The following is a 144,179-nucleotide window of genomic DNA, read 5'->3' as shown; positions in this document are numbered from 1 at the left end:
ACCCTGCTGATACTGTCCTTACTGAGGAAGGATGAAATATGGAGTCCCTCTCACCCTGCTGATACTGTCCTTACTGAGGGGGGGATGAAATGTGGAGCCCCTCTCACCTGCTGATACTGTCCTTACTGAGGAAGGATGAAATGAGGAGCCCCTCTCACCCTGCTGATACTGTCCTTACTGAGGGGGGGATGAAATATGGAGCCCCTCTCACCCTGCTGATACTGTCCTTACTGAGGGGGGGATGAAATATGGAGCCCCTCTCACCCTGCTGATACTGTCCTTACTGAGGGGGGGATGAAATATGGAGCCCCTCTCACCCTGCTGATACTTTCCATACTGACGGGGGATGAAATATGGAGCCCCGCTCACCCTGCTGATACTGTCCTTACTGAGGAAGGATGAAATATGGAGCCCCTCTCACCCTGCTGATACTCTCCTTACTGAAAGAGGATGAAATGAGGAGCCCCTCTCACCCTGCAGATAATGTCCTTACTGAGGAAGGATGAAATGAGGAGCCCCTCTCACCCTGCTGATACTTTCCTTACTGAGGAAGGATGAAATATGGAGCCCCTCTCACCCTTCTGATACTGTCCTTACTGAAAGAGGATGAAATGAGGAGCCCCTCTCACCCTGCTGATACAGTCCTTACTGAGGAAGGATGAAATGAGGAGCCCCTCTCACCCTGCTGATACTGTCCTTCCAGAGCAAGGATGAAATGAGGAGCCCCTCTCACCCTGCTGATACTGTCCTTCCTGAGAAAGGATGAAATGAGGAGCCCCTCTCACCCGGCTGATACTGTCCTTACTGAAAGAGGATGAAATGAGGAGCCCCTCTCACCCTGCTGATACTGTCCTTACTGAGGGGGGGATGAAATAAGCAGCCCCGCTCACCCGGCTGATACTGTCCTTACTGAGGGGGGGATGAAATATGGAGCCCCTCTCACCCTGCTGATACTGTCCTTACTGAGGAAGGATGAAATATGGAGCCCCTCTCACGCTGCTGATACTGTCCTTACTGAAAGAGGATGAAATGAGGAGCCCCTTTCACCCTGCTGATACTGTCCTTACTGAGGAAGGATGAAATGAGGAGCCCCTCTCACCCTGCTGATACTGTCCTTACTGAGGAAGGATGAAATGAAGAGCCCCTCTCACCCTGCTGAAACTGTCCTTCCTGAGGAAGGATGAAATGAGGAGCCCCTCTCACCCTGCTGATACTGTCCTTACTGAGGAAGGATGAAATATGGAGCCCCTCTCACCCTGCTGATACTGTCCTTACTGAGGAAGGATGAAATGAGGAGCCCCTCTCACCCTGCTGATACTGTCCTTACTGAGGGGGGGATGAAATATGGAGCCCCTCTCACCCTGCTGATACTGTCCTTACTGAGGGGGGGATGAAATATGAAGCCAATCTCACCCTGCTGATACTGTCCTTACTGAGGGGGGGATGAAATATGGAGCCCCTCTCACCCTGCTGATACTTTCCATACTGACGGGGGATGAAATATGGAGCCCCGCTCACCCTGCTGATACTGTCCTTACTGAGGAAGGATGAAATATGGAGCCCCTCTCACCCTGCTGATACTCTCCTTACTGAAAGAGGATGAAATGAGGAGCCCCTCTCACCCTGCAGATACTGTCCTTACTGAGGAAGGATGAAATGAGGAGCCCCTCTCACCCTGCTGATACTTTCCTTACTGAGGAAGGATGAAATATGGAGCCCCTCTCACCCTGCTGATACTGTCCTTACTGAAAGAGGATGAAATGAGGAGCCCCTCTCACCCTGCTGATACAGTCCTTACTGAGGAAGGATGAAATGAGGAGCCCCTCTCACCCTGCTGATACTGTCCTTCCAGAGCAAGGATGAAATGAGGAGCCCCTCTCACCCTGCTGATACTGTCCTTCCTGAGAAAGGATGAAATGAGGAGCCCCTCTCACCCGGCTGATACTGTCCTTACTGAAAGAGGATGAAATGAGGAGCCCCTCTCACCCTGCTGATACTGTCCTTACTGAGGGGGGGATGAAATAAGCAGCCCCGCTCACCCGGCTGATACTGTCCTTACTGAGGGGGGGATGAAATATGGAGCCCCTCTCACCCTGCTGATACTGTCCTTACTGAGGAAGGATGAAATATGGAGCCCCTCTCACGCTGCTGATACTGTCCTTACTGAAAGAGGATGAAATGAGGAGCCCCTCTCACCCTGCTGATACTGTCCTTACTGAGGAAGGATGAAATGAGGAGCCCCTCTCACCCTGCTGATACTGTCCTTACTGAGGAAGGATGAAATGAAGAGCCCCTCTCACCCTGCTGAAACTGTCCTTCCTGAGGAAGGATGAAATGAGGAGCCCCTCTCACCCTGCTGATACTGTCCTTACTGAGGAAGGATGAAATATGGAGCCCCTCTCACCCTGCTGATACTGTCCTTACTGAGGAAGGATGAAATGAGGAGCCCCTCTCACCCTGCTGATACTGTCCTTACTGAGGGGGGGATGAAATATGGAGCCCCTCTCACCCTGCTGATACTGTCCTTACTGAGGGGGGGATGAAACATGGAGCCCCTCTCACCCTGCTGATACTGTCCTTACTGAGGGGGGGATGAAATATGGAGCCCCTCTCACCCTGCTGATACTTTCCTTACTGACGGGGGATGAAATATGGAGCCCCGCTCACCCTGCTGATACTGTCCTTACTGAGGAAGGATGAAATATGGAGCCCCTCTCACCCTGCTGATACTCTCCTTACTGAAAGAGGATGAAATGAGGAGCCCCTCTCACCCTGCTGATACTGTCCTTACTGAGGAAGGATGAAATGAGGAGCCCCTCTCACCCTGCTGATACTGTCCTTACTGAGGAAGGATGAAATATGGAGCCCCTCTCACCCTGCTGATACTGTCCTTACTGAAAGAGGATGAAATGAGGAGCCCCTCTCACCCTGCTGATACAGTCCTTACTGAGGAAGGATGAAATGAGGAGCCCCTCTCACCCTGCTGATACTGTCCTTCCTGAGCAAGGATGAAATGAGGAGCCCCTCTCACCCTGCTGATACTGTCCTTCCTGAGAAAGGATGAAATGAGGAGCCCCTCTCACCCTGCTGATACAATCCTTACTGAAAGAGGATGAAATGAGGAGCGCCTCTCACCCTGCTGATACAGTCCTTACTGAGGAAGGATGAAATGAGGAGCCCCTCTCACCCTGCTGATACTGTCCTTCCTGAGAAAGGATGAAATGAGGAGCCCCTCTCACCCGGCTGATACTGTCCTTACTGAAAGAGGATGAAATGAGGAGCCCCTCTCACCCTGCTGATAATGTCCTTACTGAGGGGGGGATGAAATAAGGAGCCCCACTCACCCGGCTGATACTGTCCTTACTGAGGGGGGGATGAAATATGGAGCCCCTCTCACCCTGCTGATACTGTCCTTACTGAGGAAGGATGAAATATGGAGCCCCTCTCACCCTGCTGATACTGTCCTTACTGAAAGAGGATGAAATGAGGAGCCCCTCTCACCCTGCTGATACTGTCCTTACTGAGGAAGGATGAAATGAAGAGCCCCTCTCACCCTGCTGAAACTGTCCTTCCTGAGGAAGGATGAAATGAGGAGCCCCACTCACCCTGCTGATACTGTCCTTACTGAGGAAGGATGAAATATGGAGCCCCTCTCACCCTGCTGATACTGTCCTTACTGAGGAAGGATGAAATGAGGAGCCCCTCTCACCCTGCTGATACTGTCCTTACTGAGGGGGGGATGAAATATGGAGCCCCTCTCACCCTGCTGATACTGTCCTTACTGAGGGGGGGATGAAATATGGAGCCCCTCTCACCCTGCTGATACTGTCCTTACTGAGGGGGGGATGAAATATGGAGCCCCTCTCACCCTGCTGATACTTTCCTTACTGACGGGGGATGAAATATGGAGCCCCGCTCACCCTGCTGATACTGTCCTTACTGAGGAAGGATGAAATATGGAGCCCCTCTCACCCTGCTGATACTCTCCTTACTGAAAGAGGATGAAATGAGGAGCCCCTCTCACCCTGCTGATACTGTCCTTACTGAGGAAGGATGAAATGAGGAGCCCCTCTCACCCTGCTGATACTGTCCTTACTGAGGAAGGATGAAATATGGAGCCCCTCTCACCCTGCTGATACTGTCCTTACTGAAAGAGGATGAAATGAGGAGCCCCTCTCACCCTGCTGATACAGTCCTTACTGAGGAAGGATGAAATGAGGAGCCCCTCTCCCCCTGCTGATACTGTCCTTCCTGAGAAAGGATAAAATGAGGAGCCCCTCTCACCCGGCTGATACTGTCCTTACTGAAAGAGGATGAAATGAGGAGCCCCTCTCACCCTGCTGATAATGTCCTTACTGAGGGGGGGATGAAATAAGGAGCCCCACTCACCCGGCTGATACTGTCCTTACTGAGGGGGGGATGAAATATGGAGCCCCTCTCACACTGCTGATACTGTCCTTACTGAGGAAGGATGAAATATGGAGCCCCTCTCACCCTGCTGATACTGTCCTTACTGAAAGAGGATGAAATGAGGAGCCCCTCTCACCCTGCTGATACTGTCCTTACTGAGGAAGGATGAAATGAGGAGCCCCTCTCACCCTGCTGATACTGTCCTTACTGAGGAAGGAGGAAATGAAGAGCCCCTCTCACCCTGCTGAAACTGTCCTTCCTGAGGATGAAATGAGGAGCCCCTCTCACCCTGCTGATACTGTCCTTACTGAGGAAGGATGAAATATGGAGCCCCTCTCACCCTGCTGATACTGTCCGTACTGAGGAAGGATGAAATATGGAGCCCCTCTCACCCTGCTGATACTGTCCTTACTGAGGGGGGGATGAAATATGGAGCCCCTCTCATCCTGCTGATACTGTCCTTACTCAGAGGGGGATGAAATATGGAGCCCCTCTCACCCTGCTGATACTGTCCTTACTGAGGAGGGGATGAAAAATGGAGCCCCTCTCCCCCTGCTGATACTGTCCTTACTGACGGGGGATGAAATATGGAGCCCCTCTCACCCTGCTGATACTGTCCTTACTGAGGAAGGATGAAATATGGAGCCCCTCTCACCCTGCTGATACTGTCCTTACTGAGGAAGGATGAAATGAGGATCCCCTCTCACCCTGCTGATACTGTCCTTACTGAAAGTGGATGAAATGAGGAGCCCCTCTCACCCTGCTGATACTGTCCTTACTGAAAGAGGATGAAATATGGAGCCCCTCTCACCCTGCTGATACTGTCCTTACTGAGGGAGGATGAAATGAGGAGCCCCTCTCACCCTGCTGATACTGTCCTTCCTGAGGAAGGATGAAATGAGGAGCCCCTCTCACCCTGCTGATACTGTCCGTCCTGAGAAAGGATGAAATGAGGAGCTCCTCTCCCCTGCTGATACGATCCTTAGTGAAAGAGGAAGAGATGAGGAGCCCCTCTCACCCTGCTGATACTGTCCTTACTGAGAGGGGGATGAAATATGGAGCCCCTCTCACCCTGCTGATACTGTCCTTACTGAGAGGGGGATGAAATATGGAGCGCCTCTCACCCTGCTGATACTGTCCTTACTGAGGGGGGGATGAAATATGGAGCCCCTCTCACCCTGCTGATACTGTCCTTACTGAGGGGGGGATGAAATGAGGTGCCCGTCTCACCCTGCTGATACTGTCCTTACTGAGGAAGGATGAAAGGAGGAGCCCCTCTCACCCTGCTGATACTGTCCTTCCTGAGGAAGGATGAAATGAGGAGCCCCTCTCACCCTGCTGATACTGTCCGTCCTGAGAAAGGATGAAATGAGGAGCTCCTCTCACCCTGCTGATACGATCCTTAGTGAAAGAAGAAGAGATGAGGAGCCCCTCTCACCCTGCTGATACTGTCCTTACTGAGAGGGGGATGAAATATGGAGCCCCTCTCACCCTGCTGATACTGTCCTTACTGAGAGGGGGATGAAATATGGAGCCCCTCTCACCCTGCTGATACTGTCCTTACTGAGGAAGGATGAAATGAGGAGCCCCTCTCACCCTGCTGATACTGTCCTTACTGAGGGGGGGATGAAATATGGAGCCCCTCTCACCCTGCTGATACTGTCCTTACTGAAAGAGGATGAAATGAGGTGCCCGTCTCACCATGCTGACACTGTCCTTACTGAGGAAGGATGAAATATGGAGCCCCTCTCACCCTGCTGATACTGTCCTTACTGAGGGGGGGATGAAATATGGAGCCCCTCTCACACTGCTGATACTGTCCTTACTGAGTGGGGGATGAAATATGAAGCCCCTCTCACCCTGCCGATACTGTCCTTACTGAGGTGGGGATGAAATATGGAGCCCCTCTCACCCTGCTGATACTGTCCTTACTGACGGGGGATGAAATATGGAGCCCCTCTCACCCTGCTGATACTGTCCTAACTGAGGAAGGATGAAATATGGAGCCGCTCTCACACTGCTGATACTCTCCTTACTGAAAGAGGATGAAATGAGGAGCCCCTCTCACCCTGCTGATACTGTCCTTACTGAGGAAGGATGAAATGAGGAGCCCCTCTCACCCTGCTGATACTCTCCTTACTGAGGAAGGATGAAATATGGAGCCCCTCTCACCCTGCTGATACTGTCCTTACTGATAGTGGATGAAATGAGGAGCCCCTCTAACCCTGCTGAGACTGTCCTTACTGAAAGAGGATGAAATATGGAGCCCCTCTCACCCTGCTGATACTGTCCTTACTGAGGGAGGATGAAATGAGGAGCCCCTCTCACCCAGCTGATACTGTCCTTACTGAGGAAGGATGAAATGAGGAGCCCCTCTCACCCTGCTGATACTGTCCTTACTGAGGAAGGATGAAATGAGGAGCCCCTCTCACCCTGCTGATACTGTCCTTCCTGAGGAAGGATGAAATGAGGAGCCCCTCTCACCCTGCTGATACTGTCCTTCCTGAGAAAGGATGAAATGAGGAGCCCCTCTCACCCTGCTGACACTGTCCTTACTGAAAGAGGATGAAATGAGGAGCCCCTCTCACCCGGCTGATACTGTCCTTCCTGAAAGAGGATGAAATGAGGAGCCCCTCTCACCCTGCTGATACTGTCCTTCCTGAGGAAGGATGAAATGAGGAGCCCCTCTCACCCTGCTGATACTGTCCTTACTGAAAGAGGATGAAATGAGGAGCCCCTCTCACCCTGCTGATACTGTCCTTACTGAAGTGGGATGAAATGAGGAGCCCCTCTCACCCTGCTGATACTGTCCTTCCTGAGGGAGGATGAAGTGAGGAGCCCCTCTCACCCTGCTGATACTGTCCTGACTGAAGTGGGATGAAATGAGGAGCCCCTCTCACCCTGCTGATACTGTCCTTACTGATGGGGGATGAAATGAGGAGCCCCTCTCACCCTGCTGATACTGTCCTTACTGAAAGAGGATGAAATATGGAGCCCCTCTCACCCTGCTGATACTGTCCTTACTGAGGGAGGATGAAATGAGGAGCCCCTCTCACCCTGCTGATACTGTCCTTACTGAGGAAGGATGAAATGAGGAGCCCCTCTCACCCTGCTGATACTGTCCTTCCTGAGGAAGGATGAAATGAGGAGCCCCTCTCACCCTGCTGATACTGTCCTTCCTGAGAAAGGATGAAATGAGGAGCCCCTCTCACCCTGCTGATACTGTCCTTACTGAAAGAGGATGAAATGAGGAGCCCCTCTTACCCGGCTGATACTGTCCTTCCTGAAAGAGGATGAAATGAGGAGCCCCTCTCACCCTGCTGATACTGTCCTTCCTGAGGAAGGATGAAATGAGGAGCCCCTCTCACCCTGCTGATACTGTCCTTACTGAAAGAGGATGAAATGAGGAGCCCCTCTCACCCTGCTGATACTGTCCTTACTGAAAGAGGATGAAATGAGGAGCCCCTCTCACCCTGCTGATACTGTCCTGACTGAAGTGGGATGAAATGAGGAGCCCCTCTCACCCTGCTGATACTGTCCTTACTGAGGGAAGATGAAATGAGGAGCCCCTCTCACCCTGCTGATACTGTCCTTCCTGAAAGAGGATGAAATGAGGAGCCCCTCTCACCCGGCTGATACTGTCCTTACTGAAAGAGGATGCAATGAGGAGCCCCTCTCACCCTGCTGATACTGTCCTTACTGAGGGAAGATGAAATGAGGAGCCCCTCTCACCCTGCTGATACTGTCCTTCCTGAAAGAGGATGAAATGAGGAGCCCCTCTCACCCGGCTGATACTGTCCTTACTGAAAGAGGATGCAATGAGGAGCCCCTCTCACCCTGCTGATACTGTCCTTACTGAGAGGGGGATGAAATATGGAGCGCCTCTCACCCTGCTGATACTGTCCTTACTGAGGGGGGGATGAAATATGGAGCCCCTCTCAACCTGCTGATACTGTCCTTACTGAGGGGGGGATGAAATGAGGTGCCCGTCTCACCCTGCTGATACTGTCCTTACTGAGGAAGGATGAAAGGAGGAGCCCCTCTCACCCTGCTGATACTGTCCTTCCTGAGGAAGGATGAAATGAGGAGCCCCTCTCACCCTGCTGATACTGTCCGTCCTGAGAAAGGATGAAATGAGGAGCTCCTCTCACCCTGCTGATACGATCCTTAGTGAAAGAGGAAGAGATGAGGAGCCCCTCTCACCCTGCTGATACTGTCCTTACTGAGAGGGGGATGAAATATGGAGCCCCTCTCACCCTGCTGATACTGTCCTTACTGAGAGGGGGATGAAATATGGAGCCCCTCTCACCCTGCTGATACTGTCCTTACTGAGGAAGGATGAAATGAGGAGCCCCTCTCACCCTGCTGATACTGTCCTTACTGAGGGGGGGATGAAATATGGAGCCCCTCTCACCCTGCTGATACTGTCCTTACTGAAAGAGGATGAAATGAGGTGCCCGTCTCACCATGCTGACACTGTCCTTACTGAGGAAGGATGAAATATGGAGCCCCTCTCACCCTGCTGATACTGTCCTTACTGAGGGGGGGATGAAATATGGAGCCCCTCTCACCCTGCTGATACTGTCCTTACTGAGTGGGGGATGAAATATGAAGCCCCTCTCACCCTGCCGATACTGTCCTTACTGAGGTGGGGATGAAATATGGAGCCCCTCTCACCCTGCTGATACTGTCCTTACTGACGGGGGATGAAATATGGAGCCCCTCTCACCCTGCTGATACTGTCCTAACTGAGGAAGGATGAAATATGGAGCCGCTCTCACACTGCTGATACTCTCCTTACTGAAAGAGGATGAAATGAGGAGCCCCTCTCACCCTGCTGATACTGTCCTTACTGAGGAAGGATGAAATGAGGAGCCCCTCTCACCCTGCTGATACTCTCCTTACTGAGGAAGGATGAAATATGGAGCCCCTCTCACCCTGCTGATACTGTCCTTACTGATAGTGGATGAAATGAGGAGCCCCTCTAACCCTGCTGAGACTGTCCTTACTGAAAGAGGATGAAATATGGAGCCCCTCTCACCCTGCTGATACTGTCCTTACTGAGGGAGGATGAAATGAGGAGCCCCTCTCACCCAGCTGATACTGTCCTTCCTGAGGAAGGATGAAATGAGGAGCCCCTCTCACCCTGCTGATACTGTCCTTACTGAAAGAGGATGAAATGAGGAGCCCCTCTCACCCTGCTGATACTGTCCTTACTGAAAGAGGATGAAATGAGGAGCCCCTCTCACCCTGCTGATACTGTCCTGACTGAAGTGGGATGAAATGAGGAGCCCCTCTCACCCTGCTGATACTGTCCTTACTGAGGGAAGATGAAATGAGGAGCCCCTCTCACCCTGCTGATACTGTCCTTCCTGAAAGAGGATGAAATGAGGAGCCCCTCTCACCCGGCTGATACTGTCCTTACTGAAAGAGGATGCAATGAGGAGCCCCTCTCACCCTGCTGATACTGTCCTTACTGAGGGAAGATGAAATGAGGAGCCCCTCTCACCCTGCTGATACTGTCCTTCCTGAAAGAGGATGAAATGAGGAGCCCCTCTCACCCGGCTGATACTGTCCTTACTGAAAGAGGATGCAATGAGGAGCCCCTCTCACCCTGCTGATACTGTCCTTACTGAGAGGGGGATGAAATATGGAGCGCCTCTCACCCTGCTGATACTGTCCTTACTGAGGGGGGGATGAAATATGGAGCCCCTCTCAACCTGCTGATACTGTCCTTACTGAGGGGGGGATGAAATGAGGTGCCCGTCTCACCCTGCTGATACTGTCCTTACTGAGGAAGGATGAAAGGAGGAGCCCCTCTCACCCTGCTGATACTGTCCTTCCTGAGGAAGGATGAAATGAGGAGCCCCTCTCACCCTGCTGATACTGTCCGTCCTGAGAAAGGATGAAATGAGGAGCTCCTCTCACCCTGCTGATACGATCCTTAGTGAAAGAGGAAGAGATGAGGAGCCCCTCTCACCCTGCTGATACTGTCCTTACTGAGAGGGGGATGAAATATGGAGCCCCTCTCACCCTGCTGATACTGTCCTTACTGAGAGGGGGATGAAATATGGAGCCCCTCTCACCCTGCTGATACTGTCCTTACTGAGGAAGGATGAAATGAGGAGCCCCTCTCACCCTGCTGATACTGTCCTTACTGAGGGGGGGATGAAATATGGAGCCCCTCTCACCCTGCTGATACTGTCCTTACTGAAAGAGGATGAAATGAGGTGCCCGTCTCACCATGCTGACACTGTCCTTACTGAGGAAGGATGAAATATGGAGCCCCTCTCACCCTGCTGATACTGTCCTTACTGAGGGGGGGATGAAATATGGAGCCCCTCTCACCCTGCTGATACTGTCCTTACTGAGTGGGGGATGAAATATGAAGCCCCTCTCACCCTGCCGATACTGTCCTTACTGAGGTGGGGATGAAATATGGAGCCCCTCTCACCCTGCTGATACTGTCCTTACTGACGGGGGATGAAATATGGAGCCCCTCTCACCCTGCTGATACTGTCCTAACTGAGGAAGGATGAAATATGGAGCCGCTCTCACACTGCTGATACTCTCCTTACTGAAAGAGGATGAAATGAGGAGCCCCTCTCACCCTGCTGATACTGTCCTTACTGAGGAAGGATGAAATGAGGAGCCCCTCTCACCCTGCTGATACTCTCCTTACTGAGGAAGGATGAAATATGGAGCCCCTCTCACCCTGCTGATACTGTCCTTACTGATAGTGGATGAAATGAGGAGCCCCTCTAACCCTGCTGAGACTGTCCTTACTGAAAGAGGATGAAATATGGAGCCCCTCTCACCCTGCTGATACTGTCCTTACTGAGGGAGGATGAAATGAGGAGCCCCTCTCACCCAGCTGATACTGTCCTTACTGAGGAAGGATGAAATGAGGAGCCCCTCTCACCCTGCTGATACTGTCCTTACTGAGGAAGGATGAAATGAGGAGCCCCTCTCAACCTGCTGATACTGTCCTTCCTGAGGAAGGATGAAATGAGGAGCCCCTCTCACCCTGCTGATACTGTCCTTCCTGAAAAAGGATGAAATGAGGAGCCCCTCTCACCCTGCTGACACTGTCCTTACTGAAAGAGGATGAAATGAGGAGCCCCTCTCACCCGGCTGATACTGTCCTTCCTGAAAGAGGATGAAATGAGGAGCCCCTCTCACCCTGCTGATACTGTCCTTCCTGAGGAAGGATGAAATGAGGAGCCCCTCTCACCCTGCTGATACTGTCCTTACTGAAAGAGGATGAAATGAGGAGCCCCTCTCACCCTGCTGATACTGTCCTTACTGAAGTGGGATGAAATGAGGAGCCCCTCTCACCCTGCTGATACTGTCCTTCCTGAGGGAGGATGAAGTGAGGAGCCCCTCTCACCCTGCTGATACTGTCCTGACTGAAGTGGGATGAAATGAGGAGCCCCTCTCACCCTGCTGATACTGTCCTTACTGATGGGGGATGAAATGAGGAGCCCCTCTCACCCTGCTGATACTGTCCTTACTGAAAGAGGATGAAATATGGAGCCCCTCTCACCCTGCTGATACTGTCCTTACTGAGGGAGGATGAAATGAGGAGCCCCTCTCACCCTGCTGATACTGTCCTTACTGAGGAAGGATGAAATGAGGAGCCCCTCTCACCCTGCTGATACTGTCCTTCCTTTGGAAGGATGAAATGAGGAGCCCCTCTCACCCTGCTGATACTGTCCTTCCTGAGAAAGGATGAAATGAGGAGCCCCTCTCACCCTGCTGATACTGTCCTTACTGAAAGAGGATGAAATGAGGAGCCCCTCTCACCCTGCTGATACTGTCCTGACTGAAGTGGGATGAAATGAGGAGCCCCTCTCACCCTGCTGATACTGTCCTTACTGAGGGAAGATGAAATGAGGAGCCCCTCTCACCCTGCTGATACTGTCCTTCCTGAAAGAGGATGAAATGAGGAGCCCCTCTAACCCGGCTGATACTGTCCTTACTGAAAGAGGATGCAATGAGGAGCCCCTCTCACCCTGCTGATACTGTCCTTACTGAGGGAAGATGAAATGAGGAGCCCCTCTCACCCTGCTGATACTGTCCTTCCTGAAAGAGGATGAAATGAGGAGCCCCTCTCACCCGGCTGATACTGTCCTTACTGAAAGAGGATGCAATGAGGAGCCCCTCTCACCCTGCTGATACTGTCCTTACTGAAGTGGGATGAAATGAGGAGCCCCTCTCACCCTGCTGATACTGTCCTTCCTGAGGGAGGATGAAGTGAGGAGCCCCTCTCACCCTGCTGATACTGTCCTGACTGAAGTGGGATGAAATGAGGAGCCCCTCTCACCCTGCTGATACTGTCCTTACTGAGGGGGGGATGAAATAAGGAGCCCCGCTCACCCTGCTGATAATGTCCTTACTGAGGGGGGGATGAAATAAGGAGCCCCGCTCACCCTGCTGATAATGTCCTTACTGAGGTGGGGATGAAATATGGTGCCCCTCTCACCCTGCTGATACTGTCCTTACTGACGGGGGATGAAATATGGAGCCCCTCTCACCCTGCTGATACTGTCCTTACTGAGGAAGGATGAAATCTGGAGCCCCTCTCACCCTGCTGATACTGTCCTTACTGAAAGAGGATGAAATGAGGAGCCCCTCTCACCCTGCTGATACTGTCCTTACTGAGGAAGGATGAAATATGGAGCCCCTCTCACCCTGCTGATACTGTCCTTAATGAGGTGGGGATGAAATATGGAGCCCCGCTCACCCTGCTGATAATGTCCTTACTGAGGTGGGGATGAAATATGGTGCCCCTCTCACCCTGCTGATACTGTCCTTACTGACGGGGGATGAAATATGGAGCCCCTCTCACCCTGCTGATACTGTCCTTACTGAGGAAGGATGAAATCTGGAGCCCCTCTCACCCTGCTGATACTGTCCTTACTGAAAGAGGATGAAATGAGGAGCCCCTCTCACCCTGCTGATACTGTCCTTACTGAGGAAGGATGAAATATGGAGCCCCTCTCACCCTGCTGATACTGTCCTTACTGAGGGGGGGATGAAATATGGAGCCCCTCTCACCCTGCTGATACTGTCCTTACTGAGGGGGGGATGAAATAAGGAGCCCCTCTCACCCTGCTGATACTGTCCTTACTGACGGGGGATGAAATATGGAGCCCCTCTCACCCGGCTGATACTGTCCTTACTGAGGGGGGGATGAAAGAAGGAGCCCCTCTCACCCTGCTGATACTGTCCTTACTGAGGGGGGGATGAAATATGGAGCCCCTCTCACCCTGCTGATACTGTCCTTACTGAAAGAGGATGAAATGAGGTGCCCCTCTCACCCTGCCGACACTGTCCTTACTGAGGAAGGATGAAATATGGAGCCCCTCTCACCCTGCTGATACTGTCCTTACTGAGGGGGGGATGAAATATGGAGCCCCTCTCACCCTGCTGATACTGTCCTTACTGAGGGGGGGATGAAATATGAAGCCCCTCTCACCCTGCTGATACTGTCCTTACTGAGGGGTGGATGAAATATGGAGCCCCTCTCACCCTGCTGATACTGTCCTGACTGACGGGGAATGAAATATGGAGCCCCTCTCACCCTGCTGATACTGTCCTTACTGAGGAAGGATGAAATATGGAGCCCCTCTCACACTGCTGATACTCTCCTTACTGAAAGAGGATGAAATGAGGAGCCCCTCTCACCCTGCTGATACTGTCCTTACTGAGGAAGGATGAAATATGGAGCCCCTCTCACCCTGCTGATACTGTCCTTACTGATAGAGGATGAAATGAGGAGCCCCTCTCACCCTGCTGATACTGTCCTTACTGATGGGGGATGAAATGAGGAGCCCCTCTCACCCTGCTGATACTGTCCTTACTGATAGTGGATGAAATGAGGAGCCCCTCTCACCCTGCTGATACTGTCCTTACTGACGGGGGATGAAATATGGAGCCCCTCTCACCCGGCTGATACTGTCCTTACTGAGGGGGGGGATGAAAGAAGGAGCCCCTCTCACCCTGCTGATACTGTCCTTACTGAGGGGGGGATGAAATATGGAGCCCCTCTCACCCTGCTGATACTGTCCTTACTGAAAGAGGATGAAATGAGGTGCCCCTCTCACCCTGCCGACACTGTCCTTACTGAGGAAGGATGAAATATGGAGCCCCTCTCACCCTGCTGATACTGTCCTTACTGAGGGGGGGATGAAATATGGAGCCCCTCTCACCCTGCTGATACTGTCCTTACTGAGGGGGGGATGAAATATGAAGCCCCTCTCACCCTGCTGATACTGTCCTTACTGAGGGGTGGATGAAATATGGAGCCCATCTCACCCTGCTGATACTGTCCTGACTGACGGGGAATGAAATATGGAGCCCCTCTCACCCTGCTGATACTGTCCTTACTGAGGAAGGATGAAATATGGAGCCCCTCTCACACTGCTGATACTCTCCTTACTGAAAGAGGATGAAATGAGGAGCCCCTCTCACCCTGCTGATACTGTCCTTACTGAGGAAGGATGAAATATGGAGCCCCTCTCACCCTGCTGATACTGTCCTTACTGATAGAGGATGAAATGAGGAGCCCCTCTCACCCTGCTGATACTGTCCTTACTGATGGGGGATGAAATGAGGAGCCCCTCTCACCCTGCTGATACTGTCCTTACTGATAGTGGATGAAATGAGGAGCCCCTCTCACCCTGCTGATACTGTCCTTACTGAAAGAGGATGAAATGAGGAGCCCCTCTCACCCTGCTGATACTGTCCTGACTGAAGTGGGATGAAATGAGGAGCCCCTCTCACCATGCTGATACTGTACTTACTGAGGGAAGATGAAATGAGGAGCCCCTCTCACCCTGCTGATACTGTCCTTCCTGAAAGAGGATGAAATGAGGAGCCCCTCTCACCCGGCTGATACTGTCCTTACTGAAAGAGGATGCAATGAGGAGCCCCTCTCACCCTGCTGATACTGTCCTTACTGAGGGAAGATGAAATGAGGAGCCCCTCTCACCCTGCTGATACTGTCCTTCCTGAAAGAGGATGAAATGAGGAGCCCCTCTCACCCGGCTGATACTGTCCTTACTGAAAGAGGATGCAATGAGGAGCCCCTCTCACCCTGCTGATACTGTCCTTACTGAAGTGGGATGAAATGAGGAGCCCCTCTCACCCTGCTGATACTGTCCTTCCTGAGGGAGGATGAAGTGAGGAGCCCCTCTCACCCTGCTGATACTGTCCTGACTGAAGTGGGATGAAATGAGGAGCCCCTCTCACCCTGCTGATACTGTCCTTACTGATGGGGGATGAAATGAGGAGCCCCTCTCACCCTGCTGATACTGTCCTTACTGAAAGAGGATGAAATATGGAGCCCCTCTCACCCTGCTGATACTGTCCTTACTGAGGGAGGATGAAATGAGGAGCCCCTCTCACCCTGCTGATACTGTCCTTACTGAGGAAGGATGAAATGAGGAGCCCCTCTCACCCTGCTGATACTGTCCTTCCTGAGGAAGGATGAAATGAGGAGCCCCTCTCACCCTGCTGATACTGTCCTTCCTGAGAAAGGATGAAATGAGGAGCCCCTCTCACCCTGCTGATACTGTCCTTACTGAAAGAGGATGAAATGAGGAGCCCCTCTTACCCGGCTGATACTGTCCTTCCTGAAAGAGGATGAAATGAGGAGCCCCTCTCACCCTGCTGATACTGTCCTTCCTGAGGAAGGATGAAATGAGGAGCCCCTCTCACCCTGCTGATACTGTCCTTACTGAAAGAGGATGAAATGAGGAGCCCCTCTCACCCTGCTGATACTGTCCTTACTGAAAGAGGATGAAATGAGGAGCCCCTCTCACCCTGCTGATACTGTCCTGACTGAAGTGGGATGAAATGAGGAGCCCCTCTCACCCTGCTGATACTGTCCTTACTGAGGGAAGATGAAATGAGGAGCCCCTCTCACCCTGCTGATACTGTCCTTCCTGAAAGAGGATGAAATGAGGAGCCCCTCTCACCCGGCTGATATTGTCCTTACTGAAAGAGGATGCAATGAGGAGCCCCTCTCACCCTGCTGATACTGTCCTTACTGAGGGAAGATGAAATGAGGAGCCCCTCTCACCCTGCTGATACTGTCCTTCCTGAAAGAGGATGAAATGAGGAGCCCCTCTCACCCGGCTGATACTGTCCTTACTGAAAGAGGATGCAATGAGGAGCCCCTCTCACCCTGCTGATACTGTCCTTACTGAAGTGGGATGAAATGAGGAGCCCCTCTCACCCTGCTGATACTGTCCTTCCTGAGGGAGGATGAAGTGAGGAGCCCCTCTCACCCTGCTGATACTGTCCTGACTGAAGTGGGATGAAATGAGGAGCCCCTCTCACCCTGCTGATACTGTCCTTACTGAGGGGGGGATGAAATAAGGAGCCCCGCTCACCCTGCTGATAATGTCCTTACTGAGGGGGGGATGAAATAAGGAGCCCCGCTCACCCTGCTGATAATGTCCTTACTGAGGTGGGGATGAAATATGGTGCCCCTCTCACCCTGCTGATACTGTCCTTACTGACGGGGGATGAAATATGGAGCCCCTCTCACCCTGCTGATACTGTCCTTACTGAGGAAGGATGAAATCTGGAGCCCCTCTCACCCTGCTGATACTGTCCTTACTGAAAGAGGATGAAATGAGGAGCCCCTCTCACCCTGCTGATACTGTCCTTACTGAGGAAGGATGAAATATGGAGCCCCTCTCACCCTGCTGATACTGTCCTTAATGAGGTGGGGATGAAATATGGAGCCCCGCTCACCCTGCTGATAATGTCCTTACTGAGGTGGGGATGAAATATGGTGCCCCTCTCACCCTGCTGATACTGTCCTTACTGACGGGGGATGAAATATGGAGCCCCTCTCACCCTGCTGATACTGTCCTTACTGAGGAAGGATGAAATCTGGAGCCCCTCTCACCCTGCTGATACTGTCCTTACTGAAAGAGGATGAAATGAGGAGCCCCTCTCACCCTGCTGATACTGTCCTTACTGAGGAAGGATGAAATATGGAGCCCCTCTCACCCTGCTGATACTGTCCTTACTGAGGGGGGGATGAAATATGGAGCCCCTCTCACCCTGCTGATACTGTCCTTACTGAGGGGGGGATGAAATAAGGAGCCCCTCTCACCCTGCTGATACTGTCCTTACTGACGGGGGATGAAATATGGAGCCCCTCTCACCCGGCTGATACTGTCCTTACTGAGGGGGGGATGAAAGAAGGAGCCCCTCTCACCCTGCTGATACTGTCCTTACTGAGGGGGGGATGAAATATGGAGCCCCTCTCACCCTGCTGATACTGTCCTTACTGAAAGAGGATGAAATGAGGTGCCCCTCTCACCCTGCCGACACTGTCCTTACTGAGGAAGGATGAAATATGGAGCCCCTCTCACCCTGCTGATACTGTCCTTACTGAGGGGGGGATGAAATATGGAGCCCCTCTCACCCTGCTGATACTGTCCTTACTGAGGGGGGGATGAAATATGAAGCCCCTCTCACCCTGCTGATACTGTCCTTACTGAGGGGGGGATGAAATATGGAGCCCCTCTCACCCTGCTGATACTGTCCTGACTGACGGGGGATGAAATATGGAGCCCCTCTCACCCTGCTGATACTGTCCTTACTGAGGAAGGATGAAATATGGAGCCCCTCTCACACTGCTGATACTCTCCTTACTGAAAGAGGATGAAATGAGGAGCCCCTCTCACCCTGCGGATACTGTCCTTACTGAGGAAGGATGAAATGAGGAGCCCCTCTCACCCTGCTGATACTGTCCTTACTGAGGAAGGATGAAATATGGAGCCCCTCTCACCCTGCTGATACTGTCCTTACTGATAGAGGATGAAATGAGGAGCCCCTCTCACCCTGCTGATACTGTCCTTACTGATGGGGGATGAAATGAGGAGCCCCTCTCACCCTGCTGATACTGTCCTTACTGATAGTGGATGAAATGAGGAGCCCCTCTCACCCTGCTGATACTGTCCTTACTGAAAGAGGATGAAATGAGGAGCCCCTCTCACCCTGCTGATACTGTCCTGACTGAAGTGGGATGAAATGAGGAGCCCCTCTCACCATGCTGATACTGTCCTTACTGAGGGAAGATGAAATGAGGAGCCCCTCTCACCCTGCTGATACTGTCCTTCCTGAAAGAGGATGAAATGAGGAGCCCCTCTCACCCGGCTGATACTGTCCTTACTGAAAGAGGATGCAATGAGGAGCCCCTCTCACCCTGCTGATACTGTCCTTACTGAGGGAAGATGAAATGAGGAGCCCCTCTCACCCTGCTGATACTGTCCTTCCTGAAAGAGGATGAAATGAGGAGCCCCTCTCACCCGGCTGATACTGTCCTTACTTAAAGAGGATGCAATGAGGAGCCCCTCTCACCCTGCTGATACTGTCCTTACTGAAGTGGGATGAAATGAGGAGCCCCTCTCACCCTGCTGATACTGTCCTTCCTGAGGGAGGATGAAGTGAGGAGCCCCTCTCACCCTGCTGATACTGTCTTGACTGAAGTGGGATGAAATGAGGAGCCCCTCTCACCCTGCTGATACTGTCCTTACTGAGGGGGGGATGAAATAAGGAGCCCCGCTCACCCTGCTGATAATGTCCTTACTGAGGGGGGGATGAAATAAGGAGCCCCTCTCACCCTGCTGATACTGTCCTTACTGAGGGGGGGATGAAATAAGGAGCCCCGTTCACCCTGCTGATAATGTCCTTACTGAGGTGGGGATGAAATATGGAGCCCGTCTCACCCTGCTGATACTGTCCTTACTGAGGGGGGGGATGAAATATGGTGCCCCTCCCACCCTGCTGATACTGTCCTTACTGACGGGGGATGAAATATGGAGCCCCTCTCACCCTGCTGATACTCTCCTTACTGAGGAAGGATGAAATATGGAGCCCCTCTCACCCTGCTGATACTGTCCTTACTGAAAGAGGATGAAATGAGGAGCCCCTCTCACCCTGCTGATACTGTCCTTACTGAGGAAGGATGAAATGAGGAGCCCCTCTCACCCTGCTGATACTGTCCTTACTGAGGAAGGATGAAATATGGAGCCCCTCTCACCCTGCTGATACTGTCCTTAATGAGGTGGGGATGAAATATGGAGCCCCTCTCACCCTGCTGATACTGTCCTTACTGAGGGGGGGATGAAATATGGAGCCCCTCTCACCCTGCTGATACTGTCCTTACTGAGGGGGGGATGAAATAAGGAGCCCCTCTCACCCTGCTGATACTGTCCTTACTGACGGGGGATGAAATATGGAGCCCCTCTCACCCGGCTGATACTGTCCTTACTGAGGGGGGGATGAAAGAAGGAGCCCCGCTCACCCTGCTGATACTGTCCTTACTGAGGGGGGGATGAAATATGGAGCCCCTCTCACCCTGCTGATACTGTCCTTACTGAGAGGGGGATGAAATATGGAGCCCCTCTCACCCTGCTGATACTGTCCTTACTGAAAGAGGATGAAATGAGGTGCCCCTCTCACCCTGCCGACACTGTCCTTACTGAGGAAGGATGAAATATGGAGCCCCTCTCACCCTGCTGATACTGTCCTTACTGAGGGGGGGATGAAATATGGAGCCCCTCTCACCCTGCTGATACTGTCCTTACTGAGGGGGGGATGAAATATGAAGCCCCTCTCACCCTGCTGATACTGTCCTTACTGAGGGGGGGATGAAATATGGAGCCCCTCTCACCCTGCTGATACTGTCCTTACTGAGGAAGGATGAAATATGGAGCCCCTCTCACCCTGCTGATACTGTCCTTACTGAGGGGGGGATGAAATATGGAGCCCCTCTCACCCTGCTGATACTGTCCTTACTGAGGGGGGGATGAAATAAGGAGCCCCTCTCACCCTGCTGATACTGTCCTTACTGACGGGGGATGAAATATGGAGCCCCTCTCACCCGGCTGATACTGTCCTTACTGAGGGGGGGATGAAAGAAGGAGCCCCTCTCACCCTGCTGATACTGTCCTTACTGAGGGGGGGATGAAATATGGAGCCCCTCTCACCCTGCTGATACTGTCCTTACTGAAAGAGGATGAAATGAGGTGCCCCTCTCACCCTGCCGACACTGTCCTTACTGAGGAAGGTTGAAATATGGAGCCCCTCTCACCCTGCTGATACTGTCCTTACTGAGGGGGGGATGAAATATGGAGCCCCTCTCACCCTGCTGATACTGTCCTTACTGAGGGGGGGATGAAATATGAAGCCCCTCTCACCCTGCTGATACTGTCCTTACTGAGGGGGGGATGAAATATGGAGCCCCTCTCACCCTGCTGATACTGTCCTGACTGACGGGGGATGAAATATGGAGCCCCTCTCACCCTGCTGATACTGTCCTTACTGAGGAAGGATGAAATATGGAGCCCCTCTCACACTGCTGATACTCTCCTTACTGAAAGAGGATGAAATGAGGAGCCCCTCTCACCCTGCGGATACTGTCCTTACTGAGGAAGGATGAAATGAGGAGCCCCTCTCACCCTGCTGATACTGTCCTTACTGAGGAAGGATGAAATATGGAGCCCCTCTCACCCTGCTGATACTGTCCTTACTGATAGAGGATGAAATGAGGAGCCCCTCTCACCCTGCTGATACTGTCCTTACTGATGGGGGATGAAATGAGGAGCCCCTCTCACCCTGCTGATACTGTCCTTACTGATAGTGGATGAAATGAGGAGCCCCTCTCACCCTGCTGATACTGTCCTTACTGAAAGAGGATGAAATGAGGAGCCCCTCTCACCCTGCTGATACTGTCCTGACTGAAGTGGGATGAAATGAGGAGCCCCTCTCACCATGCTGATACTGTCCTTACTGAGGGAAGATGAAATGAGGAGCCCCTCTCACCCTGCTGATACTGTCCTTCCTGAAAGAGGATGAAATGAGGAGCCCCTCTCACCCGGCTGATACTGTCCTTACTGAAAGAGGATGCAATGAGGAGCCCCTCTCACCCTGCTGATACTGTCCTTACTGAGGGAAGATGAAATGAGGAGCCCCTCTCACCCTGCTGATACTGTCCTTCCTGAAAGAGGATGAAATGAGGAGCCCCTCTCACCCGGCTGATACTGTCCTTACTTAAAGAGGATGCAATGAGGAGCCCCTCTCACCCTGCTGATACTGTCCTTACTGAAGTGGGATGAAATGAGGAGCCCCTCTCACCCTGCTGATACTGTCCTTCCTGAGGGAGGATGAAGTGAGGAGCCCCTCTCACCCTGCTGATACTGTCTTGACTGAAGTGGGATGAAATGAGGAGCCCCTCTCACCCTGCTGATACTGTCCTTACTGAGGGGGGGATGAAATAAGGAGCCCCGCTCACCCTGCTGATAATGTCCTTACTGAGGGGGGGATGAAATAAGGAGCCCCTCTCACCCTGCTGATACTGTCCTTACTGAGGGGGGGATGAAATAAGGAGCCCCGTTCACCCTGCTGATAATGTCCTTACTGAGGTGGGGATGAAATATGGAGCCCGTCTCACCCTGCTGATACTGTCCTTACTGAGGGGGGGGATGAAATATGGTGCCCCTCCCACCCTGCTGATACTGTCCTTACTGACGGGGGATGAAATATGGAGCCCCTCTCACCCTGCTGATACTGTCCTTACTGAGGAAGGATGAAATATGGAGCCCCTCTCACCCTGCTGATACTGTCCTTACTGAAAGAGGATGAAATGAGGAGCCCCTCTCACCCTGCTGATACTGTCCTTACTGAGGAAGGATGAAATGAGGAGCCCCTCTCACCCTGCTGATACTGTCCTTACTGAGGAAGGATGAAATATGGAGCCCCTCTCACCCTGCTGATACTGTCCTTAATGAGGTGGGGATGAAATATGGAGCCCCTCTCACCCTGCTGATACTGTCCTTACTGAGGGGGGGATGAAATATGGAGCCCCTCTCACCCTGCTGATACTGTCCTTACTGAGGGGGGGATGAAATAAGGAGCCCCTCTCACCCTGCTGATACTGTCCTTACTGACGGGGGATGAAATATGGAGCCCCTCTCACCCGGCTGATACTGTCCTTACTGAGGGGGGGATGAAAGAAGGAGCCCCGCTCACCCTGCTGATACTGTCCTTACTGAGGGGGGGATGAAATATGGAGCCCCTCTCACCCTGCTGATACTGTCCTTACTGAGAGGGGGATGAAATATGGAGCCCCTCTCACCCTGCTGATACTGTCCTTACTGAAAGAGGATGAAATGAGGTGCCCCTCTCACCCTGCCGACACTGTCCTTACTGAGGAAGGATGAAATATGGAGCCCCTCTCACCCTGCTGATACTGTCCTTACTGAGCGGGGGATGAAATATGGAGCCCCTCTCACCCTGCTGATACTGTCCTTACTGAGGGGGGGATGAAATATGAAGCCCCTCTCACCCTGCTGATACTGTCCTTACTGAGGGGGGGATGAAATATGGAGCCCCTCTCACCCTGCTGATACTGTCCTGACTGACGGGGGATGAAATATGGAGCCCCTCTCACCCTGCTGATACTGTCCTTACTGAGGAAGGGTGAAATATGGAGCCCCTCTCACACTGCTGATACTCTCCTTACTGAAAGAGGATGAAATGAGGAGCCCCTCTCACCCTGCTGATACTGTCCTTACTGAGGAAGGATGAAATGAGGAGCCCCTCTCACCCTGCTGATACTGTCCTTACTGAGGAAGGATGAAATATGGAGCCCCTCTCACCCTGCTGATACTGTCCTTCCTGAAAGAGGATGAAATGAGGAGCCCCTCTCACCCGGCTGATATTGTCCTTACTGAAAGAGGATGCAATGAGGAGCCCCTCTCACCCTGCTGATACTGTCCTTACTGAGGGAAGATGAAATGAGGAGCCCCTCTCACCCTGCTGATACTGTCCTTCCTGAAAGAGGATGAAATGAGGAGCCCCTCTCACCCGGCTGATACTGTCCTTACTGAAAGAGGATGCAATGAGGAGCCCCTCTCACCCTGCTGATACTGTCCTTACTGAAGTGGGATGAAATGAGGAGCCCCTCTCACCCTGCTGATACTGTCCTTCCTGAGGGAGGATGAAGTGAGGAGCCCCTCTCACCCTGCTGATACTGTCCTGACTGAAGTGGGATGAAATGAGGAGCCCCTCTCACCCTGCTGATACTGTCCTTACTGAGGGGGGGATGAAATAAGGAGCCCCGCTCACCCTGCTGATAATGTCCTTACTGAGGGGGGGATGAAATAAGGAGCCCCGCTCACCCTGCTGATAATGTCCTTACTGAGGTGGGGATGAAATATGGTGCCCCTCTCACCCTGCTGATACTGTCCTTACTGACGGGGGATGAAATATGGAGCCCCTCTCACCCTGCTGATACTGTCCTTACTGAGGAAGGATGAAATCTGGAGCCCCTCTCACCCTGCTGATACTGTCCTTACTGAAAGAGGATGAAATGAGGAGCCCCTCTCACCCTGCTGATACTGTCCTTACTGAGGAAGGATGAAATATGGAGCCCCTCTCACCCTGCTGATACTGTCCTTAATGAGGTGGGGATGAAATATGGAGCCCCGCTCACCCTGCTGATAATGTCCTTACTGAGGTGGGGATGAAATATGGTGCCCCTCTCACCCTGCTGATACTGTCCTTACTGACGGGGGATGAAATATGGAGCCCCTCTCACCCTGCTGATACTGTCCTTACTGAGGAAGGATGAAATCTGGAGCCCCTCTCACCCTGCTGATACTGTCCTTACTGAAAGAGGATGAAATGAGGAGCCCCTCTCACCCTGCTGATACTGTCCTTACTGAGGAAGGATGAAATATGGAGCCCCTCTCACCCTGCTGATACTGTCCTTACTGAGGGGGGGATGAAATATGGAGCCCCTCTCACCCTGCTGATACTGTCCTTACTGAGGGGGGGATGAAATAAGGAGCCCCTCTCACCCTGCTGATACTGTCCTTACTGACGGGGGATGAAATATGGAGCCCCTCTCACCCGGCTGATACTGTCCTTACTGAGGGGGGGATGAAAGAAGGAGCCCCTCTCACCCTGCTGATACTGTCCTTACTGAGGGGGGGATGAAATATGGAGCCCCTCTCACCCTGCCGACACTGTCCTTACTGAGGAAGGATGAAATATGGAGCCCCTCTCACCCTGCTGATACTGTCCTTACTGAGGGGGGGATGAAATATGGAGCCCCTCTCACCCTGCTGATACTGTCCTTACTGAGGGGGGGATGAAATATGAAGCCCCTCTCACCCTGCTGATACTGTCCTTACAGAGGGGGGGATGAAATATGGAGCCCCTCTCACCCTGCTGATACTGTCCTGACTGACGGGGGATGAAATATGGAGCCCCTCTCACCCTGCTGATACTGTCCTTACTGAGGAAGGATGAAATATGGAGCCCCTCTCACACTGCTGATACTCTCCTTACTGAAAGAGGATGAAATGAGGAGCCCCTCTCACCCTGCGGATACTGTCCTTACTGAGGAAGGATGAAATGAGGAGCCCCTCTCACCCTGCTGATACTGTCCTTACTGAGGAAGGATGAAATATGGAGCCCCTCTCACCCTGCTGATACTGTCCTTACTGATAGAGGATGAAATGAGGACCCCCTCTCACCCTGCTGATACTGTCCTTACTGATGGGGGATGAAATGAGGAGCCCCTCTCACCCTGCTGATACTGTCCTTACTGATAGTGGATGAAATGAGGAGCCCCTCTCACCCTGCTGATACTGTCCTTACTGAAAGAGGATGAAATGAGGAGCCCCTCTCACCCTGCTGATACTGTCCTGACTGAAGTGGGATGAAATGAGGAGCCCCTCTCACCATGCTGATACTGTCCTTACTGAGGGAAGATGAAATGAGGAGCCCCTCTCACCCTGCTGATACTGTCCTTCCTGAAAGAGGATGAAATGAGGAGCCCCTCTCACCCGGCTGATACTGTCCTTACTGAAAGAGGATGCAATGAGGAGCCCCTCTCACCCTGCTGATACTGTCCTTACTGAGGGAAGATGAAATGAGGAGCCCCTCTCACCCTGCTGATACTGTCCTTCCTGAAAGAGGATGAAATGAGGAGCCCCTCTCACCCGGCTGATACTGTCCTTACTTAAAGAGGATGCAATGAGGAGCCCCTCTCACCCTGCTGATACTGTCCTTACTGAAGTGGGATGAAATGAGGAGCCCCTCTCACCCTGCTGATACTGTCCTTCCTGAGGGAGGATGAAGTGAGGAGCCCCTCTCACCCTGCTGATACTGTCTTGACTGAAGTGGGATGAAATGAGGAGCCCCTCTCACCCTGCTGATACTGTCCTTACTGAGGGGGGGATGAAATAAGGAGCCCCGCTCACCCTGCTGATAATGTCCTTACTGAGGGGGGGATGAAATAAGGAGCCCCTCTCACCCTGCTGATACTGTCCTTACTGAGGGGGGGATGAAATAAGGAGCCCCGCTCACCCTGCTGATAATGTCCTTACTGAGGTGGGGATGAAATATGGAGCCCCTCTCACCCTGCTGATACTGTCCTTACTGAGGGGGGGGATGAAATATGGTGCCCCTCCCACCCTGCTGATACTGTCCTTACTGACGGGGGATGAAATATGGAGCCCCTCTCACCCTGCTGATACTGTCCTTACTGAGGAAGGATGAAATATGGAGCCCCTCTCACCCTGCTGATACTGTCCTTACTGAAAGAGGATGAAATGAGGAGCCCCTCTCACCCTGCTGATACTGTCCTTACTGAGGAAGGATGAAATGAGGAGCCCCTCTCACCCTGCTGATACTGTCCTTACTGAGGAAGGATGAAATATGGAGCCCCTCTCACCCTGCTGATACTGTCCTTAATGAGGTGGGGATGAAATATGGAGCCCCTCTCACCCTGCTGATACTGTCCTTACTGAGGGGGGGATGAAATATGGAGCCCCTCTCACCCTGCTGATACTGTCCTTACTGAGGGGGGGATGAAATAAGGAGCCCCTCTCACCCTGCTGATACTGTCCTTACTGACGGGGGATGAAATATGGAGCCCCTCTCACCCGGCTGATACTGTCCTTACTGAGGGGGGGATGAAAGAAGGAGCCCCGCTCACCCTGCTGATACTGTCCTTACTGAGGGGGGGATGAAATATGGAGCCCCTCTCACCCTGCTGATACTGTCCTTACTGAGAGGGGGATGAAATATGGAGCCCCTCTCACCCTGCTGATACTGTCCTTACTGAAAGAGGATGAAATGAGGTGCCCCTCTCACCCTGCCGACACTGTCCTTACTGAGGAAGGATGAAATATGGAGCCCCTCTCACCCTGCTGATACTGTCCTTACTGAGGGGGGGATGAAATATGGAGCCCCTCTCACCCTGCTGATACTGTCCTTACTGAGGGGGGGATGAAATATGAAGCCCCTCTCACCCTGCTGATACTGTCCTTACTGAGGGGGGGATGAAATATGGAGCCCCTCTCACCCTGCTGATACTGTCCTGACTGACGGGGGATGAAATATGGAGCCCCTCTCACCCTGCTGATACTGTCCTTACTGAGGAAGGGTGAAATATGGAGCCCCTCTCACACTGCTGATACTCTCCTTACTGAAAGAGGATGAAATGAGGAGCCCCTCTCACCCTGCTGATACTGTCCTTACTGAGGAAGGATGAAATGAGGAGCCCCTCTCACCCTGCTGATACTGTCCTTACTGAGGAAGGATGAAATATGGAGCCCCTCTCACCCTGCTGATACTGTCCTTACTGTTAGAGGATGAAATGAGGAGCCCCTCTCACCCTGCTGATACTGTCCTTACTGATGGGGGATGAAATGAGGAGCCCCTCTCACCCTGCTGATACTGTCCTTACTGATAGTGGATGAAATGAGGAGCCCCTCTCACCCTGCTGATACTGTCCTTACTGAAAGAGGATGAAATATGGAGCCCTCTCTCCCTGCTGATACTGTCCTTACTGAGGGAGGATGAAATGAGGAGCCCCTCTCACACTGCTGATACTGTCCTTACTGAGGAAGGATGAAATGAGGAGCCCCTCTCACCCTGCTGATACTGTCGTTCCTGAGGAAGGATGAAATGAGGAGCCCCTCTCACCCTGCTGATACTGTCCTTACTGAAAGAGGATGAAATGAGGAGCCCCTCTCACCCGGCTGATACTGTCCTTCCTGAAAGAGGATGAAATGAGGAGCCCCTCTCACCCTGCTGATACTGTCCTTCCTGAGGAAGGATGAAATGAGGAGCCCCTCTCACCCTGCTGATACTGTCCTTACTGAAAGAGGATGAAATGAGGAGCCCCTCTCACCCTGCTGATACTGTCCTGACTGAAGTGGGATGAAATGAGGAGCCCCTCTCACCCTGCTGATACTGTCCTTCCTGAAAGAGGATGAAATGAGGAGCCCCTCTCACCCGGCTGATACTGTCCTTACTGAAAAAGGATGCAATGAGGAGCCCCTCTCACCCTGCTGATACTGTCCTTCCTGAGGGAGGATGAAGTGAGGAGCCCCTCTCACCCTGCTGATACTGTCCTGACTGAAGTGGGATGAAATGAGGAGCCCCTCTCACCCTGCTGATACTGTCCTTACTGAGGGGGGGGGATGAAATATGGAGCCCCTCTCACCCTGCTGATACTGTCCTTACTGAGGGGGGGGATGAAATATGGAGCCCCTCTCACCCTGCTGATACAGTCCTTACTGACGGGGGATGAAATATGGAGCCCCTCTCACCCTGCTGATACTGTCCTTACTGAGGAAGGATGAAATATGGAGCCCCTCTCACCCTGCTGATACTGTCCTCACTGAGGAAGGATGAAATGAGGAGCCCCTCTCACCCTGCTGATACTGTCCTTACTGAGGAAGGATGAAATATGGAGCCCCTCTCACCCTGCTGATACTGTCCTTACTGAGGAAGGATGAAATATGGAGCCCCTCTCACCCTGCTGATACTGTCCTTACTGAGGAAGGATGAAATATGGAGCCCCTCTCACCCTGCTGATACTGTCCTTACGGAAAGAGGATGAAATGAGGAGCCCCTCTCACCCTGCTGATACTGTCCTCACTGAGGAAGGATGAAATGAGGAGCCCCTCTCACCCTGCTGATACTGTCCTTACTGAGGAAGGATGAAATATGGAGCCCCTCTCACCCTGCTGATACTGACCTGACTGAGGGGGGGATGAAATATGTAGCCCCTCTCACCCTGCTGATACTGTCCTTACTGAGGGGGGGATGAAATATGGAGCCCCTCTCACCCTGCTGATACTGTCCTTACTGACGGGGGATGAAATATGGAGCCCCTCTCACCCTGCTGATACTGTCCTTACTGAGGAAGGATGAAATATGGAGCCCCTCTCACCCTGCTGATACTGTCCTTACTGAAAGAGGATGAAATGAGGAGCCCCTCTCACCCTGCTGATACTGTCCTTACTGATTGGGGATGAAATGAGGAGCCCCTCTCACCCTGCTGATACTGTCCTGACTGAAAGTGGATGAAATGAGGAGGCTCTCTCACCCTGCTGATACTGTCCTTACTGAAAGAGGATGAAATATGGAGCCCCTCTCACCCTGCTGATACTGTCCTTACTGAGGGAGGATGAAATGAGGAGCCCCTCTCACCCTGCTGATACTGTCCTTACTGAGGAAGGATGAAATGAGGAGCCCCTCTCACCCTGCTGATAATGTCCTTCCTGAGGAAGGATGAAATGAGGAGCCCCTCTCACCCTGCTGATACTGTCCTTCCTGAGAAAGGATGAAATGAGGAGCCCCTCTCACCCTGCTGATACTGTCCTTACGGAAAGAGGATGAAATGAGGAGCCCCTCTCACCCTGCTGATACTGTCCTCACTGAGGAAGGATGAAATGAGGAGCCCCTCTCACCCTGCTGATACTGTCCTTACTGAGGAAGGATGAAATATGGAGCCCCTCTCACCCTGCTGATACTGTCCTGACTGAGGGGGGGATGAAATATGTAGCCCCTCTCACCCTGCTGATACTGTCCTTACTGAGGGGGGGATGAAATATGGAGCCCCTCTCACCCTGCTGATACTGTCCTTACTGACGGGGGATGAAATATGGAGCCCCTCTCACCCTGCTGATACTGTCCTTACTGAGGAAGGATGAAATATGGAGCCCCTCTCACCCTGCTGATACTGTCCTTACTGAAAGAGGATGAAATGAGGAGCCCCTCTCACCCTGCTGATACTGTCCTTACTGATTGGGGATGAAATGAGGAGCCCCTCTCACCCTGCTGATACTGTCCTGACTGAAAGTGGATGAAATGAGGAGGCTCTCTCACCCTGCTGATACTGTCCTTACTGAAAGAGGATGAAATATGGAGCCCCTCTCACCCTGCTGATACTGTCCTTACTGAGGGAGGATGAAATGAGGAGCCCCTCTCACCCTGCTGATACTGTCCTTACTGAGGAAGGATGAAATGAGGAGCCCCTCTCACCCTGCTGATAATGTCCTTCCTGAGGAAGGATGAAATGAGGAGCCCCTCTCACCCTGCTGATACTGTCCTTCCTGAGAAAGGATGAAATGAGGAGCCCCTCTCACCCTGCTGATACTGTCCTTACTGAAAGAGGATGAAATGAGGAGCCCCTCTCACCCTGCTGATACTGTCCTTCCTGAGGGAGGATGAAGTGAGGAGCCCCTCTCACCCTGCTGATACTGTCCTGACTGAAGTGGGATGAAATGAGGAGCCCCTCTCACCCTGCTGATACTGTCCTTACTGAGGGGGGGATGAAATAAGGAGCCCCTCTCACCCTGCTGATAATGTCCTTACTGAGGTGGGGATGAAATATGGAGCCCCTCTCACCCTGCTGATACTGTCCTTACTGAGGGGGGGATGAAATAAGGAGCCCCGCTCACCCTGCTGATAATGTCCTTACTGAGGAAGGATGAAATATGGAGCCCCTCTCACCCTGCTGATACTGTCCTTACTGAAAGAGGATGAAATGAGGAGCCCCTCTCACCCTGCTGATACTGTCCTTACTGAGGAAGGATGAAATGAGGAGCCCCTCTCACCCTGCTGATACTGTCCTTACTGAGGAAGGATGAAATATGGAGCCCCTCTCACCCTGCTGATACTGTCCTTACTGAAAGAGGATGAAATGAGGAGCCCCTCTCACCCTGCTGATACTGTCCTTACTGATTGGGGATGAAATGAGGAGCCCCTCTCACCCTGCTGATACTGTCATGACTGAAAGTGGATGAAATGAGGAGGCTCTCTCACCCTGCTGATACTGTCCTTACTGAAAGAGGATGAAATATGGAGCCCCTCTCACCCTGCTGATACTGTCCTTACTGAGGGAGGATGAAATGAGGAGCCCCTCTCAGCCTGCTGATACTGTCCTTACTGAGGAAGGATGAAATGAGGAGCCCCTCTCACCCTGCTGATAATGTCCTTCCTGAGGAAGGATGAAATGAGGAGCCCCTCTCACCCTGCTGATAATGTCCTTCCTGAGGAAGGATTAAATGAGGAGCCCCTCTCACCCTGCTGATACTGTCCTTACTGAAAAAGGATGAAATGAGGAGCCCCTCTCACCCTGCTGATACTGTCCTTCCTGAGGAAGGATGAAATGAGGAGCCCCTCTCACCCTGCTGATACTGTCCTTACTGAAAGAGGATGAAATATGGAGCCCCTCTCACCCGGCTGATACTGTCCTTACTGAAAGAGGATGAAATGAGGAGCCCCTCTCACCCTGCTGATACTGTCCTTCCTGAGGAAGGATGAAATGAGGAGCCCCTCTCACCATGCTGATACTGTCCTTACTGAAAAAGGATGAAATGAGGAGCCCCTCTCACCCTGCTGATACTGTCCTTACTGAAAGAGGATGAAATGAGGAGCCCCTCTCACCCGGCTGATACTGTCCTTACTGAAAGAGGATGAAATGAGGAGCCCCTCTCACCCTGCTGATACTGTCCTTCCTGAGGAAGGATGAAATGAGGAGCCCCTCTCACCCTGCTGATACTGTCCTTACTGAAAAAGGATGAAATGAGGAGCCCCTCTCACCCTGCTGATACTGTCCTTCCTGAGGAAGGATGAAATGAGGAGCCCCTCTCACCCTGCTGATACTGTCCTTACTGAAAGAGGATGAAATATGGAGCCCCTCTCACCCGGCTGATACTGTCCTTACTGAAAGAGGATGAAATGAGGAGCCCCTCTCACCCTGCTGATACTGTCCTTCCTGAAAGAGGATGAAATGAGGAGCCCCTCTCACCCTGCTGATACTGTCCTTACTGAGGGAGGATGAAATGAGGAGCCCCTCTCACCCTGCTGATACTGTCCTTACTGAAAGAGGATGAAATGAGGAGCCCCTCTCACCCTGCTGATACTTTCCTTACTGAAAGAGGATGAAATGAGGAGCCCCTCTCACCCTGCTGATACTGTCCTTCCTGAGGAAGGATGAAATGAGGAGCCCCTCTCACCCTGCTGATACTGTCCTTACTGAAAGAGGATTAAATTAGGAGCCCCTCTCACCCGGCTGATACTGTCCTTACTGAGGAAGGATGAAATGAGGAGCCCCTCTCACCCGGCTGATACTGTCCTTACTGAGGAAGGATGAAATGAGGAGCCCCTCTCACCCTGCTGATACTGTCCTTACTGAAAGTGGATGAAATGAGGAGCCCCTCTCACACTGCTGATACTGTCCTTCCTGAGGAAGGATGAAATGAGCAGCCCCTCTCACCCTGCTGATACTGTCCTTACTGAAAGAGGATGAAATGAGGAGCCCCTCTCACCCGGCTGATACTGTCCTTCCTGAGGAAGGATGAAATGGGGAGCCCCTCTCACCCTGCTGATACTGTCCTTACTGAGGAAGGATGAAATGAGGAGCCCCTCTCACCCTGCTGATACTGTCCTTCCTGAAAGAGGATGAAATGAGGAGCCCCTCTCACCCTGCTGATACTGTCCTTACTGAAAGAGGATGAAATGAGGAGCCCCTCTCACCCTGCTGATACTGTCCTTACTGAAAGAGGATGAAATGAGGAGCCCCTCTCACCCTGCTGATACTGTCCTGACTGAGGAAGGATGAAATGAGGAGCCCCTCTCACCCTGCTGATACTGTCCTTACTGACGGGGGATGAAATATGGAGCCCCTCTCACCCTGCTGATACTGTCCTTACAGAGGGGGGATGAAATGAGGAGCCCCTCTCACCCTGCTGATACTTTCCTTACTGAAAGAGGATGAAATGAGGAGCCCCTCTCACCCTGCTGATACTTTCCTTACTGAAAGAGGATGAAATGAGGAGCCCCTCTCACCCGGCTGATACTGTCCTTACTGAAAGAGGATGAAATTAGGAGCCCCTCTCACGCGGCTGATACTGTCCTTACTGAGGAAGGATGAAATGAGGAGCCCCTCTCACCCGGCTGATAATGTCCTTCCTGAGGAAGGATGAAATGAGGAGCCCCTCTCACCCTGCTGATACTGTCCTTACTGAAAGAGGATGAAATGAGGAGCCCCTCTCACCCTGCTGATACTGTCCTTACTGAGGGGGGGATGAAATATGGAGCCCCTCTCACCCTGCTGATACTGTCCTTACTGACGGGGGATGAAATATGGAGCCCCTCTCACCCTGCTGATACTGTCCTTACTGAGGAAGGATGAAATATGGAGCCCCTCTCACCCTGCTGATACTGTCCTTACTGAAAGAGGATGAAATGAGGAGCCCCTCTCACCCTGCTGATACTGTCCTTACTGAGGAAGGATGAAATATGGAGCCCCTCTCACCCTGCTGATACTGTCCTTACTGAAAGAGGATGAAATGAGGAGCCCCTCTCACCCTGCTGATACTGTCCTTACTGATTGGGGATGAAATAAGGAGCCCCTCTCACCCTGCTGATACTGTCCTGACTGAAAGTGGATGAAATGAGGAGGCTCTCTCACCCTGCTGATACTGTCCTTACTGAAAGAGGATGAAATATGGAGCCCCTCTCACCCTGCTGATACTGTCCTTACTGAGGGAGGATGAAATGAGGAGCCCCTCTCAGCCTGCTGATAATGTCCTTCCTGAGGAAGGATGAAATGAGGAGCCCCTCTCACCCTGCTGATACTGTCCTTCCTGAGAAAGGATGAAATGAGGAGCCCCTCTCACCCTGCTGATAATGTCCTTACTGAGGAAGGATGAAATGAGGAGCCCCTCTCACCCTGCTGATACTGTCCTTCCTGAGAAAGGATGAAATGAGGAGCCCCTCTCACCCTGCTGATACTGTCCTTACTGAAAGAGGATGAAATGAGGAGCCCCTCTCACCCGGCTGATACTGTCCTTACTGAAAGAGGATGAAATGAGGAGCCCCTCTCACCCTGCTGATACTGTCCTTCCTGAGGGAGGATGAAGTGAGGAGCCCCTCTCACCCTGCTGATACTGTCCTGACTGAAGTGGGATGAAATGAGGAGCCCCTCTCACCCTGCTGATACTGTCCTTACTGAGGGGGGGATGAAATAAGGAGCCCCGCTCACCCTGCTGATAATGTCCTTACTGAGGTGGGGATGAAATATGGAGCCCCTCTCACCCTGCTGATACTGTCCTTACTGAGGGGGGGGGATGAAATATGGAGCCCCTCTCACCCTGCTGATACTGTCCTTACTGACGGGGGATGAAATATGGAGCCCCTCTCACCCTGCTGATACTGTCCTTACTGAGGAAGGATGAAATATGGAGCACCTCTCACCCTGCTGATACTGTCCTTACTTAGGGGGGGATGAAATATGGAGCCCCTCTCACCCTGCTGATACTGTCCTTACTGAGGGGGGGATGAAATATGGAGCCCCTCTCACCCTGCTGATACTGTCCTTACTGACGGGGGATGAAATATGGAGCCCCTCTCACCCTGCTGATACTGTCCTTACTGAGGAAGGATGAAATATGGAGCCCCTCTCACCCTGCTGATACTGTCCTTACTGAAAGAGGATGAAATGAGGAGCCCCTCTCACCCTGCTGATACTGTCCTTACTGAGGAAGGATGAAATGAGGAGCCCCTCTCACCCTGCTGATACTGTCCTTACTGAGGAAGGATGAAATATGGAGCCCCTCTCACCCTGCTGATACTGTCCTTACTGAAAGAGGATGAAATGAGGAGCCCCTCTCACCCTGCTGATACTGTCCTTACTGATTGGGGATGAAATGAGGAGCCCCTCTCACCCTGCTGATACTGTCCTGACTGAAAGTGGATGAAATGAGGAGGCTCTCTCACCCTGCTGATACTGTCCTTACTGAAAGAGGATGAAATTAGGAGCCCCTCTCACCCGGCTGATACTGTCCTTACTGAGGAAGGATGAAATGAGGAGCCCCTCTCACCCGGCTGATACTGTCCTTCCTGAGGAAGGATGAAATGAGGAGCCCCTCTCACCCTGCTGATACTGTCCTTACTGAGGAAGGATGAAATGAGGAGCCCCTCTCACCCTGCTGATACTGTCCTTACTGAAAGAGGATGAAATGAGGAGCCCCTCTCACCCGGCTGATACTGTCCTTACTGAGGAAGGATGAAATGAGGAGCCCCTCTCACCCGGCTGATACTGTCCTTCCTGAGGAAGGATGAAATGAGGAGCCCCTCTCACCCTGCTGATACTGTCCTTACTGAGGAAGGATGAAATGAGGAGCCCCTCTCACCCTGCTGATACTGTCCTTACTGAAAGAGGATGAAATGAGGAGCCCCTCTCACCATGCTGATACTGTCCTTACTGAGGGGGGGATGAAATATGGAGCCCCTCTCACCCTGCTGATACTGTCCTTACTGAGGGGGGGATGAAATATGGAGCCCCTCTCACCCTGCTGATACTGTCCTTACTGAGGTGGGGATGAAATATGGAGCCCCTCTCACCCTGCTGATACTGTCCTTACTGAGGGGGGGATGAAATATGGAGCCCCTCTCACCCTGCTGATACTGTCCTTACTGAGGGGGGGATGAAATATGGAGCCCCTCTCACCCTGCTGATACTGTCCTTACTGAGGAAGGATGAAATATGGAGCCCCTCTCACCCTGCTGATACTGTCCTTACTGAAAGAGGATGAAATGAGGAGCCCCTCTCACCCTGCTGATACTGTCCTTACTGAAAGAGGATGAAATGAGGAGCCCCTCTCACCCTGCTGATACTGTCCTTACTGATTGGGGATGAAATGAGGAGCCCCTCTCACCCTGCTGATACTGTCCTGACTGAAAGTGGATGAAATGAGGAGGCTCTCTCACCCTGCTGATACTGTCCTTACTGAAAGAGGATGAAATTAGGAGCCCCTCTCACCCGGCTGATACTGTCCTTACTGAGGAAGGATGAAATGAGGAGCCCCTCTCACCCGGCTGATACTGTCCTTCCTGAGGAAGGATGAAATGAGGAGCCCCTCTCACCCTGCTGATACTGTCCTTACTGAGGTGGGGATGAAATATGGAGCCCCTCTCACCCTGCTGATACTGTCCTTACTGAAAGAGGATGAAATGAGGAGCCCCTCTCAGCCTGCTGATACTGTCCTTACTGAGGAAGGATGAAATGAGGAGCCCCTCTCACCCTGCTGATAATGTCCTTCCTGAGGAAGGATGAAATGAGGAGCCCCTCTCACCCTGCTGATACTGTCCTTCCTGAGAAAGGATGAAATGAGGAGCCCCTCTCACCCTGCTGATACTGTCCTTACTGAAAGAGGATGAAATGAGGAGCCCCTCTCACCCGGCTGATACTGTCCTTACTGAAAGAGGATGAAATGAGGAGCCCCTCTCACCCTGCTGATACTGTCCTGACTGAAGTGGGATGAAATGAGGAGCCCCTCTCACCCTGCTGATACTGTCCTTACTGAGGGGGGGATGAAATAAGGAGCCCCGCTCGCCCTGCTGATAATGTCCTTACTGAGGGGGGGATGAAATAAGGAGCCCCTCTCACCCTGCTGATACTATCCTTACTGAGGCGGGGGGGATGAAATATGGAGCCCCTCTCACCCTGCTGATACTGTCCTTACTGACGGGGGATGAAATATGGAGCCCTTCTCACCCTGCTGATACTGTCCTTACTGAGGAAGGATGAAATATGGAGCCCCTCTCACCCTGCTGATACTGTCCTTACTGAGGTGGGGATGAAATATGGAGCCCCTCTCACCCTGCTGATACTGTCCTTACTGAGGGGGGGATGAAATATGGAGCCCCTCTCACCCTGCTGATACTGTCCTTACTGAGGGGGGGATGAAATATGGAGCCCCTCTCACCCTGCTGATACTGTCCTTACTGACGGGGGATGAAATATGGAGCCCCTCTCACCCTGCTGATACTGTCCTTACTGAGGAAGGATGAAATATGGAGCCCCTCTCACCCTGCTGATACTGTCCTTACTGAAAGAGGATGAAATGAGGAGCCCCTCTCACCCTGCTGATACAGTCCTTACAGAGGAAGGATGAAATGAGGAGCCCCTCTCACCCTGCTGATACTGTCCTTACTGAAAGAGGATGAAATATGGAGCCCCTCTCACCCGGCTGATACTGTCCTTACTGAAAGAGGATGAAATGAGGAGCCCCTCTCACCCTGCTGATACTGTCCTTCCTGAAAGAGGATGAAATGAGGAGCCCCTCTCACCCTGCTGATACTGTCCTTACTGAAAGAGGATGAAATGAGGAGCCCCTCTTACCCTGCTGATACTGTCCTTACTGAAAGAGGATGAAATGAGGAGCCCCTCTCACCCGGCTGATACTGTCCTTACTGAAAGAGGATGAAATGAGGAGCCCCTCTCACCCTGCTGATACTGTCCTTCCTGAGGAAGGATGAAATGAGGAGCCCCTCTCACCCTGCTGATACTGTCCTTACTGAAAAAGGATGAAATGAGGAGCCCCTCTCACCCTGCTGATACTGTCCTTCCTGAGGAAGGATGAAATGAGGAGCCCCTCTCACCCTGCTGATACTGTCCTTACTGAAAGAGGATGAAATATGGAGCCCCTCTCACCCGGCTGATACTGTCCTTACTGAAAGAGGATGAAATGAGGAGCCCCTCTCACCCTGCTGATACTGTCCTTACTGAAAGATGATGAAATGAGGAGCCCCTCTCACCCTGCTGATACTTTCCTTACTGAAAGAGGATGAAATGAGGAGCCCCTCTCACCCTGCTGATACTGTCCTTCCTGAGGAAGGATGAAATGAGGAGCCCCTCTCACCCTGCTGATACTGTCCTTACTGAAAGAGGATGAAATTAGGAGCCCCTCTCACCCGGCTGATACTGTCCTTACTGAGGAAGGATGAAATGAGGAGCCCCTCTCACCCGGCTGATACTGTCCTTCCTGAGGAAGGATGAAATGAGGAGCCCCTCTCACCCTGCTGATACTGTCCTTACTGAAAGTGGATGAAATGAGGAGCCCCTCTCACACTGCTGATACTGTCCTTCCTGAGGAAGGATGAAATGAGCAGCCCCTCTCACCCTGCTGATACTGTCCTTACTGAAAGAGGATGAAATGAGGAGCCCCTCTCACCCGGCTGATACTGTCCTTCCTGAGGAAGGATGAAATGGGGAGCCCCTCTCACCCTGCTGATACTGTCCTTACTGAGGAAGGATGAAATGAGGAGCCCCTCTCACCCTGCTGATACTGTCCTTCCTGAAAGAGGATGAAATGAGGAGCCCCTCTCACCCTGCTGATACTGTCCTTACTGAAAGAGGATGAAATGAGGAGCCCCTCTCACCCTGCTGATACTGTCCTTACTGAAAGAGGATGAAATGAGGAGCCCCTCTCACCCTGCTGATACTGTCCTGACTGAGGAAGGATGAAATAAGGAGCCCCTCTCACCCTGCTGATACTGTCCTTACTGACGGGGGATGAAATATGGAGCCCCTCTCACCCTGCTGATACTGTCCTTACAGAGGGGGGATGAAATGAGGAGCCCCTCTCACCCTGCTGATCCTGTCCTTACTGAAAGAGGATGAAATGAGGAGCCCCTCTCACCCTGCTGATACTTTCCTTACTGAAAGAGGATGAAATGAGGAGCCCCTCTCACCCTGCTGATACTTTCCTTACTGAAAGAGGATGAAATGAGGAGCCCCTCTCACCCTGCTGATACTGTCCTTACTGAAAGAGGATGAAATTAGGAGCCCCTCTCACCCGGCTGATACTGTCCTTACTGAGGAAGGATGAAATGAGGAGCCCCTCTCACCCGGCTGATACTGTCCTTCCTGAGGAAGGATGAAATGAGGAGCCCCTCTCACCCTGCTGATACTGTCCTTACTGAAAGAGGATGAAATGAGGAGCCCCTCTCACCCGGCTGATACTGTCCTTCCTGAGGAAGGATGAAATGAGGAGCCCCTCTCACCCTGCTGATACTGTCCTTCCTGAGGAAGGATGAAATGAGGAGCCCCTCTCACCCTGCTGATACTGTCCTTACTGAAAGAGGATGAAATGAGGAGCCCCTCTCACCCTGCTGATACTGTCCTTACTGAAAGAGGCTGAAATGAGGAGCCCCTCTCACCCTGCTGATACTGTCCTGACTGAGGAAGGATGAAATGAGGAGCCCCTCTCACCCTGCTGATACTGTCCTTACTGACGGGGGATGAAATATGGAGCCCCTCTCACCCTGCTGATACTGTCCTTACAGAGGGGGGATGAAATGAGGAGCCCCTCTCACCCTGCTGATACTGTCCTTACTGAAAGAGGATGAAATGAGGAGCCCCTCTCACCCTGCTATTACTGTCCTTACTGACGGTGGATGAAATATGGAGCCCCTCTCACCCTGCTGATACTGTCCTTACTGAAAGAGGATGAAATGAGGAGCCCCTCTCACCCTGCTGATACTGTCCTTACTGAAAGAGGATGAAATGAGGAGCCCCTCTCACCCGGCTGATACTGTCCTTACTGAGGAAGGATGAAATGAGGAGCCCCTCTCACCCTGCTGATACTGTCCTGACTGAAGTGGGATGAAATGAGGAGCCCCTCTCACCCTGCTGATACTGTCCTTACTGAGGGGGGGATGAAATAAGGAGCCCCGCTCACCCTGCTGATAATGTCCTTACTGAGGGGGGGATGAAATAAGGAGCCCCTCTCACCCTGCTGATACTGTCCTTACTGAGGGGGGGGGATGAAATATGGAGCCCCTCTCACCCTGCTGTATACTGTCCTTACTGACGGGGGATGAAATATGGAGCCCCTCTCACCCTGCTGATACTGTCCTTACTGAGGAAGGATGAAATATGGAGCCCCTCTCACCCTGCTGATACTGTCCTTACTGAGGTGGGGATGAAATATGGAGCCCCTCTCACCCTGCTGATACTGTCCTTACTGAGGGGGGGATGAAATATGGAGCCCCTCTCACCCTGCTGATACTGTCCTTACTGAGGGGGGGATGAAATATGGAGCCCCTCTCACCCTGCTGATACTGTCCTTACTGACGGGGGATGAAATATGGAGCCCCTCTCACCCTGCTGATACTGTCCTTACTGAGGAAGGATGAAATATGGAGCCCCTCTCACCCTGCTGATACTGTCCTTACTGAAAGAGGATGAAATGAGGAGCCCCTCTCACCCTGCTGATACTGTCCTTACTGAGGAAGGATGAAATGAGGAGCCCCTCTCACCCTGCTGATACTGTCCTTACTGAAAGAGGATGAAATATGGAGCCCCTCTCACCCGGCTGATACTGTCCTTACTGAAAGAGGATGAAATGAGGAGCCCCTCTCACCCTGCTGATACTGTCCTTCCTGAAAGAGGATGAAATGAGGAGCCCCTCTCACCCTGCTGATACTGTCCTTACTGAAAGAGGATGAAATGAGGAGCCCCTCTCACCCTGCTGATACTGTCCTTACTGAAAGAGGATGAAATGAGGAGCCCCTCTCACCCGGCTGATACTGTCCTTACTGAAAGAGGATGAAATGAGGAGCCCCTCTCACCCTGCTGATACTGTCCTTCCTGAGGAAGGATGAAATGAGGAGCCCCTCTCACCCTGCTGATACTGTCCTTACTGAAAAAGGATGAAATGAGGAGCCCCTCTCACCCTGCTGATACTGTCCTTCCTGAGGAAGGATGAAATGAGGAGCCCCTCTCACCCTGCTGATACTGTCCTTACTGAAAGAGGATGAAATATGGAGCCCCTCTCACCCGGCTGATACTGTCCTTACTGAAAGAGGATGAAATGAGGAGCCCCTCTCACCCTGCTGATACTGTCCTTCCTGAAAGAGGATGAAATGAGGAGCCCCTCTCACCCTGCTGATACTGTCCTTACTGAGGGGAGGATGAAATGAGGAGCCCCTCTCACCCTGCTGATACTGTCCTTACTGAAAGAGGATGAAATGAGGAGCCCCTCTCACCCTGCTGATACTTTCCTTACTGAAAGAGGATGAAATGAGGAGCCCCTCTCACCCTGCTGATACTGTCCTTCCTGAGGAAGGATGAAATGAGGAGCCCCTCTCACCCTGCTGATACTGTCCTTACTGAAAGAGGATGAAATTAGGAGCCCCTCTCACCCGGCTGATACTGTCCTTACTGAGGAAGGATGAAATGAGGAGCCCCTCTCACCCGGCTGATACTGTCCTTCCTGAGGAAGGATGAAATGAGGAGCCCCTCTCACCCTGCTGATACTGTCCTTACTGAAAGTGGATGAAATGAGGAGCCCCTCTCACCCTGCTGATACTGTCCTTCCTGAGGAAGGATGAAATGAGCAGCCCCTCTCACCCTGCTGATACTGTCCTTACTGAAAGAGGATGAAATGAGGAGCCCCTCTCACCCGGCTGATACTGTCCTTCCTGAGGAAGGATGAAATGGGGAGCCCCTCTCACCCTGCTGATACTGTCCTTACTGAGGAAGGATGAAATGAGGAGCCCCTCTCACCCTGCTGATACTGTCCTTCCTGAAAGAGGATGAAATGAGGAGCCCCTCTCACCCTGCTGATACTGTCCTTACTGAAAGAGGATGAAATGAGGAGCCCCTCTCACCCTGCTGATACTGTCCTTACTGAAAGAGGATGAAATGAGGAGCCCCTCTCACCCTGCTGATACTGTCCTGACTGAGGAAGGATGAAATGAGGAGCCCCTCTCACCCTGCTGATACTGTCCTTACTGACGGGGGATGAAATATGGAGCCCCTCTCACCCTGCTGATACTGTCCTTACAGAGGGGGGATGAAATGAGGAGCCCCTCTCACCCTGCTGATCCTGTCCTTACTGAAAGAGGATGAAATGAGGAGCCCCTCTCACCCTGCTGATACTTTCCTTACTGAAAGAGGATGAAATGAGGAGCCCCTCTCACCCTGCTGATACTTTCCTTACTGAAAGAGGATGAAATGAGGAGCCCCTCTCACCCTGCTGATACTGTCCTTACTGAAAGAGGATGAAATTAGGAGCCCCTCTCACCCGGCTGATACTGTCCTTACTGAGGAAGGATGAAATGAGGAGCCCCTCTCACCCGGCTGATACTGTCCTTCCTGAGGAAGGATGAAATGAGGAGCCCCTCTCACCCTGCTGATACTGTCCTTACTGAAAGAGGATGAAATGAGGAGCCCCTCTCACCCGGCTGATACTGTCCTTCCTGAGGAAGGATGAAATGAGGAGCCCCTCTCACCCTGCTGATACTGTCCTTCCTGAGGAAGGATGAAATGAGGAGCCCCTCTCACCCTGCTGATACTGTCCTTACTGAAAGAGGATGAAATGAGGAGCCCCTCTCACCCTGCTGATACTGTCCTTACTGAAAGAGGCTGAAATGAGGAGCCCCTCTCACCCTGCTGATACTGTCCTGACTGAGGAAGGATGAAATGAGGAGCCCCTCTCACCCTGCTGATACTGTCCTTACTGACGGGGGATGAAATATGGAGCCCCTCTCACCCTGCTGATACTGTCCTTACAGAGGGGGGATGAAATGAGGAGCCCCTCTCACCCTGCTGATACTGTCCTTACTGAAAGAGGATGAAATGAGGAGCCCCTCTCACCCTGCTATTACTGTCCTTACTGACGGGGGATGAAATATGGAGCCCCTCTCACCCTGCTGATACTGTCCTTACTGAAAGAGGATGAAATGAGGAGCCCCTCTCACCCTGCTGATACTGTCCTTACTGAAAGAGGATGAAATGAGGAGCCCCTCTCACCCGGCTGATACTGTCCTTACTGAGGAAGGATGAAATGAGGAGCCCCTCTCACCCTGCTGATACTGTCCTTCCTGAGGAAGGATGAAATATGGAGCCCCTCTCACCCTGCTGATACTGTCCTTACTGAAAGAGGATGAAATGAGGAGCCCCTCTCACCCTGCTGATACTGTCCTTACTGAAAGAGGATGAAATGAGGAGCCCCTCTCACCCGGCTGATACTGTCCTTACTGAGGAAGGATGAAATGAGGAGCCCCTCTCACCCTGCTGATGCTGTCCTTGCTGAGGGGGGGGGATGAAATATGGAGCCCCTCTCACCCTGCTGATACTGTCCTTACCAAGGATGATTACTCTTCAAAAGTACTTCATTGGATATTACATGCCTTGTGACATTGTGAGGTCATGAAAGGCACTATGCAAATACAAGCCTTCCTTTCTTGTACTTCAGATATTATCCTTACTGAGGAGGAGATAATTGGATGAGTTAGAGTGGCATGTGGACTTCATTGGTGTTGGACTGAACATTGGATCAACTGTCTGGGACAACTCCAGGACTGTTCTATCTGAAACCCACCTGCACCATCTCTCCAAAAACACTCTTTACTTTGACCAAAAAGAATCGCAGCATCCGGTGAGGGTATTGAATGTAGCAGAGATGGATGACTTATCCTGTATGGAAGAGACTAGATGGACAATATCATAAACATCAAGGAGCATGTTCCTGTAAATTTCTTCTCTAATGGGCTTGGCAGAACCCTGCACTATGCAATAAAGATCCTGAGAAGACTGTCTAAACCAAAGAAAATGAGAATCAAGTGAAGGGGAAAGGATACAATGATGTTCCAAGGTCCCAGTCATAACCAGTTTGGCCAGAATCCTTTGTACAGAGCAAAGAAACCTTCAGTCTTCCAAGTCTAATAAAACAAAAAAAAACATTTAAACTGGTGTCCAAGCACATCCTACTGAAACTGAACAATCATCATTCTACTATTCAATTCGGACTTTTCACTGACGAGTTGAATATGGAACCTCTTCCACAAGCACAATCCGAGTGTCAGGAAGATATATCACACTCATTCAGGCCCATTTCTGCTTCACTCATGCCCTTCCAACTGAGAAAGCACCGTGCAGTGTTTGGAGACAACATACTTAGCTTTGCTCCACAATGACCAACTGCAGATCTCCTACCTTCACAGCCAAGCTTCATTTATCCCACCAATCTCTCATCTGTAGGAATGGGCGCAAGGCTCTTTGGCCTAAGGAGGACCTGGGCTATTCTCAAGGTAACATTCATCTCCACCAGTATGAAAGAGACAAAATTCAAGCAGCAACTTCACATTAACCTCTGACAGACTTTAAAATTTCTATAAATGGGAATGTGCACGATAACATTACTCAGTGTCGTACTCACAATGACACCTAGTCTGATTAAACCAGCCAGGGTTAGCAGTCATAGAATCATTTACGGCACAGGAGGAGATAATTTGGCCCATTGAGTCCATGCCTGCTCTCCATGGAGCTTTGCAGTCAGTCCAACTTCCCAGCTCGACCCCCGTAGCCCTGCAAGTCTGTTTCTCTCAGGTGGCCATCTAACTTCCTCTTGACATCATTGAGCATCTCCGTATCCACCACCCTTGTGAGGAGTGTGTTCCAGGTCGTACCACCCACTGTATAAAAAAAAAAGTGCTTCCTCATATTCCCCCTGCATCTTTCACCCAAAACTTTCAATCCATGTCCTCTAGTCCTTGTACCATTTGTTAATGAGAACAGTTTTTCTTCGTCTAACTTATCTAAGTCTATCATAATCTTGTACACTTCTATTAAATTTTCCCTCAATCTCTTTAGTTCTAAGGAGAACAAACCCAGCTTTTACAACCTAAACTTGTAACTAAAATCCTCCATCCCTGGAACCATTCTGGTAAATCTCCTCTGTATCTTCATATCCTTCCTAAAGCGTGGTGACCAGAACTGGAGGCAATACTCCAGTTGGGGCCTAACCAGAGCTTTATAAAGATTCAGCATAACTTCCCTGCTTTTGTACTCAATGCCTCTATTTATAAAGCCCAAGATTCTTTACTAACCACTCTCTCAATATATCCTGCCACCTTCAAAGATCTATGCACAAACACCCCCAGGTCCCTCTGTTCCTGCACACTCTTTAGAAATGTGCTATTAAGTATATATTGCCTCTCCCTATTCCTTCTGCCAAAATGCATCATCGCACACTTGTCGGTATTAAATTTCATCTGCCACCTCTGTCCATTCTTTTGGCCCATCTATGTCCTGTTGCAGGCAGTTCATACCATCCCACTGTTTGTCTCATCTCCAAGTTTGGTGTAGTCAGCAATTTTGAGATTCTGTTCTGTATTCCAAGATCCTCCAAATCATTTATATACAGCAAAAACAGCAATGGTCCCAGCACTGACCATTGGGAATACCACTGTCTAGATCCTCCATTCTGAAAAGTAACCAATTACTATGACTCGCTGTTTTCTGTCTTTAACCAAGGACAGAGAGGGTAATATATGCTGAGAGGCACAGGGCAAGGCTAATGTACTTAATGGGTATATTGTATCAGTGTTCATAAAGGAAATGGAGGCTGACACAATATCGATAGAAGTAGAGGCAATGGGTAGAATAAAAATTGAGAGGGGAAGGTACTAAACAGGCTGGCTCTGCCTAAGGCTGATAAGTCACCTGGTCCAAATGGCTTGCATCCCAGGTTGCGAAAGGAAGTGGGGGGATGGAGATAGTGGAAGGGCTTGCTATAATTTCCAATTGGACACTGACCCTCCTATTCAAAGAACAAAAGAAGAACAGTACAGCACAGGAACAGGCCATGCGGCCCTCCAAGCCTGCGCCGATCTTGATGCATGTCTAAATTAAAACCTTCTGCACTTCCGGGGTCCGTATCCCTCTATTCCTATCCTATTCATGTATTTGTCAAGATGCCTCTTAAACGTCGCTATCGTACCTGCTTCCACCACCTCCCCGGCAGAAAGTTCCAGGCACTCACCACCTTCTATGTGAAGAACTTGCCTCCCACATCCCCTCTAAACGTTGTCCCTCGCACCTTAAACCTATGTCCTCTAGTAACTGACTCTTCCACCCTGGGAAAAAGCTTCTGACAGAAAGCTTCTGTCCATGCCACTCATAACTTTGTAAACCTCTATCAGGTTGCCCCTCCACCTCCGTCGTTCCAGTGAAAACAATCCGAGTTTATCCAACCTCTCCTCATAGCTAATGCCCTCCAGACAAGGCAACATCCTGGTAAACTTCCTCTGTACCCTCTCCAAAGCCTCCACATCCTTCTGGTAGTGTGGCGAAAAGAATTGTACGCAATATTCCAAGTGTGGCCTAACTAAGGTTCTGTACAGCTGCAGCATGACTTGCCAATTTTTATACTCTATGCCCCGACCGATGAAGGCAAGCATGCCGTATGCCTTCTTGACTACCTTATCCACCTGCGTTGCCACTTTCAGTGATCTGTGGACCTGTACGCCAGATCTCTCTGCCTGTCATTACTCCTAAGGGTTCTGCCATTTACTGTATACTTCCCACCTGTATTAGATCTTCCAAAATGCATTACCTCACATTTGTCCGGATTAAACTCCATCTGCCATTTCTCCACCCAAGTCTCCAACCGATCTATATCCTGCTGTATCCTCTGACAATCCTCATCACTATCCGCATCTCCACCAACCTTTGTGTCGTCCGCAAACTTACTAATCAGACCAGCTACATTTTCCTCCAAATCATTTATATATACTACAAACAGCAAAGGACCCAGCACTGATCCCTGCGGAACACCACTAGTCACATCCCTCCATTCAGAAAAGCAGCCTTCCACTGCTACCCTCTGTCTTCTATGACAGAGCCAGTTCTGTATCCATCTTGCCAGCTCACATCTGATCCCGTGTGACTTCACCTTTTGTACCAGTCTGCCATGAGGGACCTGGTCAAAGGCTTCATTGAAGTCCATATAGATAACATCCACTGCCCTTCCTTCATCAATCATCTTTGTCACTTCCTCAAAAAACTCAATCAAATTAGTGAGACAGGACCTCCCCTTCACAAAACCATGCTGCCTCTCGTTAATAAGTTCATTTGTTTCCAAATGGGAGTAAATCCTGTCCCGAAGAATATTCTCCAATAATTTCCCTACCACTGACGTAAGGCTCACCGGCCTATAATTTCCCGGATTATCCTTGCTACCCTTCTTAAACAAAGGAACAACATTGGCTATTCTCCAGTCCTCTGGGACCTCACTTGTACCCAAAGAGCATCAACTTTGTTAACCAGCCCTTTATGTGGTACCTTATTCTTAAAATCCATATAAATAACATCTTCTGCATTCCCTTCATCAACCTCACTGTTACTTCATCAAAACATTCAATTAGATTAGCCTTTTACAAATCCGTGCTGGCTATCCTTAATGAACTCGGACCTCTCTAAGTGTCATTGATATTTTCCCTGATTAGCATTTCCAAAACCTTACCCACCACTGATGTTAAACTAACTGGCCTGTAGTTGCGAGGACTGTCCTTACATCCTGTCTTCAATAAGGGCGTCACATTTGCCACTCTCCAATCCTCTGGCACTTTCCCCATATCTCGGGAAGATTGTGGCAAGCCCTTCTGCTATCTCCCTAAGCATAGCCAGCCTTTTTAGTACCTCCCCCTCTCAATTTTTAGCCTATCCATTGCCTCTGCTCTCTGCTTCTACCAATATTTTGTCAGCCTCCATTTCCTTTGTGAACACTGATTCAAAGTACATCACCCTTGCCCTACGTCTCTAAGCATATATTAGCCTCTCTGTCCCTGATTTGCCCCACTCTTCCTCTTACTACTTGCTTACTATTTACATGTCAGTACAAGATCTTTGGGTTCCCTTTTACGTTGACTGCCATTCTATTTTCATATTCTCCATTTGCCAGTCTTATTTCCTCTTCACCGCCCCTCGCAATCTATTGTATATGGCCTGGTTCTCACTTGACAAGTTCACATGACATGCATCATACATTGTCTTTTTTTTGGTTCTTCATCATTTGTATCTCTCTCGTCAACCTCGGGGCCCTATTCTTGGTTCCTTGACCTTTCACCCTTCTTGGAATGTTTGTAGACTGAACCTGAAATATCTCTTCCTTAACGATAACGCATTGCTCCGATGCAGCTCTTCCTGATCACTATCCAGTGACTTCTACCTGATGGTGCATGTGAGGGGAGGATGGGAAGAGGTTCATTGTGCTTTCTCACCAAACACCCCACCACCGACCCCCAGTGAATGGTCTGTGAACATTCAGTGGTGAAGGGGGGGGTGCAGGGATAGTGTACAACCAGGGGAAAAAAATGTGAGCGACAGACCGAGACAGGGTACAGCAGAACTTTAGAAATAGGTTGATCTCCTCATGTCACCCAACAGCCGCTTATAGTGGGTCACTTTCAAACTTTAAAACGTTGGCCTGTCTCTCTCCCTCTCCTTTTCTAGACCTGGAATACAGCCCAGACCCAGAATCGCCAGTTATTGGGAAGGTACACCTGATCTGAGAGTGCCTTCACCAACCAGACCCTAGATCCACTCAGACCCGGACTCCAGCACTGGCCCCATCCAGGGCTCCTGGTCCCACCCAGGCTACTGCATCCACCAAGCTGCTCCATGACATCACTGTGGAGCCCCTTCCAAACCCGGGACCTCTACCAACTAGAAGGACAAGGGCAGCAGATGCATGGGAATACCACCACCTGCAAGTTCCCCTCTGAGCCACACACCATCCTGATTTGGAACTATATCGCCATTCCTTCACTGTCGCTGGGTCAAAATCCTGGAACTCCCTTCCTAACAGCACTGTTGGTGTACCTACACCCCAAGGGCTGCAGCGGTTCAAGCTTATCAGCCCCTTCTCAAGGACAATTAGGAATAGAAACATAGACAATAGGAGCAGGAGTAGGCCATTCAGCCTTGCTCCTCCATTCAAAAAAGATCATGGTTGATCGTCTAATTCAGTCCCCTGTTTCTGCTTTCTCCCCATATCCCTTGATCCCTTTGGCATTAAGAAATATATCTATCTCCTTCTTGAATATAGTTAATGATTTGGCCTCCATTGCCTTTTGCGGTCGAGAACTCCACAGGTTCACCACCCTCTGAGTGAAGAAATTTCTCCACATCTCGGTTCTAAATGGCATAGCCCGTATCCTGAGACTGTGACCCCTGGTTCTGGACTCCAAGCCATCGGGAACACCCTCCCTGCATCTAGCCTGTCTAGTCCTGTTAGAATTTTACAGGTGTATATGAGATCCCCTCTCATTCTTCCAAAATCTAGTGAATATAGGCCTAATCGACCCAATCTCTCCTCATACGTCAATTCTGCCATCCCAGGAATCAGCCTCGTAAATCTTCTTTGCACTCCCTCCATGGCAAGAACATCCATCCACAGATAAGGAGACCAAAACTGCACACAATACTGCAGATGTGGTCTCACCAAGGCCCTGTATAACTGCAGTAATACATCCTTGCTCCTGTACTCAAATCCTTTTGCAATGAAGGCCAAATACCATTTGCCTTCCTAACTGCTTGCTGCATCTGAATGCTTGCTTTAAGCGACTGGTGTACAAGGACACCCAGGTCTCGTTGCACCTCCCCCTTTCCCAATCTATCACCATTCAGATAATAATCTGCCTTTCTGTTTTTACAACCAAGGTGGATAACCTCACATTTATCCACATAATACTGCATCTGCCATGAATTCGCCCACTCACCCAACTTGTCCAAATCAAATTGGAGCCTCTTTGCAACCTCCTCACAGCTCACTTCCCCCCCCCCTCCCCCCCCCCCCCTCCCTTTGTGTCATCTGCAAACTTGGAAATGCTACATTTAGTTCCCTCACCCAAGTCATTAATATATATTGTGAATAGCTGGGGCCCAAGCACTGATCCCTGCGGTACCCAACTAGTCACTGCCTGCCACTGGAAAAAGACCCGTTTATTCCTACTCTGTTTCCTGGCTGTCAACCAATTCTCTATCCATGGCAGTATATTACACCCAATCCCATGTGCTTTAATTTTGCACACTAACCTCTCATGTGGGACCTTATCAAAAGCCTTCTGAAAATCCAAATACATCACATCCACTGGTTCTTCCTTATCTATTCTACTAGTTACATCCTCAAATAACTCCAGTAAATTTGTTAAGCATGATTTCCCTTTCGCAAACCCATGCTGACTTTGCCCAATCCCATTTATACTTTCCAGGTGTTCTGCTATCACATGGCCTAGTCAACAACACACCCCAAGAATTAATATATTAAAAAAATGGAAAATAATAAAGCAGCTCACTCATTCTTTTTAAATCTCCACAGACATCATGGGCTGAACTTTGTGTTGGAGACTGGACTCCTGATGGGGACCAGAAAGGCGGGGGGAGTCTCACTTCAACCTTTTCGTGGCCCTCCCCCAAAACCCCACCGAGCAATCCTCCTTTTTTTGTCCAAGTGTTCCGTGCTGAGATCCCTGTCCCTTTTAAGACTGTGATTCCGCCTCCGAGGGCTGCCAGCCAATCACGGCCTGCAGCTCAGCAGCATCGGAAGTACCACTGGGAGTGGTGGCCACTGCCGGTATTGTTGAGGCTTTGGACCCAGGCCAAGCACTGGAACCCTGGACCCAACGTAACACAGGCGAGGTCGCCGGTGGCAGTCCACAAGCCCCGGTGAGGGGGGTGGTCATAAAGCCCAGGGGGAGAGGGGTCCTGGGAGGTGCATAGTTTTCCGGCCAGGGCCCTCCTTGGGCCACAGATTGCCCACAGACAAGGGACACTATCCCGTACCCCCACAAACCCACAGGGAGAGCACCTCGTTAATAGGCCACTGAAAGGCCTCAAATGGTCCCTGGGTGGGAAGGCCATCAGCCTACCCTGTTCCCAGCAAGATCACTTGGTGACGGGCCCTCCGCGATTCTATGGACCCTCCTGCCTCCAACCTCAGCTCAAGGGGACCCATAAAATCCAGCCCTATGCAACCACTGTGGATACTTCTCTATATACTGGCACACTCCCTGATAGACTATGAATCTGACTCTATGAAATAAACTTCTTTTGTAAAGCAACGTCCCGTCCTTGGAAGATGCTGAGCCCCTCAGTACTTCATCCAAATGGCTGCTGTGAAAGCACAGTACTGTCAGCAGCAAGCTGCTCAACCATGAAAGGAATCTCAGCCAAGCCAGCAACAGCCAATCACAGAAAACACCAGCATAAGTACCTTCCCACTACCACTGGGCAATATTTCTGGCTGCCATCCATATCTCTGATGGACATTAACTAATCTTCCTCTTTCACTTGCTACCTTCACTTATCTGCATATCTGTAGAATGTTCACTACCTTACAATAGTTCAGAAACTTATGTACCGTGTTAGGCTCCCATTAGCGACACACTCACACTTTTGACTTACTTGCAGAAGACCGTCCAGGGTTCCCTTGTAAATAACGTGGCTCCCCGACAACACTTTCTGGTTCATCATGTGAGTTCGCACCACATCAACAGGATTGGAAGCCAAGGCACCAGCCAGGCCACAAGTAAAGCTTGACCTGCATGTATAACAACCTCAAACATTACAATCTATTCCAGGAACTACAGATAACGGAGTACACATTTCTTCAGTTTGTGAGGATCAGAGTAATGCTGCTGCAAGGGACACACACAAAATAGGTTTGGTCAGTTTATCAAAAACCCTATGGCCTGGGCCTTATTAAACACTAACTCAGGATGACTGGTGTGGGAAAGGATCAAATATTGCAGTAAACACGGTCTCCTGAGGTTACAGCTACAGTCACAGCACATACCCAGAGCTGGTATTATGAACGGTCCCATTGTTGTTTTTTGGGATGAAGGTGGGGGGGGGGGGGGCGGGACTTTACTCTGTATCTAACCCCATGCTGTACTTGACCATGAGGCACACCTATTCCAAGTTGTTCTGTCCTTTCCACCACCTACCAACTCATACACATCAGGTAGGAGGAGCAAGGAAGATTATTCCCTTGGAAAATGTTGAACGTTTACATTAAAATGACACATTTTAATTCATTTTATGTAGTTTTGACTTCACAAGGGCCAAAGGGAGCTTTACACAGTACCCCCCTTCTCCAACCCTCCTCTCATCTTGCTACCACAACTTGCCTTTCACCCCACCTGCCCTTCCCCATCGTAACAATATCCAATATCCCCTTTACCTCCTCATTCCTCTTCTTCCACTGTCCCTTACATGCTCTCCCTGCATGGAAACAAGAGAAGCCAACTCAAGTTGAAGAAGTTGGCGAGTGGGCAGAACAGCAGAGATGATGTTTGATACAACCAAATGTAAAGTAGTACTGGCATTGGAGCACTCGCACATGCCTCCCTGTTAAGTTTGCAATATTTTCTCCTTCAAGTATTTATCCAATTCCTTTTTGAAGGCTACAACTGAATTTGTATCCACCACCCTATTAGAGAATGCATAACAAATCCTAACCACTTGTTGCAAACAAAGGACTCCTCTTGAAGTCCCCAGCCTCACAGATATCAGACATCAGCCAATTCGATTCACCCGATATCAATTCAATATCAAGAAACAACTGAAGGCACTGGATACTGCAAAGGCTATGGGCCCTGACAATATTCCGGCAATTATAGTGGAGATCTGTGCTCCAGAACTTGCCGCGCCCCGAGCCAGGCTGTTCCAGTACAGCTACAACACTGGCATCTAACCGGCAATGTGGAAAATTGCCCAGGTATGTCCTGTACACAAAAGGCAGGACAAATCCAACCCGGCCAATTACCGCCCCCATCAGTCTCCCCAATCATCAGTAAAGTGATGGAAACTATCAACAGTGCCATCAAGCGGCACTTGCTTAGCAATAACCTGCTCAGTGCCGCTCAGTTTGGGTTCCACCAGGGCCACTCAGCTTCTGACTTCATTACAGCCTTGGTTCCAACACAGACAAAAGAGCTGAACAAGAGGTGAGGTGAGAGTGACTGCCCTTGACATCAAGGCAGCATTTGACAGAGTATGGCATCAAGGAGCCCTAGCAAAACTGAGGTCAATGGGAATCAGGGGGAAAACCCTCCGCTGGTTGGAGTCATACCTAGCGCAAAGGAAGATGGTTGTGGTTGTTGGAAGTCAATCATCTAAGCTCCGGGACATCAGTGCAGGAGTTCCTCAGGGTAGTGTCCTAGGCCTAACTATCTTCAGCTGCTTCATCAATGACCTTCAATCATAAGGTCAGAAGTGAGGATGTTCGCTGATGATTGCACAATGTTCAGCACCATTCGCGACTCCTCAAATACTGAAGCAGTCTGTGCAGAAATGCAGCAAGACTTGAACAATATCCAGGCTTGGGCTGATAAGTGGCAGGTAACATCTGCATCACACAAGTGTCAGGCAATGACCATCTCCAACAAGAGAGAATCTAACCATCTCCCCTTGACATTCAATGGCATTACCATCGCTGAATCCCCCACCAGCAGCATCCTCGGGGCTACCATTGACTAGAAACTGAACTGGAGGAGCCATACAAGAGCAGATCAGGGGCTAGGAATCCTGCAGCGAGTAAATCACCTCCTGACTCCCCAAAGCCTTTCCACCATCTACAAGGCACAAGTCAGGAGTGTGATGGAATACTCTCCACTTGCCTGGATGGGTGCAGCTCCAACAACACTCAAGAAGCTCGACATCATCCAGGACAAAGCAGCCCGCTTGATTGGCACCCCATCTACAAACATTCATCCTTTCACCACCAATGCACAGTGGCAGCAATTTGTACCATCCACAAGATGCACTGCAGCAACGCACCAAGGCTCCTTAGACAGCACCTTCCAAACCTGCGACCTCTACCAACTAGAAGGACAAGGGCAGCAAATGCATGGGAACACCACCACCTGCAAGTTCCCCTCCAAGTCACACACCATCCTGACTTGGAACTATATCGCCGTTCCTTCATTGTCGCTGGGTCAAAATCATGGAACTCCCTTCCTAACAGCACTATGGGAGTACCTACCCCACATGGATTGCAGCGGTTCAAGAAGGCAGCTCACCACCACCTTCTCAAGGGCAATTAGGAATGGGCAATAAATGCTGGCCTTGCCAGCGACACCCACATCCCATGAATGAATAAAAAAGACTTTTCTCATGTTGCCTCCAGTTCTTTTGACAATCAAGTTATATCTGGGTCCTAATCCAATATTGGAAAACATTTAATTTTTTTTCTCTCTCTTTTATTAAGATCACAAATCTCTCCGTTATGAAGCAAAATCTATGTGAAACAAGCCCGTTTTAAAAGAAAACATAATTCTGATATCGGTATCACTGGGTCAGCATTTAATGCCCATCCTTAGTTGCCTGAGAAGGTGGTGGTGGGACTACTGCTTCAATTGGTGCAGTCCATGTGGTAAAGGTGCTCCCACAGTGCTGTTAGGTAGTGAGCTTGACCAGTAACAATAAAGAAATGTCGATATATATCCAAATCAGGATGGTGTTCGACTTTGAGGTGAATCTGGGAGTGCTGGTGTTCCCATGCACCTGCTGCCCTTGTTCTTCTAGGTGGTAGTGATCCCAGGTTTGGAAAGTGCAGTCAATGGAGGCTTGGTGAGTTGCTGCAGTGGATCTTGTATGTGGTACACACTGCTGCCACTGTACGCCAGTGGTGAAGGAAGAGAATGTTGAAGGCGGTGCCAGTCAAGTGGGCTGCTTTGTCCTCGATGGTGTTGAGCTTTCTTGTGTTGTTCGAGCTGTACCCATCCAGGCAATGGGAGAGTATTCCATCACACTCCTGATTCGTACGTTATGGATGGTGGAAAGGCTTTGCGGAGTCGGGAGGTTAGTTACTCGCCACAGAATTCCCAGCCTCTGACCTACTCTTGTAGCCATGATATTTATGTGACTGGTTCATGGTCGGGGAATCAGCATTTTTAATGTAATTGAATGGCACAGGGAAGTTACAATTTAATTTAAAAATTCAATATTTTCAAGAGGAATATGCTTCCTGACTATTACTGCAAAATGACTGTGCATTGGTAAGATGGGAGTGAGAGAAAGGGTTGTATTATTTGGAATAAGTGCATCCCTCGATCAGGTACACTATCCCATCAAACACTCCCCAGGCAGGTACAGCATGGGATTGACTGAAGGATTTGGAACACTTCCTGTTTGCAATCAGGTGAAACAGCTGCACCTGCAGAGGAGAGAGCTAACAGATTTACAACTTCAACTGTGGAACTGTTTCTATTTAGAGAGAACAAACCTACGAGTTATTTTGGAGAGGTGAGTGTCGGAGCACCGGAGAACTATTTCTTTTTGGACTGTTGGGGAAGGAGGAGACGCTGGAAGATCCAGGGATGGGGCTGCCAGATTCTATAGCCTTCCCCGTCTATTCTTGTGCTTTTCTTCCATCCTGCACAAAGGGGGCTCCCTCCCCCACCCCAACTGCATGGCTCGGGATGGTGGAGCTGCCCAGCTGAAGAAATATATAACAGCAGGAAGAGGACAGAACCAGGTGGCTCCAGCCGACCCAGGTGAAGAACCTTTCCCTGACTGGAAGACTGGACTTCGGACTCTGCAGTAAGGTGCTCCAACCACCTATTAAAAAGAAACTTCCTCGCAGCCCCTCTCTCTCTTCCACCACCTATCCTCCCCTTTTCCTTTCCATCCCTACACTCCTCCACTCCCATCCCCCATCATAACACGGGTGAGGTCCCGGAGGACTGGGGAATTGCTAATGTTGTCCCCTTGTTTAAGAAGGGTAGCAGGGATAATCCAGGTAATTATCGACCGGTGAGCCTGACGTCAGTGGTAGGGAAGCTGCTGGGGAAGATACTGAGGGATAGGATCTACTCCCATCTGGAAGAAAATGGGCTTATCAGTGATAGGCAACATGGTTTTGTGCAGGGAAGGTCATGTCTTACCAACTTGATAGAATTCTTTGAGGAAGTGACAAAGTTGATTGATGAGGGAAAGGCTGTCGATGTCATATACATGGACTTCAGTAAGGCGTTTGATAAGGTTCCCCATGGTAGGCTGATAGAGAAAGTGAAGGCGCATGGGGTCCAAGGTGTACTAGCTAGATGGATAAAGAACTGTCTGGGAAACAGGAGACAGAGAGTAGCAGTGGAAGGGAGTTTCTCAAAATGGAGACGTGTGACCAGTGGTGTTCCACAGGGATCCGTGCTGGGACCACTGTTGTTTGTGATATACATAAATGATCTGGAGGAAAGTATAGGTGGTCTGATTAGCAAGTTTGCAGACGACACTAAGATTGGCGGAGTAGCAGATACTGAAGGGGACTGTCAGAGAATACAGCAGAATATAGATAGACTGGAGAGTTGGGCAGAGAAATGGCAGATGGAGTTCAATCCGGGCAAATGCGAGGTGATGCATTTTGGAAGATCCAATTCAAGAGTGAACTATACAGTAAATAGAAAAGCCCTGGGGAAAATTGATGCACAGAGAGATTTGGGTGTTCAGGTCCATTGTTCCCTGAAGGTGGCAACGCAGGTCAATAGAGTGGTCAAGAAGGCATACGGCATGCTTTCCTTCATCGGACGGGGTATTGAGTACAAGAGTTGGCAGGTCATGTGACAGTTGTATAGGACTTTGGTTCGGCCACATTTGGAATACTGCGTGCAGTTCTGGTCGCCACATTACCAAAAGGATGTGGATGCTTTAGAGAGGGTGCAGAGGAGATTCACCAGGATGTTGCCTGGCATGGAGGGCGCTAGCTATGAAGAGAGGTTGAGTAGATTAGGATTATTTTCATTAGAAAGACGGAGGTTGAGGGGGGACCTGATTGAGGTGTACAAAATCATGAGAGGTACAGACAGAGTGAATAGCAAGAGGCTTTTTCCCTGGAGTGGGGGATTCAATTACTAGAGGACACGAGTTCAAAGTGAAAGGGGAAATGTTTAGGGGGGAAATGCGTGGAAATTTCTTTATGTAGAGGGTGGTGGGTGCCTGGAACGTGTTGCCAGCGGAGGTGGTAGACGCAGGCACGATAGCGTCTTTTAAGATGTATCTAGACAGATACATGAATGGGCAGGAAGTAAAGAGATACAGAACCTTAGAAAATAGGCGACAGGTTTAGATAGAGGATTTGGATCGGCGTAGGCTTGGAGGGCCGAAGGGCCTGTTCCTGTGCTGTAATTTTCTTTGTTCTTTTGTTCTTTATAACGCTTAAAAGTTTGAAAAAAAACTGTCATTTACTTTGTTCTGTAGGGGTGGGCGTAGCTCTTCAAACCGATGGCAAGTCCTTCTTCAGTGGTGGCGTGGCCTTCTCGCACGTACGCTGCAATACTATCTGCAATACTACTGTCTTTCCATTGTTGCACCCTTTTTAATAGAATCTGGCAGAAGGTCTGATTCAAGCTGCACTCTTCAATTGAGTAAAATTATCACCATGTCTCCTAACTACATAATGTCAAACCAAAGTTTGTGTATTTGCTGTAACATCTAAAAAGACAGGTACACTTGGCCGTTGTGGACAAGGAAAACGCTGCTGCATCTGCACCTATTGCCCCATCACCATTTTCGCTGATAGCATCAAAGCATGGGGATCAAGAACTACATCCACCCCAACATGTCAAAAGAAGCACGCGTAAAAGCAATGGCTGAGGTTGTAGGCTCCTCGGCCATTGTTGTTGCCTCTAAAATGTAGGGAAGGCGGTGTTTTCCTGAAGACAAGCGGGCAGTGTCCCCAGCCCTGAGCAAGGGACTCACTGTGGGCGGGACTTTTCTGGAAATGGACCTCCTGGAGGCCACTGCGCAATGGGTCACCTTGTCCGATGTCCCGCCCTTCATTCCTGGTGAGTTTCTTCTCCCCCACCTGCACCATCTGGGGGAGGTGAAGTCAGGGTTCACCCCGGTCTCGTTTGGCCTTCGGGAGAACAGCCTCCGGCATGTATACTCCTTCTGCTGCCAGTTATTTATGCAGCTGGCGCGGGAGGACGTCACGGAGGGTCAATTTTATGTGGTGTTCCAGGGGACGGTCTACCGTGTCTTCTGGACCTCAGACAGGATACAGTGCCATGCTCGTTAAGGGGTGGGGCATGTTTGAGAGAGCTGCCCACACCTCCAGGACATCAACTCCACCTTGGCGGCCCAGGGTGGCACCACTGCACCTCCCCCTACCCCTCTACACCTGCAATAACCACCCAGCGGTGGTTCCAGAGGCCGTGGTGGGGAGGGGGAAGACCTGTCTGGGTGGAAGGAAGGCACGGTGCAAGTCTAAACACCTGAAGGTGCGTGCCCTGGACACAAAACACCAAAGCTTGAGCTCAGCCCCAAGCCTGGCCCAGGGGAGCCAACCTGCCTTGCAGCTGAGCTTGAGCCCAAGGGATCTGGGTAGGGCGGGTGCGGAGGTACAAGCAGAGGCCTCCACTGCGATGCAGGTGTCTGAGGTTCCAAGCCCCTCCCGGAAGAAAGAAGGCGCCCCTCCTCTGAAGAGGGCCAGGAGTTGCGGGGTCCATCTCCTGGTATGGGTCCTCTGACGCCCCCCACGACCAGCACCATCAGGACTTCGAGCCCAAAGCGACAGGACAGAGTGATGAAAGCCCCTGTTAACTTAGCAACTCCTGATGAGGAGGGGGAGGGCCTGCCTGTGGTGTGGGAGCCTGTGGACCCCACGGGAGAAATCACTCCTTTGGCCGATGGGTCGGGTGTAATGGGTGGGGACCCGTGAAGGTCAATCCTCCCAGCAGCCTGTGCTGCCACCCAGGATCTGCCCAACCCAGAGGTCAATTTGCATAGTGCCCCCTCTGCTGGGCCTAAGGGCGCTGACGGGGTGAGAGATGGCCTCCTCTCTCCGCTCCAGCTGGATTTCCAAAGTCGGGACCTACCAACTCCCCTGGGTTGCTCACTGGCCTGGGGACGGAGCTGGAGGAAGCTCCTGAATTGCTGCCGCCCATTGGCCCCAGCTCCATAAATGAACCCAGAGAGAATTCCCCTGCCATCGATCCTGGGGGTCAGTTCGTGACGGAGGTGGCACCAGCTGACCCAGTCGGGCGTCGCCCCACAGCGTGTGGTGGCTGTGTCGGCCGCTGGTGATGACCTGGAAGAGGATGGAGACTCGGTGTGGGGCATGGGGGAACGATCTTGAATCCATCGCCAGTGAGGCGCTGGACTCCCTCGTGCCTCCTACCCAGTCTCCTCTCATCCCCACTGCAGAACTCTGGGACTTCCTCACGGTCTGCAGGTGTTGCCGCCCTCAAGAAGGGGGACAAGGGCGCAGAAATAAAACTGGCGGTGAGGCACTGTTTCAATGCGTTCCTCAATGGATTGCTGGGGAAGCGGAAGGCGAGGTGCACTTCCGCTCCCACCTCACAGTAAGGTGTTGGTGATGGGCTTCAAAGTTTTAACTGTACCCTCGAGGTGAGGGATCGCTCTGGTCCCCAGCGCGGCCAAGCATTGGTGGAGAAGTTGAGAGAACTGATCAGTTCCTTCGACTTGGTGGATGCCTGGCAGAATCTCCATTCTGACTCCAGCGCCTTCACATGGCGGTCTGGAGGAGGGTCCCGAATCGACCGCCTCTATATTTCACAGGCGTACGTCTCCTGCGTCTCGGCAGCCTCCATGTGACTGGTGCCATGCGAGATGGACCTGGTGTGGACGGAGTTCACTCTGCTCTGCACGTGGGCGTGGTCCATGTACTGGCATTTTAACAACCGGCTGCTGGAGGACGAGCAATTCCAGGACTCGTTCCGTCCATTCTGGGCCAACTGGAGAAGGAAGCAGGGAGGCGTCCCTTCCTTGAGGCTATAGTGGGATGTGGACAAGACTCACATCCATGCCTTCTGTCAGGAGGACGCGAAGGGGTCGACCAAGAAGCGGGAAGCCAAGATCAGGCACCTGGAGAGGGAGGTGCTTGAATGGCAGCCATACAAAGAAGAGCACGCTGAGGGACCTGAAGCTCATAGGGTTCAGAACTGCATACGCGAGGTCACGGGTCCAGAATCCGGAAGATTTGGACCGCACCTCACCCTTCTGCTACTCGTTGGAAAAATGGCAGGGGCTCCACAAGCAGCTTGTCAAGCTGCTGGCCGACGATGGATCCTCCATCATGGATCCGGAGGGAATTGGCCCCTTAGTCTGTACCTATTACAACATGTTGTTCTCTCTGGATCCGTCTTGTGGGAGGACCTGCTGAAGGTCAGCCCAGTGGGCGCCGAAAGACAGAAGGCTCCGCTAACGTTGGTGGCACTAATCGGCACCCTCCACCAGCTCTAGAGGGGCAAATGCTTGGGGCTGGATGGGCTAAACCTGGAGTTCCTCAGGGCGTTCTGGGAAGTCCTGGGGAGTGATTATGCTTAGCTCCTGGAGAAAGCCTGACAACCAGGAGCTACCCCTCGTGGTGCAGGGTAGTCATCGTCCTGCTGACAAAGAGTGGCGATCTCCACTTGCTTAAAAACTGGTATCCGATCTCCCTCTTCATCACCGATTATAAGATCTTTAAACTATGTCCACCTGCCTAGGTTCCCTGCTGGACCACACGATCCACCCCGACCAGTACTACACGGTCCTGAGCCGGTCTATACAGGACAACATCCACCTGGTCCGGGACCTGATCCATCTTTCCCGGATGAATGATGTCAGTCGCCTTTCTCTCCCTCAATCAGGAGAAGGCATTTGTCAGGGTGGATCACGAATACTGCGTGTTCGGACCAGGGCCGTATTTTGTAGCCTGGTCCAACATTTATATGCCACCGCAGAATGTGTGGTCAAAGTTAATGGGTCCTTACAGCGCCCCTTTGCTTTGCGAGAAGAGTACCACAGAATCGTTACAGTGCAGAAGGAGGCCATTTGGCCCATCGTGTCCACATTGGCTCTGTGAAAGAGTAATTCCCTCAGTTCTATTCCCCTGCCTTCTCCCCATAAACCTGCACATTCTTTCTTTTCATATAACCGTCGAATTCCCTTTTGAATGCTTCACTTGAACCTGCCTCCACCACGTTCTCAGGCAGCGCATTCCAGACCTTAACCACTCGCTGCATGAAAACGTTTTTCATGTCACTTGTGCTTCTCTTACCAAATACTTTAACGCTCGTTCTCGATCCTTTCACGAGTGGGAACAGTTTCTCTCCATCTACTCTGTCCGGAACCCTCATGATCTTGAATACCTCCATCAAATTATCTCTCAGAATCACAGAATAATACAGTGCAGAAGATGCCCTTCGGCCCACCGAGTCTGAACCGATGCATTAAAAACACCTGACCTGTCTACCTAATCCCATTTGCCAGCACTTGGCCCATAGCCTTGAATGTTATGATGTCCCAAATGCTCATCCAGGTACTTTTTAAAGAACGTGAGGCATCCCGCCTCTACCACCCTCCCAAGCAGGGCATTCCAGACCGTCACCACCCTCTGGGTAAAAAAAGTTTTTTCTCAAATCCCCCTTTAAACTCCTACCCCTCATCTTAAACTTGTGACCCCTCGTAATTGACCCTTCAACTAAGGGGAACAGCTGCTCCCTATCCACCCTGTCCATGCCCCTTAATCTTGTACACCTCGATCAGGTCACCCCTCAGCCTTCTCTGCTCCAGCGAAAATAACCCAAGCCTCTCCAACCTCTCCTCACAGCTTAAATGTTCCATCCCAGGCAACATCCTGGTGAATTGTCTCTGCACCCTCTCCAATGCAATCACATCCTTCCTATAATGTGGCGACCAGAATTGCACACAGTACTCCAGCTGTGGCCTTACCAAAGTTCTGTACAACTCCAACATGACCTCCCTGCTTTTGTAATCTATGCCTCGATTGATAAAGGCAAGTGTCCCATATGCCTTTTTCACCACCCTATTAACCTGCCCTTCTGCCTTCAGGGATCTATGGACAAACATGCCAAGGTCCCTTTGTTCCTCGGAACTTCCCAGTGTCAGGCCATTCATTGAATATTCCGTGTCACATTACTCCTTCCAAAGTGTATCACCTCACACTTTTCAGGGTTAAATTCCATCTGCCACTTTTCTGCCCATTTGACCATCCCGTCTATATCTTCCTGTAACCTAAGACACTCAACCTCACTGTTAACCACTCGGCCAATCTTTGTGTCATCCGCGAACTTACTGATCCTACCCCCCACATAGTCATCTATATTGTTTATATAAATGACAAACAATAGGGGACCCAGCACAGATCCCTGTGATACGCCACTGGACACTGGCTTCCAGTCACTAAAACAGCCGTCTGTCATCACGCTCTGTCTCCTACAGCTAAGCCAATTTTGAATCCACCTTATCAAGTTACCCTGTATCCCATGTGCATTTGCTTTCTTGATAAGTCTCCCATGTGGGACCTTGTCAAAGACTTTGCTGAAATCCATGTAAACTACATCAACTGCACTACCCTCATCTACGCACCTGGTCACATGCTCAAAAAATTCAATCAAATTTGTTAGGCATGACCTCCCTCTGACAAAGCCATGCTGACTATTCCTAATCAAACTTTGCCTCTCCAAATGGTGATAGATTCTCTCCTTCAGAAATTTCTCCAATAGTTTCCCTACCACTGACGTGAGACTCACTGGCCTGCAGTTCCCTGGCTTATCTCTACAACCTTTCTTAAATAGTGGGACCACATTAGTGTCTCTGGCACCTCCCCTGCGGCCAGAGAGGAATTAAAAATTAGGGTCAGAGCCCCTGCAATCTCCACCCTTGCCTCCCACAGCACCCTGGGACTCAAATCGTCCGGACCTGGAGATTTGTCCACTTTTAAGCCTTCCAAAACCTTGTCACTCCCTGTGACAATTTGCTCAACAACCTCACAGTCTCTCTCTCTAAGTTCCATATCTACATCCTCATTCTCTTCGGTAAAGACAGATGTGAAGTATTCGTTCAACACCCTACCAATGTCCTCTGGCTCCACCCACAAATTTCCCCCTTGGTCCCTAATGTTTCCTACTCTTTCCCTGGTTATCCTCTTCCCATTGATATACTTATAGAATATCTTGGGATTTTCCCTACTTTTACCAGCCAGAGCTTTCTCATATCCTCTCTTTGCTCTCCTAATTGCTTTCTTAAGCTCCATCCTACACTTTCTGTACTCCACTAATGCTTCCATTGATTTGCTCTCCTTGTATTTGCTAAAAGCCTCTCTTTTCCTTCTCATCGTACCCTGAATGTTTCTGGTCATCCATGGTTCTCTGGCCTTGTTGCTCTTACCTATTACCCTGGAGGGAACATGTTGGGCCTGTACCCTCCCCATTTCCTTTTTGAATGCCTCCCACTACTCTTCTGTCGAATTCCTGACAAGTAACTCTTTCCAGTCTACCTTGGCCAGATCCTGCCTTATTTTACTAAAATTCGCTCTCCCCTAATCCAAAACCCTTTTTTGCAACTTGTCTATTTTTCTCTCCATAACAAGCTTAAATTGTACCACGTTGTGGTCGATTTCACCAAAATGCTCTCCCAACATGTCAACCACCTGTCCGGCTTCATTCCCCAGAATTAGATCCAGCACTGCACCCTTCCTTGTTGGATCCTCTACATCTTGAGCTAAAAAGTTCTCCTGTATACATTTTAAGAACTCCACTCCGTCTAAGCCCTTAACACGATGACTATCCCAATTAATGTGGGAAAGTTGAAATCACCTAATATAATTACCCTATTATTTTTACACACCTCTGCAAATTGCGCACATATTTGCTCCTCAATTTCCTGCTGACTATCTGGGGGTCTATAATAAACACCTAGCAATGTGGCTGTTCTTTTTTTTATTCCTAAACTCTACCCATAAAGCTTCATTTGATGCCCCCTCCAAGATATCATCTCTCCTTACTGCAATAACTGACTCCTTAACTAATATTGCAATGCCCCCTCCTCTGTCTCGCCTGAAGATTCTACATCCCGGGATAATGAGCTGCCAATCCTGCCCCTCCCTCAACAATGTCTCCGTGATGGCTACTATATACACAATTCCACGTGCCAATTCTTGCCCTTAACTCAGCCGTTTTACCTGCAATACTCCTGGCATTAAAGTAGAGGCCATCCATCCTGGTCTTACTCCCTTGAAACTTACTTCCGCTGTATCCCCTCTGACTTGTTCGCTTTCCTGTGTTTAGCTGTGTCCTTCTTCTGCTAGGAGTCTGCATCCCCTCCCCCTGCCAAATTAGTTTAAACTCTTCCCAACAGCACTAGCAAACCCGCCAGCAAGGATGTTAGTCTCCCTCTGGTTCAGATGTAGACCATCCCTCTTGTACAGGTCCCACCTTCCCTAGAAACGGTCCCAGTGGTCCAGGAATCTAAAACCCTCCATCCTGCACCAACTCTTAAGCCACGCGTTCATCTGTGCTATTCTCCTATTTCTATACTCACTAGCACATGGCACTGGGAGTAATCCAGAGATTACAACCAGAGAGGTCCTGCTTTTTAGTCTACTCCCTGAATTCTTGATGCAAGACCTCATCCCTCTTTCTACCTATGTCATTGGTAACATGTACCATGACCTCTGCCTCATCACCCTCCCCATTCAGGATGCCCTGCAGCCGTTCAGTGACATCCCGGACCCTGGCACCAGGGAGGCAACACACCATCCTGGAGTCACGTTGATGGCCACAGTAGCGCCTATCTGTTCCCCTGACTATAGAATCTCCTATTACTATTGCTCTTCCTCACTTTCCCCCTTCCTGTACAGAAAGGCTGCTTGCGGTGCCAGAAGCTTGGCTCTGTTCGCACTCCCTGGAGGAACCAGCCTCATCAGCCTCCAAAATGGAATACCAATTTGCAAGCGGGACCCCAGGGGACTCCTGAGCTACCTGCCTGTTTCTCTTGGACTGCCTGGTGGTCACCCATTCCCTTCCTTAATTCCCTTCAGCTGCGGTGTGACCACCTCTCTATACGTGCTATCCACAATGCTCTTAGACTCGCGGATGCTCCACAATGTTTCCAGCCGCCATTCCAGCTCTGAAACCCAAGCTTCCAGCAGCTGCAGCTGGACACACTTCCTGCACACATACTGGTCCTGGGGACTGGAAATGTTCCCGGATTCCCTCATGCAGCAAGAGGAGCAAACCACGGCTTTAAGCTCTCCTGCCATGACTAAACCCTTTAAATTTAAAACTTAAGATTACAATTTTTAAAAAAACAACTAAGTCTTGCTAAAACAATGACTTACAATTCAATCCAGTTTGAAAAATACCCACCAGGACTTACTCACCAGTCAGCTGTGCTCTTTGGAAACTCTCAGCTCCCCTCACTCTGAGGACAGGGAAGAAATGAAAGGAGCTCCTCGCTCCCCCTCACCGAACTTCCTCAGTCACCAAACTGCCATTATAGCACTCTAATGCAACCCAAGTCAGCACTCCAGTGCTTTACTCTCAGCCTTCTCTTCTCCAAGGAAAACAGTCCTAACATCTCCAATCTATCTTCATAACTGGAATTTCTCATCCCTGGAACCATTCTCGTGAATCTTCTCTGTACTCTCTCCAATACCCTCACGTCTTTCCTAAAGTGCTGTGCCCAGAATTGGACGCAATAGTTGGACAATAGTGTCAACATAAGTGACAACAAGTTCAACATAACTTACTAGCTCTTGTACTCTATGCCCCAATTAATAAAGCCCAGGACACTGTATGCTTTATTGACCGCTCCCTCAACCTGTCCTGCCACCTTCAATGACTTATGCATATATACACCAAGGTCCCTCTGCTCCTGCACCCACTTTAGAATTGTACCCTTTATTCTATATTGTCTCTCCATGTTCTTCCTACCAAAATAAATCACTTCACATTTCTCTGCATTGAACTTCATCTGCCCATTCTAACTTGTCTATGCCCTTTTGAAGTTCTACACTATCCTCCTCACAGTTCACAATGCTTCACAATTAACCACTACTCTTTGTTTCCCGTCACAATTTCGTATCCATGTTGCTCTCGTCCCTTTTATTCTATGAGCTACATGATTAGGCATGAGTACTTCAGGGTTGCCCTATGTCTGGGCAATTATCTACCATCTGCGTGGACCCATTCCTTTGCCTGCTTTGCAGGAGGTTGACGGGGTTGGCTCTGCACGAGCCGGGCATGCGGGCCATCCTCTCGGCTGACACCGATGATGTGCTCCTCACCGTCACACATCCCGTTGACTTGCGGAAGATGAATGAGTACCAGCTGGCTCCCTTTCCTGCCGCATCCTCCACGAGGATCAATTGGGAGAAACGTTCCTGGTGGGTCAATGGCGTGTGGACTCCCTGATAGAGTAATTAACGCCTTTTGTGTGGAGAACCATGCACCTCCTCTATCTGGGAGTCCACCTGAGCCTCGTTGAAGAAACCTGGCTGGCAAACTGGCAGGAGTTGGAGGCGAACGTCACCACTCGGCTGGGGCCCTGGACAGAACTGCTCAGAGAGCTTTCCTACAGGGGCCCAGCGCTAGTCATAAACCAACTGGTGGCCTCAATGCTGTTTTACTGGTTGGTCATTTTGGTAGATTTCTTTTGGGGCAAAATAAAGCACTGTGTATCTGCTGTGGTCCCGAGTCTCCTGATTGAGGGCGGCAGCCAGTCGCTGATGTGCGCCCACACACGGCTGCGACTCTCTGCCTTCGGACCCTGCAGAGATACCTGTACGTTGAGCGTCTTCCCAGCTGGTGTGCGCTGGTGACGTTCCTGATAGTGAATTCCAGACAACCACCACACTGTGGGTGAAAAAGTTCTTCCTCATGTCCCCTCCAATCCTTCTACCAATCACCTTAAATCTGTGCGCCCTGGTAATTGACCTTTCTGCTAGGGGAAACCGGTCCTTCCTGCCTACTCTATCTAGGCCCCTCATAATTTTGTCCAGCTCAATTAAGTCATCCCTCAGCCTCCTCTGTTCCAAGGAAAACAACACTAGCCTATCCAATCTTTCTTCATAGCTGCAGCTTTTGAGCCCTGGCAACATTCTTGTAAATCTCCGCTGTACTCTTTCCAGAGCAATTATGTCCTTTCTGTAATGTGGCATCAAGAACTGTACGCAATACTCCAGTATTTTATACAGTTCCAGCATTACATCCCTGCTTTTGTATTCCATACCTTGGCCAATAAAGGAAAGCATTCCATATGCTTTCTTCACCACTCTATCTACCTGTCCTGCCACCTTCAGGGACCTGTGGACATGCACTCCAAGCTCACTTCTTCTACCCCTCTCAATATCCTCCCATTTACTGTGTATTCCCTTGCTTTATTTGCCCTCCCCAAATGCATTACCTCACAGTTTTCTGCATTGAATTCCATTTGCCACTTTTCCGACCACTCAACCAAACCATTGATATATTTCTGGAGTCTACGGCTATCCTCTTCACTATCAACTGCACAGCAATTTTTGTGTCACAGACCTGAAACGTTAACTCTGCTTCTCTCTCCACAGATGCTGCCTGATCTGCTGAGTATTTCCACCCCTTTTGTTTTTATTTACTATATCAAATGACATTATTCTGGTAAATAAGGTAGCAAATTTGAGATTCTCACGGGTCAGGTGAGAATAGATCATGTGAACTCACTGAAACAGAACACGACGGTGCAACAATCTTGCTTCAAAGCTGCAAATCAGAGTTCAGAGACAGCAACCAAGGTCAGTTCTTTTGATAGCCAAAGCACTGGTCAAGAGAGGGAAACCTCTGTCTGATGGGGAATTTCTGAAAGACTGCTTCGGCATCTGTGGCATGTCCTGACCAAAAGTCAGTGGTAGAGAAAACCAGCCTTTCACATCAGATCATTGCGAGCAGAGCAGGCGACCTAGCATCAGACATTCAAAATTGTCTGATCAAAAGACTCGATGCCTGTCAGTTTCACAGTTTAAGGATCGATGAAAGCTGAGTGACACAGCTCAATTGACAATCTTTGTACGAGGAGTCACCAAAACCTTTGAAGTCGTTGAGGAACTGCTCGACCCATGTCGAATGAAAGGCACGATGAGACAAAACATTTTCGATGAAGTAAAGCATGTCTAGGTGAAATTCAATCTCCCAGAGGACAAACGTGCGATGATAGGCAAGCACAATGGTTTTGCCACATAATTACCACATGAAGGCATCACACATCACTGCATCATTCACCAAGAACAGCTGGGTGCAAAGTCCCTGGAGATGAAAAGGTTATTTCTGCAGTCAATTTCATAAGGTCCGAACGGCTCAATCACAGACCATTCCAAGCCATACTTGCAGAGGTAGGATCAGACTATAATGTCATTTACTTCAGCCACGCTTGCTGGCTCAGCAGGGCGGCCACACTAGCCAGATTCTGGTCACTGCATAAAGAAATAAAAACCTTCATGACAAGCAAGGAAAGGATGTAAGCTTCATGGACAATGATGACTGGTTGGACAACCTGGCGTTTCTAGTTGACATCACCAAGTTTCTTGCAGACTTGAAGGTGAAACTGCAAGGAAAGGATCGATTTGTCCACAAACTGTATGAGCCATGTCCAAGAATTCATTTGGAAGTTATAATTGATTCAGAAACAGTTGATTAAGAAGAAAACTATGCTCTTCACAACGCTATCAACAAGACATGCAGAGACAGTGAACCATGAAAAGCATTCTGCACTAATCAGCAGCTTGAGAGATGAATTCAAACAAAGGTTTGTGGATTTTAGGGAACTATGTGGTGAACTGAAGTTGTTCGCAACTCCATTTGGAACTGATGCTTCTGGCATATTTCAACTGGAACTGAGATCCAAAATGACAGTGACATGAAGAGAGCTTTCACAGAGCATGACCTGACATTTTATAGTCGATATGTTCCAGCAGTGTCTTACCCAAATGTCTCCAAACATGCACTTCGATTCATAGCACTGTTTGGCAGCACATATTGCTGCAAACAGCATTTTTCAAGCATGAAAAGCATCAAAAAAAAGACCAAGGTCAGTCCTGACAGATGGACATCCAGCTGGATGACTGTACATTGCTACATCAAGTGTGCGGGCAGGTTCTGACTACCTGTGCAAGCAAAAACAATGCCAGGTATCTCACTATATCAGTGTTCAACATGATGACGTGAAAGTAAGTTAATTATTCTTCTCAGTTTGCGCTTCTTTACAAAAACACACATTTGTTATTGTTTTGATTAATCGCAAGATAAATTTTCCATGCTTTTATCTTTCTGAAATTTGCTCACTGGCCCCCCACGCAGAGCATAAATTGTAATGTGGCCACCCCCCCTCGCCACCACCCGCCCCCCCACCCCCACCCATCCGGTGAAAAGTCTAGGCAATCCTGCTCTACACCGTCCCAACACACACTTCCAGGGCAGATACAACATGGGTTAGCCAGTTAAAGCTACGCTATTTAACTTTCACCATTTTAAAAAAAGCATTGAGATGAAAGGTGGTAAATATAGCAAGTGGTTTACCTTGTCTCAATAATTTACAAATAGCTTCACATTCATTGTGTTGAACAATCTTTGATCCATGTCTATCGGTGAACAGGGAAACGGGGATCAATCGAGGGAGCAAATTACAGAAGTCAAGATACTGGCAGGAGGTGCTTCATTTAATATAAAGTGAAAGCTGAGACTGCAGCTAGAATCATAGAATGGTTGCAGCACAGAAGGAGGTCATTCAGCCCATTGTATCCAAGCCAGCTCTCCAAGAGCAACTCAGCTAAACCTCTGCCTTTTCCCTGTAGCCCTGCAATTTTTTTCCCTTCAGATAATTATCCAATACTATTTTGAAAGCCACGATTGAACCTGCCTCCACCACACTCAGGCAGTGCATTCCATATCCTAACCACTCGCTGTGTAAAAAAGTTTTTCCTCATGTTGCCTTTGGTTCTTTTGCCATCCACCCAATCACCTTAAATCTGTGTCCTCTGGTTCTTTATCCTTCTACCAATGGGAACAGTTTTTCTCCATCTTCTCTGTCCAGATGTCTCATGATTTTGAACAGCTGTCAAATCTCCTCTCAATCCTTCTCTTCTCTAAGGAGAACAGTCATAGCCGCGCCAATCTGTCCATGTAACTGAAGTTCCTCATCCCTGGAACCATTCTTGTACATCTTTTCTGCACCCTCTCCAATGGCTTCACATCCTTCCTAAAGTGTGGTGCCCAAAATTGGATAGAATACTCCAGTTGAAGGCAAACCAGTGATTTATAAAAGTTCATCATAACTTCCTTTCTTTTGTCTCCATGCCTATATTTATAAAGCCCAGGATTCTGTATGCCATATTTATCGCTTTCTCAACCTACCCTGCCACATTCAATGATTTGTGCATTCCCAGGTCCTTCTGCTCATACACCCCCTTCAGAATTGTACTCTTTATTTTCTATTGCCTCTCCTATTTTTCCTACCAAAATGTATCACTTCACACATCTCTGCATTAAATTTCATCTGCCACGTATCCATCCATTCCACCAGCCTGTCTTTGTCCTTGGAGTCAATCACTATCCTCCTCACACTTGACAACACTTCCAAGTTTTGTGTTATCCAAAAATTTAGAAATTATGCATGCAAGTATTATGAGCTGTGGAGACTTCAAAAAGAGCAAATCTGCAGGGAAATCAGAGATGTGCAAGAACTATGGAATGGTGACAAATGGGAATTTAACTACTCAAATATCAGTTGGGATAATATTAGAGTATTTCTGAAATGTGTTCAGGAGAACTTCCTTGACTAGTATGTTCAGTCCAACTAGGAAAGAGGCATTACTAGAATGGTTCCAGATCCGAGAGACTTCAGTTACGTGGACAGATTGGAGCAGCTGCAACTGTTCTTCTCAGAGATTAAGATTAGAGTAGACAGGGAAAAATTGTTCCCATTGGTGGACCAGAGGATACCAATTCAATTTGATTGGAAAAAAGATCCAGAGGTGACATGAGGACTCAGTCATTTATGGCACAGGAGGCCATATCGAGTCCATGCCAACTCTCCAGAGCTTTGCAATCAGTCCCACTCCCCGGCTCAATCCCCATCGCTCTGCAATTCCATTCCTCTCAGGTGGCCATCTAACTTCCTCTTGAAGTCATTGATTGTCTCTGCTTCCACCACCCCTGTGGGCAGCGAGTTCCAGGTCATTATCACCCGCTGTTTAAAAAAGTGCTTCCTCATATTCTCCCTGCACGTTTTGCTGAAAACTTTCAATCTGTGTCCCCGAGCCCTTGTATCATTTGCTAATGGTTTTTCCTTGTCTAAACTTATCTAAATCTGTCATAATTGTGTTCACTATTAAATTTTCCCTCCAACTCCTTGTTCTAAGAAGAGCAAACCCAGTTTTTCCAACCTAACCTTGTAACTAAAATCCCTCATCCCTGGAGCCATTCTGGTAAATCTCCTCTGCACCCTCTCAAAGACCCTCACATCCTTCCTGACGTGCAGTGACCAGAACTGGATGTAAACTCTAGTTGGGGTCTAATCAGAATTTTATGAAGGCTCAGCACAACTTCCCTGCTTTTATGCTCTCTACCTCTATTTATAAAGGCAAAGATCCCATATGCTTTACTAACCACTCTCTCAATATGTCCTATCACCTTCAAAAATCGATGCACAAACACCCAAAGATCACTCTGTTCCTGCACACTCTTTAGAACGGTGCCATTAAGCATATATTGCCTCTCCCTATTCCTTCTACTAAAATACATCACCTCACGTCAGTATTAAATTCCATCTGCCACCTCTGCTCATTCTGCTAGCCCTGCTCTATCCTATTGCAGGTGGTTCATATCATCCTCACTGGTTGTCGCACCTCCAGTTTTGGTGTCGTCAGCAAATTGAGATTCTACACCGTATTCCAAGATCAAAGTCATTTATATATAGGAAAAAAAGCAGTGGTCCCAACACTAACCCTTGGGGAACACCACTGTCTACCATCCCCCACTCTGAATGGCAACCATTTACTATGACTAACTGTTTTCTGTGCTCAAGTCAATTTTTTATTCAAATGAACACTGACTCTCCTATTTTTTTTTATTCGTTCATGGGATACAGGTGTCGCTGGTTAGGCCAGCATTTACTGCCCATTCCTATTCAAACTGAATGGTTTGCTAGGCCATTTCAGGGGACATGTTTAAAGAGTCAACAACATTGCTGTGGGTCTGGAGTCACATGTAGGCCAGACCAGGTAAAGATGGCAGAGGGGAGGCGGTGGCGTAATCGTAATGTCACGATTAGTAATCCAGAGCCCAGGCTAGTGCTCTGGGGACAAGGGTTCAAATTTACAACAATCGACAATGGTTTCATCATCACCTTTAGACTAGCTTTCTTAATTCCAAATTTATTAACTGAATTCAAATTTCACCATCTGCCATGGTGGGATTTGAACTCATGTCTTGAGCATTAGCCTGGGGCTCTGGGATTACTAGTCCAGTAACATTACCACTATGCCACTGCCTCCCCTATTCCATGAGCCTCAATTGTTAACCAGCCTTTTATATGGTCACTTATCAAATGCTTTCTTAAAATCCATATAAATAACATCTACTGCATTTCCTTCATCAACCTTCTCTGTTACTTCATCAAAAAATTCAATTATATTAGTCAAGCATGATGCCATGCTGACTATCCTTAATTAACTCAAATCTCACTAAGTATCCATTGATATTTTCCCTGATTAGCATTTGTAAAACCTTACCCACCACTGACGTTAAACTAACTGGCCTCTAGTTGCTGGTACTGTCCTTACACCCTTTATTGAATAAGGGTGTCACATTTGTCACTTTCCAATCTGCTGGCACCTACCCTGCATCTAGGGAAGATTATGGCTAGCCCTTCCGCTATCTCGATCCCCACTTCCTTTAACAACCTGGGATGCAAGCCATCCAGATGAGTTGACTAATTTATCCTAAGCACAGCCAGCCTTTTTAGTACCTCCCCCCCTCTCAATTACCTCTATTTTTTTTCAGTCTCCATTTCCTTAGTGAACACTGATATAAAGTATTCACTAAGTATATTAGCTTTGCCCTATGCCTTTAAGTATATATTACCCTCTCTGTCCCTAACAGGTCCCACTCTTCCCCTTACTCCTTGCTTACGATTTACATGACAGCAGATCTTTGAGTTCCCTTTTATGTTGACGCCATTCTATTTCATATTCTCTCTGCCAGTCTTATTTTCCTCTTCACCTCCCTTGAATCATGCACCCTCTTTATTTCATTATCGGTCTCCCTCATCAATCATGTTCTTGGTTCCTCTACCTTTCATCCTTGTTAGAATGTTTCTAGCCTGTACCTGAAGCATCTCATCCATAAAGATAACCCATTGTTCCGATGCAACTCTTACCGTCAGTCTTTGGATCCATGCTACCCTGGCTAGATCCCTTCTCATTGCGTTGAAATTAGCCCTCTTCCAATCTAGACATTCTACCTTATTTTGTTCCTCGCTTTTCTGAATTACTAGTCTAAACCTCATGATACGAATACCACTCTTACCCAAGTGCACCCCATGGACACCTGGCCCACCTCATTTTCCAACATCAGATCCAGGAAATACTTTTTTTTTACACAATGAGTGGTTAGGATCTGGAATGCAGTGCCTGAGAGAGAGATGGAGACAGATTTAATTGTGGTTTCCAAATGAGTATCAGATATTTATCTGAAGAGAGAACATTTGCAAGGCTATGGGGAAAAGGGCAGGGGAGCAGACCTGACCGAGTTGCTCTCAGTGAGCTGGCACAGACACAACGGGCCAAATGGCCTCCACCTGTGCTGTAACCATTCTATGATTCTGGTCTATTTGAATCAAGTAGAAATGAAATTAAGCAGATCTCACTGGCAGAATGTTTTTTGGGATGGGAATTCAATTCAAATCAGTCAAGTCATTTGAATTCAGATAATTATTTAAGGAACAAACTTTGAATGGGAAGGTTTTTTTGGCAATTTCAATTTGAGTTAAGCAGCTTCAAATTAGGAATAGAATGTAGTCTTTTGAATCTATATTATTAAAAAAATAACCATTAATTGGATTATAGCCTCTGTTTTCTGTTGTAGCTAGCTTGCTTTCCATTCTGTTACTTGGCCCCTGACTGTGCATCTCCTTTGGCTTGGTGTCCATTTTTAAAAAATTTGTTTTATGGGATGTGGAGGTCGCTGGCTAGGCCAGCATTTATTGCCCATCCCTAATTGCCCTTGAGAAGGTGATGAACCACCTTCTTGAACCACTGCAGTCCATGTTGGGTAGGTACACCTATGGTGCTATTAGGAAGGGAGTTCCAGGATTTTGACCCAGCGACAGTGAAAGAGCAGCGATATAGCTCCAAGTCAGGATGGTGCATGGCTTGGAGGGGAACTTGCAGGTGGTGGCATTCCGTCCTCCTTGTCCTTCTAGGTGGTAGAGGTCACGGGTTTGGAATGTGCTACCTGAGTAGCCTTGGTGTGTTGCTGCAGTGCATTTTGTAGATAGTACACAGTGCTGCACTGTGCATTGGTGTTGGAGGGAGTGAATGTGTAAGAACCGGGTGCCACCCCTCACACCCTTCTGAAGTGTCTTGGGACACTTTTCTTACTTTAAAGGTGTTATAGCAATGTAAGCAGTTGTTGGTGCAGAAACTTACAGGAAATGTGTGTAGACTGTGTCTCCCATGAAGCCGGATAGGATGATGTGCTTTTTGGTGATATCGTAGACTGGCAGCTCCACGCCCACTACAATGGCCGCTCGCTGAGCAGTGAGGCTCACGCCCTGTTAATCACACAGAGCAACACATCTGAACAGGGTACAAAGCACAGCTCCCAGCACACAAACATATCGTAGCATATCATCCCCACTGAGGAGAATTTTGGGCTGGTATATGTTATCTGTCACAGTCCTCGTTGTCAAATCCCCCCTAACTATCTTTCCATACCAGTCAAACACTTCAGTATAAAGACTGAAAGCGTTAATCTGCAGCAGCATCTTTGGTTTGAAGAATGTCAGAAATAGGAGCAAGAGTCATAGTCATGAAGTCAGAGATACAACACTGAAACAGGCCCTTCAGCCCACCGAGTCTGTGCCGACCATCAACCACCCATTTATACTAATCCTACATTAATCCCATATTCCCTACCACATCCCCTCCAACATTAATCCCATATTCCCTACCATTCTCCTACCTACACTAGGGGCAATTTACAATAGCCAATTTACCTATCAACCTGCAACTCTTTGGTGGTGGGAGAAAACCAGAGCACCCGGCAGAAACCCACGCGGTCACAGGGAGAACTTGCAAACTCCACACAGACAGTACCCAGAATTGAACCCGGGTCGCTGGAGCTGTGAGGCTGCGGTGCTAACCGCTGCCCCACTGTGCTGCCATTCAACCCCTCAAACCTGTTTCACCTTTCAATAAAATCATGGCTGATGACTTACCTCAACTCCACTTGCCCACACTATCCCTATACCCTTTAATTCCCTTAGTAGCTGCCTATCGATCTCAGCCTTGAACATTCTCATCGACTGAGCATCCACAGCCCTCTGGAGTATAGACTTTCAAAGATTCACAACCCTCTGAGGGAAGAAATTTCTCCTCATCTGAATCCTAAATGGCTGATCCCTTATCATGAGACTATGACTCCTAGTTCTAGACTCTGTAGCCAGGGGAAACAGCATCTACCCTGTCAAAAATAATTTTATACATTTCAATGAGATCACCTTTCATTCTGTTAAACTCCAAAGAATATAGGACCATTCTACTCTGTCTGCTCACAGGACAATCCCCTCATCCCATTTTTGCAGCATTTTTGAGGCATGAATTCTTACAGAAATGGGGCAAAGTTCTATTTCCAAATGCTCAAATTAGTGAGAATATTTTAGTTTTCTCAGATCTGTGACCAGAGCATTGTTACAATTACAGTAACTGCTCCTTTATTAGGGCAACTCTCTCAATTCTGACTTTCGTCCACACAAGCTTTCATGTTCACGCCTATCCAGTTTATGCTTCAGATAGACTGTGGTCTGGGCTGAAATTTGTGCCTTGATTCACCACCCTGGCTGGGTTAGCACAGCCCAGGGGCAGGGATTAAACCTAACTGCAGTGAGTCACTTACTTGAGAATGTGTGGGAGCTCCACCATACTCCTTTCAAAGACACAAAAACTAGCACAGTGCCAGTCCAACATATACCAGAGGAAACACCATAAAGGCTAAAAGACACAGGAACATACTGAAACAGCATGTCAACCAATCTCCCGCAATATTTAAATTATTTATAAAATACAGTTCAAAACCCTTACAAGTCCCATTCAATAACCTCTTTTAGGAAGTCTCTGGAGACAAATTAAGGGAGCAGTTCCTCACAGAACTGCTGTTGGCACATTATCAGTGGTGAAGCAAATAGGGAATGAGGCAACATGAAGATCAAACTATTTATCAATGGTCACACAATTGAAACGTTCATTATTGTTGACACGTAGCTCCTTTCTCTATGTACAGTCTGTTTTTGAAAGCCGACAATTGAAAAATACAACTGTCAAGTGGTAAGAAATGGAATCATTAGATTACACAAAGCAGCTGTGACTACTGAGGATAAACAGATCCTGCAAGCAGCCAGCAACATGACAAAGGAGTACTGTAATGTCACTTGGATCTCTCAACACCAAGATACTGCACCAGCTGCCTGAAACGAACAGTCAGTTCACAGGTGAAGTGTACTTTCTATGATCAAGTCAACTTTATTTTTAAAAAGTTTAATAATCTGCAAGGTAATTTTCAATTATTCATTTTGACAGATCAACTGTCCAAAATATCATGGAATAAAATGGTTACAACATAAGAGGAGACCATTCGGCCTGTTGTCTCCATGCTGGCTCTCCAAGACCAACTCACCTAGTCCCATTCCCTTGCCCTTTTCCCACATAGGCCTGCAATTTTTTTTCTCTTCAGATAATTATCCAATTCTCTCTTGAAGGCCACAATTGAATCTACCTCCACCACACACTCAGGCAGTGCATTACATATTCTAACCCCTTGCTGCATAAGAAAGTTTTTCTTCATACCCCAATGTCCACCTGTCTGCCAAAGGGAACAGTTTCTGCCTATCGCCTCTGTCTAGACCCCTCATGATCTTGAAAACCTCTATCAAATCTCCTCTTCTCCAAGGAGAACAGCCCCAGCTTCTCCAATCTATCCACATAGCTGAAGTTCCTCATGCCTGGAACCATTCTCATGTATCTTTTCTGCACCCTCTGTAATGCCTTCACATCCTTCCTAAAGCATGGTGCCCAGAATTGAACACAATACTCCAGTTGCGGCCAAACCAGTGTTTTATACAGATTTTTTCCCCCTGTGCTGTACTGTGCTTTGTTCTTCTTCATAGCCTCCTTGCTTTTGTACTTATCCCCCTATTTAAAAAGCTCAGGATCCTGTATGCTTTAACCACTTGCTCAACTTGCCCTGTCACCTTCAATGATTTGTGCACATAAATCTCCAGGAACCTCTGTTCCTAAATCCACTTTAGAACTTTCCTTTATTTTTATCGTCTCTCCTTGTTCATCTTACCGAAATATATAATTTCACATGTCTCTGCATTAAATTTCATCTGCCACTTGTCTGCCCATTCCACCAGCCTGTCTACCTCCTCAAAGTTTATTATTATCCTACAAGTTTATGTCATCTGCAAATTTCAAAACTATGACCTGTATGCACTCATGTAGGTCATCAATATAGATCAAGAAAAGCAGAGGGTTCCAACACCGACCCCCCAGGAACCACACGACATACTTTCCTCCAGTCCAAAAGACAGCTATTCATCACAACTCGCTGCTTCACATCACTCAGCCAACTTCGTATCCATGCTGATACTGCTCCTTTTATTCCATGGGCTCTAACTTTGCTAACAAGCCTGTTATATGGCACTTTATCAATGCCTTTTGGAAGTCCACCACATCAACATTACCCTCATCAAAAAACTCAAGCATTTTAGTTAAACATGATTTGCTCTTAACAAATCCATGCTCTTTCCTTAATTAATTCACATTTTTCCAAGTGAGTTAATTTTGCCCGAAATCATCATTTCGAAAAGCTTTTCCCCCACTGAGATTAAACTAACTGACCTGTACTTGCTGGGCAAGTTTATTGAACATTTGCATTCCCCCAGTCCACTGGCACCACCCTTGCATCTAAGGAGGATTGGAAGATTATGGCCAGTACCTCCCACAATTTCCACCTTACTATGCCCAGTATCCTTGGATGCATCTCATATTGTCCTGGTGTCTTAGTCATTGAAATCATTTATGGCATAGATATAGCTCTTGGGGCGAAAGGGATCAAAGGATATGGGGGGGAAAGCGGGAACAGGTTACCGAGTTGGATGATCGGCCATGATCATAATGAAAGGTGGAGCAGGCTCGAGGGGCTGAATGGCTTACACCTGTTCCTATTTTCTATGTTTCCACAGTGGAGGTACAGTAGGGGGCGCTGCACAGCCAAGCATAGAAGGGAAACTAAGTCAGTTTGGAAGACAGAGCAAATATAGACCTGTTAAGGCACAAGTGAATAATGCAAGGCTGGATTGCATCTATTTTAACACAAGGAAGGCAGATGAATTAAGGGTGTTGTTCAACACATGGGAATATACTATTGCTATCACGGAGACATGGTTGAGGGAAGGGCAGGACTGGCAGCTCAATATTCCAGGGTATAGAATCTTCAGGCTTGACTGGGGAGTGCTTTTTGCGGGGGGGGGGGGGTGTAAAAGAGGAGGTGGTATTGCACTATTGATCAAGGAGTCAATTACTGTAGTAAGGAGGGATGATATCTTAGAAGGTTCCTCAAATGAAGCCATATAGGTAGAACTTAAAAACAAAAAGCGGGCAATCACTTGGCTGGGAGTGTACTCTGGACCTCCAAACAGTCAGGGAGAGATACAGCAGATATGTAGGCAAATCTCAGGTGTAAAAATAATAGGGTAATAATGGTAGGGGATTTCAACTTCCCCAATATCAACTGGGATAGTCTTAGTGCAAAAGGCTTAAAGGGGGCGAAATTCTTAAAATGCATTCAGGAGTGCTTTTTGAGCCAGTACGTAGAAAGTCCTAAGTGAGAAGGGGCAGTACTGGACCTAATCCTAAAGGGAATGAAGCCAGACAAGTGGTAGAAGTGTCAATGGGGGAGCATTTCAGGGATAGTGACCACAACTCTAAGGGTTTAAAGGTAGTTATGGAAAAAGACAAAGATGGACAAGAAATAAAGGTACTGAATTGGGGGATGGGTGATTTCAATATGATAAAATAGGATCTGGCCAAAGTGGACTGGGAGCAGCTCCTTGTAGGAAAGTCTACATCAGACCAGTGGGAGTCATTCAGAAAGGAAACAGTGAGAGTTCAGGGCCAACATGTTCCCGTAAAGGTGAAGGGTTGGACCAATAAGTCCAGGGAACCCTGGATGTGTAGGGATATAGAGGATTGAATAAGGAAAAAAATAAAGGAGGCTTATGGCAGATTCAGAGTGTTGAAAACAGCGGAGGCCCTAGAGGAGTGTAGAAAGTATGGGGGTTACTTAAAAGTAACTAGGAGAGCAAAGAGGGGGCATGAAAAAACACTGGCGGGCAAGATAAAGGAAAATCTCAAGGCGTTTTATAAGTATATTAAGGGCAAAAGGACAATCAGGGAAAGAGCAGGGCCCATTAAGGACCACAGTGGCAATGTGTGTGGGGAGCCGGAGGGCGTAGGTGAGGTTTTAAATGATTACTTTTCATCTGTATTCACTATGGAGAAGGACCATGTAGGTATAGAGATCAGGGAGGTGGATTGTGATATACTTGAACAAATTAGCATTGAAAGGGAGGAGGTATTAGCGGGCTGAAAAGTGGATAAATCCCCAGGCTCATAGTATCCCAGGCTATGTGAGGCAAGGGAGGAGATAGCAAGGGCTCGGACACAAATTTTCAAATCCTCTCTGGCCACAGGAGAAGTGCCAGAGGACTGGAGGACAGCGAATGTGGTACCATAATTCAGAAAGGGTAGTAGGGATAAACCAGGTAATTACAGGCCAGTGAGTCTAACATCAGTGGTCAGGAAACTCTTGCGAAAAAATTCTGAGGGACAGGATTAATCTCCACTTGGAATCTTTCGAGGATGTGACTAGGTGTGTCTTCTTCAGCCTCCTTGTCTCGAGAGACAATGGGTAAGCGCCTGGAGGTGGTCAGTGGTTTGTGAAGCAGCGCCTGGAGCGGCTATAAAGTCTAATTCTAAAGTAACAGACTCTTCCACAGGTGCTACAGATAAAATTGGTTGCCGGGGCTGTTACACAGTTGGCTCGCGCCATGCGCTTCTGTCTTTTTTCCTGCCAACTGCTAAGTCTCTTCGACTCGCCACTCTTTAGCCCCGCCATTATGGCTGTCCGCCAGCTCTGGCGATCGCTGGCAACTGACTCCCACGACTTGTGATCAATGTCACAGGATTTCAGGTCACGTTTGCAGACGTCTTCAAAGCGGAGACATGGTTATTGTAGAAGTTACAGGATGCAAGGGTAACTAGTCTGAAATAGAATCTGGGCCCAAATTAGTCAAAAGCATGAGGTGATAGCCAAAGTTCTAATTTTTGCATTCCGTACACCATCAACATTTTATGTTAGCAATCTGTCGAGGTTGTAATTATGCTGAAGTTTTTACTTGTCATTTTCGCCGGTGGGTCTGATACCAGTGACGAGCTCGCTGTACAGTGTGCCGTTGGGGATCCCGCCATCTTCCATGCGGCTCACACGGCCAAGCCATCTCAAGCACCTCTGGCTCAGTAGGGTGTATATGCTGGGGATGTTGGCCGCCTCGAGGACTTCTGTGTTGGAGATACGGTCCTGCCACCTGATGCCAAGGATTCTCTAAAGGCAGCGAAGATGGAATGAGTTGAGACGTCGCTCTTGGCTGACATATGTTGTCCAGGCCTCGCTGCTGTGGAGCGAGGTACTGAGGACACAGGCTTGAAACACTTGGACTTTTGTGTTTCGTGTCAGTGCGCCATTTTCCCACACTTTCTTGGCCAGTCTGGACATTGCAGCGGACGCCTTTCCCGTGTGCTTGTTGATTTCTGCATCGAGAGACAGGTTACTGGTGAGCCTAGGTGAACTCTTGAACCACTTACACAGCATGGTCGCCGACATTGATGGATGGAGCATTTCTGACGTCCTGTTCTTTTTCTTGAGGCTGATGGTTAGGTCAAATTCATTGCAGGCAGCCGCAATCCTGTCGATGAGTCTCTGCAGACACTCTTCTGTGTGGGATGTTAATGCAGCATCGTCAGCAAAGAGGAGTTCCCTGATGAGGACCTTCCGTACTTTGGTCTTCACTCTTAGACGGGCAAGGTTGAACAACCTGCCCCCTGATCTTGTGTGAAGGAAAATTCCTTCTTCTGAAGACTTGAACGCATGTGAGAGCAGCAGGGAGAAGATGATCCCAAACAGTGTAGGTGCAAGAACACAGTCCTGTTTCACGCCACTCAGGATAGGAAAGGGGTCTGATGAGGCGCCGCAATGTTGAATTGTGCCTTTCATATTGTCATGGAATGAGGTGATGATACTTAGCAGCTTTGGGGATTAATCAAGATTAATCAAGAACAGTCAGCATAGCTTTGTCAGGGAGAGATCTTGTCTAACAAATTTGATTGAATCTTTCGAGGATGTGACTAGGTGTGTAGATGAGGGCAAAGCAGTTGACGTTGTCTACAGGAACTTCAGTAAGACTTTTGATAAGGTCCCACTTGGGAGATTGGTTCAGGTGCTAAGAGCCCACAGGATCCAGGGCAATTTGGCAAATTGGATCCAAAATTGGCTTAGTGGCAGGAGGCAGATAGTGATGGTCGAGGGTTGTTTTTGCAATTTTGCAAGCCTGTGACCAATGATGTACTGCAGGGATTGGTGCTGTTTGCAGTGTACATTAATGATTTAGACGTGAATATAGGAGGTATGATCAGTAAGTTCACAGACGACAAAAATTGGTGATGTCGTAAATAGTGAGGAGGATAGCCTTAGATTACAGGACAATATAGATGGGCTCGTAAGATGGGCAGAGCACTAGCAAATGGAATTTAATACTGAAGTATGAGGTGATTCATTTTGGGAGGTAATGGAATATACAATGGATGGTAGGACCCTAGGAAGTACAGAAGGTCAGAGGGACCTTGGTGTACTTGTCCATAGATCACTGAAGACAGCAGCACAGGTAGATACGGTGGTTAGGAAGGCAGATGGGATACTTATATTCTATGCCTTGGCTAATAAAGACAAGAGCAGGGAGGCAATGATGGAGCTGTTTAAAATGTTAGTTAGGCTACAGCTGGAGTACTGTGTACAGTTCTGGGCACCACACTATAGGAAGGATGTGATTACACTGGAGAGGGTGCAGAGGAGATTCACCAGGATGTTGCCTGGGCTGGAGCATTTCAGCTGTGAAGAGAGACTGGATTGGCTCGGGCTGTTTTCCTTACAGCAGAGAAGGCCGAGGGCCACCTGATTGAGGTATACAAAATTATGAGGGACATAGATAGGGTAGATAGGAAGAAACTTTTTCCCCGAGTGGAGGTGTCAATAACCAGGGGGCATAGACATAAGGTAAGGGGCAGGAGATTTAGAGGGGATTTGAGGAAATGTTTTTTCACCCAGAGGGTGGTTGGAATCTGGAACACACTACCTGAAGAGGTGGTAGAGGCAGGAACCCTCACAACATTTAAGTATTTAGATGAGCACTTGAAATGCTATAGCATACAAGGCTACAGGCCAAGTGCTGGAAAATGGGATTGCAATAAATAGGCTCGTCGGCCGGCGCGGACATGGTTGGCCGAAGGGTCTGTTTCTGTGCTGTATAACTCTATGACTAACTTTCCAACTAAAATCCCCCATCTCTAGAACCATTCTGGTAAATCTCTTCTGCACCCTCTCAAAGACCCTTACATCCTTCCAAAAGAGCAGTCATCAGAACTGATGCAATACTCTAATATAAAAGCAAAATACTGCGGATGCTGGAAATCTGAAATAAAAACAAGAAATGCTGGAACCACTCAGCAGGTCTGGCAGCATCTGTGGAAAGAGAAGCAGAGTTAACGTTTCGGGTCAGTGACCCTTCTTCGGATCTAAGAAGGGTCACTGACCCGAAACGTTAAATGATGCAATACTCTAGTTGGGGCCTAACCAGAGCTTTATAAAGGTTCAGCATAACTTCCCTGCTTTTGTACTCTATGCTTCTACTTATGAAGCCCAAGATCCCATATGCTTTGCTACCACTCTCTCAATCTGCCCTGCTACCTTCAAGGATTAATGCACATGCACCCCCAGGTCCCTCTGTCCCTGACTTATCAATGTTAAGTACAGCCAGCCTATCTAATACCTCATCTACCAATTTTTAGCCCATCCAGTGTCTCAACTATCTCCTCTTTCACTGTGACTTGGGCAGCATCTTCTTCCTTGTTAAGGACAGATGCAAAGTACTCAATTAGTACCTCTGCCATACTGCTTGCCTCCACATGTAAATCCCCTTTCGGCCCCACTGCTCCTTTTACCACCCTATTTATACGCCTACAGAAGACTTTCAAATTTTCTTTTATGTTAGCTGCCAGTCTCTTCTGAAATAAAACACTGTTTTAAGGAGAGCATATTTTAAGAATTCTTGTAGATTCCATCATTATATGAAGTCACAGGAACCCTGAGATTTTCTAACTATATCTAGTCACACTGACTGAGAATCTCAGGACTATACGCACTCACACTATAATCCTGGAACACTCTGGCCATAATGTAACCCTGGATTGTGCGTCAAAGCAGCCCACTAACGTCAGGATTCACTGACTGTACCCAGTCACAACGTATTCCTGGTATTTTCTGCTGTACCACTCTCACTGTAACACTGGCATACTCTGCTTGTACCAGTCAGTGTAACCTTGCGACACTCTGGCTAGGTGCAGTCGCACTGTAACCGAGATCCTTTGACTACACCCAGTCATGCGTAACACTGACTTGACTGTCACACCAGTTCCAAAAACCCTGAGATTCTCTGACCATACCCAGTCACAATATCAAACACTACTTCCCATTAGTACCCTCTCAAGTAAACTGAGTGCTAGGCCGGGATTTGGTGCAAGTGGGATCTACGTGCAGAGATGGGAGGAGATGGTGCTTTTATTTTGTTTCATCTCCAGTAGCTGGTGAGTGTTTGTTTTATCTCCAAGCTACGAGACTATAATTTATTACTCCAGATAACTAGTTACTAATTTAGTAAAATAATCAAATAAATAAATAAGGATAGACAGACATTTCAGGTGGTAGGATAGGTGATGTGCGTATAGTGTGGTATAGTGTGTGGAAGTTTGTGGAATGCATTGCAGTTCTGTAGTTATCTGCAGTAAGTGTTTGCAGCTTGAGGAACATAGAACAGTACAGCACAGTACAGGCCCTTCAGCCCACGATGTTGTGCCGAACCTTTAACCTACTCTAAGATCAAACTAACTACCTCCCCTTCATTCCACTATCATCCATGTACCTATCCAAGAGTCACTTAAATGCCCCTAATGTACCTGCTTCTACTACCACCGCTGGCAGCGCATTCCACGCTCTCTGTGTAAAGAACCTACCTCTGACATCTCCCCTAAACCTTCCTCCAATCACCTTAAAATTATGCCCCCTGGTGATAGCCCTTTCCACCCTGGGAAAAAGTCTCTGGCTATGGCGGCACAGTGGTGCAGTGGTTAGCACTGCAGCCTCACAGCTCCAGGGACCCAGGTTCGATTCTGGGCACTGCCTGTGTGGAGTTTGCAAGTTCTCCCTGTGTCTGCGTGGGTTTTCTCCGGGTGCTCCGGCTTCCTCCCACAAGCCAAAAGACTTGCAGGTTGATAGGTAAATTGGCCATTATAAATTGTCACTAGTATAGGTAGGTGGTAGGGAAATATAGGGACAGGTGGGGATGTTTGGTAGGAATATGGGATTAGTGTAGGATTAGTATAAATGGGTGGTTGATGGTCGGCACAGACTCGGTGGGCCGAAGGGCCTGTTTCAGTGCTGTATCGCTAATCTAATCTATCCACTCTATCTATGCCTCTCATCATCTTGTACCTCTATCAAGTCACCTCTCATCCTTCTTCGCGCCAATGAGAGAAGCCCTAGCTCCCTCAATCTTTCTTCGTAGGACATGCCCTCCAGTCCAGGCAGCATCCTGGTAAATCTCCTCTGCACCCTCTCTAAAGCTTCCACATCCTTCCTATAATGAGGCGACCAGAACTGAACACAATATTCCAAGTGTGGTCGAACCAGGGCCTTATAGAGCTGCAGCATAACCTCGCGGCTCTTAAACTCAACCCCCCTGTTAATGAAAGCCAACACACCATACGCCTTCTTAACAACCCTATCAACTTGGGTGGCAACTTTGAGCGATCTATGGACATGGACCCCAAGATCCCTCTGTTCCTCCACACTACCAAGAATCCTGTCTTTAAGCCTGTATTCCGCATTCAAATTCGACCTTCCAAAATGAATTACTTCACACTTTTCCAGGTTGAACTCCATCTGCCACTTCTCAGCCCAGCTCTGCATCCTGTCAATGTCCCATTGCAACCTACAACAGCCTTCCACACTATCCACAACTCCAGCAACCTTCGTGTCATCGGCAAACTTGCTAACCCAGCCTTCCACTTCCTCATCCAAGTCATTTATAAAAATCACAAAGAGCAGAGGTCCCAGAACAGATCCTTGTGGAACACCACTGGTCACCGAGCTCCATGCTGAATACTTTCCATCTACTACCACCCTCTGACTTCTATGGGCCAGCCAATTTTGTATCCAGACAGCCAACCTTCCCTGAATCCCATGCCTCCGTACTTTCTGAATGAGCCTACCATGGGGAACCTTATCAAACGCCTTGCTAAAATCCACATACACCACGTCTACTGCTCTTCCTTCATCAATGTGTTTTGTCACATCTTCAAAGAATTCAATAAGGCTCGTGAGGCATGACCTGCCCCTTACAAAGCCATGCTGACTGTCTCTAATCAAACTATGCTTTTCCAAATAATCATAAATCCTGTCTCTCAGAATCCTCTCCAATAATTTGCCCACTACTGACGTAAGACTGACTGGTCTATAATTCCCAGGGTTATCCCTATTCCCTTTCTTGAACAAGGGAACATTTTCCACCCTCCAATCATCTGGTACTACTCCAGTGGACAGTGAAGACGCAAAGATCATCGCCAAAGGCGCAGCAATCTCTTCCCTCGCTTCCCGTAATATCCTTGGGTATATCCCGTCTGGCCCAGGGGACTTATCTGTCCTCATATCATTCAAAATTTCCAGCACATCCTCCCTCTTAACCTCAACCTGTTCGAGCATATCAGCCTGTTCCACACTGTCCTCACAAACGACCAGGTCCCTCTCACTAGTGAATACTGAAGCAAAGTATTCATTTAGGACCTCCCCTACCTCCTCCGACTCCAGGCACAAGTTCCCTCCACTATCCCTGATCGGCCCTAGCCTCACTCTGGCCATTCTCTTGTTCATCACATAAGTGTAGAACGCCTTGGGATTTTCCTTAATCCTACTCGCTAAGACTTTTTCATGTCCCCTTCTAGCTCTCCTAAGTCCATTTTTTTTTTTTTTTTAGAGATACAGCACTGAAACAGGCCCTTCGGCCCACCGAGTCTGTGCCGACCATCAACCACCCATTTATACTAATCCTACACTAATCCCATATTCCTACCACATCCCCACCTGTCCCTATATTTCCCTACCACCTACCTATACTAGGGGCAATTTATAATGGCCAATTAACCTATCAACCTGCAAGTCTTTGGCATGTGGGAGGAAACCGGAGCACCCGGAGGAAACCCACGCAGACACAGGGAGAACTTGCAAACTCCACACAGACAGTACCCAGAATTGAACCCAGGTCGCTGGAGCTGTGAGGCTGCGGTGCTAACCACTGCGCCACTGTGCCGCTACCTTGTAACCCTCTAGAGCCCTGTCTGATCCTTGCTTCCTCAACCTTCAGTAAGCTTCCTTCTTCCTCTTGACTAGCTGTTCCACATCTCGTCATCCAAGGTTCCTTCACCCTACCATCCCTTCCCTGCCTCATCGGGACAAACCTATCCAGCAGTCGCAGCAAGTGCTCCCTAAACAACCTCCACATTTCTGTCATGCATTTCCCTGAACATCTGTTCCCAATTTATGCTCCCCAGTTCCTGCCTAATAGCATTGTAATTCCCCCTCCCCCAATTAAATATCTTCCCATCCCGTCTGCTCCTGTCCCTCTCCATGACTATAGTAAAGGTCAGGGAGTTGTGATCACGATCACAGAAATGCTTTCCCACCAAGAGATCTGCCACCTGGCCTGGTTCGTTGCCAAGCACCAAGTCAGCCTATCTACATATTGAGTCAGGAAACCTTCCAGGACACACCTGACAAAAACTGCTCCTTCCAAACTATTTGCACTAAGGAGGTTCCAATCAATATTCAGGAAGTTGAAGTCACCCATGACAACAACCCTGTTACTTCTGCACCTTTCCAAAATCTGCCTCCCAATCTGTTCCTCCGTGTCTCTGTTGCTATTGGGGGGGTCTATAGAAAACTCCCAAAAAAGTGACTGCTCCTTTCCTGTTTCTGACTTCCACCCATAATGACTCAGTAGACAAACCCTCCTCGACGACCTCCCTTTCCGCAGCTGTAATACTATCCCTGATTAGCAATGCCACTCCCCCACTCTTTTACCTCCCTCCCTATTCCTTTTGAAACATCTAAACCTCGGAACATCCATTCCTGCCCCTGTGATATTCACGTCTCCGTAATGGCCACAACATCGTAGCTCCAAGTACTGATCCATGCTCTAAGTTCATCACCCTTATTCCTGACACTTCTTGCGTTAAAATAGACACACTTCAACCCATCATACTGGCTGCAACTTTGCCCTGTTAACTGTCTATCCTTCCTCACAGACTCTCTGCACTCGGTATCTGCCTGTTCAACAGCTACCCCATCCACTGATCCGTAGCTCCGGTTCCCATCTTCGGGAACTTCGGCTCAGAGTTGTTGAGCTGGAGTCGGAGCTGCAGACATTGTGGAGCATCAGGGAGGGGGAGAATTACCTGGACACTTTGTTCCGGGAGGCAGTCACAGGTTAAGTAGAACTTTAGTGACTGCGATTCAGGCAGGTATGGGGATCCAGGGTATAGTGATAGAGCAGCCTCAGTCCTCAATTTCAACTAACCGGTACAAGGACTTGCTAACTGTGTGGATGAGAACAAGGAGTGCAGGGTGGATGGGCAAACTGACCATGGCACATGGTGCAGGAAGCCATTCAAGTGGGGGCAGTGGAAAGGAATGTGGTAGTAAATGGGGACAATATAGTCAGCCAAATAGATACAGTTCTCTGTGGTCACGACTGGGAGTTCCAAAGGTTGTGCTGTCTACTCGGTGCCAGGGTTAAAGACATCTCCTTGCGGCTGAAGATGAACTTGGAGTGGAAGGGGCGGATCCAGTTGTTGTGGTCCACATAGCAACCAATGACATAAGTAGAACTAGGAATGATGTTATGCTGACTGAGTTTGAGGAGTCAGGGCCCAAATTAAATTGCAGAACCTCTATTGTAATAATCTCTAGATTGTTACCTGAGTCACATGCCAATTCGTGTAGGGTCAAGCAGATTAGATAATTCAACTAGTGGCTCAAACAGTGGTGTGGGAAGAAGGGAATTCCAGTCGTGGGGCACAGGCACCAGTATGGGGAAAGAGGGAGCTGTTCCGTTGGGATGGGCTCCACATAAAATTGGGCTGGGATCAGTGTCATGGCAAATTGTATAGCTAGGGCTGTGGATAGGGTTTTAAACAAAAAGGCTGGGGTGGGGTTGGGGCGGTGGTGGTGCAGGATTTCAAAACCTAAAGAGAAAAGTCAAGACAATAAGAGCAGTGTCCTGATTTTGGTAAAGACAAGCAGAGTGGGACAGAGAGTTTAATGGTAATAGTGCAGTGAATAAAGTCCATGCAAAGAACAGTAGTTAAAAAAAAGGCTCTGTCCCTGAATGTGCAAAGCATTCACAATAAGATAGATGAACTAGTGGCACAAATAGTTTAGATCTAATTGCCATTACAGAAACATGGATTCAAGGTGACCAAGGTCAGGAAATAAATCTTCCAAGGTATACAACATTTTGAAAAGACAGACAATGGAAAAGGAGAACGAGTAGCCCTGATAGTAAAGGATGACATAAGGACAAGTCGTGAGAAAGGATCTTGGCTCAGACGATCAGGAAGTAAAATCCGTATGGGTGGAGATTAGAAATAACAATTGTCAGAAAATGCATAGGCCCCTAACAGTAGTTAGACCATGGGACAGAGCATTAAACAAGAAATTATTGGAACCTGTAACAAAGACAACGTAACAACTGTGGGGGACTTTAATCTTCTTACAGACTGGACTAATCAAATTGACTCAGGTGATCTAGATGAGGAGTTTGTGGAATGCTTATGTGACACTTTCCTTGAACAACTTGTTGTGGAACTAACTGGGGGTAAAGTTATTTTCTATCTAGTATTGTGCCATGAGGTAGGCTTAACTGGTAATCTCACAGTAAAAGATCCAATCGGAAAAACAGTGATCACAATACAATTACATTCCACATTCAGTTTGAAAGTGACATACTCCCGTCACAGAAAAGAATCTTAAACTTAAAGCATGGGTATGAGGGGAGAGCTGATCGATTCTCCTAGTCTTACACCCCTGTCAGATACTCCTCTAATTCCCCCCACCACAAAACTCCTGCAGTCCTATTCCACAGGGAAGTGAATTAAAGTATGGTTTATCATTTCCACCACCACTACAAGATGGCCCTCATTGCCTCCAAGTAGTTCCACCTCTTTCCAGAAAGAATGGCCACTTTGGAAAAGAACTGACATTCAGGAAACTAGGAGTCCAGTGGAAGTCAACAGCTTCAGGAGAGGACAGAAAATAGCACACAGTGATTTACATTGAACATTCAATACATACCCTCCATAAACCTCTGGTGCCCTCTTGCTGATAGATATTAATAAAGTTACCAATCATACTCCCTTGACACATACCACTTTGAGCCTGCATCCGAATCTGAAAAAACAGAATAAACTAGTGAAGAGTCACATGCTGTATCAGATGTCAGCTAAGACAAGCATTAGAATTGGGATTGTATACTATGATTTTATTATTGAAAAGGGATAATTCTTCCATAGTGAATTACAATTACTCCTCCTCGCGTGTGAACTTTAGACAGATTTATAACTTGTTCAGATGAAAATTAAAGCAATTTCATAATAAAGACTGCACACAGAGCTGAGTTATTGCGCACAGCCACCTGTAGTTCAGCACTGAGAGCTGGGTTATTGTGCACAGCCACCTGTAGCTCAGCACTCGGAGCTCGGTTATTGTGCACAGCAGCCTGTAGTTCAGCACTGAGAGCTGGGTTATTGTGCACAGCCACCTGTAGCTCAGCACTCGGAGCTCGGTTATTGCGCACAGCCGCCTGTAGTTCAGCACGCAGAGCTGGGTTATTGTGCACAGCCACCTGTAGCTCAGCACTCGGAGCTCGGTTATTGTGCACAGCAGCCTGTAGTTCAGCACTGAGAGCTGGGTTATTGTGCACAGCCGCCTGTAGTTCAGCACGCAGAGCTGGGTTATTGTGCACAGCCACCTGTAGTTCAGCACTCGGAGCTCGGTTATTGTGCACAGCAGCCTGTAGCTCAGCACTGAGAGCTGAGTTATTGCGCACAGCCACCTGTAGTTCAGCACTGAGAGCTGGGTTATTGTGCACAGCCGCCTGTAGTTCAGCACTCGGAGCTCGGTTATTGTGCACAGCAGCCTGTAGCTCAGCACGCAGAGCTGGGTTATTGTGCACAGCCGCCTGTAGTTCAGCATTCAGCTCGGTTATTGTGCACAGCAGCCTGTAGCTCAGCACACTGAGCAAAATACAAATTACTGAGGAAAGGAAACACAATTCACTTTCCACAGTGCAGGGGTATCGGGGTCCATGGAGTGGGACTGCAGGAGTATCGGGGGGTGGTGGGACTTCCCCTCAACAAATCCAAGTTTACTGTCCTTGATTAATCTGTGCCTTTCTAACCACAGTTTACACTGTCGCTCAGAATTTATCAGTAATTTACCCACCACGAAGGTTTAGTTAACTGGTCTGAAAGAAGCAAAGTTTTTATTAAGAACCATGCTCATGTATTCCATCTCCAATAGGCTCGACTATTTCCTTAGTTATCTCCTTACTCTTCATATCTTTATAAAACATCCTTGATTATATACTGCCAATTTTTTTCATCTGCTCTCCGCTCTGCTCTCTGCGCTCTGCGCTTTCCTAATTTCTCTCTGCTCATCTACCCATGGACCTTCGGTATGGTGAGGTAGCTGAGGCTAGATGACCAATGGGGTGCCCAAAGCTCCACTTCAAGGATGTTGACTAGACACCTTGGAGTCACTAGCTGGCTGAAGAGGGAAATGGCGACACATCCTGTGGGCGGTGTGTACTACGACGACCAGTGGTTACAGCAGCTTGGCAACAGGCGCCAATGTCAAAAACAACTCACAGCGTCACTTGGCAGCTTCATGTATGTCACTTGTTCTGATGAAAGAACACAGGCCTGAAACATGAACCCTGCTTCTCTCTCCACAGATGTTGCCTGACCTGCTGAGTATTTCCAGCACTTTTTATTTCTGGTCACCATACTTTAGGAAGGATGTGAGGGTCCTTGAGAGGGTGCAGAGGAGATTTACCAGAATGGTTCCAGGGATGAGAGATTTTAGTTACATGGAGAAGCTGGGGTTGTTATCCTTGGAGCAAAGGAGATTGAGGGAAGATTTGATACAAACGTACAAGATTATGACAAGTTTAGGTAAGTTAAACATGGAAAAACTGTTCTCATTAACTGATGGTACAAGGAATAGGGGGACACAGATTTCAGGTTTTGGGAAAGAGATGCAGGGGCAATGTGAGCAAGAACTTACTTTTTCCCCGGCGAGTGGTAATGAACTGGCATGTGCTACCCACGAGGGCGATGGAAGCAGAGACCATCAATGACTTCAAAAGGAACTTGGATGGCCACTTGAAGGAAATAAACTTGCAGAGCTAAGGGGATCGAGTGGGGGTGTGGGACTGACTGTACTGCTCTGTGGAGAGCTGACATGGACGTCATGGGCCAAATCACCCCTTCCTGTGCTGTAAATGCCTGACTTTCCAAAATTGTGCTAATTATTGTACAGTCTTTCTACATTAGCCTTTTCAAATTGCATCACTTCATGCTTTACCATATTGAACTCTATATGCCTCGCTTCTGTCCATTTCAGCATACTGTCTATATCATCCTGAAACCTACAACTATCCTCATCATTAACAACTACATTGCCAAGTTTCATACCATCTGCAAATTTTATAAAGTCGCATCCAACACCAGAGGCCAGATCATTTATAAAAATTGCGAAGAGAAAACTCATGTCTTTCCAAATGAAATTTTAGTTTGTCCGTGATAATAGTTTCCAAAAACTTCCTCACCACTGATGTTAAGCTGACCTGTCCCTTTCCTGAATGGTAGTATTACATGAGAAACCCTTAGTCCTACAACACTAGCCCTGGAACCAATTAGGACTGAAAGATTGTGACTAATGCTTCTGCAGCAACAGCAAAAACAGTAGCAAACGGGAGAGATGGGGTAAAAAGAGTGGTGACCTGAGAGCAAAACCAAAGGTGGAGAGATAAAGAGCAGTGACCGGAGAGCAGGATTTAAGTGACTTCTGACAAGGCAGCCAAGCGCCGATGTATTCAGTGTGTTCCCAGCTACGCACATGCAGTTTCTTCCTGCCACCATGGTGTTGCGCATGTGCAGCCAACGTCAGCACCCGGCTCCCTCCGTCGCTCGCCCCCATCCTCCCGCTCCCCAGCCTCGCCGCCTTCTTCCCCCAGCCTCCCGTCTCGCCGCCTCCCTCCCCCAGCCCCCCTTCCCCCAGCCCCCAGCCCCCTTCCACCCGCCCCCAGCCCCCTTCCCCCAGTCCCCCGCCCCCAGCCCCCTTCCCTCAGCCACTCGCTCCCAGACCCCTTCCCTCAGCCACTCGCTCCCAGCCCCCTTCCCTCAGCCACTCGCTCCCAGCCCCCTTCCCTCAGCCACTCGCTCCCAGCCCCCTTCCCTCAGCCACTCGCTCCCAGCCTCCTTCCCTCAGCCACTCGCTCCCAGCCTCACCGCCTCCTTCCCTCAGCCACTCGCTCCCAGCCTTGCCACCCTCTTCCCTCAGCCACTCGCTCCCAGCCTCACCGCCCTCTTCCCTCAGCCTCTCGCTCCCAGCCTCACCGCCGCCTTCCCCCAGCCACTCGCTCCCAGCCTCACCGCCCTCTTCCCTCAGCCTCTCGCTCCCAGCCTCACCGCCGCCTTCCCCCAGCCACTCGCTCCCAGCCTCACCGCCCTCTTCCCTCAGCCTCGCCGCCCCCTTCCCTCAGCCACTCGCTCCCAGCCTCGCCGCCCTCTTCCCTCAGCCACTCGCTCCCAGCCTCACCGCCGCCTTCCCTCAGCCACTCGCTCCCAGCCTCACCGCCCTCTTCCCTCAGCCACTCGCTCCCAGCCTTGCCGCCCTCTTCCCTCAGCCATTCGCTCCCAGCCTTGCCGCCCTCTTCCCTCAGCCACTCATATCAGGCCTCATTGATTCCCCCCCCCTTGCCGCCCGAAGCGGCAGGGGCGGTGAGCGAGCCGCTGAAGTCGCAAGGCAGGCAGCGAGCAGTCGAGAGATGACGGGGTGATGCGGGAGCCAGTGGCCAAGAAGTGGGAAGCGGCGAAGCCTGGAATGAGCGACCTTGGGGAGTGTGGTGGCGGGAAGCGGGAGCGAGCAGCCGAGGTGGGGAAGCGGTGAGGGCAGGAGCTAACGGCTGAGGGAAGGCAGCAGTAAGGCGGGGAGCAAGTGGCTGAGGAGGGAGAAGCGGTGAGCAGACAGGCGCAGGAGCGAGCGAAGAAAAGCTTCTATTTGAATTATCGCCCAGAATCCATTTGCACTGCTGTAATTCTGCAAGACAATAAGCCACATGACTATTTCCAAAAGCTGTATGTTCGAATAAGCATAATATAAAGAGCGAATTGAAAGATGCCTTACAGTGAGATTATTTGGGCCTGTACTAGCACAGGTACCATTGGGGATGGGATGGAGGTGGCGATCGCAGCCCCTGTGGGGATTTGGGTTTAAGGCTGCATTAGTCAAACTGAGTCGTGCCATCTTTAATACTGGCAGCTGCATGAGAGGTCGCAGACAGTGACGTTTCAGTTGATGAGGCTGCATTTGTACTGCGCCACCTAGTGGTTGTGTTGTCAGCAAACACAACCAGATATATATTGATTCTTTTATTAAATTGGAGAGCCTGGAACAAGAAGCTTAGACCTGAATGAGTTCAAAGGGTGCAGCAGCAGAGTGACTGGAGCCCAGAGCGAGCACAAGCATCAGGAAGTCCTGAGTGTATCTCGTTTTCTAACCAGTATTCAGTTCTGAACACCGGAAAGGACAATCGCTCATCTGGGAAGCACTGCCAGAACCAAGTCCATTGCACCCATGGGTGGCTTAACTTGCAGAGGCGGGCAGGAGGGTCAGGAAAGCAATAGTAATAGGCGACTGGTGAACAGACAAACATTTCTGCAGGAGCAGATGTGACTCCAGGATAGTGGTAGAAGGATTAGAGGAGACATGAGGACAAACTTTTTCACCCAGAGGGTGGTGGGTGTCTGGAATTCACTGCGAGGAAGAGTGGTGGAGGCAGAAATTCTCAACTCTTTTAAAAAGGTATCTGGACATGGACCTGAAGTGCTATAACTTGCAAGGCTATGGACCAGGTGCTGGAAGGTGGGATTCGTTTGCGCGGCTAGATTTTTCAGCCGGCACAGACACGATGGGCTGAAAGGCCTCCCTCTGTGCTGTAGTATTCCTATGGTATGTTGCCTCCTTGGTGCCAGGGTCAAGAACATGTCCACACAACGAATAAAAGGTGGGACTCCCAAATCTAGACCCCCCTGGATGTCAAGGAGCATACAGAGTAGGATAGGCAAAAAGAGAAAGCTTGTTTCACATACCAAAGAACAAAGAACAGTACAGTGCAGGAACAGGCCATTCGGCCCTCCAAGCCTGCGCCAATCTTGATGCCTGCCTAAACTAAAACCTTCTGCACTTCCGGGGACCGTATCCCTCTATTTCCATACTATTCATTTATTTGTCAAGATGCCTCTTAAACGTCGCTATCGTATCTGCTTCTACCACCTCTCCCGGCAGCAAGTTCCAGGCACTCACCACCCTCTGTGTAAAGAACTTGCCTCGCACATCCCCTCTAAACTTTGCCCCTCTCACCTTTAACCTATGTCCCCGAGTAACTGACTCTTCTACCCTGGGAAAAAGCTTCTGACCAAAAGCTCAATATTGCAGAAAGCCTAAAAGTGAAGGGGTGAAATTAAAAAGGAAATTAGGAAAGCAAAGAGATGGCATAAATCAATAGCAAGTAAAAACAAGGAAAACCCAAAGATGTTTTATAAATGCATAACAAGCAAGAGGATAATTAAGGGAAAAAGGTAGGGCCAATTAGAGATCAAAAATGCGTGCGCAGGCAGAAGATATGGGCATGGTTCTCAATGAATACTTTTCAGTCTGTTCGCACAAAAGAGGGGGCAGAAACAAACATTGTAGTTATGGAGCAGAAATGTGAAATATTGGATGAGACAAACAAAGCGAGGGAGGAAATATGAAGGTGTTTAACATCAGTGTGTAAATGACCAAGCCAGAATGAAATGTATTCCAGACAGCTATGGGAAGCAAAGGAAGAAACAGCAGAGACTTTGACCATCATTTTCCAATCCTCTCTGGCTAAAGGTGTGGTGCCAAAGACTGGGGGACTACTAACGTACTGTTGTTTAAAAAGGGAGAAAGGGATAGCCAGAGTAATTACAGGCCAGCCAGCCTAAACTCGGTAGTTTTCAAATTATTCAAAAAATTCTGACAGACAAATAAATCGTCATTTAGAGAGGCATGGATTAACCAAGGACAGTCAGTATAGATTTAAGGGAAGGTTGTCTCTGACTAACTTGTTTAATTTTTTGAGGAATTAACAAGGAGGATCGATGTGGGTAGCACATTTGATGTAGACCACATGGATTCTAGCAAGGCTTTTGACAAGGTCCCACAGAGCAGTCTGATCAGAAATTAAAAACTCATGGGATCAGAGGGAAAGTGGCAAACTGGATCCAAAATTGGCTCAGTGGCAAGAAGGGTTATGGTTGATAGGTGTTTTTGAGACTGGTAGGGCTTTTCCAGTGGGGTTCCACAAGGCTCAGTACTGGGTCCTTTGCTATTGGTGGTATATATTAATGCTTCAGTCCTAAATGTAGGGGCATAATTAAGAATTTGCAGATGACATGAAAATTGGCCATGTGGTTGGTGGTGAGGAAGATATCAATGGACTGGGCAGAAAAGTGGCAAATGGCATTAAATGTAGGGAGCCACAGATTTATGGTGATTGCAAAAGAAGCAACAGCAACAGAAGGAAAAACTTCTTTACGCGGCAACTGGTTAAGGGGCTGGAATGCACTGCCTGAAAGTGTGGTGGAGGCAGATTCAATTGAGGCCTTCAAAAGAGAACTGGTAATTCACAGAATCACAGAACAATACAGTGCAGAAGAGGCCCATCGAGTCTGCACCGATGCATTAAAACACCTGACCTAATCCCATTTGCCAGCACTTGGCCCATAGCCTTGAATGTTATGACGTCCCAAATGCTCATCCAGGTACTTTTTAAAAGGATGTGAGGCAACGTGTCTCTACCACCCTCCCAGGCAGGGCATTCCAGTCACCACCCTCTGGGTAAAAAAGTTCTTCCTCAAATCCCCCTTAAACCTCCCGCCCCTCACCTTAAATCTGTGACCCCTCGTAACTGACCCTTCAACTAAGGGGAACAGCTGCTCCCTATCCACCCTGTCCATGCCCCTCATAATCTTGTACACCTCGATCAGGTCACCCCTCAGTCTTCTCTGCTCCAACGAAAACAACCCAAGCCTCTCCAACCTCTCCTCACAGCTTAAATGTTCCATCCCAGGCAACATCCTGGTGAATTGTCTCTGCACCCTCTCCAATGCAATCACATCCTTCCTATAATGTGGCGACCAGAATTGCACACAGTACTCCAGCTGTGGCCTTACCAAAGTTCTGTACAACTCCAACATGACCTCCCTGCTTTTGTAATCTATGCCTCGATTGATAAAGGCAAGTGTCCATATGTCTTTTTCACCACCCTATTAACCTGCCCTTCTGCCTTCAGGGATCTATGGACAAACACGCCAAGGTCCCTTTGTTCCTCGGAACTTCCCAGTGTCAGGCCATTCATTGAATACTTCTGTGTCACATTACTCCTTCCAAAGTGTATCACCTCACACTTTTCAGCGTTAAATTCCATCTGCCACTTTTCTGCCCATTTGACCATCCCGTCTATATCTTCCTGTAACCTAAGACACTCAACCTCACTGTTAACCACTCGGCCAATCTTTGTGTCATCCGCGAACTTACTGATCCTACCCCCACATAGTCATCTATGTCATTTATATAAATTACAAACAATAGGGGACCCAGCACAGATCCCTGTGATACGCCACTGGACACTGGCTTCTAGTCACTAAAACAGCCGTCTGTCATCACTCTTCGTCTCCTACAGCTAAGCCAATTTTGAATCCACCTTATCAAGTTACCCTGTATCCCATGTGCATTTGCTTTCTTGATAAGTCTCCCATGTGGGACCTTGTCAAAGGCTTTGCTGAAATCCATGTAAACTACATCAACTGCACTACCCTCATCTATGCACCTGGTCACATGCTCAAAAAATTCAATCAAATTTGTTAGGCATGACCTCCCTCTGACAAAGCCATGCTGAGTATTCCGAATCAAACTTTGCCTCTCCAAGTGGAGATAGATTCTCTCCTTCAGAATTTTCTCCAATAGTTTCCCTACCACTGACGTGAGACTCACTGGTCTGTAGTTCCCCGGCTTATCTCAACAACCTTTCTTAAATAGTGGGACCACATTAGCTGTTCTCCAGTCCTCTGGCACCTCCCCCATGGCCAGGGAGGAATTAAAAATTAGGGTCAGAGCCCCTGCAATCTCCACCCTCGCCTCCCACAGCATCCTGGGACACAAATCGTCCAGACCTGGAGATTTTCCCACTTTTAAGCCTTCCAAAACCTCCAATACCTTGTCACTCACCATGACAATTTGCTCAAGAACCTCACAGTCTCTCTCTCTCTCTCATTTCCATATCTACATCCTCATTCTCTTGGGTGAAGACAGATGTGAAGTATTCGTTTAACACCCTACCAATGTCCTCTGGCTCCACCCACAAATTTCCCCCTTGGACCCTATTCTTTCCCTGGATATCCTCTCCCCATTGATATACTTATAGAATATCTTGGGATTGTCCCTACTTTTACCAGCCAGAGCTTTCTCATATCCCCTCTTTGCTCTCCTAATTGCTTTCTTGAGCACCATCCTACACTTTCTGTACTCCACTAATGCTTCCATTGATTTGCTCTTCTTGTATTTGCTAAAAGCCTCTCTTTTCCTTCTCATCGTACCCTGACTGTATCTGGAGAGAAATAATTTGCAGGCTATGAGAAAAAGGCAGGGGAGTAGGACTAAGTGAGCTGATCTTGCAGAAAGCTTGCACAGATACAATGGGCCGAATGGCCTCTTCTGTGCTGTTGAGCTTTCGGTATGTGAAATAAGCTTTCTCTTTTTGCCTATCCTACTCTGTATGCTCTTTGACATCCGGGGGGTGGGGTGGGTGGGGGGGGCGGTCTAGATTTGGGAGTCCCACCTTTTATTCGTTGTGTGGACATGTTGTTCTTGACCCTGGCACCAACATACCATAGAAATATTACAGTACAGAGGGAGGCCTTTCTGCCCATCGTATCTGTGCCGGCTGAAAAATCTAGCCTCACAATCTAATGATTCTATGAAGTGTGAGGTACTGAATTTAGGGAGGACAAGTGTGAGAACAGAATTTTTAAGAACAAATTAATATGGGGACATTTAAGATGAAATAATTAATCAATCATGTATTGCTAACAAGCTAGCTTCGCAGCTGCAGAGACAGCTTATCAGTAATGACTTCATAGCTTTAGAGCTTCTGTAGACCACTTATCAGAAATTCACAGTAGCCTATTCAGTGCTGCAGGGAGGGACAGTTTATCAGAATAGCTTTAGGGATGCACAGACAGCTTATCGGTAGAAATAGACTAACCAGCTAAGGCTAGCAGGACAGCTGCAGATATTGAAGACTAACCCTTTGTATGACAAATCAGCCCAACATTCCCAGGAAGATAGGGGAATAAGAAACTGCTTGAGGGAGAGGTGACAAGGCAGTGCCCCAATCAGGCCCTAACACCAAGAAACTACAGTTTGTAAACCAATTGGGAACATAAAGGGGGTGTCACTGATTTGTAAGAAGAACTATAAGAAAGGCTTGAATTCCCTTCTCCAACAGAGAGGAAGAGGGAGGAGAGCCCAAGTGTTGTTCGCTTTGCTGATGATGTAACCACTAAGTACTTCAATAAAGTTTCTTAAAGCTACAGTTGGACTTCGTCTCTTTTTGGTGTAACCAATGAGAACAGGAAAATTGAGATCCAACAACTTGGCGTAGTCGGCAGGATCGCTGGAGGATAAAGACCAAAGCACTGGACAGCGGACCGTTATCGGGCCCCAGCGGTAAGGACTCCTCGTTGTTTTAAAGGTCCATGGCCGTTGTATAAGTTCGGTACTCCACCACGCGATCCCAAACCTTTTTGTTCAGTAATTCGAGTCCATTCGGGGGGAGTCCGAAGGACAGAAACCTCATTTCGGCGCCTGATTCGGTGGTATCCGGCGTCATACCGGCCCAAGGGCTTCGACGGAAGCTCCATTGGCTTGAGTTTATGTGTAGAAATATCTGGTTATACCGACCCTACGGCATTGATAAAATGACCAACGACCGACAGTTACCAACTACTGTCAAAGGTGGGCAGGCCCCACCTGACGTTCCCGAAGATGAAATACTTCGGCAGTTAAAAGAATATGTAGAGCAACGGTTTAATTTGGCTAAAGCATACACAGACATTGGGCAAAAATATGGTACCACAATGGGACAGTGGTCCCTTGATGATATAGAGTGTGTCTGGGGAAAAACAACCTGTTTAAAGGATAGAGAACGGACCCAGTGGTCCCTAGTCGTCATGAGACAGATCCGACAGCGTAATGAAATTACCCAACAAGCTCAACGCAACCGCGACCTAAATAATGCGAAGGACCAATTAAAGGCAGTCTGTGAACAATTGGAAAAGGAAAAGCGTAAAGTAGAACGGCTAGAAGCTGCTTATAAAAAGCTAGAAATTGGAAATAAAGAACTTAAAAGGCAACTACAGGGCGAACGAGCGATCCAATCGAAGGGACCGCTTTAATGACCCCCCCCCCCCCAACCACCGCCACCAGCTAACATATATCCGAAGGCAAAGGAATATACAATAAATGGTCGGATTCTAAGCAATGTTGAGGAACAGAGGAACAGTCGTGTATGTTAACAAAACCCTGAAGGTAACAGGACAGGTAGATAGGATAGTCAAGAAGGCATACAGGATACCTTTCCTTTACTGGTCGAGGCCTAGAACATAAGGACAAGGAGGTTATGGAACTGTATAAAATGTTAGTTAGACCACAGTTTGAGAACTACATACAGGTCTGTTCACCACATTTAAGGAAGGACGTGATCGAACTGGAAAGGGTACAGAGGAGATTTATGAGGATGTTGCCAGGAATGGAGAATTTTACCTAGGAGATTTTAACTATTGGATAGGCTGGGATTGTTTTCTTTGGAACAGAAGGGAGATTTAATTGAGGTGTATAAAATTCTGAGAAACCTAGATAGAGTGGATAGGAAGAATCTATCGCCCTTAGGAGAGGGGTCAATAATCAGGGAGCATGGATTTAAAGGAATTGGTAAAAGAATTAGAGGGGAGTTGAGTAATATGTTTTCCACTCAGAGGGTTGTGCAGGTCTGGAACTCTCAGCCTGGAAGGGTGGTAGAAGCAGAAACCGTAATGACATGTAAAAAAATGTTTGGATATGCACTCGAGGTGCTGCTACAGGGCTACAGATCAAGAGCTGGAAGGCAGGATAAGACTGGATAGCTCTTTTTTGGCCAGCATGGACATAATGGACTGAATGGCCTATTTCTGTGCTGTAAATCTTTCTATGTTTGTTTGCTTTATTCAGCAAACTAGGATGCATTTCATCTGGACCAGGTGATTTATCAACTTTCAGTAACGCTAATCTTTTTAGTATGCCTTCTCTATTACTATTTTATTATAACTTTGCTCTCCTCTGAGTGCAATCCTCTTTTTTTTTTAAAACTTTGTGAAGAAAAGTGCTCATTTAATATCTCAGCCATGTCCTCTGCCTCGACATGGAGATTTTCCTTTGGGTCCTTAATAGGTGCAACTTTTTAATCTGGCTAATCAATTGCACTGATAAAACATTTATAAAATGTTTTAGTGTTCAAGTTAACATTGCCTGCTAATATTTTCTCATAACTTCTTTGCCCAATCCCCACATATTAACTTTTTCAATTTCCTCCTGAACTTTCCATAATCTTCCTGGTTATGAACCCAATTTTGCTCCTGACATGTGTCACGAGCTTCCATTTTCTGCTTCACTTTAGTTTTTATTTCCTTTGTCACCCAGGATGCATTAGCTTCCTTCAAAGGGAATATGCGTCACTGGTACCTGAACTATCCTGTCCCCGAATGCTTTATCCTGCAACATACTGTATTAGATCCCTTCCTGGGAGACGGTGGTGTCGCGGTAATGGCGCTGGACTAGTACTCCAGAGGCCCGTGCTAATGCCCTGGGGACATGGGTTCAAATCCCACCATAGCAGTTGGTAGAATTTAAACAATTAATAAATTCAATTAATTAATAAAAATCTGGAACTGAAAGCTACTCCCAGTAATGGCGCCATTAAACTATTATCGTAAAAACCCATCTGATTCACTCATGTCTTTTCGGGAAGGAAATCTGCTGTCCTTACCTGGTCTGGCCTACATGTGACTCCAGACCCACAGCAATGTGGTAGACTCTTAACTGCCCTCTGAAATGTAGCCAGCAAGCCACTCAGTTCAAGGGCAGTTAGGGATGGACAACGAATGCTGGCCTTGCCAGCAACGCCCACATTCCATGAAAATAACTTTTAAAAAAATCATTGAAATTAGCTCTTCCTCAGTTGAGCATTAGGATTTCTGATATTTCGATAATTATGTTAAACCGAACTACATTGCGGTCGCTGTTAGTTAGATGGTCTTAGTGTAACACCATCCACTTGCCCTACTTCACTTCCCAGAACCAGATCCAACATTGCTTGCTTTCTTGTTGGACTGGAGGCATATTGATCAAAAAAGTTCTCTTTACATAACAGAAATTCCTCCCCTTTCCTACCCTTAATGTTATTCTTTTCCCCAGTCTACTAGAGTAATTAAAGTTTCCTAATCTTACTTTTTTTTTACACCCTTTGAAACGTGCTGACAAATTTGCTCATCTATATGCTTTGCGTCATTCAGAGCTCGATAATAAACTCCCAACAGCTCTCCAAGTTCCTCTACTCAAACCAAATAGATTCACTCTCAGAACCATCTCTCCAAGAGTTAAGAATGATTCAGTTTGGAAGGGTAGGTGGACAGTATTTGAAACTACACCATCTGATCGATAGGGTCTCACGATTCCTGGCTCAACCTGCAATGCAAGATAACCCCTGGCTTCTCTTCACTACAAACCATCTTCTTGAAGGCCATTCCCCTCCCCTCTCCAACATGTGCAAGGAACACATGGGCTTCTCTGTCACTATGAGAGAAATAATCTATTCAGCTGCCTCTGCCGTTTACCCTAGCCTACCAGGCCAAATGTCCTCTACGATTCCCCTCCACCCTAACCTCCTCTCCTCAAAAAACCCTTGACCACTCCACCCTTGCCAACGACCATCCAATCTTCAACCTCTCTTCCCTCTCAAAGTCAGAGTCGGACAGCAGAGAAACAGGCCCTTCGGCCCACCGCATCCATGCTGACCATAATTCCTATCTATACTAATCCCACCTGCCTGCATTAATTCCATATCACTCTGTGCCTTGCTCATTCAAGTACCTGCCCAGATGCCTCTTAAATGTTGCTGCCTCCATCACCTCCTCTGGCTCATTCCAGATACCCATTATTCTTTGTGTGAAAAATTTACCCCTTTGATCCCCTTCAAACCTCCTCCTGCTCACCTTAAATCTATGCCCTCTAGTTTTAATCACCCCCACCATGGGAAACAGACTCTGGCTAGCTATCCTATCTATGCCTCTCAATTTTATATACCTCTATCATGTCCCCTCTCAGCCTCCTTCGCTTCAGGGAAAACAGACCCAGCCTATTCAATCTCTCTTTATAACTCAAGCCCTCCAAACCAGGCAACATCCTTGTGAATCTTTTCTGCACCCTCTCTAACTTAATCACATCTTTCCTGTAGTGCGGCGACCAGAACTGCACACGGTACTCCAAATGCGGCCTAACCAAAGTTATGTACAACTGTAACATGACGACACAACTCTTGTACTCAATGCCTCGGCCGATGAAGGCAAGCATGCCATACGCCTTCTTCACCATCTACCTGTGTTGCCACTTTCAGGGAACTATGTACTTGCACCCCAAGGTCTCTGTGCTCAAGAACACTACCCAGAGCCCTGCCATTCAGTGTATATGGCTTGCCCTGGTTTAACTTCCCAAAATGCATCACTTCACACTTGTCTGCATTAAATTCCATTTGCCAATCCCTTGCCCATTTCCCCAGTTGATCTATAGCCTGTTGTAACCTGAGACAACCTTCTTCACTGTCCACTATACCACCAATTTTGGTGTCATCTGCAAACTTACTAATCATGCCCGCTACATTCACATCCAAGTCATTAATATATATGACAAACAACAAAGGGCCCAGAACCGATCCCTGCGGCACACCACTGGTAAACGGCCTCCAATGTGAAAAACAACCCTCCACTACCACCCTCTGCCTCCTATCACCAAGCCAATTTTGCATCAAATTTGCTAGCTCACCCTGGATCCAGTGTGTTCGAACCTTCTGGACCAGCCTACCATGCAGGACCTTGTCAAAGGTCTTCCTAAAGTCCATGTAGACAACGTCCATCGCCCTGCCCTCGTCAATCCTCTTGGTTAGCTCCTCGAAAAACTCAATCAAATTCATGAGACATGATTTCCCACGCACAAAGCCATGCTGACTATCCCTAATCAGACCATGCCTTTCCAAATGCATATAAATCCTGTCTCTCAGAATCCCTTCCAATAACTTTCCCACCACGGATATAAGGCTCATCAGCCTGTAGTTCCCTGGCTTATTCCTGCTGCCCTTCTTAAATAAAGGCACAACATTAGCTATCCTCTAGTCTTCCGGTACCTCACCCGTGGCTAACGATGATACAAAAATCTCTGCCACCGCCCCAGCAATCTCCTCCCTTGCTTCCCATAGCATCCTAGGATACACCTGGTCAGGCCCCACCTTAATGCGCTTCAAAACCTCCAATACCTCTTCCTTTGTAATGTTGATATGCTCCAGGATATCACTGTTCCCTCCCTTGAACTCATTAGCTTCCATGACCTTCTCCATGGTAAATACGGACGAGAAATATTCATTTAAGACCTCGCCCATTTCCCATGGCTCCACACATTGCCACACTGACCCTTAAGGGGATCTACTCTCTCCCTAGCTACCCTTTTACTCTTAATATACTTATGGAATCTTTTAGGATTCTCCTTTATCTTATCTGCCAGGGAAATTACATGGCCCCTTTTCGCCCTAATTTCCTTCTTAAGTGTATTCCTATATCCCCTATACTCCTTGAGGGACTCACTTGATCCCAGTTGCCGAAACCTGACATATACCTCCTTCTTTGTCTTGACCAGACCCTCAATATCCCTCGTCAACCAAAGTTCCCCAAACTTGCCAGCCTGGTCATAGATTCATAGAGTCGTACAGCATAGAAACAGGCCCTTCAGCCCCACCGCGTCCATGCCAACCATCATGCCTATCTATACTAATCCCACCTGCCTGCATTAATTCCATGTCCCTCTATGCCTTGCTCATTCAAGTACCTGTCCAGATGCCTCTTAAATGTCACTGCTGTTACTGCCTCCACCACCTCCATCCCTCAGGAACATGCCAGCCCTGAACTCTTCCTATCTCACTTTTAAAAGCCTCCCACTTGCCAGATATCCCTTTACGTGGAAACAGCCTCTCCCATTCAACTTTTGAGAGTTCCTGTCTGATGCCATCGAAACTAGCCTTCCCCAAATTTAGGACTTCAACCTGAGGACCAGTCCTATCCTTTTCCATATCTATCTTGAAGCTAATAGAGTTATGGTCACTGGTCCCAAAGTGCTCCCCCACTGACACATCAATCACCTGCCCAGCCTCATTTCCTAAGAGGAGATCGAGTGCAGCCCCTTCTCTAGTAGGGCCATCCACATACTGCTTCAGAAAACTATCCTGGACACACTTAAATTCTTCCCCATCTGATCCCTTAGCACTAAGGCAGTCCCAGTCAATATTAGGGAAGTTAAAATCACCTATTACAACCTTATAATTCCTACACCTATCTGTGATTTCTCTACATATCTGCTCCTCCACTTCCCTTTTGACTATTGGGGGGCCTGTAGTATAATCCCAAAGTGATCACCTCTTTCTTATTTCTAAGTTCTACCCATATGGCCTCGCTGGACATTCCCCCCGGGATATCCTCTCTAAGTACTGCCGTGATGTCCTCCCTAATCAATAGTGCAACTCCCCCTCCTCTCTTACCTCCACCTCTGTCACGCCAGAAGGATCGGTACCCTGGAACATTGAGCTGCCAGTCCTGCCCATCCCTCAACCCCGTTTCCGTAATAACTATATCACAATCCCATGTACCGATCCATGTTCTGAGTTCATCTGCCTTACCTGTAAGGCTTCTTGCATTAAAGTAAATGACATTAAGCCTACCAGACCTTCCACGCTCCCTGTCCTGCCCCTGCCCGGCCTGTCTACTGGACTTGCTTGCTTTAACCTCTACATTTGCCTCAACTATCTCATCTGAGATACTACTACTTTAGGTCCCACCCCCCCTGCAAGACTAGTTTAAACCCTCCCGAGTAATACTAGCAAACCTCCCCGCAAGGATATTGGTCCCCTTCCAGTTTAAATACAACCCGTCCTTCTTGCACAGGTCACCTCTGCACCAGAAGAGATCCCAATGATCCAAGTAGCTGAAGCCCTCTCGCCTACACCAGCTCTTCAGCCACGCATTCATTTGCCTTATTCTCCTATTCCTACCCTCACTAGCATGTGGCACAGGGAGTAATCCTGAGATTACAACCCTCGAGGTCCTGCTTTTTAACCTTCTGCCTAACTCCCTATATTCACTTTGCACGACCTCATCTCTCTTCCTGCCTATGTCATTAGTACCAATATGGACCACGACCTCTGGTTGCTCACCCTTCCCTTTCAGAATGTCCTGCAGCCACTCAGACATCTTGGACCCTAGCACCAGGGAGGCAACATACCATCCTGGAGTCTCGTTTGTGGCCACAAAAACGCCTATCTGCACCCCTTACGATAGAATCCCCCATCATTAGGGGTGGCACAGTGGCGCGGTGGTACGCACTGCAGCCTCACAGCTCCAGTGACCTGGGTTCAGTTCTGGGTACTGCCTGTGCGGAGTTTGCAAGTTCTCCCTGTGACCGCGTGGGTTTCCGCCGGGTGCTCCGGTTTCCTCCCACAGCCAAAGACTTGCAGGTTGATCGGTAAATTGGCCATTGTAAATTGCCCCTAGTGTAGGTAGGTGGCAGGAGAATTGAGGGAAGGTGGGGATGTGGTAGGGAATATGGGATTAATGTAGGATTAGTATAAATGGGTGGTTGATGGTCAGCACAGACTTGGTGGGCCGAAGGGCCTGTTTCCGTGCTGTATCTCTCTATGACTATGACTCTTCCAACCCTTTTCCTCCCCTGCTGTGCAGTGTAGCCCTCCGTGGTGCCACGAACTTGGCTGCTTTCCCCTGGGAGGTCATCCCCAACAGTATCCAAAGCGGTATATCTGTTTGAGAGGGCAACGGCCACAGGGGATTCCTGCACTACCTGCCTGCGCCTACTACTCAGTCTGGTGGTCACCAATCTCTTTTCTGTCTGTGCAGCCATTACCTGCGGTGTGACCACCTCACTAAACTTGCTATCCACGATGTCCTCAGCATCGCGGATGCTCCACAGTGAATCCACCCGCAGCTCCAACTCCGTAATGCGGGTAGCCAGTAGCTGCAGATGGATACACTCCCTGCACACATGGTCATCAGTGACACTAGAAGCGTCCCTGATTTCCCACATAGCGCAAGAAGAGCAGATCAAGGGGCTGAGCTCTCCTGCCATGACTTACCCTTAGATTAGTTACTCCCTTAATTAAAAAATACTAATTACACTTGGAGCTTTGTTCGATCCACTCCAATCTAAAGTCCTTAAAAATAAAACACTTTCGTAGTACTTTGAACATGTTGCTGCCTCTCAAATCCATGCCCATCATTCGCACAATTTTATGTTTGAACTCAATCAGGTTTCTACCCTGCCACAGTGCTGAAAGGGCCATCAAAGTAAATAAATAACATCCTCTGTGACTGTGGTAAACTATCCCTGCTCATCCTTCTCGACCCGTCTGCAGCCTTTGACACAATTGACACACCATCCTCCTCCAGCGCTCTTTGTTGTCCATCTGGGTGGGCCTGCACTCGCCTGGTTTCCTTTTTATCTAGTCAGTCAAAGCCAGAGAATCATCTGCAATGGCTTTTCTTTCCGCTCCAGCATATTTACCTTCAAGGATTTATCCTTAGCCTCCCTATTTCTTAACTACATGCTGCCTCTGAGAAACATCATCCAGAAACACATCAGGTTCCACATGTACAATGATGACAGCCAGCTCCACCTCATTATCACCTCTCTCAATCCCTCCACTGCCTCTGATTTCTCACTGTTTTTCTGACTTCGAGTACTGGATGAGCAGAAATCTCCTCCAACTAAATATTAGGAAGATCAAAGCCAAAGTCTTCAGTTGTGGTCACCAACTTGCATCCCTCTCCCTGATCACTGCCTGAGGCTGAACGAAACCTTTGGTAACTTTGGTGTCCCATTTGACCCTGAACTTAACTTTCGATCCTATATCCTCTCAATCACCAAGACCACTACTTCCACCTCTATCATTCATCTCCACCCCTACCTCTGCTCATGTACTGCTGAAACACTCCTCCATGCCTTTGTTACCTCCAGACTCGACTATTCCAACGCTCTCGTGGCCAGCCTCCCATCTTCCACTCTCTGTAACCTTGAGCACACCCAAAATTCTGCTTACCGTAACTTAACTCGCACCAAGCCAGTCACCTACCCCTTTGCTCGCTGACCTACACTGACTCAGCAACATCTCAAATTTATAATTCGCATCCTTGTGTTGAAATCCCTCTATAATCTTGTCCCTTTCCTATCTGTAACCTCCTCCAGCTTTCCAACGCACTGAAATATCAACATTTCTCCAATTCTGGCCTTTTGCACATTTTCGGTTTTCATCATCGACCATTAGTAGCCATGCCTTCAACTAGCTAGGCCCAAAGCTCTGGAATTCTCTCCCTAAACCTTTCTCCCTTGCAATCTCTTCCTCTTCATTCAAGATACTGCTTTAAACCTATCTCTTTGACAAAGCTTTTGATCACTTGTCCTAATATCTCCTTACTTGGTTTTTGGTTGTCCAATTATGTTTGATCAACACTCATCTGAATCACTTTTGGATATTTTATTACATTAAAAGCACCATACAAATGCAAAATGGAGGCCCTGATGTGGAGGGAGAAATTGAAACACAGTCTTTTCTAAATTTTCTATTCGGGTAGAAACACATTCTAGGCTTCCATTAGCACACAGCTCCTCAACTCGTGACTGAGCTTGGTTTCCCATAGGCATGCATTACTTGAGAATGATTCCAGGTACCTTTAGAACATCTGTAGGATTGGCGATCGAGGACGAAACTACTCCAGCAAGAATCCCACACAGAACATTTACAAGGAGTGTTTCATCTATAAATTGAAAAACAATTCATGATTGGAAAGCCAAGTCAAGGGCACAGCAGTCAGGCGTAATTGTGGGCACTTAAAAAAATAATTAAGGGTACATGTATCAAAAGACAAATGAAATTTGTTCTCCCCAGCACCACCACACTGAAAATCAATGCTTACTTTCCAACCAGCTTATTTGAATTACATTGATAAGCCTCTTTCCGATGAAGATTTTAAATGTTTTGTTGAAGTACTTTTAATCAGAATTTCTTATTCACAATCACTGGGCCAAGTGTTATGATACTGACATTCCTGTTCACAACCGTCTCCCAGCATTAGTAGCCAAGACTTCAACTATCCAGGCCCAAAGCTCTGGAATCCCCTCCCTAAACAAAGTCTCACATAAGAGATTAGTGTGTAAAATTAAAGTGCATGGGATTGGGGGGGTAATGTACTGCAATGGATAGAAAATTGGTTGGCAGACAGGAAAGAAAGAGGAGGAATAAACGGGTCTTTTTCCAAATGGCAGGCAGTGACTAGTGGGGTACCACAGGGATCGGTGCTAGGACCCCAGTTATTCACAATATATAGTCATGATTTAGAGGAGGGAACGAAATGTAACATCTCCAAATTTTGCAGATGACACAAAACTGGGCGGGAGGGTGAGTTGTGAGGAGGGTGCAGACAGGCTTCAGGTTGATTTGGACAAGTCGAGTGAGTGGGCTAATGCATGGCAGATGCAGTATAATGTGGATAAATGTGAGGTTATCCACTTTGGTAGCAAAAACAGGAAGGCAGATTATCTGAACGGCTATAAACAGAGAGGGGAATATGCAAAGAGACTGGGTGTTCTTGTACACCAGTCGCTGAAGATAAGTAAGCATGCAGGTGCAACAGGCAGTAAAAAAGGCAAATGGTATGTTGACCTTCAAAGAACAAAGAAAATTACAGCACAGGAACAGGCCCTTCGGCCCTCCAAGCCTACGCCGATCCAAATCCTCTATCTCAACCTGTCGCCTATTTTCTAAGGGTCTGTATCTCTTTTCTTCCTGCCCATTCATGTATCTGGCTAGATACATCTTAAAAGACGCTATCGTGCCCGCGTCTACCACCTCCGCTGGTAATGCGTTCCATGCACCCACCACCCTCTGCGTAAAGAACTTTCCACGCATATCCCCCCTAAACTTTTCCCCTTTCACTTTGAACTCGTGTCCCCTTGTAATTGAATCCCCCACTCTGGGAAAAAGCTTCTTGCTATCCACCCTGTCTATACCTCTCATGGTTTTGTACACCTCAATCAGGTCCCCCCTCAACCTCCGTCTTTCTAATGAAAATATTCCTAATCTACTCAACCTCTCTTCATAGCTAGCGCCCTCCATACCAGGCAACATCCTGGTGAACCTCCTCTGCACCCTCTCCAAAGCATCCACATCCTTTTGGTAATGTGGCGACCAGAACTGCACGCAGTATTCCAAATGTGGCCGAACCAAAGTTCTATACAACTGTAACATGACCTGCCAACTCTTGTACTCAATACCCCGTCCGATGAAGGAAAGCATGCCGTATGCCTTCTTGACCACTCTATTGACCTGCGTTGCCACCTTCAGGGAACAATGGACCTGAACACCCAAATCTCTCTGTACATCAATTTTCCCCAGGACTTTTCCATTTACTGTATAGTTCACTCTTGAATTGGATCTTTTAAAATGCATCACCTCGCATTTGCCCTGATTGAACTCCATCTGCCATTTCTCTGCCCAACTCTCCAGTCTATCTATATTCTGCTGTATTCTCTGACAGTCCCCTTCAGTATCTGCTACTCCACCAATCTTAGTGTCGTCCGCAAACTTGCTAATCAGACCACCTATACTTTCCTCCAAATCATTTATGTATATCACAAACAACAGTGGTCCCAGCACGGATCCCTGTGGAACACCACTGGTCACACGTCTCCATTTTGAGAAACTCCCTTCCACTGCTACTCTCTGTCTCCTGTTGCCCAGCCAGTTCTTTATCCATCTAGCTAGTACACCTTGGACCCCATGCGCCTTCACTTTCTCCATCAGCCTACCATGGGGAACCTTATCAAACGCCTTACTGAAGTCCATGTATACGACATCTACAGCCCTTCCCTCATCAATCAACTTTGTCACTTCCTCAAAGAATTCTATTAAGTTGGTAAGACATGACCTTCCCTGCACAAAACCATGTTGCCTATCACTGATAAGCCCATTTTCTTCCAGATGGGAATAGATCCTATCCCTCAGTATCTTCTCCAGCAGCTTCCCTACCACTGACATCAGGCTCACCGGTCTATAATTACCTGGATTTTCCCTGCTACCCTTAAGCAAGGGGACAACATTAGCAATTCTCCAGTCCTCCGGGACCTCACCCGTGTTTAAGGATGTTGCAAAGATATCTGTTAAGGCCCCAACTATTTCCTCTCTCGCTTCCCACGGTAACCTGGGATAGATCCCATCCGGACCTGGGGACTTGTCCACCTTAATGCCTTTTAGAATACCCAACACTTCCTCCCTCCTTATGCCGACTTGACCTAGAGTAATCAAACATCTGTCCCTAACCTCAACATCCGTCATGTCCCTCTCCTCGGTGAATACCGATGCAAAGTACTCGTTTAGAATCTCACCCATTTTCTCTGACTCCACACATAACTTTCCTCCTTTGTCCTTGAGTGGGCCAATCCTTTCTCTAGTTACCCTCTTGCTCCTTATATATGAATAAAAGGCTTTGGGATTTTCCTTAACCCTGTTTGCTGAAGATATTTCATGACCCCTTTTAGCCCTCTTAATTCCTCGTTTCAGATTGCGCCAACAATCCCGATATTCTTTCAAAGCTTCGTCTTTCTTCAGCCGCCTAGACCTTATGTGTGCTTTCTTCTTCCTCTTAGCTAGTCTCACAATTTCACCTGTCATCCATGGTTCCCTAATCTTGCCATTTCTATCCCTCATTTTCACAGGAACATGTCTCTCCTGCACGCTAATCAACCTCTCTTTAAAAGCCTCCCACATATCACATGTGGATTTACCTTCAAACAGCTGCTCCCAATCTACATTCCCCAGCTCCTGCCGAATTTTGGTATCGTTGGCCTTCCCCCAATTTAGCACTCTTCCTTTAGGACCACTCTCGTCTTTGTCCATGAGTATTCTAAAACTTACGGAATTGTGATCACTATTCCCAAAGTAGTCCCCTACTGAAACGTCAACCACCTGGCCCGGTTCATTTCCCAACACCAGGTCCAGTATGGCCCCTTCCCGAGTTGGACTATTTACATACTGCTCTAGAAAACCCTCCTGGATGCTCCTTACAAATTCTGCTCCATCTAGACCTCTAACATTAAGTGAATCCCAGTCAATGTTGGGAAAATTAAAATCTCCTATCACCACCACCACCACTTCGTAGCAAGAGGATTCAAGTACAGGGGCAGGGATGTCTTGCTGCAATTATACAGGGCCTTGGTGAGGCCACACCTGGAATATGGTGTGCAATTTTGGTCTCCTTATCTGAGGAAGGATGTTCTTGCTATAGAGGGAGTGCAGCGAAGGTTTACCAGACTGATTCCTGGGATGGCAGGACTGACTTATGAGGAGAGATTGAGTCGGTTAGGATTATATTCACTGGAGTTCAGAAGAATGAGGGGGATCTCATAGAAACCTATAAAATTCCAACAGGACTTGACTGGGTAGATGCAGGAAGGATGTTGGCAGCGGTGGGGGAGTCCAGAACCAGGGGTCATAGTTAAAGGATACGGGGTAAACCTTTCAAGACTGAGATGAGGAGAAATTTCTTCACGCAGTGAGTGGCGAGCCTGTGGGATTCGCTACCACAGAAATCAGTTGAGGCCAAAACATTGTATGTTTTCAAGAAGGAATTAGATATAGCTCTTGGGGCGAAAGGGATCAAAGGATATGGGGGGGAAAGCGGGAACAGATTACTGAGTTGGATGATCAGCCATCATAACGAAAGGCGGAACAGGCTTGAAGGGCCGACTGGCCTATTCCTGCTCCTATTTTCTATGTTTCTATAAACATTTCTGCCTCTCAACCTCTTCCTCCTCCTTTAAGATGCTGCTTTAAACCTATCTCTTTGACAAAGCTTTTGGTCACTTGTCCTAATATCTTCTTGCTTAGTTCAGTTGTCCAATTGTGTTTGATTAACACTCGTGTGAATTGCCTTTGGATTCTTTATTATATTAAAGGCACCATATAAATTGTTGTAGGGGAGCATGGATGGCCTTGATGCGGAGGAGGGAAAATTGAAATCCTGATGAAAGGTCATCAACTTGAGACGTTAACGGTTTCTCTCTCCATAGATGCTGCCAGACTTGTTGATAACATTTGTGCGTCTAGAATAAATTGAGTTTAGTTTCAAATTGCTTCTTGTGGCACCGCTCGTGGATAACTGGACAATAAGAGGGGATGTGCCTAAAATTAGCAGCAGCTGAAAGGGCCAAATGACTTGCTCTTGTGCTAAAAGTTGTTTTTTGTTGAGCACATGGCAGAGAGTGGAGAAGCATATTCTAAGAGAATCACATAAAAACTTCAAATCACTCAAGCTGACCGGGCACATGTGGAAGGCATGATGTTGCGGAGTTCCAATGTAAACAAGAATTCACCTGAAGTGAAACTAACCTTCTGGGCAGCTTACGAACAAGCGTTTCAAACTTTGATATGTTCCAATCTTGATGGTGCCATAGGATGCCTGCCGCAACAGAGCTGGGTTAATGCTGTATGAGGAAATAAAGGCATTATTACAGATTAGCCTATATACCAAAACCAAACAAACAGTCACTATGCCCCAGCCCGAATGTTCAGCACTCCAGGCCATTTCTACACCTATTTCTTTCACTGCAGGACTTCCTCTGTCCAACTATCTTCAGCTACTACAACAATGACCTTCTCTCCATCACAAGGTAAGAGGGTTCTTTGTTTATAATTCCAGTCTTTAGCCTGTTTCTTCATTCATGTCATATCTCCATATTATCAAAACATAAATAACGAAAAATCCAGTCAGATGCAGGAACCTCTCCATTTCCTTTCAACCTGCAAAGTTCTCTATTATCCATCTGCACAGATTGTTCCATACATTAAGCACCCTGCTGCTAAAGGAATATTAGATAGAAGGAACAGAAACTTTGGCAGTTTGCTGTTTTCTAACAGTAGACGTTGCTGCCATGTGTGGGATAACATTAAGGCAGTCCATTTTTACTCAATAGTAATATATTTTTACTGGTGCTCGATAAGCTTTTGGAAGTTTTTAATCTCACGTGCAGCCTGTCGATTTCAAACAAATAAACAACTTGCACATTTAATGTAGAAAGCAGCCTCCGCTCTTCACAGGGACATGAGCAGACATTGAGCAGAAGCAGGAGATTTTAGGAGGTTTGCCTAAACTTGACCATAAAGGAAAGATTGAAGATGGGGCAGCAGTTTGCAAAGGCAAAGGAGTCAAAGGTGGAATTTTTGAAGAGGGGTGATGGACACAGTTTTGAAAGGGAGGGGACAGCACCCCAGAGGGAACCATTTCCAATGTCAGCTAGGATGGCAGCCAGGACAGGAAGCTGGGTGGTCAGCAGTTTAGTGGGAAAGGATTAAGGAAGCAGGAAGAGGGTTTCATTGACAAGATCAGCTTGGAAAGGATCTAAGGAGATAGGAAAGAAAACGATGCGAGTTTGGGACAAGGGCAGGGGGAACATGGTAATAGCTGGTCAGAAAAAGACGACTTGAATTTATATAGCGCCTTTCACAACCAGCAAAACTCCCAAAGTGCTTGACAACCAATTAAGTACTTTTTGAAGTGTTGTCACTGTTGTTACAGAGGAAATGCGACAGTTAACGGCCAATACGCATACAGCAAGCTCCTACAAAAAGCAAGGTGAAAATGGCCAGATAATGTTTTTTTGGTGATGTAGATTGAGGGATGAATATTGGCTGGACAACCAGGGATAACTCTTGCTCTGCTTTGAAAAAGTGCCTTGGAATTTTCTACATCCACCAGAGGGGGGAGACGGGGCCTCGGTTTAATGTTTCATCTGAAAGATGGTACCTCCGACAGTGTAATACCTGTGTCAGTCTGTATTTTTGTGAAGTTGGCCTAACTCGATGGGCCGTATGGGCCTCCTTTGGTGCCATAATGACTGCGTGACTCCAAGTCTTGCAGTCGGACTGGAACCCACAACCTTCTGACTCAGAGGTGCGAGTGCCACCGACTGGTGCGTCAGATAGTTTTAATCTAGTCACAAAGTCCATGAGCTCCTTGCACTTGTTGGTAATGAGAGCACATGAAGTGGGACAGAGGGGTTTCAGAAGACAGTCTGTCCTGAGGAGAAGCTGGGGAATATCTCTGCATTCCAGGATGATCCTGGTAATCGTGAACAATTCTGGCTAAGGAGAGCAGGTCCAATCAGATCTGGCAATGGATGGTTTAACCAGTTGTCTGCCACATACATTCAGATCTGCATCCCTTGGACTCAAGGGAAGTAGGAGATTAGGGCCTACCAGAGGAACAACCAGGGTGAGAACGAGTGTAATGATTTTCATGGGGACAAGGGCATCAAAGGTGGAAGTTAGGGTGTGATTGAGCAGATTTGCATCTGCTAGAATGTCATGGTGACTGGAAGACCAAAGGCTGGACCAAAAGATGGGAATTTGAAAATGCAGAAATGCCTTAGGGAGAATTTTTTTCCAGGGATGAAATGGGGTTGGGAGGAAGGGTAACATGGGTGTAGAGAGATAGAAGTAGTGATCAGATGAGACCATGGAAGAAGTGGGGCCAGGTGAGATGGCTAGGTTAAGGGAGTGGTCATCAGGGGAGGAACATTTATATGGAGGGAGAGGTTTAGGGAGGACAAGAGTTCAGTGAACTCAGGGAAGAGATAGCATGAGTTGAGATGGAGGCTGAAACTACTGAGGGTGAGAAACTGCGCATTGCAGAAGTGGGAAGGAGGGAGGGAGGGAGGGGTAGGCAATGGCTCCGAGGGAATATATAAACATTGGAGCAGTAGGCAATTCAGCTCAAGCTTGATCTGCCATTCAAATATAGCATGACTGATCTATAACTCCAACTTAATTTCCCCACCTTTGTTCCATTTCCCTTGGTACTCTTGTCCAACAAAAATCAGTCGATCTCCATTTTGAAAAAGCCAGCCTCAACAACTTTTTTGTTAGATTTCCCCTTCACTTTGTCTGAAGAACTGCTTGATTTCACACCTGAATGGCCTAGGTTAAGGTTATATCCCCTTGTTCTGAACTCTCCCACCAGAAGAAATAGCTTCTCTATATCTATCCTATTGAATTCTTTTATCATTTTAAACAATTCAATTAGATCACTCCATAATCTCCTAAATTCAAGGGAATACAAAATAAATTTATGCAATTTGTCCTCACTATTTAACCCTATGAACTCTGGAATCACTGTGAATCTATGCCGTACCCTCTCCAAAGCCAATATATCCTTCCTGAGGTACAGTGCCCAAAACTGCACACAATAGTCAATATGCCACGAGTGGGTAGCAGAGTGACCGCAGAACAGAGTGCTAAAGCCAGGAATTTGGTGAAGAGCAGGAAGGAGGTGCTGCTTTTCTTTTTAAATCTCCAGTACCTGCAGTAGAAGCTTGAAACATTAAGTACTTAAACATTTTTTTATTCATTTCATGGGATGTGGGAGTCACTGGCCAAGCTAGCATTTATTGCCCATCCCTAATTTCCCAGGAGGTGGTGGTGAGCTGCCTTCTTGAACCACTGCAGTCCATGTCGGGTAGGTACGCCCACAGTGCTGTTAGGAAGAGAGTTCCAGGATTTTGACCCAGTGACAGTGAAGGAACGGCAATATAGTTCCAAGTCAGGATGGTGTGTGACTTAGAGGGTAGCTTTCAGGGAATGGTTTTCCCATGCATTTGCTGCCCTTGTCCTTCTAGGTGGTGAAGGTCATGGGTTTGGAAGGTGCTGCCTGAGTAGCCTTGGTGCGTTGCTGCAGTGCATCTTGTAGATGGTACACACTGCTGCCACTGCGGTGGAGGGAGTGAATATTTATGGACAGGGGTGCCAATTACGTGGGTTGTTTAGTCCTGGATGGTGTCGAGCTACGAATGTTGTTGGAGCTGCACCCATCCAGGCAAGTGGAGAGTGTTCCATCACACGCTTGAATTGTGCTTTGTAGATGGTGGACAGGTTTTGGGGAGTCAGGAGGTAAGTTACTTGCCCCAGAATTCCTAGCTTCTGACCTGCTCTTGTAGCCACAGTATTTATATTGCTACTCCAGTTCAGTTTCTGGTCAATGGTAGCCCCTAGGATGTTGATAGTGGGGGATTCAACTATCGTAATGCCGTTGAATGTCAAGGTGAGATGGTTAGATTCTCTCTTGTTGGAGATGGTCATTGCCTGGCACTTGTGTGGCACGAATGTTACTTGCCACTTATCAGCCCAAGCCTGGATATTGTCCAGGTCTTGCTGCATTTCATGGACTGCTTCAGTATCTGAGGAGTCACCAGTGGTGAGCATTGTGCAGTCATCAGCAAACATCCCCAATTCTGACCTTATGATTGAAGGTCATTGATGAAACAGCTGAAAATGGTTGGGCCTAGGGCACTACCCTGAAGAACTCCTGCAGTAGTGTCCTGGAGCTGAGATGATTGACCTCCAACAACCACAACCATCTTACTTTGCGCTAGCTACAATTCCAACCAGCAGAGAGTTTTCCCCCTGACTCCAGTTTTGCTGGAGCTCCTTGATGCCATGGTCAAATGCTGCCTTAATGTCAAGGGCAAGTCACTCTCACCTAACCTTGAGTTCAGCTCTTTTGTCCATGTTTTATTGCAAATCAGTGTGTGGAAAGAGAAAAAAACCTTACAAACTAAACACTGGATATAAATAATCTGGACTAAGATATGGTAAAGCAGGTTGTGTGTGGGCTGCAGTATATGGGAGTTAAGGGACAGCGAGACTGTCCTGGGCGAACACATCCACAATAATGTCTCCATTGCAAAACTCTCCAGCTCAGGGGCTTGAGCTGAAGTATCGGTTCTAGACATTAACACAAGGGAGTGGAAGCAGTTTTTGGACAGTTTGCTCCAGACTTCAGTCATACCTCAATAAGAGATGCAGGCACAGAATGGATGGAGTTGGTCTGACAGATAGTGTATAGACTATGGGGAATCCAGGTGAGATAGAGAACGAGGAACCACAGAAACTGATCTTATCCAACAGGTAAAATGTACTTGCCACCTGCGAGGATGTGGATAAAGACTGTCGGATGGACAGCCAGCATGCAGACGATGACATCTTGGTTGTGGGGCGGGGGAGGATGCCTAATGTCATAGTTGTAGGGAAATCAATAATTAGGGAGTCAGATAGCATCCTTTGTAAACAGGAGCAAGAGTCCCATTTGGTTTGATGCCTACCTGGTATGTCAAATGGACTTGAAAAGGATATTGGAGAGGGATGGGGAAGGATCCAGATGTTGTGGTCAATGTTGGTACCAATAACAGAGGAAAGAGTAGGCAAGAGGTCCTGTTTGGAAAGTACCAGGAATTTGGAGTTAAATAAGACAGGTCCTCAAGGGTTATAAATCTCTGGAAATTTAGAAATCCAAAAGGGAAAAGTTGAGGAATCGGAACAGTATAGCATTGTGGGTAAAGATGAGCAGAATGGGACAAATTTTCACAAAAATTGGACATCAGCAAATAAGATCATTGTAGTGAACAGAAATAAAAAAAAAAATTAAAGGTTCTTTATCTGAATATGCGAAGCAACTACAATAGGATGAACTAGTGGCACAAATAGAGGTAAATGATTTCGATCTCATCGCCATTACAGAGACATGGTTACAAGGTGATCAAGGTTTTTATTTATTTAGAGATACAGCACTGAAACAGGCCCTTCAGCCCACCGAGTCTGTGCCAACCATCAACCACCCATTTATACTAATCCTACACTAATCCCATATTCCTACCACATCCCCACCTGTCCCTATATTCCCCTACCACCTACCTATACAAGGGGCAATTTATAATGGCCAATTTACCTATCAACCTGCAAGTCTTTTAGTGGTGGGAGGAAACCTGAGTACCCGGCGAAAACCCACGCAGACACAGGGAGAACTTGCAAACTCCACACAGGCAGTACCCAGAATTGAACCCGGGTCGCTGGAGCTGTGAGGCTGCAGTGCTAACCACTGTGCCGCCCGGTTGGGAAATAAATATTCCAGGGAACACAATGTTTCAGAAAGAGAGACAGAATGGCAAAGGAGGAGTGGCCTTGATAGTAAAGGATGATATAAAGGCATTAGTGAAAAAGGATCTAGCTTCAGAAGATCATGAGGTAGAATCAGTATGGGTGGAAATTAATAGCAAGATTCAGAAAACACTGGTGAGAGCAGTTTATAGGCCCCTAACACTAGTTATACCGTGGGACAGAGCATTCAACAAGAAATTATTGGAGCTTGTAAGAAAGGCAATGTAATAATTTTGGAGGAATTTAATCTTCATATAGGCTGGGACAATGAAATTGGCAAGAGTGGTGTAGAAGGTGAATTTGTAGAAGGGTTTTGGGACAGTTTCTTGGAGCAATATGTTGGTGGAAAGGTAAGCTGTGGGGAGGAGATAGGTCGCAAAGAAATACAGACAGGTTCAGTGAGTGAGCAACAAGATAGCAAATGGAGCATAATGTAGGGAACTGTGAAGTTTGGTTGTAAGAATAGAAAAGCAGAACACTTTAAAAAGGTGTGAAACTTGTAAATGCTGATGTTCAAAGAGACTTCGGTGTGCTTGTACAAGGAACGCAGAAAGTTAGCATGCAGGTACAGCAAGCAATTAGGAACGCAAATAGCAAGGGGATTGTACAAGGTTTTGGTGATACCACATCTGGAGTAGTGTGCAATTTTGGTCTCCACCATTTAAGAAAGCATTGGAGGCAGTGCAGCAAAGGTTCACTAAATTCGTCCCTGGGCTGAGCAGGTTGTCCTCTGATGAGAAGCTGAGTAAACTGGGCCTATATTCTCTAGAGTTTAGAAAAATGAGCGGCAATCTCATTGAAACATACAAGATTCTGAAGGGGCTGGATAGGGTAGTCACAGGGATTGTTTCTACTGGTGGAAGAATCTAAATCAGAGGCATAGTATCAGGATAATGGGCCGATGATTTAGGACTAAGATGAGGAAAAATTACTTCACTCAAAAGGGTTGTGAATCTTTTGGAATTCTCTACCCCAGAGGTTTATGGATGGTCCAGCGTAAATACATTTAAGGCTGGGATAGACAAATTTTGGGTCTCTCTGGGAATCAAGGGATATGGCGAATGGACAGGAAAGTGGAGGCTTTGGAGAGGGTACAGAAAAGGTTTACCAGGATGTTGCCTGGTCTGGAGGGCATTAGCTATGAGGAGAGGTTGGATAAACTCGGATTGTTTTCACTGGAACGACGGAGGTGGAGGGGCGACATGATAGAGGTTTACAAAGTTATGAGTGGCATGGACAGAGTGGATAGTAAGAAGCTTTTTCCCAGGGTGGAAGAGTCAGTTACTAGGGGACATAGGTTTAAGATGCGAGGGGCAAAAGTTTAGAGGGGATGTGCGAGGCAAGTTCTTTACACAAGAGGGTGGTGAGTGCCTGGAACTTGCTGCCAAGGGAGGTGGTGGAAGCAGGTACGATAGCGACGTTTAAGAGGCATCTTGACAAATCCATGAATAGGATGGGAATAGAGGGATACGGTCCCCGGAAGTGCAGAAGGTTTTAGTTTAGACGGGCGTCAAGATCGGCGCAGGCTTGGAGGGCCGAACGGCCTGCTCCTGTGCTGGACTGTTCTTTGAATGGCGGAGCAGGCTCGATGGGCCATATTGTCTACTCCTGCTCCTATTTCTTGTGTTATCACCTGAGTCACATACAAATTGGCATTGGGTTAAGATGATTAGGGAGGTGAACACGTAGTTGAAGGAGTGGCACGGGAAAGAGGAGTCCCGTTACATGGGACACGGTCACCAGCATTGGGATGGGAAAGAACTGTCCAATTGGACGGGCTCCACCTAAAACCGAGCTGGGACCAGGGCTCTAGCAGATGGGATAAATAAGACAGACAGTCACTAGGACTTTAAACTAGTAAGTGGCAGGCAGGGCTCAGCTGGAAAAGTTACTGTAGGTAATAGTTCAAAAATAAATAAAAGGGAAGAGAGTAAAGCACCAGCCAAAAATTGTGCTTTAGGGACTGCAGGTAAAGGGAAAATGAAAATTAATTAAACCAGGAGAAATAGGAAACGTGCAAAGTAAGACATTGGAGCAGAATGATAATTTAGGGTATGTGGCCCAAATAAGTATTCATTATCTAAAGGCACAGAGTATAACCAACAAATTAAATGAATTGTAGTCATAGATTCAACTTGGAGGGTAAAACATAGTAGTCAATACAGAGATATGGTTGCAAGAAAGTCAGGTCTGGGAAGTAAATAAGGTTAAAAGCTCTACAGGAAAGATCGGGAAAATGGTCAAGGAGAGGAGTCGACTGAATGATTAAGGATGAAATCGCTTCAATGATAAGAGGATATAACGAGAGTCAAAGCAGGAATGGAAACCTTATGGGTAGAAGAAAGAAGTAGAAAAGGGTTTACGAATCTGGCGGGAGTTGAGTATAAGCCCCCGGTAGGAAGCTGTGAAGTGGTAGCTTGTAGAAATACTGAGATTAGACAATTATGTAGTAAAGGCAGAGTTGTTTGGGAATATTTTAACTTTTATATAGATTGGGATAAGCAGATTAGCAGGTGTCAGAAAGATAGTGAATTTTGAGTGCGTCTGAGATAATTTTATGCAACAATATGTCCTAGAGCCAACAAGGAGGCACACGATATTAATTTATTAATTAATGAGCAATGAGCCATATTTCATTAAAAGCCCAACACTGAGTGAACATTTATCTAAAAGTGATCATAAAATGATTGTGTTCAACATAGTATTTGAAAGGGAGAAATATGAAATAGCTAAGATTCTAGATTTCAGTAAGGCTGACTTCAATGCGATGAGACAGAGACTGTCCACAGTAAACTGGGCAAACCTGTTAATGGGTAAAATGACAGAAGATGAATGGGAGATGTTCAAAAAAGAATGCGATACAGAACCAGTTTATAACGCTAAAGGGCAATAGCTCTACTTGCCAAAAAATAGCCATGGACAACTAAAGAAGTAAGAGACAGCATAAATAGTTGTTCGGTAGTATAGAACATGAGTATTGCTAAAAAAAAAAAGTCAGTTGAAGCTTTTCATCTTGCACTCATCAGGACAGATGCAAGAATGCCAAAGCTCAAAGGAGAATAACAATACTGCATGAGAAAAGGGTGCTGATGGGGGTGCATTCTCGACTTGCCAACCTAAGGAATAACTGTCCCCATACTTTTGTTTAATTCAATAAAGGTACCACGTCTGGACATGTTCCTTCTGCCTGCAGAGGACAGGTCCTTGTGCATGAATATACGTCATTGGGACATTTGGCCTATGCACCCGGCATCAAACTAGCCGTGGAATTTCTATACCACAATACTCATTTTTGTGTGGTAGGCAGAATGCCTTTTTGGCTTGATGGCAGCATCCTGTTGGTGGAAAATACCACTCGTGTTGCTACTGCATAGCAGTAGTTTCACCTGTTGCTCAAATGTTTGAGATACATACCTTACCCTTCCAGGGTAATTTGAGGTAGACTGGGCACTTTTCAGGTCCAAACGTGGCAGCCTTAGGCTCATTTGTAAGTATGCACGATACACGAGCAATGATCTGATCTGGGTAGTCATTATCCCGCAGGACAGATTTAATGAGCCCTATTTCAACATCAAGCTTGCATGTGAGAAAAAGGCTTGGGCCCTATTTACAAGATTGCCAATAAGGCATGGAGCTGTAGGATTTCCAATGTGTATACTGACCAGTGAAGGTAGGCTTGTGGTGCACAGTAGTACACAACCCATTAGCTGATTTCTCAACTAGCACATCGAGGAAGGGAGCTCATTAGACTGCACGGACTCAATGGGCTGAACGGCCTCCTTCTCTACTGTAAATGACTCTATGATAGATTAAGGAAATGGGCAAAGCTGCAACAAATGGATTTCAATGTAGGCCTGAGGTCATTCACTTTGGACCTAAAAAAAGGATAGAACAGAGTACTTAGTAAATGGTGAAAAGTAGAAACAGTGGAGGCCCAAGGAGACTGGGAGTGGGGGGGCATTATACACATCATTTTCGGCATTGAGAATGCAGCTTAGGTTTACTAGAATGATAACTGGACTCCAAGAATCAAGCAATGAGGACAGAATAAACAAATTGGGGTTGCATTGCCTGGAATTTAGAAGTTTAAGGGTTGATTTGATCAAAGTTTTCAAGAGGAACAGATAGGATAGATTGGGAGAAACTATTTCTGCTAGTTGGGAAGTCTAGGTCTAGTAGGCAGAGTCAAGAAGTTAGAGTCAGTACTTTCAGGAATGAAAATAGGAAACATTTACTCATACAAAAGGTGGCAGAAATATGGAATTCCCTTCCGCAAATGACAATTGTTGCTAAATCAATTGTTAATTTTTAATCTGAGCTTGATAGATTGTTAGCCAAAGATATTAAGGGATGTGGGGCAAAGGCGTGTATGTGGAGATTGGTCGCAGACCAGCTATGATCTCACAATGGCAGAACGGGCACGAGGAGCTACATGGCCTCCTTCTGTTAATATATTCCTATGATGGGGTCACTGTGTTACATGGTATAACAACAACTTGTATTATATAGTGCCTTTAATGTAATAAAAGGTGCTTCACAGGAGCATTATAGAGTAAAATTTGACACCAAGCCAAATAAAGTGATATTAGGGCAGATGGTCAAACATTTGGTCAAAGAGATAAAAGCAAAATACTGCAAATGCTGGAAATCTGAAATAAAAACAAGAAATGCTGGAAATACTCAGCAGGTCTGGCAGCATCTGTGGAGAGAGCAGCAGAGTTAACGTTTCAGGTCAGTGACCCTTCATCAGAACTGACAAATATTAGAAATGTAAAAGGTTTTAAGTAGGTAAAGCAAGGGTGGGGCAAAAGATAACAAAGGAGATGATGTTGATAGGACAAGGTCACACAGAATAACTGTGCCGGCAGGCTGTGGCGTGCCTAATCGGTAAATGAGATGCTGTTCCTTGAGCTTGCATTGATGTTCACTGGAACACTGCAGCAATCCCAGGACAGAGATGTGAGCACGAGAGCAGGGGAGCGTGTTGAAATGGCCAGCAACCGGAATCTCGGAGTCCTGCATGTGGACTGTGCAGAAGCATTCCACAAAGCAGTCACCCAATCTGTGTTTGGTCTCTCCAGTGTGGAGGAGACCACATTGTGAGCAGTGAATACAGTATACTACATTGAAAGAAATACAAGTAAATCGCTGCTTCACCTGAAAGGAGTGTTTGGGGCCTGGGATAGTCAGGAGAGAGGAGGTAATTGGGCAGGTATTACACCTCCTGAGATTGCAGGGGAAGGTGCTGTGGGAAAGGGATGAGGTGGTGGGTGCAATGGAGGAGTGGGCGAGGGTGTCGCGCAGCTGATGATCCCTTCGGAATGCTGACAGGGGTAGGGAGGGGAAGATGCGTTTGGCAGTGGCATCACGCTGGATGTGGCGGAAATGGCGATGGATGATCCTTTGGATGTGGAGACTGGTGAGGTGGAAAGTGAGGACAAGGGGAACTCTGTCGCGGTTCTGGGAGGGAGGGGGAAGAGGTGAGGGTAGAAGTGAGGGAAATGGGATGGACACGGTTGAGGGCCGTGTCTATCACAGTGTGGGGGCGGGTGGAGAATCCTCGGTTGAGGAAAAAGGAAGACATGTCAGAAGCACTGTCGTGGAAGGTTGCATGATCAGAGCAGATGCGTCGGAGACGGAGAAACTGGGAAAATTGGAATGGATTCCTTACAGGAGGCAGGGCGCCTCTACATTGGGGAGACCAAACGCAGATTGGGTGACCGCTTTGAGGAATACCTCCGCTCAGTCCGTCAGCATGACCCTAAGCTTCCGGTTGCTGGCCATTTCGACACCCCCTTCCCCATCCCCCCCTTGTCCTATCAACACCTTCTATTTTGTCATCTCTTGCCCCACCCCTGCTTTGCTTGCTTAAAACCTTTTACATTTCTAATATTTGTCAGTTCTGATGAAGGGTCACGGACCTGAAACGTTAACTTTGCTTCTCTCTCCACAGATGCTGCCAGACCTGCTGAGTACTTCCAGCATTTCTTGCTTTTATTTGGTTAAAGATGTATGTTTTAAGCAGGAAAGAGAAAGAGAGAAGCAGAAAGGTTTAGGGAGGGAATTCCAGAGTTTAGGGCCCACGCAACTGAAGGCACAGCAATCAATTGTGAAGTGATTAAAATTAGGCTGCTCACAAGGCCAGAATTCGATGAGTACAGATATCAGAGGGTTGTGGGACCGAGGAGATTCTAGAGAAAGGCAGGTACGAAGTCATGGAGGGATTTAAATACAAGGATGAGAATTTTTAAATTGTGGCTTGCTTGACCAGGTCAGCAAGCACAGAGGTGATGGCTGAATTGGACTCGGAGTTAGGACACAGGCAGCAGTGTTTTGATGACCTCAGTTTACGATGGGCAGAAAGTGGAAGGCTGGTCAGGAGTGCAATAGAATAGTCAAGTCTAGAGTTAACAAAAGCATGAATGAAGGTTTCAGCAGCAGATGAGCTGAGGCAGGGACGAAAATGGAATTAAGAAAATGGAAAGAAGTGGTCTTATTGATGGCATGGATACATGGTCATAAACTCATCTTGGGGTCAAATATGACACTGAGGTTGCAAACAGTCTGGTTCAGCCTCATATAGTTTCCAGGGAGAGGGATGGAGTTGGTAGCTTGGGAATGAAGTTTGTGGTGGTGAGCGAGTAAAATGACTTTCGTCTTTTCAATATTTAACTGGAGGAAATTTCAGCTCATTTAGTACTAGATGTCAGACAAGCAGTCGAGTAATTTAGCAACAGTGGAGGAGTCAAGTGAGGTGATGGTGAAGTAGACGTGGTGTCGTCTGCTTACATGTTTTTCAACGTATCATACACTAGACTTGTACGTTATACTGCATAACACTTTTTATCTTGCATCCGAGTTCCTAGTTCTATGGTTCCACACACTACAGAAGAAGCTCCTCATTTGCTAGATCACCTCTTGCAGAAAGTCGTCACAGACTTGACAGGCTGGATGGCTTCCTTCTGTGCTGTAACCATTCTATAAAACCCATTTTAATCTGATGAAATCTCCCTCTGTCTTCTCTTTGACCCATTCCGAGAGTCCCATTTAATATGAACTATACGTTTAACTTACCCGGAATAAAGAGCCCTCAATCCTTCCTCTTTACATATTTTGAGTAAGGCATGCAACATTCCTCTGTACTTAATCTCTTTGTAGCGAGTGTCAATAATCTGACCCTGGACTTGCAGACGCGTTTTTGTGAGGTCTATTGGAAAAGTTCCTAGAGTGAAGGAAAAAAACAGCTCTTTACTACTTAAACACAAATTTTGCCAAGAAAGAACTTGAGACTTGCGGCACTTTCAGGGAACCCTACTTGTAATACAACAGTTATATAGGACCACTCCATCTCACAAACTACAAGCTGAAATATGCTGGGCCAGGCATTTTTGCAGAGACTTGAAGCAGAATCAGCTGAAGTTTCAAAGTCAGGACAACTAACTAAACTAATCTAGAGCAAACTGTTCATTGCAATAAAATATTCATACCACAGGATACACAAGTTAAGCAGCAGTGAGATGGATAAGGAGAACTTTGCCCATCCAAAGGTAAATGGAGTGGCGGTATATGTTGGCAGGGTAATGCAGGGAAGCACAGTATAAACAAGATAAGTAGACGGGAAGGTATGAGAGGTGTGGGGGAGGTCGGTAGGTGAGGTCAATGGATTGGGGGAGGCCTATCATAAAATTCTTGTGCTCTAACAAGGTACATTTTTATTTAAGGTGAATGAACTGGTATCTTATGGCTAACTGAAAAGCCTGCTGTTAACAGACATGTCGATGCTGATCTGTGCTGCTATTTCAACCACAGCAGTTTTAAAATTTATCAGAATAAACCTGGACAGGACACTGTTTACGAAACACAGTAAAGCCAACATCTTGAAGAAAAGTATAAAAGTCACTGGAAATGGAGCATACAGCATGTTATTCAAAGTTATTAGCGCTTTCAGTTGTGGTCTCAGGAGAATGGGTGGCTTGTTCGCAATGTACCACTAGCCGAATCACTTTTAGATACAACAAAATTAAGTACTGTGCTGAAGGTGCATCGGTTAGCTTCTGTTGGCCTATGTTTAAGTTACTGACCTCAGTACGTTTAGGGGACAGGGGATATCAGCTAGGACTTGCAGTGCTCATCACTATCCACTGACTCATGTTGGCATAGCGTATATGTGGGTATGCAATGAGGGCAAGACCAGGGTCGTGTTCCATTGATGCTGCTCATATCCAATTCCTCAGATCTTATACACAGCGGCCAGTTAACAACTATAAACACGGAAGCAGGCGGACAGGGAATGCAAAATAGCAAAACTACATGCTTACCAAACTCCGCAGTGACAGAAGCCAGCCCTCCATAGACAAAAGGTTTCCAGTTTAGGTTGGACATCCCCCAATCTTCACTTCTGTACATATGAAAAAAGTAATCAGACACATAATGCAAGTCAAACAATCAAACACACAACTCCACGCTCGCTTGGATGTAATGTTACCTGGAATGTCGAGGGGCAGTGGAGAGACAGAGAGAGAGAGAGACAGAGACAGAGAGAGAGAGAGAGAGAGAGAGAGAGAGAGACAGAGAGAGAGAGACAGAGAGAGAGAGAGAGAGAGAGGAGAAGGGGTGGGGGGGGGGAGGAGAAGGGGTGGGGGGGAGAGGAGGAGGAGAAGGGGTGGGGGGGGAGGAGGAGAAGGGGTGGGGGGGAGGAGGAGGAGAAGGGGTGGGGGGGGAGGAGGAGGAGAAGGGGTGGGGGGGGAGGAGGAGAAGGGGTGGGGGGGAGGAGGAGGAGAAGGGGTGGGGGGGAGGAGGAGAAGGGGGGGAGGAGGAGGAGAAGGGGTGGGGGGGAGGAGGAGAAGGGGTGGGGGGGAGGAGGAGAAGGAGAAGGGGTGGGGGGGGAGGAGGAGGAGAAGGGGTGGGGGGGGAGGAGGAGGAGAAGGGGTGGGGGGGGAGGAGGAGGAGAAGGGGTGGGGGGGAGGAGGAGAAGGGGTGGGGGGGTGGGGAGGAGGAGAAGGGGTGGGGTGGGGGGGGAGGAGGAGAAGGGGAGGGGGGGTGGAGAAAGGAGAAGGGGGTGGGGGTGGGGGTGGGGGTGGGGGAGGAGGAGGAGAAAGGAGAAGGGGGTGGGGGTGGGGGAGGAGGGAGGAGAAGGGGGGTGGGGGTGGGGGTGGGGGTGGGGGGAGGAGGAGAAGGGGTGGGGGGGAGGAGGAGAAGGGGTGGGGGGGAGGAGGAGAAGGGGGGAGGAGGAGAAGGGGTGGGGGGGGAGGAGGAGAAGGGGTGGGGGGGAGGAGGAGAAGGGGTGGGGGGGGAGGAGGAGAAGGGGTGGGGGGGAGGAGGAGAAGGGGTGGGGGGGAGGAGGAGAAGGGGTGGGGGTGAGGAGGAGGAGAAGGGGTGGGGGTGAGGAGGAGAAGGGGTGGGGGGGAGGAGGAGAAGGGGTGGGGGGGAGGAGGGAGGAGAAAGGAGAAGGGGGTGGGGGAGGAGGGAGGAGAAGGGGGTGGGGGTGGGGGAGGAGGGAGGAGAAGGGGGTGGGGAGGAGGGAGGAGAGAGGAGAAGGGGGTGGGGGTGGGGAGGAGAGAGGAGAAGGGGGTGGGGGAGGAGGGAGGAGAAGGGGGTGGAGGAGGAGGGAGGAGAAGGGGGGGAGGAGGGAGGAGAAGGGGGGTGGAGGAGGGAGAAGGGGGGGCGTGGAGGGAGGAGAAGGGGGGCGTGGAGGGAGGAGAAGGGGGGGCGTGGAGGGAGGAGAAGGGGGGCGTGGAGGGAGGAGAAGGGGGGCGTGGAGGGAGGAGAAGGGGGGGTGGAGGGAGGAGAAGGGGGGGCGGAGGAGGAGAAGGAGCGGGGGTGGAGGGAGAAGGGGGGGTGGAGGGAGGAGAAGGGGGGGGAGAAGTGGGGGAGGAAGAGAAGTGGGGGAGGAAGAGAAGTGGGGGAGGAAGAGAAGTGGGATGAGGTGGGGGTGGAGGAGGAGAAAGGGGGGAGGGAGGAGAAGGGGGGGAGGAGGAGAAGAAGGGGGAGGGAGGAGAAGAAGGGGGGAGGGAGGAGAAGGGAGGGGGGGAGGGAGGAGAAGGGGGGGAGGGAGGGAGGAGAAGGGGGGGAGGGAGGAGAAGGGGGAGGAGAAGGTGGGGGAGGAGAAGGTGGGGGGAGGAGAAGGGGGGGAGGAGAAGGGGGGGAGGAGAAGGGGGGGGAGGGAGAAGTGGGGGGAGGAGGAGAAGTGGGGGGAGGGAGGAGAAGGGGGGGAGGGAGGAGAAGGGGGGGGAGGGAGGAGAAGGGGGTGGAGGGAGGAGAAGGGGGGGGAGGGAGGAGAAGGGGGGGGAGGGAGGAGAAGGAGGGGGGGAGGGAGGAGAAGGAGGGGGGGAGGGAGGAGAAGGAGGGGGGAGGGAGGAGAAGGAGGGGGGAGGGAGGAGAAGGAGGGGGGAGGGAGGAGAAAGAGGGGGGAGGGAGGAGAAGGAGGGGGGGAGGGAGGAGAAGGGGGGAGTTGGAGGGGGGAGGGAGGAGAAGGGGGGAGGAGAAGGGGGGGAGGAGGAGAAGGGGGGGAGGAGAAGGGGGGGAAGGGAGGAGTAGGGTGGGGGAGGGAGGAGAAGGGGGGGGAGGGAGGAGAAGCGGGGGGAGGGAGGGAGAAGGAGGGGGGAGGGAGGAGAAGGAGGGGGGGAGTGAGGAGAAGGAGGGGGGGAGGGAGGAGAAGGGGGGGGAGGAGAAGGGGGGAGGAGAGGGGGGGAGGAGAAGGTGGGGGAGGAGAAGGTGGGGGGAGGAGAAGGGGGGGAGGAGAAGGGGGGGAGTAGAAGGGGGGGGAGTAGAAGGGGGGGAGTAGAAGGGGGGAGTAGAAGGGGGGGAGGAGGAAAAGGGGGGGAGGAGGAGAAGGGGGGGAGGAGGAGAAGGGGGGGAGGAGAAGGGGGGGAGGAGAAGGGGGGGAGGAGAAGGGGGGGAGGAGAAGGGGGGGGAGGAGAAGGGGGGAGGAGAAGGGGGTGAGAGAAGGGGGGTGAGAGAAGGGGGGGTGAGAGAAGGGGGTGAGAGAAGGGGGTGAGAGAAGGGGGGGAGAGAAGGGTGGGGGAGAGAAGGTGGGGGGTGGGGGAGGAGGATAAGGGGGTGGTGGGGGAGGAGGAGAAGGGGGGCTGGAGAAGGGGGGGGTGGGGAGGAGGAGAAGGGGGGTGGGGGAGGAGGAGAAGGGGGGGTGGGGGAGGAGGAGAGGGGGAGGTGGGGGAGGAGGAGAAGGGGGGGTGGGGGAGGAGGAGGAGAAGGGGGAGGTGGAGGAGGAGAAGGGGGAGGTGGGGGAGGAGGAGAAGGGGGAGGTGGGGGAGGAGGAGAAGGGGAGGTGGGGGAGGAGGAGAAGGGGGGGGTGGAGGGAGGAGAAGGGGGGGGTGGAGGGAAGAGAAGGGGGGGGTGGAGGGAGGAGAAGGGGGGTGGAGGGAGGAGAAGGGGGGGTTGAGGGTGGAGAAGGGGGGGTGGAGGGAAGAGAAGGGGGGGTGGAGGGAAGAGAAGGGGGGGTGAAGGGAGGAGAAGGGGGGTGGAGGGAGGAGAAGGGGGGGTGGAGGGAGGAGAAGGGGGTTGGAGGGAGAAGAAGGGGGGTGGAGGGTATTGGAGGTAGAAGGGGGGGGTGCAGGGAGGAGAAGGGGGGGGTGGAGGGAGGAGAAGGGAGGGGTGGAGGGAGGAGAAGGGGGGGTGGAGGGAGGAGAAGGAGTTGGGGGAAGGGAGGAGATGGGGGGGGAGGGAGGAGAAGGAGGGGGGGAGGGAGGAGAAGGAGGGGGGAGGGAGGAGAAGGGGGGTTAGGTAGGAGAAGGGGGGGAAGGGAGGGGGGAGGGAGGAGAAGTGGGGGGGGAGGAGAAGTGGGGGGGGAGGAGAAGTGGGGGGGAGGAGAAGTGGGTGGGGGAGGAGAAGTGGGGGGGAGGAGAAGTGGGGGGCGAGGCGCAGTTGGGGGGGAGAAGTAGGGGGGGGAGGAGAAGTGGGGGGGAGGAGAAGTGGGGGGGGAGGAGAAGGGGGGGAGGAGAAGGGGGAGGAGTGAGGGGGTGGGGAGGAGAAGGGGGGAGGAGAGGGGGGGAGGAGAAGGGTGGGGAGGAGAAGGGGGGGGAGGAGAAGTGGGGGGAGGAGAAGGGGGGGAGGAAGGGGGGGAGGAGAAGTGGGGGAGGAGAAGTGGGGGGGAGGAGAAGTGGGGGGAGGAGAGAAGGAGGGGGCGGAGAAGAGGGGGGTGGTGGAGGTGGAGGGGGGGGTGGAGGGAGGAGAAGGGGGGGAGGGAGGAGAAGGGGGGGAGGGAGGAGAAGGTGGGGGGGGAAGGGAGGGAGAAGGTGGGGTGGGAAGGGAGGAGAAGGGGGGGACGGGAGGAGAAGGGGGGTGAAGGGAGGTGAAGGGGGGGGAAGGGAGGAGAGGCGGGGGAGGGAGGAGAAGTGGGGGGGAGGGAGGAGAACGGGGGGAGGGAGGAGAGAGGTGGGTAGGGAGGGGTGAGGGAGGAGAAGGGGGGAAGGGAGGGGGGAGGGAGGAGAAGGGGGAGGAGAGGGGGGGAGGAGAAGGGGGGAGGAGAAGGGGGGGAGGAGAAGGGGGGGAGGAGAAGGGGGGAGGAGAAGGGGGAGAGGAGAAGGGGGGGGAGAGGAGAAGGGGGGGAGAGGAGAAAGGGGGGAGGAGAAGGGGGGGTGGGGAGGAGGAGAAGGGGGGGTGGGGGAGGAGAAGGGGGGTGGGGGAGGAGGAGAAGGGGGGGTGGGGGAGGAGGAGAAGGGGGGGTGGGGGAGGAGGAGAAGGGGGAGGTGGGGAGGAGGAGAAGGGGGGGTGGGGGAGGAGGAGAAGGGGGGGTGGGGGAGGAGGAGAAGGGGGAGGTAGGGAGGAGGAGAAGGAGGAGGTCGGGGGAGGAGGAGAAGGGGGAGGTGGCGGAGGAGAAGGGGGGTGGAGGGAGGAGAAGGGGGGGTGGAGGGAGGAGAAGGGGGGGCGGAGGGAGGAGAAGGGGGGGCGGAGGAGGAGAAGGGGGGGGCGGAGGAGGGAGAAGGGGGGGTGGCGGAGGAGGGTGCAGAGGAGGAGAAGGGGGGGCGGAGGAGGAGAAGGGGGGGCGGAGGAGGAGAAGGGGGGGGCGGAGGAGGAGAAGGGGGGGCGGAGGGGGAGAAGGGGGGGCGGAGGAGGAGAAGGGGGCGCGTGAGGAGGAGAAGGGGGGGCGGAAGTGAGGAGTAGGGGGTGGAGGAGGAGGAGGGAGGGGGCGGGAGGAGGAGGAGGTAGGGGCGGAGGAGGAGGAGGGAGGGGGGCGGAGGAGGAGGAGGGAAGGGGGCGGAGGAGGAGGAGGGAGGGGGGCGGAGGAGGAGGAGTGAGGGGGGCGGAGGAGGAGGAGGGAGGGGGTGGAGGAGGAGGAGGGAGGTGGGCGGAGGAGGAGGAGGAGGGAGGTGGGCGGAGGAGGAGGGAGGGGGGCGGAGGAGGAGGAGGGGGGGCGGAGGAGGAGTAGGGGGTGGAGGAGGAGGAGGGAGGGGGCGGAGGAGGAGGAGGGAGGGGGGCGGAGGAGGAGGCAGGGGAGCGCGGAGGAGGAGGGAGGGGGGCGGAGGAGGAGGAGGGAGGGGGGTGGAGGAAGAGGAGGGAGGGGGGCGGAGGAGGAGGAGGAGGGAGGTGGGCGGAGGAGGAGGGAGGGGGGCGGAGGAGGAGGGAGGTGGGCGGAGGAGGAGAAGGGGGGGTGGAGGAGGGAGGGGGGCGGAGGAGGAGGAGGGAGGGGGCGGAGGAGGAGGAGGGAGGAGGGAGGGGGGCGGAGGAGGAGGGAGGATGGAGGGGGCGGAGGAGGAGGAGGAGGGAGGGGGTCGGAGGAGGAGGGAGGCGGAGGAGGAGGAGGAGGGAGGGGGGCGGAGGAGGAGGAGGAGGGATGGGGCGGAGGAGGAGGGAGGGGGGCGGAGGAGGAGGGGGGGCGGGCGAGGGAGGGAGTGGGGCTGAGGAGGAGGAGGAGGAGGAGGGAGGGGGGCGGAGGAAGAGGAGGGATAAAAACTAGGAGTAGGCCATTCGATGCCTCGTGCCTTTTCGTTTAACAAGATCGTGGCCGGTTTTCTCCCTGAACTCCCATATCCCTCACTACCTGGAAACCTATCGATCGCAGCCTTCAATAAACATAACAGCTGGGCAACGACTGTTTGCTGGATGGACAATTCCAAATATTCACACAACACACTGAGTGAAGAAATTTCTTTTCAATCCAGTGTGAAATAGCGTTCCCTTATCCTTTAGTTCCAGAGTCGATGGACATCTATCCAGAATACTCAGCATCGCTATCGCAAGTGTACGAGCAAACATTGACCACTTGTGCAAGTGAAAACAATGCCAGATATCTCACTGAATCAGTTTCAATATCTTGATTTGAAAGTGAGTCATAGGCCAGGATTTTCGTCTGGCGACGGGGGTCTCGACATCCAGAAAAAGCGACACCAAGATCGCGGGTGGCCTCTTGTCTGGAAGGCCCACTGAATGTAGTACCAATCAGGCACTTAAATGGAGAGTGGTAGCCTTCCACAGGATCAAGGACTCCATTGCTGGAAGTCCTGTGCAGGCAGTGGCTGCTGCTGGAAAATCAGCTAATGGACACTGAGGATCGTTGCTGGACCCAGGCCAGAGGTTTTATTTTATTTATTTAATTTCGAGATACAGCACTGAAACAGGCCCTTCATCCCACCGAGTCTGTGCGAACCAACAACCACCCATTTATACTAATCCTACATTAATCCCATATTCCTACTGTGAGAATAAGAAATACTGAAATGTTGTTTCTACAGCTTGTGGAAAGTTACCAAGAAGTCATTTGTGCACAACATAATGAAATCACTGACAAAGAGAATTGATAAGGATATGTCAGTGGAGACCTTAAGACAGTACATCACTGACAAAGAGAATTGATAAGGCTATGTAAGTACAGACCTTGGGACAGTACATCACTTAAAAATTGTGCTTAGGCAGATAAAAGAGAAACAGCAAGAGTTAGAACAAAGGATGTAGTGAATAAGAAACTGCCCCACGAAGATAAAGGCTGACAGCTGCAAGTTAAAACACATAATGGAGAGCCAAATAAGGTAAAACAAAAACAAGAGTAAGGGGCTAGAAAGTTAGAGTAGGGGGAGAAGTAAACAGAGGAGGAGACTGTAGCAACCATAGGATAGGTTAGTGTCATAATACGTTATGACCAATAATGTAAAATAAAGGCGTGGACAAATGGATTTGTATTGTATAAACATGAACTGAATATGTTGATCGGTGTGCCTGCTTGTTGGACACCCGATCTTGCAAGAACGTTAAATAAACTTACTTCTTCAGAGTTTGACTTGGTGTAAATTATTATCAAGTGGGCTACGTTTCTCACACTGATCACCCTGTTTCCGGGGTAACTGACTAACCTGTTTCCAGGGTGACTGACTGCCCTGTTTCCAGGGTAACTGACTGCCCTGTTTCCAGGGTAACTGATCACCCTTTTTCCAGGGTAACTGACTGCCCAGTTTCCGGGGTAACTGATCACCCTGTTTCCAGGGTAACTGACTGCCCTGTTTCCGGGGAAACTGACTGCCCTGTTTCCAGGGGAACTGACTGCCCAGTTTCCAGGGTAACTGATCACCCTTTTTCCGGGATAACTGACTGCCCTGTTTCCAGGGTAACTGATCACCCTGTTTCCAGGGTAACTGACTGCCCTGTTTCCAGGGTAACAGACTGCCCTGTTTCCCGCGTAACTGATCTCCCTGTTTCCGGGGTAACAGACCGCCCTGTTTCCGGGATAACTGACCTCCCTATTTCCGGGGTAACTGACTGCCCTGTTTCCAGGATAACTGACTGCCCTGTTTCCAGGTTAACTGACTGCCCTGTTTCCAGGGTGACTAACTGCCCTGTTTCCAGGGTAACTGACTGCACAGTTTCCGGGGTAACTGAATGCCCAGTTTCCAGGATAACTGACTGCCCTGTTTCCGGGGTAAATGACTGCCCTGTTTCCAGTGTAACTGACTGCCCAGTTTCCAGGGTAACTGATCACCCTGTTTCCGGGATAACTGACTGCCCTGTTTGCAGTGTAACTGACTGCCCAGTTTCCAAGGTAACGGATCACCCTGTTTCCGGGATAACTGACTGCCCTGTTTCCGGGATAACTGACAGCCCTGTTTCCAGGGTAACTGACTGCCCTGTTTCCAGGGTAACTGACTGCCCTTTTCCAGGGTAACTGATCACCCTGTTTCCAGGATAACTGACTGCCCTGTTTCCGGGGTAACTGACTGCCCTGATTCCAGGCTAACTGACTGCCCTGTTTCCAGGGTAACAGATCACCCTGTTTCCAGGATAACTGATTGCCCTGTTTCCAGGGTAACTGATGGCCCTGTTTCCAGGGTAACTGACTGCCCAGTTTCCAGGGTAACTGTTCACCCTGTTTCCGGGATAACTGACTGCCCTGTTTCCGGGATAACTGATCACCCTGTTTCCTTTGTAACTGGCTAACCTGTTTCCAGGGTGACTAACTGCCCAGTTTCCAGGGTAACTGACTGCCCAGTGTCCGGGGTAACTGACTGCCCTGTTTCCAGGGTAAATGACTGCCCAGTTTCCAGGGTAACTGATCACCCTTTTTCTGGGATAACTGACTGCCCTGTTTCCGGGATAACTGACTGCCCTGTTTCCAGGGTAACTGACTGCCCAGTTTCCGGGGTAACTGACTGCCCTGTTTCAGGGGAAACTGACTGCCCTGTTTCCAGGGTAACTGACTGGCCAGTTTCCAGGGTAACTGATCACCCTTTTTCTGGGATAACTGACTGCCCTGTTTCCGGGATAACTGACTCCCCTGTTTCCGGGATAACTGACTGCCCTGTTTCCAGGGTAACTGACTGCCCTGTTTCCGGGGTAACTGACTGCGGTGTTTCCAGGGTAACTGATCACCCTGTTTCCGGGATAACTGACTGCCCTGTTTCCGGGATAACTGACTGCCCTGTTTCCGGGGTAACCGACTGCCCTGTTTCCAGGGTAACTGACTGCCCTGTTTCCAGGATAACTGATCTCCCTGTTCCCGGGGTAACAGACCGCCCTGTTTCCGGGATAACTGACCTCCCTATTTCCGGGGTAACTGACTGCCCTGTTTCCAGGATAACTGGCTGCCCTGCTTCCGGGGTAACTGACTGCCCTGTTTCCAGGGTAACTGACTGCCCAGTTTCCAGGGTAACTGATCACCCTTTTTCCGGGATAACTGACTGCCCTGTTTCCGGTATAACTGACTGCCCTGTTTCCAGGGTAACTGATCACCCTTTTTCCGGGATAACTGACTGCCCTGTTTCCACTGTAACTGACTGCCCAGTTTCCAGGGTAACTGATCACCCTGTTTCCGGGATAACTGACTGCCCTGTTTCCGGGACAACTGACTTCCCTGTTTCCAGGGTAACTGACTGCCCTGTTTCCGTGGTAACTGACTGCCCTTTTCTAGGGTAACTGATCACCCTGTTTCCGGGATAACTGACTGCCCTGTTTCCGGGATAACTGACTGCCCTGTTTCCAGGGTAACTGACTGCCCTGTTTCCGGGGTAACTGACTGCCCTGTTTCCAGGATAACTGATCACCCTGTTTCCGGGGTAACTGACCACCCTGCTCCGGGGTAACTTACCCCCCTGTTTCCAGGATAACTGACTGCCCTGTTTCCAGGGTAACTGACGGCCCTGTTTCCGGGGTAACTGAGCGCCCTGTTTCCAGGGTAACTGTTCACCCTGTTTCCAGGGTAACTGACTGCCCAGTTTCCAGGGTAACTGTTCACCCTGTTTCCAGGGTAACTGACTGCCCTGTTTCCAGGGGAACTGACTGTCCTGTTTCCGGGGTAACTGATCACCCTGTTTCCGGGGTAACTGACTAACCTGTTTCCAGGGTGACTGACTGCCCAGTTTCCAGGGTAACTGACTGCCCAGTGTCCGGGGTAACTGACTGCCCTGTTTCCAGGGTAACTGACTGCCCTGTATCCGGGGAAACTGACTGCCCTGTTTCCAGGGTAACTGACTGCCCAGTTTCCAGGGTAACTGATCAACCTTTTTCCGGGATAACTGACTGCCCTGTTTCCGGGATAACTGAATGCCCTGTTTGCAGGGTAACTGACTGCCCAGTTTCTGGGGTAACTGACTGCCCTGTTTCCGGGGAAACTGACTGCCCTGTTTCCAGGGTAACTGACTGCCCAGTTTCCAGGGTAACTGATCACCTTTTTCCGGGATAACTGACCGCCCTGTTTCCAGGATAACTGACCGCCCTGTTTCCAGGAAAACAGACTGCCCTATTTCCAGGATAACTGACTGCCCTGTTTCCTTGTAACTGACAGCCCTGTTTCCGGAGTAACTGATCTCCCTGTTTCCGGGGTAACTGACCGCCCTGTTTCCAGGATAACTGACCGCCCTATATCCGGGGTAACTGACCGCCCTGTTTCCAGGATAACGGTCTGCCCTGTTTCCAGGGTAACTGACTGCCCTGCTTCCAGGGTAACTGACTGCCCAGTTTCCAAGGTAACTGACTGCCCAGTTTCCAAGGTAACTGACTGCCCTGTTTCCAGGGTAACTGACTGCCCAGTTTCCAAGGTAACTGATCACCCTGTTGCAAGGATAACTGACCGCCCAGTTTCCAGGATAACTGACCGCCCTATTTCCGGGGTAACTGACCGCCCTGTTTCCAGGATAACTGACTGCCCTATTTCCAGGATAACTGACTGCCCTGTTTCCAGGGTAACTGACCGCCCTGTTTCCGGGGTAACTGATCTCCCTGTTTCCGGGGTAACTGACCGCCCTGTTTCCAGGATAACTGACCGCCCTATATCCGGGGTAACTGACTGCCCTGTTTCCAGGATAACTGTCTGCCCTGTTTCCAGGATAACTGACTGCCCTGTTTCCAGGGTAACTGACTGCCCTGTTTCCAGGTTAACTGTCTGCCCAGTTTCCAGGGTAACTGATCACCCTGTTTCGGGCATAACTGACTGCCCAGTTTTGGGGATAACTGACTGCCCTGTTTCCAGGGTAACTGACTGCCCTGTTTCCAGGGGAACTGACTGCCACGTTTCCGGGGTAACTGATCACCATGTTTCCGGGATAACTGACTAACCTGTTTCCAAGGTGACTGACTGCCCTGTTTCCAGGGTAACTGACTGCCCAGTTTCCGGGGTAACTGACTGCCCTGTTTCCAGGGGAACTGACTGCCCAGTTTCCAGGGTAACTGACTGCCCTGTTTCCAGGGTAACTGACTGCCCAGTTTCCAGGGTAACTGACTGCCCTGTTTCCGTGGTAACTGACTGCCCTGTTTCCAAGGTAATTGACTGCCCTGTTTCCAGGGTAACTGAATACCCTGTTTCCGGGATAACTGACTGCCCTGTTTCCGGGATAACTGACTGCCCTGTTTACAGGGTAACAGACAGCCCTGTTTCCGGGGTAACTGACTGCCCTGTTTCCAGGGTAACTGATCACCCTGTTTCCGGGATAACTGACTGCCCTGTTTCCGGGATAACTGACTGCCCAGTTTCCAGGGTAACTTACTGCCCTGTTTCCGGGGTAACTGACTGCCCTGTTTCCAGGGTAATTGACTGCCCAGGTTCCAGGCTAACTGACTGCCCTGTTTCCAGGATAACTGATCACCCTGTTTCCGGGGTAACTGACTAATCTGTTTCCAGGGTTACTGACCGCCCTGTTTCCGGGGTAACTGACTGCCCTGTTTCCGGGGTAACTGAGCGCCCTGTTTCCAGGATAACTGATCACCCTGTTTCCAGGGTAACTGACCACCCTGTTTCCAGGGTAACTGACCACCCTGTTTCCAGGATAACTGACTGCCCTGTTTCCAGGGTAACTTACTGCCCTGTTTCCGGGGGAACTGATCTCCCTGTTTCCGGGGTAACTGACTGCCCTGTTTCCAGGGTAACTGATCACCCTGTTTCCGGGATAACTGACTGCCCTGTTTCCGGGGTAACTGACCGCCCTGTTTCCAGGGTAACTGATCACCCTGTTTCCAGGGTAACTGACTGCCCTGTTCCGGGATAACTGACTGCCCTGTTTCCAGGGTAACTGATCACTCTGTTTCCGGGATAACTGACTGCCCTGTTTCCGGTTTAACTGACTGCCCTGTTTCCAGGGTAACTTACTGCCCTGTTTCCGGGGTAACTGACTGCCCTGTTTCTTGGATAACTGATCACCCTGTTTCCGGGGTAACTGACTAATCTGTTTCCAGGGTTACTGACCGCCCTGCTTCCGGGGTAACTGACTGCCCTGTTTCCGGGGTAACTGAGCGCCCTGTTTCCAGGATAACTGATCACCCTGTTTCCGGGGTAACTGACCACCCTGTTTCCAGGATAACTGACTGCCCTGTATCCAGGGTAACTGACTGCACTGTTTCCAGGGTAACTAACCGCCCTATTTCCGAGGTAACTGATCTCCCTGTTTCCGGGGTAACTGGCCGCCCTGTTTACAGGATCACTGACCGCCCTATTTACGGGGAAACTGACTGCCCTGTTTCCAGGGTAACTGACCACCCTGTTTCCGGGGTAACTGACTGCCCTGTTTCCAGGGTAACTGACCACCCTGTTTCCGGGGTAACTGACTGCCCTGTTTCCAGGGTAACTGACCACCCTGTTTCCGGGGTAACTGACTGCCCTGTTTCCAGGGTAACTGACCACCCTGTTTCCGGGGTAACTGACAGCCCTGTTTCCAGGGTAACTGACCACCCTGTTTCCATGGTAACTGACTGCCCAGTTTCCAGGGTAACTGATCACCCTGTTTGCGGGGTAACTGACTGCCCTGTTTCCAGGGTAACTGACCACCCTGTTTCCGGGATAACCTACTGCCCTGTTTCCAGGGTAACTGACTGCCCTGTTTCCAGGGTAACTGATCACCCTGTTTCTGGAATAACTGACTGCCCTGTTTCCAGGGTAACTGACTGCCCTTTTTCCAGGGTAACTGACTGCCCAGTTTCCAGGGTAACTGATCACCCTGTTTCCAGGGGAACTGATCGCCCTGTTTCTGGGGTAATTAACCGCCCTGTTTCCGGGGTAACTGAACGTCTTGTTTCCGGGGTGACTGACTGCCCTGTTTCCAGGGTAACTGACTGCCCAGTTTCCGGGGTAACTGACTGCCCTGTTTCCAGGGTAACTGACTGTCCAGTTTCCGGGGTAACTGACTGCCCTGTTTCCAGGATAACTGATCACCCTGTTTCCGGGGTAACTGACTAATCTGTTTCCAGGGTTACTGACCGCCCTGTTTCCGGGGTAACAGACTGCCCTGTTTCCGGGGTAACTGAGCGCCCTGTTTCCAGGATAACTGATCACCCTGTTTCCAGGGTAACTGACCACCCTGTTTCCGTGGTAACTGACTGCCCAGTTTCCAGGGTAACTGATCACCCTGTTTGCGGGGTAACTGACTGCCCTGTTTCCAGGGTAACTGATCACCCTGTTTCCGTGGTAACTGACTGCCCAGTTTCCAGGGTAACTGATCACCCTGTTTGCGGGGTAACTGACTGCTCTGTTTCCAGGGTAACTGACCACCCTGTTTCCGGGATAACTTACTGTCCTGTTTCCAGGGTAACTGACCACCCAGTTTCCAGGGGAACTGACTGCCCTGTTTCCAGGGTAACTGACTGGCTGTTTCCAGGGTAACTGACTGCCCAGTTTCCAGGGTAACTGATCACCCTGTTTCCGGAATAACTGACTGCCCTGTTTCCAGGGTAACTGACTGCCCAGTTTCCAGGGTAACTGATCACCCTGTTTCCAGGGGAACTGATCGCCCTGTTTCTGGGGTAATTAACCGCCCTGTTTCCGGGGTAACTGAACGTCTTGTTTCCGGGGTAACTGACTGCCCTGTTTCCGGGTAACTGATCACCCTGTTTCCGGGGTAACTGACTGCCCTGTTTCCACGGTAACTGATCACCCTGTTTCCGGGATAACTGACTGCCCTGTTTCCAGGGTAACTGACTGCCCTGTTTCCAGGGTAACTGATCACCCTGTTTCCGGGATAACTGACTGCCTTGTTTCCAGGTTAACTAACCGCCCTGTTTCCAGGGTAACTGACTGCCCTGTTTCCAGGATAACTGACTGCCCTGTTTCCAGGGTAACTGATCACCCTGCTTCCGGGATAACTGACTGCCCTGTTTCCAGGGTAACTGATCACCCTGTTTCCGGGATAACTGACTGCCCTGTTTCCGGGGTAACTGACCGCCCTATTTCCAGGGTAACTGATCACCCTGTTTCCTGGGTAACTGATCACCCTGTTTCCGGGGTAACTGACTGCCCTGTTTCCAGGGTAACTGATCACCCTGTCTCCGGGATAACTGACCGCCCTGTTTCCGTGGTAACTGACTGCCCAGTTTCCAGGGTAACTGATCTCCCTGTTTCTGGGGTAACTGACAAATCTGTTTCCAGGGTAACTGACCGCCCTGTTTCCGGGGTAACTGACCGCCCTGTTTCCTGGATAACTGACTGCCCTGTTTCCAGGGTAACTGATCACCCTGTTTCCGGGGTAATTGACCGCCCTGTTTCCGGGATAACTGACCGCCCTGTTTCCGGGGTAACTGACCGCCCTGTTTCCAGGATAACTGACTGCCCTGTTTCCAGGGTAACTGATCTCCCTGTTTCCGGGATAACTGACTGCCCTGTTTCCGGGGTAACTGATCACCCTGTTTCCGGGATAACTGACTGCCCTGTTTCCAGGGTAACTGATCACCCTGTTTCCGGGATAACTGACTGCCCTGTTTCCGGGGTAACTGACCGCCCTGTTTCCAGTGTAACTGATCACCCTGTTTCCAGGGTAACTGATCACCCTGTTTCCAGGGTAACTGACTGCCCTGTTCCGGGATAACTGACTGCCCTGTTTGCAGGGTAACTGATCACTCTGTTTCCGGGATAACTGACTGCCCTGTTTCCGGTTTAACTGACTGCCCTGTTTCCAGGGTAACTTACTGCCCTGTTTCCGGGGTAACTGACTGCCCTGTTTCCAGGGTAATTGACTGCCCAGTTTCCAGGCTAACTGACTGCCCTGTTTCTTGGATAACTGATCACCCTGTTTCCGGGGTAACTGACTAATCTGTTTCCAGGGTTACTGACCGCCCTGCTTCCGGGGTAACTGACTGCCCTGTTTCCGGGGTAACTGAGCGCCCTGTTTCCAGGATAACTGATCACCCTGTTTCCGGGGTAACTGACCACCCTGTTTCCAGGGTAACTGACCACCCTGTTTCCAGGATAACTGACTGCCCTGTTTCCAGGGTAACAGACTGCCCTGTTTCCAGGGTAACTGACTGCCCTGTTTCCAGGGTAACTAACCGCCCTATTTCCGAGGTAACTGATCTCCCTGTTTCCGGGGTAACTAGCCGCCCTTTTTACAGGATCACTGACCGCCCTATTTACGGGGAAACTGACTGCCCTGTTTCCAGGGTAACTGACCACCCTGTTTCCGGTGTAACTGACTGCCCTGTTTCCAGGGTAACTGACCACCCTGTTTCTGGGGTAACTGACTGCCCTGTTTCCAGGGTAACTGACCACCCTGTTTCCGGGGTAACTGACTGCCCTGTTTCCAGGGTAACTGACCACCCTGTTTCCGGGGTAACTGACAGCCCTGTTTCCAGGGTAACTGACCACCCTGTTTCCGTGGTAACTGACTGCCCAGTTTCCAGGGTAACTGATCACCCTGTTTGCGGGGTAACTGACTGCCCTGTTTCCAGGGTAACTGACCACCCTGTTTCCGGGATAACCTACTGCCCTGTTTCCAGGGTAACTGACCACCCAGTTTCCAGGGTAACTGACTGCCCTGTTTCCAGGGTAACTGACTGCCCTGTTTCCAGGGTAACAGACTGCCCTGTTTCCAGGGTAACTGACTGCCCTGTTTCCAGGGTAACTAACCGCCCTATTTCCGAGGTAACTGATCTCCCTGTTTCCGGGGTAACTAGCCGCCCTTTTTACAGGATCACTGACCGCCCTATTTACGGGGAAACTGACTGCCCTGTTTCCAGGGTAACTGACCACCCTGTTTCCGGTGTAACTGACTGCCCTGTTTCCAGGGTAACTGACCACCCTGTTTCTGGGGTAACTGACTGCCCTGTTTCCAGGGTAACTGACCACCCTGTTTCCGGGGTAACTGACTGCCCTGTTTCCAGGGTAACTGACCACCCTGTTTCCGGGGTAACTGACAGCCCTGTTTCCAGGGTAACTGACCACCCTGTTTCCGTGGTAACTGACTGCCCAGTTTCCAGGGTAACTGATCACCCTGTTTGCGGGGTAACTGACTGCCCTGTTTCCAGGGTAACTGACCACCCTGTTTCCGGGATAACCTACTGCCCTGTTTCCAGGGTAACTGACCACCCAGTTTCCAGGGTAACTGACTGCCCTGTTTCCAGGGTAACTGACTGGCTGTTTCCAGGGTAACTGACTGCCCAGTTTCCAGGGTAACTGATCACCCTGTTTCCGGAATAACTGACTGCCCTGTTTCCAGGGTAACTGACTGCCCTGTTTCCAGGGTAACTGACTGCCCAGTTTCCAGGGTAACTGATCACCCTGTTTCCAGGGGAACTGATTGCCCTGTTTCTGGGGTAATTAACCGCCTTGTTTCCGGGGTAACTGAACGTCTTGTTTCCGGGGTAACTGACTGCCCTGTTTCCAGGGTAACTGACCGCCCTGTTTCCGGGAAAACGGATCGCCCTGTTTCCGGGTAACTGATCGCCCTGTTTCCGGGTAACTGATCACCCTGTTTCCGGGGTAACTGACTGCCCTGTTTCCACGGTAACTGATCACCCTGTTTCCGGGATAACTGACTGCCCTGTTTCCAGGGTAACTGACCGCCCTGTTTCCAGGGTAACTGACTGCCCTGTTTCCAGGGTAACTGATCACCCTGTTTCCGGGATAACTGACTGCCCTGTTTCCAGGTTAACTAACCGCCCTGTTTCCAGGATAACTGACTGCCCTGTTTCCAGGGTAACTGATCACCCTGCTTCCGGGATAACTGACTGCCCTGTTTCCCGGGTAACTGATCACCCTGTTTCCGGGATAACTGACTGCCCTGTTTCCGGGGTAACTGACCGCCCTGTTTCCAGGGTAACTGATCACCCTGTTTCCAGGGTAACTGATCACCCTGTTTCCGGGATAACTGACCGCCCTGTTTCCGTGGTAACTGACTGCCCTTTTTCCAGGGTAACAGATCTCCCTGTTTCTGGGGTAACTGACAAACCTGTTTCCAGGGTAACTGACCGCCCTGTTTCCGGGGTAACTGACCGCCCTGTTTCCTGGATAACTGACTGCCCTGTTTCCAGGGTAACTGATCACCCTGTTTCCGGGATAACTGACCGCCCTGTTTCCGGGGTAATTGACCGCCCTGTTTCCGGGATAACTGACCGCCCTGTTTCCGGGGTAACTGATCTCCCTGTTTCCGGGCTAACTGATCACCCTGTTTCCGGATAACTGACTGCCCTGTTTCCAGGGTAACTGATCACCCTGTTTCCGGGATAACTGACTGCCCTGTTTCCGGGGTAACTGACCGCCCTGTTTCCAGTGTAACTGATCACCCTGTTTCCAGGGTAACTGATCACCCTGTTTCCAGGGTAACTGACTGCCCTGTTTCCGGGATAACTGACTGCCCTGTTTCCTGGGTAACTGATCACCCTGTTTCCGGGATAACTGACTGCCCTGTTTCCGGGATAACTGACTGCCCTGTTTCCAGGGTACCTTACTGCCCTTTTT

General features: G+C 49.2%; 1 protein-coding gene across 1 annotated transcript; it reads right to left on the bottom strand.

Moving 5' to 3' along the window:
- Positions 1-43,209: 43,209 nt before the first annotated feature.
- LOC137365622 (kidney mitochondrial carrier protein 1-like) lies at positions 43,210-126,983 on the bottom strand. The gene is made up of 8 exons (XM_068027998.1): positions 126,907-126,983; positions 125,663-125,810; positions 112,991-113,085; positions 108,277-108,362; positions 89,173-89,268; positions 73,809-73,933; positions 50,795-50,930; positions 43,210-43,269 (listed from the first exon to the last, which is right to left on the bottom strand). The coding sequence occupies exons 1-8, from the start codon at positions 126,968-126,970 to the stop codon at positions 43,210-43,212; spliced, it is 810 nt and encodes a 269-aa protein (XP_067884099.1). The 5' UTR covers positions 126,971-126,983.
- Between the last annotated feature and the right edge of the window lie 17,196 nt (positions 126,984-144,179).

The sequence above is a fragment of the Heterodontus francisci genome, unplaced genomic scaffold (genome assembly GCF_036365525.1).
Source record: "Heterodontus francisci isolate sHetFra1 unplaced genomic scaffold, sHetFra1.hap1 HAP1_SCAFFOLD_96_1, whole genome shotgun sequence".
Lineage (NCBI taxonomy): Eukaryota > Metazoa > Chordata > Chondrichthyes > Heterodontiformes > Heterodontidae > Heterodontus > Heterodontus francisci.
The sequence above is the reverse complement of the archived record's forward strand: the minus strand, read 5'-3'. Positions and strand labels throughout refer to the sequence as shown.

Bases quoted from the DNA above. Each gene is read 5' to 3' on its own strand.
- LOC137365622 (XM_068027998.1), bottom strand. From the start codon at position 126,970: ATGTCCAACCTAAACTGGAAACCTTTTGTCTATGGAGGGCTGGCTTCT. The intron at 89,269-108,276 runs GTACCTGGAATC...CTGTTTTTTCAG, and splicing joins ATCCTACAGATGTTCTAAAG to ATTCGGATGCAGGCTCAAAG. The intron at 73,934-89,172 runs GTATGTATTGAA...TGTGATTAACAG, and splicing joins GCACCAGAGGTTTATGGAGG to GGCGTGAGCCTCACTGCTCA.